This window comes from Hetaerina americana, unplaced genomic scaffold, assembly GCF_022747635.1.
Source record: "Hetaerina americana unplaced genomic scaffold, ioHetAmer1.1.p SCAF_13, whole genome shotgun sequence".
Lineage (NCBI taxonomy): Eukaryota > Metazoa > Arthropoda > Insecta > Odonata > Calopterygidae > Hetaerina > Hetaerina americana.
In genome coordinates, this window is record NW_027286403.1 from 12,803,645 (window position 1) to 12,947,823 (window position 144,179).

A 144,179-nucleotide genomic window follows, 5' to 3' on the forward strand; every position below is an offset into this window, starting at 1 on the left:
GAATCTGACACAATGTATATTAATAGATTGCACATATAAAAGGCACTGCTTAAAGCATCTTATGCTATACTATAATATTTTAAAACTTTCTTTCAAAAACGAGGAACACTTGGAATTTTTACGCGCAACATTTTCCCTTCCATTAATCAACCTAGAAATTTAAGACCCTTAGCTCTGAGGGAAATATTTGAAGATGATATTATTTATGAGAAACATTACTCTATGCTTATGCTATTAAATTTTTCTTGTAAAATTTACAATGTGAAATAATTTAAACTTTTTGCTTTACATGAATAAAATGCTTTTCGCATTGCGACATGGAATGCCTGACTTAGTAATGGGGGCTAAAATAATGAGGAGCTTTAGTGCTGAGTCGACAGACAGACGTTGCAATCAAAATGTATGAGCAAAGCAAATTCACTCCAAGCCCATTAAACGAATGGCATATCGGTCGTATTCATTCACAGTCCCAAAAGTTTCCTCCTCTTACGCTTTCATGGGCCGTTGAATTAGACGAACTAATTCCAGTTATTTTTTCCCCATTTTAATGAAGTCATTGAAACTAGCGTCAATTTATTTCACTATGATTTCACCCTTCACTTTCCACCTCTATACCTATTAACGTTATCTCTTGGAAACAGAGAATTTCGCTCTCTTATGCATGACTCGCGACGCAGTGTCTACCATTTCTTACCCTCGCACACGTCCATATGAAGTACGCATACTCCCAACGCGATGGAATGGCAGAAATATCGATTTTCGTTATTTCATTCCCGCGTGCCTGCCTCTCGATTTCTCTACTGCTGGCCAATAGCAAAATTTTCATTATTTCAATGTCAAACATATGCGAGTCGAGGGGCAACAAATGTCTATTTTACCGCCCATCTGTGTATTACTAAGTTGCCACAGAGGTTCCGTTTGGGGACGGGATTTGGCGCTTACCCCTCCCTACCCAGTTGAACAGTAATGCATGAAAAATTAACCCAATACCATATTAATAACAAGGAAGTACACCTAAATTGCAGGGTAAGAAGTAAAAACTGGACATTCATGGAAATAAGTTCGTTTACCACTTTTAGAGGAACATATACTATAGTGGGCTGCCAAGCTATTAACCCGACGAAAGGTCTTCCCAAAAACATCTCGCAAAAAATGACAGTGTCAGTGTTGACATCAATTGTTAACTGTCGTGTTGTTAAGAAAATCTAGTTGCTGCAACAACTACCATCGAAATTAATTCTAAGCGCCGCGAGCCATTTTCATGTTCTGGAATTTAGAGCCGAGAAAAACATAATGAGGTCATTGTTAAACGATCGCCCAAAAAACTTGAGTTACAAACCTAAGTGAAAAAAAAGCTCACACGAAACATTCGTGAGGCACTTAAGTGGTTCCTCAAATCCCTCCAGCGTTTCCCAAATGTGTGGCTCTTCATCAACATCTTTTCTAAGTGCAAACACATGTCGTCACAAGTGCTAATCTTCGAAACGATGACCGAGCTCTCAAATCAATCGTAGAATTGTCAGCTGGCTACTGCAGTGCGTAAATACTGTTGAACGGGGTGCTCCCATGGAAGCGAAGTCATTAGACCGAACGCTCGGTTTCCTCAACGGGAATAACGTTTCTCCTCCCCGTTCGGTGACTAACATGTGGAGAGACCAGTGCGTCACATAGAAGGGAGTCCAAGATAAGGGGGTCGTTTAAGTACAAATACTATGCGCGTATGAATGTGTGTTGTTTTATTCCGTACCACATTACAAATAAAGAGTTATCCCCTTTATTGCGTCAAGAGGGTAACTCTGCATTGCAATTTTGATGGAAACTCCATATACATGTATCCATGTATGTATGTATATATATATAGAAAAATATATACATGTATATATACAAATATATATATATATATATATATATATATATATATATATAAAGCTTAATAAAATCCATAAATAGGTCGGGTGTCTTATATATATATATATATATATATATATATATATATATATATATATATATATATATATATATATATATATATATATATATATAAGACACCCGACCTATTTATGGATTTTATTAAGCTTTTTTTTATTGAGCACTTTTTACTCAAATTCCTATAACAACATTCGATTTTTGTTTTCCACGCGCTTTTTTTATCTCAATACACTGCATAACATATAAGTGAATTCGACTGGAGTGAAAAATCAATTCGTGAATGGAAACAAAGTCTGCTCATAGCCAATGACGTATTAGAATTTTTTTAAATTCAATTTTTAAAATGTCGTCAACGTTATTAAATTTTATGCTACGGATGGATATCAATTCTAAACAAAAATCTTACAAACTAATGAATCCGACATTCAGTTGAAAAATGATGAATTGAGTAAATTAACAACTTAGTGCCAAACATTTGTATTAACAAGAAAATGAGAGCAGACCACGCAATTTAAGTTAATTTCCCTTTGTTCGATGGGTAAGCAATTTATTGAATGTATTTACTGAGTGTCACAAACCCCAGATATCATTGAGAACGGGTACACATTCGATGCATTACATCCCTCCGGTAGTAAAAACGAAGAGGGCGTTTGCCACGTAGCTCTCTTTTGGGTCTAACAAAAAACCAATGTGATAGAGCACTCGGAAGACTGGAAATGTCCAAAAGGAAAAAGACCATACTTAAACATGACAAACCTCTGTCGCCAAGAAGGAAGTTGACGTGGACATTTGCCAGCGTCTCTCTATAAATTCGCCAGGAAACGGACTACGTTAAAATGCGGGCCAGCCAGTTAGAGAGCTTCAGACCAAACGCGCACACCAACCGGACGATAAGGCGCAGCAGATTCTGACGCAAATATTATGCGTGAAATAATGCCTATAGGAATTTCATCCCGTTCCATGAAATTTTAATTAGTGAACAGATATATGATCTCATGTTGTGAAAATTTGTTTATTTTTACATGCATGATACTTGAGATACTTCACAACAGAAAACTATTGTCCTTATTTTATCACCTTACTCAGGAAAAAACATTTAATATCTAGGCAGAAACATTTCCCTTAACTTTTGATTAAATAAGAAGTTCAACTCCAACACGAACAAGATATAATGGAAAATTATACAGAATCAATAAAATGTTTAATTCTTGTTTTTGAATATTTATATTTTACGAGAAAGGGTAAACCCTAATCAAATTTGAAACCAAGTTAGAGGTAAAATGAAACAAAAAGCACAATCCTTCTCCCTAGAGAGTCAATAGAAACAAGTAGTGCTGGATGCGGAGTGATGCCGCGTAAAAAACGCGCAATTTATTCGATTTAGTTGCGTAGTATACATTTTTTTACTTCAGTAAATGATTTTCTTGGGGTATACGTGAATCTTGATTGAAATTAACAGAACACGAAAGTAATAAATCCTCTACATTCGGAATAATGCTTTCACCAGATCGTTAATAAATTTTCAGGAACCTTAAATTTGAATGATGTTTCTTTATCAACGCTGAAACTTAACTATTCATTTCCGTTATCCGAAATTACAAACAGAAAGAATGCGGAAAGGCAGCACTCACTGCCCTGACTCAATTGACCAATCGGGAGTTGCCAATCAGCGCGCATAAAAAGCACATCACATGCTGACACATGCGTACTAGTGCTCTCATATAAGCCACGAGAGAGCACGTGAATTAAACCACTCAACTCACCCATACAACGTAACTCCAGCGGGTAATGTTCTTCCTCTACTCTCTTCTGTTTCCTCCTCCTCCCTAAATATGTAAGGACTCTTCTCAAACCCGAGAAGACACCGACTGCTCAAATGTTTTATTTCCAAGAAATGTCTCGAGCGACTGCGCTCCCTCGCGTTGACTCGTTAGCTTGTCTCGTGCGCTGGCTGCCAGAGTCGCACACGCTCTTTATATATATAAATAACAGCTGGTAGATAAAGTGGGACGAGAGCACCCCTTCCACCGCTCCCCTCCTTGCCGTTCTCTCGCTCTCCCGCCCCTCTAGCAACGCTTGCCCAATACCATCACTCCCCTCCCCGCTCCACCTCCCACCCACTCCCTCACATCACACTCGTTCATGCCCACTCCAGTCCTCACTTCCATCTTTCATGGCACAAGGCCCCCGTTCTTATCACCCCTCTCGCCCAGCAAGCGAATCAGTCTCCCGCTCTTCCGAGAACCACTGAATCCTTTCTCCGAAGTGGGCCGCCTCGCAGGGTGGGAGCGCGGAGCGGCGAAAACACAGCAGTCAGTCCCTCTCCCCGCGATGCTCTTTTATTTTCTCTTCTCTCCTTCCGCGCTGGACAGTGGCCGGTCTGAGTGCTCCTGCTGCTACTACTGCTGCGCCTAGCGCCCTCCACCGATGACTGAACCTGCACGCGTCGCCACCATGCCGTCGGTGGCGTCGTGACGCCGTGACGTCATGATCGATATGCGCGGAGACATCGGAGGTGGGGCAGTCGCGGGGCTCAAGGGGGCGGGAGGGCGGGGCGCGCGCGGGTGGGAGGACGTCGGCGGGGGTTATCGGGGTGTGTCTGTGTGTTCGCAACTGGGGGGTTGGGTGGGGGCTTTGGTGGGAGGAGAACGAGACCGCAGGGGGGAGGGAGGAGAAGGAATGGGGAATGCGCTCGTTGACGACAAGGAAAGAGCGTCGGTCCCCTCCTCAGGCCTCTCGACTTCCTGTGAGCATCGCAGAGAAAGGAAGTCTTTGACGTCACCTGAGAGGGGCTCGATACAAGAAAGAGTAGGCGAGGGAGAAGATTGCCGCATTGCGAAAGATAAAAGCTGGAGGGGGGAATGAGGGGGAGGGAGGGAAGGGTTGCTCAAGCCCACGTCCGCCAGGTAGGCTCTGGAGGACTCGAGGTGTGCACGTCGGTCGCCGAATGCGACCGGACCGTGACCCCCTCCCCCCCGCGTGGTTCTTGGAAAACCACATTGGAGGTAGCTTGTGCTCAGCGTGTTTTTCCGAAGAACCTGAGTTCATCTTATACTTATTTTGCTATATCTAGTTTATATTGTTTTATTTTATTCTATGTCTTACAATAAACTAGTGGCTTGTGTTGATTGCATTAATTTTTCCTGTAATTCATTTAAATATCGGGCAAGCAAGAGGGAGTTGTCACGATACATAGAAGATGCATGTATTATTAGGCGTTTGAGACGATCCAAAAACCTAATTAATGAGGTAGAATTGCCAGAATTAATCGAATAATGTCGTTTCTTAATAGGTTATCCGTCTCGTAGTTTTTGCTTCATTTTCATAGTTCAGGTAGTATTCCATTTCAATTGCAGTAGCCTTTTCATCTTTTGAGATGGAGTAGACCTTGTTTACCCCTTGGAAGTAGCTAGGCCTACTCTTTGCATTTTGGTGTAGGGAATGGTATTCCCTGAGTGTGTATTTCTTTATAATTAAGGGAAGCTTCATGCATATATTTAAAAAAAATAAAAATTTGGTTTTCTATTAGTTTATATTTTGTTTTCAAATTAGTTTAAGTTGGCCCTGTCCGTGCACTTTTGGTGGTTAAATTTTTCTCTACATCTACATCTATAATGAGAAATCCACACAATGACCCGCAAGCCTCTGCAGTGGCATGTGGCCGGGGGTATTATGTCATCAACCATGAATGCACAGTCCCAATTATGACATTCTGCACACATATTAATCTGATAAAAACTGGAACAAATTTAATCGCACGGAACACAGTACATACATGCAACAATATTCATGAACAGGATACGTATACTCAAATCATGCGGGAGAACTGTCGAAAAAATGTCTATTGAAAGAAAGGACCTAAAAAAGTCTATTAAATAAAAAAAATACATGCGGGTCTAACTGACGTAAAATAACAAAGCTCCTTAACCCTCTCATTACATTTCCCAAGTAGCCTTTATATGAATTCTAACTTTTTATTTGCTATTCCACAGATTTCACGAATGTTTTCCCCAAGGACATATCCTAAGTTAACACCCCAATATTTTACCGATTCTACGTGTGCTATATTGGTTCACTGTATGGTGTAGGGGCTTCTTGGGGGTATTACTCTTCCTCAAAAAAATTATTTCTTCAAAGTTAATTCTAGCTCCCATGTCTCGCACGTTGAATCACGTTTAGGTCATTAGATAATGAATCCCTATCATCCTGATTGGTTACCTCCCTGTTAATCACTGTATCGTCAGCAAAGAGACGAAGTTTACCTGAAACATGAGAACTGATATGATTAATGAAGTAGTAAAAAGTAAAAAAATAACATCGACATTTTATTATACCGATAACACTTCCTTGTGGGAAACCAGATGACAAGCTGACTGGGTCGGATGATACGCCGTCTAATTATCGCCGAGGCTTGCTGTTGTTCCTGCTATCTAATAATTTCTCCCGGCAACCCGCCCTCTTCTGTGAAAATAAACTATAGGAATTCTTTGAAATACCTTTTATCTAATTTTCCTGTCGTTACAAATAAAGTGAACGTTGCGCAATGTGGTAAAAATGCCATGGATGTGGTAGGAAGGGTGGAGTCGCATGTCTTCGCGGTTTTTTGGAAGCCGGGACTCCCTCTCACCACTCTGAAGACTATCCCAAGTCTTAATCTTTTGAGATGTGTCCAGAATCATGCGCCTGAATTCCTCGTTCAGGAAAGACCCCATTTGAAGAACGTCCGAACTAGACATCAAGAGAGCGCGAAATAAATCACCTTTAATAGCATTTAAGGATTTCCTTATTTGCATTGAAACCCCCAAAAAAAAGTGCAAGGAGTCTGGGTTATTGGCTATAGCAACCATGGGGGCGTATTATAATATTTTTTTGTCTTTCTTTGAGAGGGTACCCTCATTTGACGAATATCGCATTTGACTGATTTCTGTAATATCTCATGGAGCGATTTCCGCAAACAAGCCCATGTATGATGCACCCAGTACCTTGCACCGCCTAAACACACAAAACGCAGAGCTACAACACAGGAATACGCATAAACATGAACTACTCTACATTTGAAAAAAATTCCAAAAATAATTAAAACCATTCATTCTCTTCCTGGCCCTCGACGAGTGCGGACGTCTTTCGAGCTCGCTCCCGAGAACCGGTTTGACCTTGCCTGAGCCTACCTGACTGCCCGGTGCTTCCTTTGGCTGAAGTAACTTTATGATTCATTGGGTCTTCGTAATGTGTGATGTTGGGTTAATTTAAACTTTGGAAGCAGTCTTGTTAGTCTTTACCAATTTTTAGTTGATTTTTGTGTTGTTTGTTACTAGTTCTTCGTTGTGTGGTGGTAACAGGTAGTCTTGTAGCATGTAGTTTGTGTCCCGCTGCCTGATATGGTACTCAGTAATTTTGAGATGGCTTTTCTCAGGTCCCCGCTTGATTGCTCGAGAAGGCTGGCGAAGGCGCATTAGAGAGAATGTCTTTTAGGGCCCATATCGTCGAATTGCAGAGAATCGCGCGGGTGATTGTATAAGATTGATGACGGGGTGACTACCCTTAAGGGAGGTGATGCTTTGGGTGAGAATCCGAAAACTCGCCGCGAGGGTCTTGATTAAAGGCAGGGGAGATTTTGTCAAGTAAATGGATCACATTTCGTGGATGTGAAGCCCATCCTCTTATCGTGTCTGGTACCCCTCAATCGTTCCGGGGTTCCATATATCGCCGAGTCATCGCAATTGGTAGTGTGTAGGATATACGAACACGTTCCGAGAGTTTAGCATAGTTAATAGGTAAGAGAGTAAGTCATCTAGTGGGAATTTACTTAACAAGCATAACAAGGGTCCTTCACTTAATAATTGCGACAATAATCACGGAAATGAAAGATAGACCGAGTAAACAGGAATGAGCAGGCTAAAATAATTCATAAAGTAAGAATCATCGGAAAGGGAAATTACTATAAATTGTATAAAGCTGTCTCTGTAATGGTAATCAACTACCGGAGTCTGAGAAACAAAATAGTCGAATTTGACCATGCAATGAGAAGTATCGAGGCCTATATAATTATTTGAACCGAGAGCTGGTTACTACAAGACAATGCAGACCCCCTCCTCTCTCTCCAACGGGGTATCATCGGATAGAAAGATAGAGGTCTTTATTTGGGTGAAAATGAGACCAAATGGTCTCTTCTTCCATATAACCCAATGTCGTATACATACTATATTGGGCCTAATATTTATAATTACATGCCGACATACACATAAATACAGGTAGACAGACAGACATATTATGCACAGATTTGCACATCGAAAAAAATGTATGTCTATATATATATATATATATATATATATATATATATATATATATATCGGACACAGTAAGTGTAAAATCGGGTGTTATTGGTCCACCAATGTTTTTTTATATATCATACATCGGGTCTCAGGTTTCCAGTAAACTTCGTCTATTTGCTGACGATGCCGTGATATAGGAAAATATTCAGTCGTGACGGTAGAGTATCATTATCTAACGACCTAAATGCAATTAAAAAGTGGTGCGAGACATGGGAGCTAGAATTAAAGTTGATGAAATGTATTTCGATACATTTTTGGTGGAAGAGTATTTCTCCCGAAAACTCACCATTTAGGAAACCAAACGTAGAATCGGTAACATATTTGGGCGTTAGAATAAATAAATAAAACACATTCGCCAAATCCGCGGAATAGCAAATAAAAAGTTAGGATTCATGAGCAGGATGCTTGGAAAATGCATTGAGAAAGTAAAATAGCTCTATTATTTTTCGTTAGTAAGGCCCACCAAGAGACAGCTGCGAGTGTATAGGATTCACACGAGGTAGGTATGGTTATGGAACTAGTTCGAACGCAACCTAGAGCAGCTAAGATTATGAAGTGTTGTCACAAACAACGGAGCAGTCGCGATACTATTGAAAGAACTAGGATGGGAGCCACTAGTTAACCGTAGGTTGAATTACAGGCTAAAATCATGGAGATAGTGGATAGTAGATAGATGGATTTAAAATTTCATTTTTTCCTCTTATGATTAGAGATCAAAATAGATATGATATCAGGCGCGAAGGGGATAATTAGTATTGGTAGTGTATACACATTGCCGATATCCTGAATGCATTTTAATTTGACCAATTTTGATAACATTTTTCCGCATGATTTGAATATATCCTTTTGTTGAGTAATCCTGTTATGGAATATTTTTGCATGCAAGTGGCTTCTTTCGTGTGAATAACTTTGTTTGAATGCATGGTCGGACTACTATATGTGTGGTGTAATGATTCTCCCTCTACGACTAACTAACTTAACTAACACCCCCGACACACGCCCTTGCGGCGACTTGCGGGGTACTACGTTGATGTAGATGAGCAATAGGGAGGGAAATTTTGACAGATGTTGGGATGACGATCGAGGGAACATTTGGTTTAGAGATGTGGATGAAGGAAAAGGATTGCCGCGTTGGGCGAAATGAAGTGAGGCAAGGAGTACGCGGAGTCGAAAAATTGCGTATTTAGAGTGAAAGTTTGTCTCTGCCATGTTAGGAGAAGCTATGAAGCGTAGCAGTGGCTTTTCTTTGCCACCATCAAGAGCCTGCATTAATAGGTAAACTACCATCAAATATCTCTACCGATTTATACCATTCATAATTTTACTAAAAACGAAAGTCAACTCAGATCATCACTAAACTTGGCGGGAATACATACTCAACAAATTTACAATAATATACATAGTTTTTATTCAATTGAGCTTGCATTTGAGCCGTAACTGAAGCCGTGGGATTAGATTTCCATTTATGATAGCTCATCTCATCAGCTGACCGAAGAGTCTAATTTAAAACGCGGGTAACTTCTTTGGACATCCCCAGCCTTACCTAACCTGTGTAATTTTGCGAATATCTACAAGATCCTCCTGGTGGCACAGAAAAATAAACTCCCTTAGCTTGAATACGCGAATTTCACCGTACACGGTTTAGTATTAATTTAGCTCTTCTCTCGTCAATGATTAAATCACTGTTCGGCGCGACTGTCGTAATAGTAGTGTTTTTACGTTCCTGGCTCTTTTCTGAAATTCTTTTGACGCGACGAGATGCATTGTTCCGTTTGCGACCTTGGAAATACACGTATCCGTACCACCAGCCTGGAACTTCCGCTCGTGAAGTTGACGAGAAGGGGTATGGGGGATAGGAAAGGCAAAAAGTTCAAGATTTTCAAAACAGAGTTACCTAGACGGTAACAGAGGTAACAAGACATGACAAAGCGATCCCCCAGTCGGCTCTGACTCAAGACGCAATGACGCTTGACACTCGACATCGCAGAATTTTCGATTAGGAGTGGGGCGGGCGATGAAGGGTCGTGCCGGTCTAACCTCCTGACCTCTTGACTTCTCTCGGCAAAGGGCACGCAGCACCCACGTGAGCACGCCTGCGAAAACAACGACTTCGCGAAGTCTGCCCCGAGATGCAATAAGACGTCATATACATTTTTTTAATTGTGAGGAGAGAGGGAACTCCCTGACCGCCGTACACATTGCTGGCGTGTTTTTCATTTCCAATTGACGAGCACCATTCGAATCCGATGAATATTTTTGTTCGGAGGAACTTACGGATCTTAATTTCACTGAAGTTTAATTTGGTAGAATAACCCGTCTTGCATTCCTGTTCCTCGTGAGTTCGTTTGTGAGGATGCTTAGCATTGTCATGAATATATTTCAGAGCAAGAATTCACTTTCTTTAATTTCTCACTTGAACACCAGTAATAAGTTAAGGTAAGACTATAGCTGACAACTTATCGTGGGGGTCCCCACGTACGTAAAATCTACGAGCATGCAAATACAAAATTAGGACTCATTAGGCACATTGCTGGTAGGAGTGAATCTAAGGTCAAGGAACGTTGCTACCCTGATCTCGTGAGGCCCTATTTAGAATACGTATGAATGTAGTGCGTGGGATCCGGCGAAAAAAGGCCTTATTCGGGAAATTGAGAATGCTCATCGTAGGTCCCCATTCGCTAAAAATAGTTTCGCCAAAACGAAAAGCGTCACATAAATACTTCTACAGCTGGGTTGAGAATCATTGTCTATCAAAGGAAATACATGTATTTTGCATATTAGACAACATATTTTTCCTTTACTAAATCATGCCAATTATTGTTTTATGCATTTATGAAGTTTTTCCAATGATGATGAGGTACGAGCTCTCTACTTCTATATACTTTTACACATTACTCCGTAAACCGTCGTAATGCCTTGCGACAGGGGGTGCTCATCTACATCCATGTATTACCCCGCAAGCCACCGGAAGGGCGTGCAGCGCGGGTTACTAGGACACCACCAGTATTAATAGAGTGAACTAAATGCAATACCAACAAAACAACAAGTCAATGCACACCTACGCAGACGTATACATTCACGCAAATGCATGTACCAGCTACTAATATACACAAGCAGATGCACCTACGATTTAACCAGATGCCTACGCTGCGCTTAACCTTCTACTCGCTTGCAAAAGGATGTCTATGATGACTTGGATTTCTTAATAGTATGATTCCTGATTGTCAGAGGGAAGAATGAATATTTTTATCTACCCGTATTGGAGCCTATATCCCTTATCTTATCTTTGTGGTCTAACCTACATAAATAGTGTGGGGGCCATAATAATTCCCTTTGTGTCACCGTTAATCTCGTATGCTGTGAACATTCCGTAAAGTCTCGATCGTTCTCTTCGCATTCCAAGGGGCTCCCTGCCTAATTCCTCTGAATGACCTTTCGCATTCGTCTTGTTATCGCAACAATTTTTGACGTATCTGAGAGATTTTCTCTGAGTTTTATCTAATTCTTTTATCAACGCTTTCTCCCACGGATCCCAATTACTTGCGGTGTACTCCAAATGTGGCCAATTAAGGTGAAATAACACCTCTCTTTAACGAACTGTCCCTGCATCATGTCGGTAGCCTCCCCATCGTTCGGAATTACATTATACGAATGAGGTATGGCAGGAGGTAGCGAGTAGAATTCAGGAAGATATATTTAACTGAGCCTTAATCTTTCTGGGAAACTACTTAACCTTGGTTTTTTACATTTATTTTCATCCAATATCTATCGTACTAGTTTCCAATGAACTCAGGGTTGCTTGCAACCCCTCACAGACTGACAAACTAAAGCCTGTTCATCAGTATACCTGAATGATGTTATAAAACTCCCCACCGTCTTTGATTCCAATCTTCAGTTCTTCCCATCCCTCTTTTACAATTTCTTCCACATACATATATGTGTGTTAAACGGTGAAGGCGATAATGGACAACCCTGTCTTTCTCCTTTTCCTCACACTACCGGACTCAGACTCTCATCTACCTATGAGGAGAGTTAAGCATATTTGGATGGTTATAGAGTGGGACAATTAGTGGGAATTCACTTGACAAGCATTACACGGGTCCTTCACATAATAATTGCGACAAGAATCACGGAATATGCAATGAAAGCTTAGAATTAGCTAACGGGAATGAGAAGGAAAAAATAATTCCTAGAGCAAGTAGCATCGAAGAGGGAAATTACAATGAATTGTACAAGGATACGGCTATCTCCGTTTCGGTAGTCAACTGCCGAAGTTTGGAAAAAATAATAGCCGAATTTCACCGTATGATAAGAAGTACCGAATCCGATGACATTTCCTGGGGCCTTACAGAAGAGGGAATAAAGAATTCGTCCAGAAATTACTTGAGCCTTGCTAATTCCCTTTTTTAAAGACGCGTACCGTTAACTCCTCTCCAGTCCAGGGAAACGCCTTCCAAGATGGAACAGCGCTCTTAATTCGCACAGTTTCCGGAGAACGGATGCTCATTAAGATCATTATTTAGTTCAAATAAAGTGTGACGTTGGATTGAAGAGGATAAAACAGGGAAGATGGGTGAGGAAATGGGGTACAGAAAATTTGAATGGAACAAAAAGAAAGGAGAATCAGGCGACAGAAAATAAATGTTAGTGATAAAAGAGTGACCGGTACAAAAGAAGAAAGGCGGGAACTTATAAAGAAAAGGGATTTTAAAGCCGCAAGCTAAGTGGCCGGAACAGGTAATGAGAAAAGGAAAAAGACCTTATGGATTACTAACGAGAAGATTAGAAAAATAGATGAGAGAAGGAAACGGAAAAATATGAACACAGAATCAGCGAGAAAAAGTACGAAGAGATAAATAGGAAATTGAGGCGAGAGAAAAATTGGAGCGAAAGATGCGTGGTCTAAGATGTGGTGCGAAGAAATATAGAATTTACTAAGAAATGGGTGCGCTGTGCGGAAAAGTGAAAGAACAATTGAAAAGTAAGGGGTGAAAAACCGTTCAAACAATAATGGAGATACGTCAGAAAATTATTAATCGAGCCACAAAAGATTCAGGAGAGGAAAATTATTCGTAGATGATATATTAGGTTTATTAAGGCTATTAGGTCAACAAGATAATACGTATGAAGATAATTGACGCAGATAGAAACAGCTTAGGCCCAAACATGCATGATCTTAGTTGTGTTGGGTATTAAGAGAATTGAAACCAAATAAGGAAAATTTTAAAACTGTGATTGATAAGCACATGTTAAATAGTATGGATTGGATAATATCCCTTCGGAACCGATTAATGTTTTTAAAAAAAATTGGACAGAAGAGATTGTATGAGGTAATTCTGTGGTAGCATTTATGAGTTAGGAATTAGGACAAAAGATTTTCTTAAATCAGCGTTAGTTCCCATCCCACAAAAAGGAAAGGTAAGCGTATGATAATGCACGATTAGAATTAGCACACGGGAATGAGCAGGCCAAAATAATTCCTAGAGTTAGTACCATCGGAAAGGGAAATTACTAGAAATTGTAGCTATCTTCGAAGTGGTAATCAACTGCCGAATTTTGAAAAAAGAGCCTAATTTTACAATATGATAAGAAGTATCGGAACCGATATGATTATGGTCTAGAAGGCGAGAGCTGGTTACCGCAAGACATCGCAGGCTAGGAGATTTTTCCAAAAGGCTTTAGAATCAACAGAAGGGACAGAGGAATCAGGATTGGGGGGTAGTGTTCATAGCTGTTATAGATATTCACAAAAGCAGAGGTGAGTCTTTCTCTAATATTAACATAGAAAGCGTTTGATGCTCCATAAAAAGACCTCGGTCAAAAAGAGTCTACATTTTTGCCTACTGCAGACCTCACGATTTCGGAGATACATGGGGATCGAGATGGTGCGGGGGCTAACGTACTGGCTTCCCACCCTGAGGGCGCGGGTTCAAATCCCGGCGGTGTTGAATATTTTTCAGAGGTATCTCGATCCCTACTTGAGGTGCTTTGTGGAGGGCACTTTGAGTGAGTACGCCGTCCGTCGGATGGGAGGTTAAGCCGCGGACCCCTTGGCGCCTTTCGTAAAGAGTAGGCTAATGCCGACGCCGGGTTTCTCTCCACCCTTCATCCTTTCCTGTCCTTCCCCTATGGCGCAAATGACCTTAGCTGTCGGTCGCCTCCCCTCAAAACTACTACTACTCGGAGATACATCAGTTTTAGAACTAAAAAGAGAGGTCGCTAGCTTGAATGTCCATTTACACCATAGAGAGAGGGGATTTCAATCTTACATCCATAGACGGGAAAGCTATAGTTTTACAGCAGGAGGTAAGGACAAAGAGCCATGCGCGTCACTGCTTCGTGTTCTTATACCAGCCAGTACACATTAAATATGTCGTTTTTTCTAGAAACAATTAGAGATAGTAACAGCTGCTACTAACATTAACCAGTGAATAAAGAGTACCACCATTACGAGTATATATGCATGTTGGTATTCATGTGTGTGTGTAGGTATATGTATATGTACGCGTGCATATATTTAAAGCAGTCGATGCCATATTAAAAAGCAATTTAATAATTTAATATATTTGATAAACATATTACTCTTTCACATGGCTTTACTAGAAATGGGGGTGGTGTCATGTGCATTCCCTTTTAGTTCCAATAAGTGGTTGCAAGTTAATTTACATGCCGGCATTGTCTTCTGTAATGCCTCTCGTGCAAGTGCGTGACCTTGTCTGTTCGTGTGCTGTGCATACCTGATGTGGATAAACACCCTGTCACACATCTTGCCGGCGGTTTACCATGTATTACATGTATGTCGATCTAGATTTGTAAAATGTACTCCCGAATGATCGAGACTCCCGATATGATAAAAGGACAGGCCGTAAAGCAATACAAATCCATTCCAATATCTTTACGTTTAAAATGGTGAGAAAAAAAATTAATTTTGCTACGTACCAATGTATACTACTCCTATGTAAATTTCAGGAAATTTAATAACTTTTCATCTGTACCCAATTTGATGGTTCCACTCCGAAAGAGTGGAGCCGTAGGGAGTTGAACAACGGAAAACTGTTACCCGACGTCTTGTTGCTGATGTCAGTCTACAAACTCGGAGTATAAAAAAGTCTTATCAAAGATGAGACTTTAGATTTTAGATAGACAGAGACCGTCATCTTGCATCAACCGCCGTTTTTCGAGATTTTCCTGGGGAGCTGCACGCGGCACAGGGGAAGGAACCCTGGATTGAAGAAGGAACCCCCCCCCCCCCGAAGAAGAAAGGATATCCTCAGGGTTTAACTGGATTGTGTGAATTCCACAGACGACCTTGGCGCTTAATATGACTTACACAAGTAAAGCCAAACGTAGGGTGGATTATTTACTCTAGTTTTGGCGCCAAATTCGCTTCGTACATGCCTGTAGCGCAACGAATGGCGCAACACTTCGTTACGACTCTCATTCCAATCGCACATCACATTTGAATCCACTGCAGCTCTCAATGTCGCATTTGGTGACGCCTTAACGATGCAACGCAATTGCATTTCGTTGCGCAGATAATCACAGCAGGTGTAACGTCGAGCGCAGCCATTCTTTTCCCCTATCCTAGACTCGACAATCCCTTTATCCTCTTCCTGCCCCATCCCATTATCAGACCAAGTGCACAACGACGGAGGGGCGGGGGCGCTGGGTGTAGTGGACGCCATCCACTGGCCACGTGGGGAGAATTCCTCCATCGTCGGAGGACCGTGACATTTCGTTGATTCCAGACTGATGAAGAATTCTCAAGTACCCGCTCCTATCTGAGATTCGACATCCCTTTTCTCTGTTTACTGATGGAAATCCGGAATAGCTATTTCGGTTTTTGAAGGAACCAAACCTTTGCTTCGCGGCCAGGATATTCATTATCATCCGGTGTCCCTACTGTATCTTCCCTTGAATAATGGGTATCTCAGATCTACATCTACACACTACCCCGAAAGCCGGCGCAAGTACGTGTGTCAGGTGAGGTTAGGTCATCAGTCATACTACGTCAATACTAATACTTCCACAAACAAAGATAGCACAGATACCTGTACCAATGGTTTTGCATCCGACAGAGAAAATATAACTCAGCCCTCAGTTTACATAAGCAGAACAGGCAATAGTCACAAAATATGAGAGAGAGAGTGTTGTGCGGATAGATTCAAGTATTTGTTTCCCCCGTGAAGTATTCGCGACAACAACTTAAGGGGAAACATCTGCATAAAACCCCGCAAACTGCCTCAAGGGCGTGTGGTGGGGTAATTCGGTCACCAGCCACGCAGGCAATATCATTACATTTCTACACAGATACTAGTTCGATCATGCACTCGAACAAAGGTATTCAACTCGAAAGGAGCTACTTACATGCAGAAGTATTCAGTAACAGGGCAATATTAAAATCATATTGGAAAAATGTCATAAAATTGGAGCATAAATTAACTGGTTTTTTAATAATGGGTATATTTAAGATGAATCCAGGATACCGACGTACTATATACACTAGCAATACTAAACATCCCCTTAGCGCCTCCGATCATATCTATTTTGATCTCTAATCGTACGAGGAAAAAATTACATTTTAAATCTGTCCATTCCACTGTCTCCCTGATATGATGTACGTTATCTGACCTACAATAGTAAGTCGGGGCCTGCAATGCGTCTTTAACATCCTTAGATAAGTATGACCTACCTCAAATTTACACTGTAAATTTAACGAGTATTTCAACCTAGGGTATTGGCTCCCGTACTCATTCTTCCAATAGTGTCGTGACACTGCTGCCTTGTTCATAACAATGTTTCGCAAGCCTAGGTGCTCTGCGTCGCACTCGCTCTAGTGCCAAAACTAAGCTTAACTCGTGTGGATCCTATACACGTGCAGTATACTCTAGGTGGGGCGCAACTTATGTAGAATAACAAAGCTTTTTTACCCCCTCGTTACATTAACCAAGTATCCTTTTTATGAATCCTAACTACTTTTCATTTGCTATTCTGTAAATTTCGCGAATATGTTTTCCCCATGACATGTCCCTAGTTATCGTAACACCCAAACACCAGATCATGCGCTTGCTATATTGGTTTCTTGTTTGTTGTAAATTTTTGCGGGTGAAATAATCTTCCCCCGCAAATTCATCGAAACGTATCTCTTAAAATTTAATTCCAGCTCCCATGTCTCGCACCACTTTTGGATCGAATTTAGGTCATTAGACGATGATTCCCTATCTCTCTGACTGGATATGTTTCTGTACATCACTGAATCCTCGGCAAGGAGCAAATTTTACTGGAAACCTGAGTGACACTATGACTGATAATGGGTTAGTACTGGCGAAAATAGTCATGAACATACGAGAAACATTCCTACTTAACTCACTCTATGGTTGGCGCCCTTACGCCCTCACCACATGCCCTTGGGCCGGGTGGTGGGGTGTCGTGTATATAAATATATTTTTAGATCTAATTCATATGTGATTTGTCCGTTCTACATGAGTGGTCTGTTACCTGTGAGTTGGTGACTGCGTTGCACGTTAGCCCGTGATTTTTATTGAGATTTCTAATAAGTGTTTTTAATGTATTCAGTGAAGTGGTAACTAACTAACAGTAGAGAATTTGTAAATAAACGGGTATTGCATGAGTGATGTCTTGTCACCCCTTCCTTGTGACCTTTAGGTGGATCACGGGGCGCCATGTGTTTCCGGAATAACTGAATTATGTGTATTATGCTGGTGACCTAACGCCCTTGCGACGGCTTGGGTGGTTGTGCATTGGTGTAGATGTGAAACATATAGCACCCTTTGATCCACCGAAAAGGGCAAGTGGAAGGGGATGATTATCTTTCTTCTTCTACATAATAGTCTCCAAGCCACTTGGAAGGTGAGTGGCAGGAGTTGTATCCGCACCAGGCATGCACAGCACATGAACACCCAAAGTCACGCAACATGCATGAGACACAACTACAGAAAAAACATGTCGACATACAATGAACTAATAACAACTCAACGGGATCAAGAAAAATACACATGGTACCATCACCATTTGTGGTAAAATAAATCAACAAGAGTGATGTTGTTGTTGTTAAATATAGCTTCGACCACTTTAAGCATATGCATGCATACATGTATATACAAGGTTTAAAAAAGTGTCGGGAAAGGCTTCACAAATAGATTTATAAGTACATTTATTTCATATATTCCCAAAATTCCTCAAAATTCTTCAAAGTACATCCCTTGAGTGTCAACACACTTTTGCCAGTGGCTTTTACACGACTTGAAGGCTCCCTGGTGGACGCATTCCGTAAGGTCCTTAAGGGTACGCGTGCAAGCTTCTTTGACGGCACTCAAGTGGCGTCCTTTGAGGGAGGATTTCACTTTTGGGAACAGGAAATAGTCTGATGCTGGTGCCAAATCGGGACTTTAAGGGGGTTGGGGCCATATTTGGTTTCAATTTCCTTATTGCTCTATCTCGAAATCCTCTTCCAAGTTATGTTGGTTTTGCATGCCTAAACTTGCCGGCCTAATATACGTATCTATAACACATAGATCCTCTATATATTTGCTGTCTCTCTCGATTTTTTTGTGGTTTGATTAGTCATTTTCCGGCCGCATCTGTATTTTTGTTTGCAAAATTATGTTATAAATAAATTATATTATACTAATGCTGGAAAAATTCAAACTGATAAGCATTTTAAATTTGTTCTATAATATTGACTGTCACTTGCGAATTGTTTACGATGTTGGCTGCGAATGTCAAATATTGTTCCAGACGCTAGCTGTTAATACGGTAAGTTTCAAAGAGTAGCGATTAAAACGACTGATCCATTCGAAATGTACTTGGGTCCTTTAATAAGGCTATAGAAGAAGCGTCAGCACACTTTTGCTGGAGGCTTATACACGACTCGGAGGCTCCCTGGTAGACGGATTCAAGAAGGTCCTTAAGGGTACGCGTGCATGCATCTTTGACGGCACTTAGGGTCCCATGGTGGTGTTCTTTGAGAGAGGATTTCACTTTTGGTAATCGGAAGTAGTCTGCTGGTGCCAAATCGGGAGAGTAAGAGGGTTGGGGAATCGTCGCGATATCGTTGCAGAAGGCCTTCGCAAGTATTCGACTCTGCTCTTGGCCGTCTTTCTAGACCTTCGGGACGAGTTTAGCGTGGCTCTTACGCATCGTCAAATTTTCAGTGATTACGGTGTGCACTGTCATCTTATGAATGCCAACATGATCTACGGTCATGCGCTCACTTAACCAACGGTCTAAATTCAGCACTTCACGCACATGTTGTCTTCGGTTCTTGACTTCAACGGGCGTCCAGCGCGGAGCTCGTCCTCCACACTCTCTCGACCATCTTTGAAGGGCTTGTGCCACCTCAAAACTGCAGTTTGTGGCATTCTTTCATCCTTGAACTCTTCACGAATCATGCCCAACGCCTTCGTACCCGATTTCGCCAGTCCAACAGAAAATGTGATGGCGTACCGTAGTTCAATCGTTCGCTGAATTTTGCACTTGCATCGAGTCACTCGACAGGGGTCCAATAAAAACACGATATGGCCTGAACGAACGCTAGGAACGCAGGCGATTGGAACTTGGCGTGTGTAGAAGATCTGACCCCCCACCACCGAGAGACACCTGATGTTACCTCAACTGTATTACCAACCGTCCAATCAATAACGACCCGTTGTGACCGACTATTTAAGAATTCTCTGAGCCAGAATATAACTTTATGGTCCATCCCAAAGCTTTCTAACTTTGCAATTAGCATCTCATTCGGCACCTTGTCGAAAACCGTTTTAAAATAAAAAAATCGTATCAACATCAGTGTTATTTTCACCAGACATCAAAATGTCGTGGACGAAAATAGCTAGTTGTGCCGCGCAAGATCTACCCTTTCGGGATCCATACTTTTTCCTTATCATAATTCCACTGACTGTCGATATATCAATTATAGATGTGACAAATATGTGTTCTTAGAACCTTACATGAAATAATGTCAGGAATATTGGTCTGTAATTACAGGGGTCTTCCCTATTGCCACTGTTAAATTACAGGCTTGATGTTAGCTTATTACCAATCTTTCGGTACATTGCGCTCCGCCTCTGATTTGCTAAAAATATTTCCAAGTATGGGGCTATTTCTGAGCCAAATGACTTAGAATCGCGGACATGGACAAAATCCAGAGGTATCCTTAAAGTAAGTACTTCCATTTGATATTCTATGCATGGAGGACATCGACATTGCTTCGAGGTAATACTTTAACGAATGGTTATTCATTAAATCGTAGCACTTTTCAACTTTAAAGCTCTACGATCAGTTATTCATTATTTACATCTTCCACCACATCATGCCTGAAGCTACTCAATTTGTAATACTTTAACTCTATTTGCATCCTTGCCTTGTTAAGCGAATACTTTGACGGCAGCTACGACTTTGAACTGAATGAATAAAGACAGTGAGGAACGTGATGAATTCTCTCTCCCGTCAGATTTTTTCCCCATGGAACGTAAAAGTTGAGTTTGATTTTTATGTATCAAACATTTTTCGGATTCTCCAGTGCCTGCAAAGTTAAAAAGAACATCAAGATTCAACATTTTTTGCTCAAAGGCCCAGGTTCAAGTGCATGAAATATGACGGAAATGCCAGTAGCTTCAAGTTTCTCAAGTTGTCTTTTTATTTCCTTGAGGCTATAGAAAATATATTTTTTTTCATTTTCCTAAATGTTTAAGTATTACGCGGTGGTCCAGGGGGTAGATCGTTGGACTACTGACCGAAGGGGCCTGGGTTCCATTCCCGGGCAAGTCACTCTGAGCACCTGCAGCTCCACCCAAACTATGTGATTTTTCGGGTACCAGATCTTCCTGGGAAACCGTAATCGGCACAGGGAAAGGAACTGGATCCCCTACCCTGAGCTGTGATTTTCACACGCCGTCGGGCTTAGTACTGGGTGGACTCTATCACCACCAACCAAACCGACCTCCGGGTTGATTACTGTGTTTATGGTTTTTTTATCTGGCGAGGACGTTCATGTCCGAGAACGGTTCTCGTGTTGGTTCTCCCGTGAGTTAGTGTTCCGCGTTGATCAATATTTTCCTTTTAAATAAACTAATACAAAGCATATCAAGTAAGGCCTCTCTTTTTACTTTTATTTTATACTCTGGAACATATCCTTGGAAAATTTGAAGAAATCTTTTTTCCGATATCTCTCCGTTGGAGTGAAAAACATTCAATGTTTTGGCTTTGACCAAGCCGAACCGTCATAATTATGGGAAACAACAATCATAAAAGTTTAACCAATTTTATAGTTAGCGGAACATTTCTTTAGCCTTTGATCTTTTTTTTTCAATCGTAATCCAAAGTCTGAGGTATCTATTACTTTATATTTTAAATTTATCTTGCATTTTATTTTTGTAACATTAGTTTTAATAAAATGGATTTATTCTCATCTTAATTTTATTTGTCTGGTACAATGTAATCCATTAAATTTATACAATTTATAATTTTATTATGAAAATATTTCAAAGATTTCATAAATTGTTTCATGGACCGTTCTTCAGGGTGGTTCTCTGTCAACAAATATATTTTGACGAATGGACGTTTACAGTTTTCTCAACGTACCTCCACACAAATACCCCACGTTCCACTAAAAAGGTGTACGGCAGAGATGGCAAGCACCAGGGGGAAAAGGGTATGTAATAAGGCAAAGGGAGGATGTTCATAGGGCGAGGGAAATGGAAAAAACATCCCCTTAAAATCCATGAAAAAAGGCTTATGGTGCCCCATGTACATGTTTGTATGCATGTTAGCGGAAAACTTAAAAAAAATTTCGTTTAAAAAAATTTTAATTTCACCCACTACAAAATTTCTCGGTTATATGAAATAGGAGGAACAAAAATGAACCCCAACCACTTATACGATAGACCACTTAGTCTGAGCCTGATTGAGAAGGACAAAACAGGGACGGTTAAGGAAATGGAATGTAGAATCATCAGAAGCAACTACAAGAAAGGAGTATCAGCAGGCTTTAGAGAAAATTATGAATAATGACAGGGAGCTGGGTACTATAATGGAAAAATAGAAACAGATGTAAAATGGGATATCAAAAGCTGAAAACGATACTATTGGAACAATAAATTATATAGGAAGAGTAAATTTCAAATAATAATCGTAAATATTCCGAAGTAAATGTTCAGAAGCGGGAACCAGATTAAACGCTGCGTAGATATCTAGTGCATTCGTGGGTGCATGTGTTTGTGTATATTCAATACCTTTTTATGTATTTGCATGTGTGTTAGTAACAATAATTTTTCCATGAATATAAGCGTCTGTGTGGGCATGAATTAGCATGTTTTTGTTGGTATTGCATGTAGTTGCGCTCTATTTTTACTGGTGGCATCCTAGCCCCCGCCACACGCCATTGCGGCGGTTTGGGAGGTATTATGTAGATGTAATTAAGAAAAGAACAAGGAAACTATGGATTACAAACGGAATGATTAGAAAGGTATACGGGAGAATAATTGAGTTATTTAAACAGAGATAGGTAGAAATCAGAATGGAGAGTTAAATAATAAACTGAGGCGGGAAACAAATCGAAAGAAGCGTGGTGGAAGACTCAATGTGGAGATAAGGAAATTATGCATACTAAAAAAGTAGTAAAAGGGTGAAATGATGCGCTATACAGTACGTAAGCAGAAAAGATCCGTGAAAATAATCAAAGATAAGGCAGGGAAATGATTGCCTGGAAGTGGGAACATCGAAGAGAGATGGTAGGAATAAATGGAAGAACTGTTTGGTAAAGTCATAAACGCCAGCAAGGTTAGACATATAATAAGAGAATACGACGTAGATGAGGATAACCTAGGCCGAAGCTTACCCGATGTGAAGATAAAGAGCGCATTAAGGGAATTGAAATCAAATAAGGCTGTGGGGTAGAGAGCATTCCCGTGGAACTACTTTAGGGTTTCGAAAAGGTGGAAAGAAGAGTTTTTATGGACTGCTTCTTAGCATATGTGAAAGAGGAATTAGCCCGGAAGAATTCACGAGATAAGTATTAGTCCCTATTTCAAAATCGAAAAAGGCAGCCAAATGAGAGGACTTCAGAATAATGTGTTTATTTTTTCGCGAAGTTGAAGTAGTTCTCAGGGTCACCAACAAGCGGATGGAGAGCTGGGAAAGTGATTGTTTAGGAAATGATCAGTTCGGGTTCAGAAAGGGGAGAGTTACGCGTGATGCCATTGCAGTAATGGGGTCACTAATAGAGAAAAACATAGATACAATCGGGATGCACTTTTCTGTTTTGTAGATTTTGAAAAAGCGTTTGATGGAGTGAACTGGGTAGGATTATTGAATTTATTGCAGACAATGAGTGTAATCCACCCGAAGGTCGGTTTGGTAGGTGACGGTAGAGTTCACCCAGTATCAAGCCCGACGGCGTGTGAGATTCACACATCAGGGTAGGGGGGCCAGTTCCTTTCCCTGTGCCACGTATTCCGAATTTTCGGTTGCGCTGCCACCTTTCTCAAGGGAGAGAAGGAAGGAACTCATTCCTTCTCTCCCTTGAGAAAGGTAGCCACGCCACCAATAATTGGAAATACTGGTGATACTTTTTTGTATTTTTGTTCGCTAGTGCTATCTTGATATGTATTATTATTCAAATCCGTGAGATTTTCACATAAGTTTTATCTCTATATCTATATAAATGTAGACACATATTGTATTGTTGTGTGTGCAGATTATATATATATATATATATATATATATATATATATATATATATATATATATATATATATATATATATATTCAACGATACAATACATAATTCTCAATGTTTTTTGTCGGCACTGTAGGAGCACCCTCCCATATATTTTTAGTTTTTTCCTTGCCTAGTAGCTGTAGCATGGGCATCATTTTAGAAGGAGCTGTTTAGAGTGAAGAGTTATTTGTGTATTCAAGGTAATGGAGTGGGGAGAGAGGGTTGGAAGGTACTCTGCGTCATCGTTTGTTTATTTTGGACGGATGACGCCATGAGTCCACGTTTTAATCAATATCTCTCCTTACTGACAGTGCACCGCAGCGACGGTATCCCCGCGGAACTGGCATACCACAATTTCCGCGTGCCTCTTAACGTTATTTCCTTCATTGTATCTCAAAACTGGGTCTTCGGTATAAAAGGACTGTGCTCTGGGCACAGAGTTTGTTTTATTCCCCATGATTCATGAAAATAATCCCTTAATTGAGCCCCATTTTGAATTCGTCATTTCGTGAACTTGATCACTAAGTCAATATTCTACACTTAAAAAAATGGCCCGCGATCCACTTAGAAGCTGAGATGCCCGGGATGCAAGCACAAGGTGGAAAGGGTAAGGGATGGGAGGGAGGGAGAGAGAGAGTAGTGCATGTGTTTAAGGGGTGAGGGAATGAGAATTTAAAAAATCAACTTAAAATCCATGACAAGGACCGGCACACATAAAATCGTCTTCTTAATGTAGTTTGTGGAATAGTTACTCACAGTGTTTCGTAAATTCGTAATGTACCGATGGTGCATGAATGATATCCGGTCGCCTTTTCCACGTAGCTTCCAGATCGTGGGATGCCATTTATGTGTGGAAGTACTGGATAGATGAAGCTTTAATTCCTTCCACACGTCCTTGCGGCGACTTGCGGAGTAGATTATAAATGTATTTTATTTATTTATTTAGTGTTAATCCGAAAATAGAACTTTTGGACTCTGTATAGGGCTTTTTAGAAATGATATAACATTAAAGACTATTACAAATGCCTTCGGAAGAGGAAAATCCACCTAGGCGGGAATCGAACCCGCGACCTCTGGATTGGCAGGCGAGGGTTTGGCGTCCGACCTGGTTTTTTTGCTCTTCGCGAGGGTTTGAGAAATCGATGGAATATAATGAAACCGAGCAAAAATGAAAAATGACGTGAATTATCCAGTCATGATCTTGCTCTTCTCTAGTTTCCATTCATGTAAATAGCATTTGAACGACTGGTGTAAATCAATTGCTGGCTAATTGATTTCTTAATAATTGTAATCGAACAATATTGGGTTAACTCCGGGTAATATACGAGGTTTAAGGGATGCTTCTGGTTGGAGGTTTTGATGGATTTGAGAGGAGATACAGGGTCGAGTGAAGAAGGTATCTAACTAGGGAACGGGCCTTTAAGTGAACGCACGGAAAGTAAAAGGCGATCATTTGTAGTCTGGAGGAATACTATTTCATTGCCATTCACCAATCATGAATCTTTGTAGGCTAATTGGTTATTGCCTTCTAGTCATTAATTCAGCTAAATTTGCGAAGACTGCGAAGTTGAATCCTCATTTTGTGAACAGCGTCCCGAAATCACGTTTCATTTTAGTATACTTGGAGATTAAGCTTGGCACGTTGCATCCAATTTCACTGGCTCCATCGTAAAATTATACAAACATTTCTTTAGTTCCTGAAACAATCCATAAATCTTTCCAATTGACGCCTTTGGGCATTGAATCCAATTTCGCTGGCCCCATCATCAAATTTTATAAATTCATCTCCAGCTCCCGTAAAACAGCATATACATTTCCCATCGATGTTTCCGATTATGACTTTCTAATGTATGAGATTGAAGGGACCCTTTCCAATTAAATAATCATTTCAATTAACGTAACACTTATTCATCTAGCAATCTACTCGGTGACACATGCCTTTTTGCTTCGGCTCCCTTAATACAACTTCCCTTTCTTATCGAAAAGAGAATTTGAAATGTAGTTTCGTCGCCCACTTTAAAAACCACAGCAGAGTTGGATTTAGATGACCGTGTCGCCTGTAATATAAGCCCCACGCCATATAACATCTAGGTCGCTTCGTATTTTAATTTTAAATACGCTACTTACTTCTTACCTTCTTGTGACCATTCACTTCCTATGGCAATTCATCTACATCCCATCTCATTGGCTCTGGAAATGACTTGACCGATACACTGAAATATTCAGTATCACCTCCGTCCGTTTCTTTTGAAGCAGCCCAATATGCAATGAGGTTAGAGTGGCACGATTGCCTTCTATTCATGGAAATTAAGATGTGAAGCAACACTTCATCCTTCTGCTGAGCTGATAATTACACGTTTATTTCCTAATTTTAAATATATCTTTTTTGTAGGGGCAATTAGTAAATATTTAATTTTTGCGAGTGGGTAACATTTTTCAGGATCCTGAGCAGAAAATTTGCTTTTAAAACAATTATTACTAATTTAGTGATCAAGGAAGCGACTGCGAGGATAGGCATCGTGACGAGTCTTCTGATAAAATTTCGCTCGTGTTCTCCACACATCGCTCATTGCGGATGAGTCCGATGATAGGCTTCAGGTTGATTAAAGATTGTCCAATTACCGTTAAAGAAAACATTCTACTGCTAACAGCAGTCTGAGTTTTTTATCATCAATTTTAGATGATGATTAATATTAAAGTTTGGATGCAGCAATGTTTAAAGAGTAAACATTTCCCTTTACAACGAAGGGCTGTCCTCTTCGTCGTTCGTTGAACCAAAGGCCAATGCTGGACGACTAACGCTTTCCTTTGATGGAAAGCGTTAGTCGTTGAGATGTTTAATGCTTCGGTTCTGCATACCCTCAAAACCTGAGCTCGGCCCTTCCTCAAAAGAGAGAATGTTGATCAATTGAGCTCCCACCTTCGTTCATCTGTTGAGTGGTAAAAACCTATAAGTGCGCAATTCGGAATCTCGTGTGACCGCTTGTCGTCCTTCGTGGAGTGAGCGGACGCCAAAACCGGGTTGCTTTCCACTGATAGCCCTCCCTTCACATACTTAGTCACTCATTATTATATGAAACTGCCCATTGCCATCATCGCAATCATCGAATGCTATCACTGGCAGGTTTCGAGAGTCCGCCGCTCCGCCGCCATGTGCTGTCGGCATTCAGTGCCAGTCATCAGGGTGAAGGTCGGCCCTTGTAGGTCTCTTGTCGAGATAATGAGAGAACCCAGTCGGGGAGTACCACGGGGATTGTGGGGATATGTTTTGCGGTGCGCTGGCCGATCCTTCGTGATCGCTCCCCAAAAGCGGTTTGTTTGTATTTTTTTTTGCTCGACAGCAGCCTTGGATTGGCAAACGGAGTGTGGAAGTGAATTGCACCTTGGGAATCGCCCGTGGCTACCGGGGACCCCTTGGGAGCAAATTCCCACGTGTCGGAATTGTTGTCCCACGGAACAAATTCCCACGGATCCCCGCTCGGGATCGCAAAGTCCTCATAGAGAGTGAATGGTAAAATGAGATGCAGAAAGGGGAATGCATCACGTTAGACCTAATTATGAATGCCGAACGCTTAAACTTGACGTTTACGTAAGGACAAGTTTAAGAACGCTTAAACTTGTCCTTACGCTTAATCTTAAAAAATGGGGCACCTAGGAAAAGTAAGTATTGTAATCTTGTGATATATAACGAGTCAGCTGTCATTCGTAAATGCTTCGCGTATAATGAACAGGTGATTCTGCAAATCGCGCTCTTGGTGGGCTTATATTCTTACGAAAGACCGTCTTAGGCTGCCACCAATGGAAGATTACAATGTGGAAGGACAGAATTCTTTGATGAATTTCTTTGTCTGCAGAAATGAGTTCGCAAACGGAACTACTTTGATGAAAGGGAGCGTTGACCGAACGCAGAAACAACGGCTCTTTTATTAGCTCCGTGACGACAATGAGTGCGTCGAGATTCGTGTGTGTATTTATAAGTACTCATAGAAGTAAACAAATGTATGAGATGTCATTGGACTGCTTCGGCTTTGTTTTTCCGCAAGTTTTACTAAAAATAGATAAAGCATGACCTCGTAGCTGGGGAAGTTACTTGGCACATTGGATGGAGGCGAACTGGCGAAATATAATTTTTGTTCCGTCAAAGAAATGCGCAGGGGCCGCACTCTAAAGGTGAGAAAGCTGGCTCGGAATCATTACGTTACGAAACGGGGAAGGGAGCGAGTTGTAAAAGAGAGATAAATGAAATGCCGATTACTGTCCCTGCGGAAGCTTTTGGCCTTGGCAAAACCCGTGAGTCGCAATAGCGCCACTAGAAACAACTGCGTATTCCGTTGCCTCTCGGCAAATGGGGCAAGCCGCGGTGAAAGGAACGAAAGACTTGATTGCTTCCACCAGCCTCGATAAAAATAAATTTTCGGGTTTTGAAACCAAATCGAAAATCGACCTTCCTGTCATCAATGCATATTATTTTGGCGTGAATTGCGGCCGTGGAATGAAACAATGCTTCGGGCGTAATGTTCAGGTCTGGAGTGTGAGGCAAGCACGGAGTTACTCGTGACGGCTCGGATGCACTCATTCTGGAGCGGTCTTTCCAGTTCTTTGTTTTGGGTTTTTGGCTGACCAAGGTTTCCAGCCAGATGTGAAAGAAGGAAGCGGCGGTCGTGGTATTAAGTATTTTTGCAGTAAAATCATGCGGAGTGAGAAATATTAATTATTTCTCCAACAGTAAAATGTTAAGTATTTTATATCAGGACAATATGCGGATCAGCTTTAAAGAAACTCGGCTTCCAATGCAACAATTTCAGAGCGTAAAAATCATTCGCCTTGACTGGGACTCGAACCCAGATCCCTCAATATCCGGTCGAGTGCTTTAGCCACTTAAGCTACCGAGGCGTCCTCTTAAACTCTGAAATTTTGGGGCCTTTAAAGGAACTAGATGTTATGACGAAATACCGTACATACAATGTCACATGTATTCGTAGTCGTGCGCGAGGCGCCACTGTCCACGAGGTTAAAGCCAACTTTAAACACGTATGGTGTTTTCCCTTTGACAAATTCCAAAGAAACTGCGGGAGATGCCGCAACAGTAACTTTTAACGGAGTCATCCGCTAATGAATTTTAATGCGAATTTTAAGGCGAATGATTTTTACGCTCTGAAATTGTTGCATTGAAATGCACATTAGCGGATGACTCCGTTAAAAGTTACTGTTGCGGCATCTCCCGCAGTTTCTTTGGAAACTCGGCTTCATAAAATGGGTGGTAGGGAAATGTAATGAAAAAGTCAAAGAGAGGTGTTATTTTGATCTAGTTAGACCTCATTTGGAATATGCCGCAAGTATTTGGGATCCTTGGGAGAGAATTTGGCAAAAAGAATTATATAAAGTCCAGAGAAAATCCGCCAGATTCGTTAAAAATTTTTAAGATAAGAACACAAGTGTGACAGGCCTCTTAAGGGATTTAGGCTTGGAGCCACTTGAAGTACGGAGAGAACAAGCGAGGCTTAGACTTCTAGAAAGGTTCAGAACAAACGAGTTTAACGATGAAACTAAAGGAATTATAATGGCCCCACACTTCTTAAGTAGATCAGACCACAAAGATAAAATAAGGGGGATAGATTCCAGGACAGATAGATACAAATACTCATTCTTTCCCAGAACAATCAGAAATCATGATAGTAAGAAACCGAAGTCACTTTAGAAATACTAAAAACATTGAATTTACAAGTAGGGACAAAATTATACATTGCAAAGATATTAGGTATACTTGTAGGTGCATGTGTATGTTAGTTGGTAGTTTGAGTGTTTGCATATGTGTTGGGTGTAATTTTCTTGCATGAATGTATGCCATGTTGTTTTTGTGGATGTATACATTTGTGGCTTTTGCATGTGGTTTTTTTCTTTTCTTTCTAAATTACGGTTGGTGTCCTAACACCCCCCGCCACACGCCCTTGCGGCGGCTTGCGGGCTATTAAGTAGATGTAGATGTAGATCAGTAGTGGATGAGCCGAGGATTAGAAAACATTCTATTCTCAGAGGGTCTCTTCATTTTCTCGTGACTCTACGAGCCTCACCATCTACCTCAAGTGCATTCCATACGCGTATCCAAGTTCTACGCAGCCTAGGTGAATTCCAGATATTAGTGACTCAATTGGGAAAACAAACGGTAGAGTTCAGTAAGCTATACCATTGTGCAAATAATTTCCTTACACGACCCAGAAATTTACAAAATTCTGTGACATTCAGGTGACCTTCAAGAAATATCCCCTTTATATCAGACATTGTAAGAACCGTAATTAAAGGCACCAATTAACTACATTATACGTGAGTTAACCATCTTAAATGATTAAACCATTTAGATAAGCATAGTCTTACCTCCTGTATGCATATTTAATCAAATAATACTTCCGTAAGCATCATTGTGTTAATGAGTAAAATGCGCCCCCCTTTCCAAAATGGCACACGAAGCCTTCACTGTCATGAAAAATTTCATTTTCAATCTTAATATTTAGATGTGGGCAATCTATACGGAGATAAGGGCTGTATCCAAGCATAAATGATGAACACAAAGTTGTTAATCAATCTGTTCTAGCCAACTTCAGCCAGAACGTATTAAGCTCTATTGGTCACTTTGACCTCAAACTTAACGATTGGCATAATGCCCTAGTGGGTCAATGGATCTGACCCCCATGGCTATCTTTCTGTTGACTTCTGTGTCGAGTAATAAATGGTGTATGATCCATTTCAAGCATCTGTAATAAAGCGACCATGAACTTTAGACAGGTCTACTATGGGTTTTCGCACTGCACTTAGGTGGAATTCAGAAATTTTAGGAAATCAATAAGTCCTATTTTTAACTTCTAAATAATAAAGAATCAAAATATCTAGCATCAGTTTTCAATTTTCTAGGTTTACTACAAATAAATGGAAAGAGGACAACTCAACAGTAATAAACTCCTAGAATATTGTTCAGTGCGTAACTTGTAGAAATTTTATTATCAAATAATATATTAAATGTTTTATATATTTATCTTTACCTCTCTCCCTCTTCCAAGTGGCATTATGTATACCTGATTTTTCTGTAAATTGATCACCTGATAATGTTACAAATGAAATGAATCCTTGTTCGTGAAAAATAGGTACATGAAGAAACGCTTAGTTACTTATTCATAGCCCTGGAATATGCAATGAGCACCTTAAATCCAGAAGAAGGTGTTAATGTTTTTATTGGAATAATGAATAGCATCAGAGATGGAGATGGGGACCTTATGGAAAACTCTGTCAAACAAGAACTAGATGAACTGGATACACCTTGAGGCACAATGGATTAGTTAGAAACATAATGAACGGGAAAATTGAAGGGAAGACCCCGCGAGGAAAACCGAGAGACAAGTTCATTGAACAAACTAAGAGGGATGTAAAACGGAAAAAATATTAGGGGATGAGAAAATCTACACTGAATAGGGAAGGACGGAGGCTTTAATAAAACTATCTTTTGAATTGAAATACTGATAATGATGGACAGTTACAAGGGGGAACTCAATAAATACTTATCAACTGCCACAATGTTCACGTCAGACATGAAGTGAAAGGTTTATATCGATTAAATGAAACTCATTTGACTTAGCAATTAATGTTAGAATTTTTATTTTAAGCTTATGCTAAATAAAACTCTCCCATTAAGAGGAATATTGGTGGTAATCCTATGATAAATATATTTCCTAATAATAATTATTTTCTGAAGCTATGCTGACTGTAATGGATACGTAACCTGGTATCTTCATAATTGGGTTATGATTATGAATTTTATAATGCGCTTTTAATGGCCGAACGCTTATTCATCCCTACGATGGCTATTTATTGGTGCGGTCATAATACAAATGAAATGGTTTCAAAACCATAAATTTTTAGACAAACCCCTTAAAATTTCTTTAAAACATTCCTTTATAGGGTTTACTTAATGCGTCCATTATTAATGACTAAGTTTCTCTCTACTATTTTTTCATATAGATATTATTATAGGGGATCGGGATTGGTGCGGTGGCTATCGTACTGGCTTCCCAGAGGGCTCGGGTTCAAATCCCGGCGATCTTGAATATTTTTCAGAGATATCTCGATCCCTACTCGAGGTGCTTTGTGGAGGTCACTTTGAGTGAGTACGCCGTCCGTCGGATGGGACGTTAAGCTGCGGACCCCTCGGCGCCTTTCGTAAAGAGTAGGCTAATGCCGACGCCGGGTTTCTCTCCACCTTTCATCCTTTCCTATCTATCCCCTATGGCGCAAATTACCTCAGCAGTCGGTCGCCTCCCCTAAATACTACCACTACTATTATTATATGATTTAAAGTTTCTGTCAGGTTGTACCGAGCGTCTTCAGTAGGGAAGCCATTGTTGCCGCTTATTTACCTGGGCAGCCGACTAGAATCCATCCGCTAGCCTACGTAGAGTGTGCTCATTATTTTTAGTGGACGCTCCGAATAAATCGTACCATACTCGCCACACACATGCCTACCTATATCCTTGCGGTTATGCTATTCGTGTTACTTGCTACCAGCAACCAACGCATTCATCTTGATTGCCGCTTGTAAGCATGCCTATCTTGCCCCCTAGGAGCGGAAAATCTCAGAATGAAAACTACGTACATCCATAGAAATTTGCTTAAGGTATGGTAGTTATACCAATGTCCAGTTCTCTGGAGAGCTCTAGAGTATTTTGATAAATTTAGACACTTCCATCTCTATCAATGACTACTTCATTGATAGAGATGTTCTCTCCCGTTCTCCCGTTCCGCTCCGGCGAAATATGGTCCCATAGTGCGGAGAAGGGATGTTTATGCCCTGAGAGTCGGCGTATCCACGCCTTTTCCTTGCTCACCGTCGCGGGACCATGAGATCATGGTGCTCTTATTTCCTTTCCTTTGACGGACAGCAAGCTGGTCATGCAGATCGAAGGCCACTGGATAAAGCCGAATACCGCAGTTCAGAGAAATTTACGAGTTACGAAGTGCTCCCTGGTGCTCGATATTTCCTTGTTCTCCTTGATGTTTTTGCGAGAGGGAGGATTTTAATTTACTCTCCGACCGCGATTTTCAGCGGATCAGGAATATGATAATAGAATAATGTGGAACGAACGCTTTAGGAGTAATTCGAGAAAAAATTTGCGGAAATAACTTCAACCCTTGGTTCTATTTTTTTGTATCTTAAGTTCAGTAGCATGGTTTCTGATGGTTGAGAAAAAGGGGGCTATACCAACAAAGTACCTTATCACTTTATTTTTGATTCGTCGAACCTATTTTGTGAATTTCTGAAGAAGGCTTTCGCAGCGTGCAGGTGAATTACGCAGGTTCGCGCGTTTCCTCCACGGCGGCTGAACATGACACGGCAGCCGATTAGAGAGAAGAAGCAGCGCTGACACCGCCGCGGGCCGTTTATAAATGGCGGCATTTTCGAAACAATCTCCACTTCGTCCTAGCCTGAGGACGCCTGTAGCAGAGCAGGTGAAACATCATCAACATGAAGCCAACGCGGAGGCGACCCGGAAACCTGCGTAATTAATCTGCTTTGCACATGGTATCATGATTGGCAGAACACTATCACAAATTAATAAATACTAAATCTAGAGTGAAATGCATTGATCTTGCACTGACAAAGGTATGAATGCCAAATGTTAAAGGGAACTTGGCAGTTGTAAATACTTAGTGGGGTATTTCCTTTTGACGTTGGAAGAATAATGAGATGGAGGAAATTATGCATCAAAAAAGAGGCAAATAAAGATAAAAAATGAAATGTAAGATTCTGAATTACATTTTGGTTGTTGGTATTACTTTGTTGTTTGGGGCCTCTGTATACGAATCAAACTTGAGATATCCGTTCGGTAAAGTTATTGGAGGATTGTGATTAGAGTAGACTCTGAACAATATGAAAAGTAGATTAGTGGAGTCAGAAATTTACTAATATACCACTACCGGAATCAATAGCACTAAGTCGTTAATCTCCATATTCAATCTTGGTTTTGATTGACCGTAAGGTAAACTCCTAAACGTATCTAAACACGTTCCCCTTAACCCCTAAACCGACAAGATTGTAAACCAGTAGGCATGGAAGTGACATGCAACTATAGCTCGACGCCTGTGCCAAATCTGCCAACCGCAGGCAGTGGGAGACAAAGAGTATTCCTTATGCCATATCTATGAACCTGTGCCATGGTAGACTGCCATAAGAGACCAAAGCTCCCACTGCACTGAACTCTCATACGTAATCCATTGATATCGTCTTGCGAGGTGAAGGTTAGTGCTCTTTAAGAAGCTAAGGTTACTGGAGAGTGTTGATATAAAAAAACAGTTGACTGTTGAACTATTGCCTAAATGAAATGCGCATTAAATCAAGGCATCTGAGGATAATCTAGCTAATTATGAGCCAGCTGTAAATCTTCCAGTCCCAACGACGCACAGAGGGAGAGAGAGGAAGATTCGTCACACTACACCATACGCAAATTATCTCAAGCGCTACTTAATCATCTATGAGATGCCAACACATCCCTGATAAAACCTACTCCCTCAATCATTTTCATTGTCTCAAAGGTCGACGTATGAGCTGAACCGATTTAATATCTCGTGTTTTTATTATGATCGTCAGGAGTCACGCGCTACAATTTAGCTCAAATAAATAAGGCAACACAATTCCTATCAATATTCCTCTCAAGGAAATATTTCATTTTTCTGGAGGATACAGGTATTTCCTGTACGATCCTTGGTAGAAATTAGATTATGTTGTAAATGTTTTTCGTGCATCTATAACTATTGCCCATGTAATATCATTTTATATCTGATTATTTATTTTATTTTGTCCTTCGTACATGTCTTGTTGCCAAATGTCCGCTATTGTCAAGAAGCTTGTCTTGTCTTGTTATCAGTTTTGTTGTGGGCAGAAAAATATGGTTTACACAACAATTCACCCCGAGGCCTTTCGGTCAGCTGGCGGGTGCGTTATTCTTGGATAAATTTCTCAGCAAAAACCGCCGCTATCGAAAATTTTATATCCACACTGAACCCTAAATCAAGCGGTTATCAGTATGGTTCATCGCAGCCCCAAAACTAAGAGGGTTCTAGTACTATTATCTACTATTGGTTTCATTGAAAACAATATTGACTACGATTGGAAACCCTCTTGATTTTGCAAATCGGTTGACTTCAAAGTTAAAATAAATTACAAAAGTTAAAATAAAGTATATTATATAGTATATCTCCTTCTCCCTCATCTTCTCTTCCGTTCTATTATTTCCTGTAAAACAGTCTTTAAAAAGCATTCCAGCACAATAAGACTTGATTTGCCGCTAACCTAACTGATTTTATGAATTACCCACCGACTTTTATTCCTATCACCAGCTATTCTCACGGTTCCCTTGCCATTTCCTTACACTTGCGTTGACAAGAACAGGTGATAATGGCCCACCTGGTCTTACTTCTCTTCCTAACACTGCCCATTCGTACTCGCCACCGCCACCCGCACCGCCCAAGTCTGAGACGTGTAAGTTTCGGACAAGTCTCCTATCATTCCAATATACTCCTATATCCTGCAACACATCCATTAATTCTACCAATTCACTCTCATATCACGCCTTCTCGAAGTGTGCGAAAAAGACAAATATATCCTCCTAATTGTAATTATTTATGTTCCTCTCTATAAGTGTTCTCATTGCTGATGAGGCACCACGCGTACCTCCTCCCCTTACTGGACCTGTACCACTTAAGATGCGTGAGAAAGCAAACTTATATTTGTTCAGTCTTCACACACAGCTGTCTTTCACTTTTTTGGGAAAGAAACTGAAATCAGTCTGACGATGTCTTCCTCCCTCATGAATTATACGAATCACATAGTTTGTATAAAAAGTATCGGGAAAAGTTTCGGAAAACAAGATTTATTTCAGATCTTGCTACAATGCCACAAAATTCTTCAAAGTACATCCCTTGAGTGTCAACACACTTTTGCCAGTGGATTTTACACGACTTGAAGGCTCCCTGGTAGATGTCATATTTTAATTATGCTGGAAAAATTCAAACAGATAAAAATTTTAACTTTTTTGCATAAAAATTACTGTCACCTGTGAATTGTTTACGATGCCGGCTACGAATCTAGTTCCAGACGCTTGCTGTTCATTAGGTGAGTTTCAAAAAGTTGATCGACAAAACGACTGATCCATTTGAAACGTACTTGGGCCCTTCAATAAGACCATAGAAAAAGCAAAAGATAGCGCTCGTAGTATCGGAAAAAGGTTTGCTTTTAGTAAGCCTCATCTCTAAGTGGATTGCTGTTTTCAAAAGTTGTAGCTATACCCATCACTTGATTTCATTTTCATAGTCGATTGAAGCATCAAACTAGAATTTCAATTAGAATAATGAAAAAAATGTTTCGTGTGGTGATTAAACATTTCATTCTTAAAGGCTTAACATCAAAAGAGATCAAAGCCGAGTTGGATGAAGATCCTGGCACGCCTACTCCTCTGTTTGCGGTTGTTTATAATATATAAAACGTTGTTGAAAAAAGTTGTTCATGAAACGTAGCTGCACATCTACGTACAAATGATGAACATCGTTCGGGACGTCCAGTGGAAGTGACTTATTCAAAAATTATTTACAAAATCAACGATAATTTTTAGAGTGATGGACGAGCGATCTGGATGGTGCGGTGCCTAACGTACTTACTTCCCACCGAGATGGCCCGGGTTCAAATCCTGGCAGCAGACGCGGATATTTTTCAGTGGTATCCCGATCCCTACTGAGGTGCTTTGTGGAGAGCACTTTGAATGAGTACGCCATCCGTCGGATGGGACGTTCAACTGCGATCCATTGGCGCCTTTCGTTCAGAGTAGGCTAATGCCGACGCCAGGTTTCTCCACAACCTTCCTTTTACTTCCATCCCTAATGGCGCAGATGACCTTAGCTGTCAGTCGCCTCCCCTAAAACTACTGCTACTCCGAATCAAACTTCGCGAAATAGTCGAGGCTAAAGGCATATCATAACGCAAAATAATTTAAATTTTGCATGAAAAATTGGGTTTAAAAAATCTCGGCAAGGTACGTGCCGAGGAATGGGGAATTGACCTAATCGTGTGGTCGATTCGGAGGCTGGTTTGGTGCTCTTCCGTCGCAATTCTGATGTGTTTTTGTTTGCGTCGATACAAAACTTTGGACGAAACATGGATACACTACAACACTCCAGAGGCTGAGGAATAGCCGAAACAGTGTGTTTCTAACGGCGATCCGATTCCGAAGATTTCGAAGATGGTGGATTCGGCAAACAAGGGGATGGCCGCGGCTTTTTGGGATGCACGCGGAATCACCTACAGCGATTACTTGCAAAAAGGAAAAACGACAAATGGTGAGTATTATTTGCCGTTGTTGCCCCGGTTGAGCGCAGAAATCAAGGGAAAACGTTCTCATTTGGCAAAGAAAAAATCTCTTCCATGAAGGCAATGAACAGGTGCCTATCTGAGCAGTTTCGTTTGCGAAAATTATGGAATTAAATTCCAATGTTTACAAAATCCACTGCATTCCCCAGATTTGGCCCCCAGTGACTTTTTTGAATTTCCGAACTTGAAGAAATGGCTCGGCGTAAAACAATTCACGTCGACCGAGGAGGTCATTGCCAACACACATGCTTATTTTGAGGATATTCCGAAATTCTGCTTTTGGAGGAACGCTAGAGAAAGGGTATAGCTAAAAGGATAGAGCTAAACGGAGATTATGGTGAAAAATAAAAAAAATATTTACCCAAAATTTTTTCCTTTTCTATTTTTCCTAAGGACTTATTTAACGACCTTTTCTTTACATTGAATGAATGCCGTGTGGCCCAGGGCCTCCCACATTACGTAGAACACGATTACTGCGCATCTAGTTGTTTTAATTCAGTGTGTGTCGAACGGTTTGTCGTCGGCTGAGATGCCCGCGAATGTTCATGTTTTCGCTCCCTCGTTCGCCGGCGCTCCATTTGGGGGGGAGTGACGGTGACACAGAGATTGAATACCGCAATCCGGGCGAGCAGCACAATTAGAACAAAAAGAAGCCCGGGGGAAGGGGAGGGGTCGTTCGAGGGCAGGAGAGGGGGCGAGAGAGGCAGAGAGTAATTCTGCGTAGAAAACTGCTTCGTGTGCGACGCGCCTCGGACAGCTTTCGACACCAATACACCCCTCCCTTCCACTGCCTCTCTCACTCTCCCATTCCTCCTTCCCTTGCCCCCTCTCGATCTCCCCCGGAAGGATTTCGACTCTCCGTCTGCTGAAATGGGGCCAAAGATTCCCTGTCGTTCCCCGCCGGCGCGCTGCGAAATTAATTCTTTGGATGCAAAGGGACTCCGACGCCAAGATTCCCCGCGTTTAAAATTTCATAGTTCGTGCGTTTGTGCGCCCGCGGAGGTGTGTAACCATGGCTCGTTGACTCTCTTGAGATTCTGTTCAACGCTGACGCACTAACTTCATTGCTACGTAGATCTCAAGTTTCCTATCCAGTGCTTTAGATTCGAGAGGACAGAATTCGGCAATGGAAATATTTATCATCTATGGATACGAAATTACCTTGATTTTGTGTACAGGTGTTCACAGTGATTCCACCCATGTACTTAATAGGTGGCTCAGGCTCCCGAATCGCTCATTCCAGATATTATTTGAATTTCAATATAGCATCCTTAAAGCACATACGTTGTATCGATTGGGTTAATTGAAAAAAATAGGCCTCCGGAAATGTATGTTGCATAATCTTTCTTCAAGAGTGTGCGATTGACTTGAGCATGAAGTCACATTGGCCACTCACTAATACCACCTAAAAGGGTCATATTTTTGAACGGGTAAATACATAATAGATTTTAATAAAAGTAGTTGATAAATTAGCTTTATCTTTCCTGCTCTTACAAATGCGATAAAATGCGCATAAATGTGATTTTTCCGGAGTTTGCACTTTGAGTACCCGAAATTTGGAAATATATTGGCGACAGCAGAAAATGGCAATCCATACTACAAGGAAGTATTTAAAGTGAACAGAATGTGTACAATTTCATATAAAAGAAGGCAAATCGTACTTGTAACCGTATGATATTTGGAAATAAAATATAGTATCACATTTAATCCGATTTCGTTCGAAGAAGCGAAACATTTCAGCTGAAATCAAGTTGCGCATTTACCTTTACGTACATGACATGGTTATCATGCCTAAACATGCATCGTGTTCGCCCCTGCTGGTAGCGTTATACTGTTTATACATGCGAATACTTAATACATAAAAACTAAATTATTTTGTTTTAATATTAAGAAATTTAAGAACAATAGTCAGGCTAGCACCGCATTAAGCTGGTAGCTTAGATGTGGCACTGGCCTGACTATCGCGATTTTTTCCAATTGTTTTACTAAAATTTCTTAATATTAAAAACCAAACAATTTAGTGGTTATACATTTTATATATATACCTATATATAAATATATGTTTATATTTTTCTATATATATATATATATATATATATATATATATATATATATATATATAACACTTTTTGAAAGTCTCACGGACGTGAATAATAATGTATAACACTTAGCACTAGTGGACACAGACAAAAACACAGAAACACACAAAAAAGAGACTCACTATTTTTCGAATTTTCAGTGGTCGTTGCCACCTTTATCAAGGAAGAGAGAAAGAGAGGTTCGTCCGGAAAATAAGTGTACTGAGCTCAGGAAAAAAAATTATTACACTTTTACATATCTTAAGCTAATATTCCTCAAAATAGGACCCTTGTGAGTCGATACACTTGTTCCAGCGGCGTTCCCATTCCTGGAACGCTCCCGCGAAGGCATCATCGGGAACCTCTCGAAGACACGTCGTCACGGCCTCTTTGACGGCGTCCAAAGTCCCGTATCGCGTTCCTTTCAACCTCCTCTTTATCTTCGGGAACAGAAAGAAGTCCGGTGGTGCCAAGTCCGGGCTGTAGGGCGGGTGCGGCAGCGTTGCCACGCCGTGCTTGGCCAAGAAGTCCGACACGACAAGGGCGGTGTGAGACGGCGCATTGTCGTGATGCAGCCGCCAGATGTTTTTGATCGCTGGCCGGACGCGGGCGACTCGTTTTCGAAGCCTGTCGAGCACTTGGACGTAAAATGCAGCATTTACAGTTTGTCGTTCAGGTACAAATTCGTAGTGGACGACTCCCCTTTTGTCAAAAAAGACAATGAGCATCGCCTTGATCCGAGATTTGCTCATGCGAGCTTTCTTTTGACGGGGTGATGATGGGGTGTGCCACTCCGCACTTTGTCTCTTCGACTCCGGGTCGTACTCAAAGATCCACGTCTCGTCACACGAAACAACGTTCTCTAAAAAATGTGGATCATTTTGGCAGTGATCCGCAAGTTGTGTCGCGATTTCCAAACGATTGAGTCTTTGATCATCACTGAGGACTTTCGGCACCAACTTTGCACAAATTTTTCGCATCTGTAATTGCTCCCTAATAATCTCGTGCACTATTGTTTTTGGCACATTACACTGCTCTGCTATCATCCGAACACTAAGACGACGATCAGAGTTCAGTACATCGCGAACTTTTCGCACATTTTCGTCGGTGAGTGTCGTTGATGGGCGTCCAGGCCGTGGTTCGTCGTCGACCTCTTCTCTGCCCTCCACGAACATCTTGTGCCACCGAAAGATCATGTTTCTGGACATGGCTGACTCCCCGTAAGCCTGGTTAATCATACCGACAGTTTCGGTAGACGATTTCCCAAGCTTTACCGCAAATTTGATGGAATAACGCTGCTCCAAAAACTTCGGCATCGCGTTCCGTGACGTGGGTCGAGCGTGGAGGTTCGCGTTAACAGAGCTCCTCACTACACCACAGCTCAGAGCCGACTGCCTTTTTCAGCGTCGCTTGCCAACATACCCCCCTCCAATCGCAGCCCGTCAGAGCGGTGCTGGGCGCGCCTGGAGCGGCGGGAAAAAATCAGTACACTTATTTTCCGGACGAACCCTGTACATTATATATATATATATATATATATATATATATATATATATATATATATATATATATATATATATTTAAGAAAAGACTTTTGAAAACTTTGATATGGAGCGTAGCTATGTACGGCGCGGAAACGTGGTCATTGAAGCAGGAGGATAGACGTAGATTGGAGGCTTTTGAAATGTGCTTGTGGGGAAGAAAGGAGAAGGTGAAATGGACCGAGAAGAAAACAAATGAGGAAGTACTTGGTATGGTGGGCGAAGAGAGAGGTTTGTCGGGAGATACTATATCCTATGGAGGCAGGAAAAATGGATGAAGGGCGTATTGATCGGTAGTGGCATGTTGAAGACTGTAATAGAGGGGAGTATGTTAGGCAAACGAGGAAAGGGCAGAAACAGGATAGCCATGTTGGACGGAATGCAAGGAGGAGGGAAGTACTCAGAGATGAAGATGGACCTGATGTACAGTAGGATGCGGGATTTTGTGTTTTGTTAGGAGAAATAAAATATTTATTTGGTAGTTGTGCCCATCCAAAAACCTACCTTAACCGGTAGATTACCTTAAAAAATATGTATATATATAGTGGGTCGCGGTAGTCTAGGGGTAGAGCGTTTGACTACTGACCCGAGGGTCCCGGGTTCCATTCACGGGCAAGTCTCTGGGCACATGTAGCTCCACCCAAGCTTTGTGATTTTTCGGGTACTAGATCTTCCAGGGAAAGCATAACCGGCACAGGGAAAGGAACTGGCCCCCCTACCCTGATGTGTAAATATCACACGCCGTCGGGTTTACTACTGGGTGACCTCTACCACAGAAAATATCCACGAGAGATGGAAAGAATATATAGAAGCACTGAATGGTAAAGAACTTAGGCCAACAAGGTTAGATATAGAAGAGGTGCATGACTCAGATGAAGATAGCTTAGCTCCAGACATACAGGGCATTAAGAGAGATGAAACAAGGTGGGGATAGATAACATTCCTGCGGAACTACTGAAATGTTTAGGAAAATATAGGAACTACTGTAATTTAGGAAAATAATACTCTATATAGACTGATTCGTATTATCTATGAGGACGGAATCTGGTAGGAAGACTTTGTGAGATCAATGTTAGTTCATATTCCGAAAAAGGTAAAGGCTACATCATGTGAGGACTACAGGACAATAAGTTTGATATCCCACACAGCTAAAGTTGTTCTCAGGATCATCAGCAAAAGGATAGCGAGTAGGGCAAATGATTATTTACGGAATGATCAATTTGGGTTTAGGAAAGGGAGAGGTACGCGTGATGCCCTTGCAGTAATGAGATCACTAATCGAGAGGAATATAGAATATAATCAGGACGTATTTGCCTGTTTCGTAGATTTTGAAAAACCGTTTGATAGAGTGAATTGGGAAAATCTAACGAGTATATTGCAGAAAATAGGAATAGATTGGAGGGAAAGGAGGCTAATCCGCAACCTGTACATGTCTGACTGCTCAGGTGAGATAGGGGAACGGGGGGAGTCTGGATGAGCAGTGTTATGAAGAGGTGTAAGACAGGGTTGCCCATTATCACAGTTGCTGTTCAATGTATACGTGGAGGAAATGATTAAAGAGAAATGGGAAAAACTGGAAGTAGGAATGAAAGTCGGTGGGGAATTCCTAAAATCAGTTAGGTTTGCTGATGAGCAAGCTTTAGTTTGTCCGTCAGCCAAGGGGTTGCAAGCATTACTGAGTGCATTGGAAAGTCAGTGCGACAGATATGGGATGATATTCAATATTAACAAAACAAAGGTTATGCGATTTTCTGGAAAGAAGAAGGTTAAGCTAAGCATTAAAATAGGAGGGCAAAAACTAGAGTAGGTAGAACAGTTTACGTATCTCGGAAGTGTTTTGGACCAACACGGTCAAAGTAGTAGGGACGCTAGGAATTTGCGCTAGGCAAAGAGGCTTTCACAAGGAGGGAGTTGATGGGAGGGACGTTGAGTAAGGATGTTAAGAAAAGACTCGTAAAAACTCTGTTATGGAGGGAAGTTATTTACGGCGCGGAAACGTGGTCACTGAGGTAGGATTACCCACCAGCCTTCAGGTCTAAAAATTATATCTACGTTTGTGCTTTGAATAAAGTGATGATATTCAGCGAATTTATTTTTTAAACTTCGGTAGTTGACCAAAATTATAGATAATTTTTGCTTGACACTACGGTTGCTTGGATATACAATGGGGTTCTTTTTTATTATTACAAAAATCTCAAACGTAACTTTCCATCCTATACCATATGATTCACATTGATTGACCGATTGCATACATACCTGTATTTAGTACTTGTTCTCGCTTCATTTAACGCTAAATTATTTAGCAATGAAGATGTTAGAGGCCCTTTATTTAACCTACGCGCTGGCCTACACTCTTATCTAAAAAGCGTTTCATTGCTTGAATATCAAACCCGAAGCTTGAATATCAAGCCCAAACGCAGAGGCCTCAGACGCGTAATACACATCAGAGCATTTCAGGTCTTTCCTACAGGATTAGATTTCCACCTGAAGGTAGACCCCGATATCCCAGCATAAATGACCCAACCCCTGATTTGAGCCTTCCACTCGGCTTCAAACTAGAGTTCCACGATCAATCCTCAGGACAAGGCCAAAAATTGCTGGCACTAATTTAACCCCATCGACATCACTTACCCGCTTCACATTTAAGTTTAATTCTTTGAGTAATGTAGAATATCCTCAGATCCGTGCTCTATGGAACAGTGGAACCCTACATGAGCCCCTACCTGCAGCCTGGAGCCCTACGTGTCCACAGCCTATGCTCCTACCGCCTTCGCTACCTGGGATACGACACCACCACTAGTAATTCACTAAGCCGTCAGACAGTGGCCGATACCGTGATGGTCAGTCCTTTCTCGAAATTGGATCGTCACACGCCTGCCGTTGCTACTTTCTGTCACTATAATCCCTCCTTCCTATTCTGACGGCTCTGTCTCGGTGTTGCTCTCATAGAAGCAAAGGTAGGGACTGGGGATACCAAAGGGTCATCTTAAATAGTTAGTAACCAAGAAAACTCTTCATTGTTTCCAAAAACACAATGGAATACAGGGTTGAAATAGCTTGATCCATTAGGTAAATGTGAAAATGTAACAAAACGTGTACTATTGAATTTCTTACATTGTCTATTTCGTATAACAACATAATTTCTTCGGTCCAAAATATTTTTTACGCCATGTACGTATTGTTTAATTTCCGGGGTACCAAATTGTAATTCTTAAAAATTTGGTAGGAGCTTAAATGTCCTTTACATTGATGCCAATGTTGTTGCTTTTGCATAAATAGCGCATGTACAAAATACGAGTACGCCTCGTTCGCCTTATACTAATGCCGGTTGTTGCTCCTCCGTAATCAGCCTGGTGTTATGACACCAATCGTAAGAATCACTCTTGTGACCAAAGATTAATTGGGTTAACGGGAAGCAAATTTTTCAAAGAAAACAACATGGAAAATTGAAATTATTACTACTTACGTAATTGTGTTTCCATGAGGTTTAGTTGTTGTGGTCAGAAGATGTACGAGTATGTTGTGAAAACAGACAAGAATTTCAATGTCGAAGTAATCGAGATTCATTTGGTTGTGATTTCTGTATGCTATCATCATCATCATAATCTCGGATTATTCGGCCCCGCGGCAGGTTTTCTCATGGTTGACCTCCAATATCTTCCGGTCTTCAGTCATTCTATTCATACCTTCATATTTTCTCCAATTTTAATCGTGTCCAATACCATATATCTCCCTTTTCCTCTATTTCCTTAAATCATTCCCTCTAAACCGTCTTCAACAAGCATTACTTCCTCATACTAATTACCTTTACTAACAGTTATTACACTTAATAATTATCCTTTATTCTTTGATTATCTTTACCATCTCTCTCTCTCTCCTCCAATCCTTCCAAGCACTTTTTCATTCCTTTCTCTATCCTCCCATATGCATAAATCTTTCCACCCCCTCCAGATCCACATTTCGAAGGTCTCAATGCTTTTTACTCCATCTTTCTGCAAAGTTCATGTCTCTGCTCCGCACAACATCGCACTCCAGGTTCAACATTTTGCCAATCACTTCCTCAGTTCCTTTTTCAAATGACCGCGCAGATATTTCTTCTTATTATTGAATCTCTTTTTTTCCACAGGTTTGATTTCCTCGGAGCAGAACATGCCATCAGTGATGTCACTTCCCAAGTACCTTAAGGCCTCTACATGTTCGATCACTTCACCTTCCAATGTGATGGTGGCCCTTTCCCCTTCACCTCGCATCTCCTTGTCTTTTTTTGCTTGTTAACATACCATATCAATCTTAAGGCTACCGCGACGTCTATCTGATGGATGTTCCATGCTGCTTCCGGAAATTACCGTCGCGTAGGTTGGCTTGTTGGGCAACAGTTTCGCTCCCAGTCTTGGAGGCGTCTTCAGATTGAAGTGATCTTTGTTACAATTTCGCCGCAATACAAGGATGTACTTCTGCGAGTCACTGGCTGCCCTGAAGCGCTCTGATTGGATGTTTCTGGGTGGTAAATAATCTGGGTGGCAATAATCAAGGTGGTAAGGCGGAATTTCCCCTTTTCCACGGTTAAGCCAGGGTGTAGCCGTCCTCACGGTTGAAATTTTTCGGAATTTTCATTATTTCTTCCTCTCATTTTATGAGTCTCGGGAAATAGCGTTTTTTCCTTGCCAGCACTTTTGTTTGGTCGAACTCAATTATGTGCCCTGGGTCCGACCACGCATGTTCGGCGATTGCTGAGGGTCGGAACTTTCTTTTCAGTGATCCTTTGGTGCTCCTTAATTATTCCTCTAATGGACCTTCCAGTTTGGTCAATATCGGATTATGCACATGTGCACTTAATCTCATACACTCCTTCATTCATGAGATCTGGGATCCGGTCCTTGGGCTTACGGATGGTGTCGCCGAGTTTTCCTGTAATGGAGAACCACGTCATGCTTCCGTATGAGCTTATCTTTTCCGCCGTTTCGGCGACGTGCAGGGTGGTGGTATATGCAGCCGGTTTTTCTTTTCAGGCTTATCCTCGGTATGCTTCCTTGCCAGAATCCAGTCTTTCGTCAGCTCCTTTTCTTTCTTCGTGGTCCGTTTTAGGATCATTTGTTTTGGGTATCCATTCTTTTCTAGCGCGGAGATCGGGTGTCGTTTCTCCGAGGGAAGCATTCGGCGTCTGAGATACTTTAGGCGCGATGAACTGACGTATTGACTAGTTAGCTCTTCTGGGCGGGATGGTGGTGTGATCGTGCATCTAAATACCGATCGGTATTGGCTTTCTTGCGATAAACGGCATGGCCAAGGCTACCATTGGATATTCTGCTCAACAGTATATCCAAGAAGTGCTGGACACCATTCTATTCAATCTCCATGGTTCATTTTATGGTAGAATGTTTCCGATTTGCGTGTTTCAGGAACGACTAGTTCTTATTTCCCGTGTAGCCAGATGACGAAGGTGTCATTAACGTATCGGGTTCAAAGAGATGGTTTATTTGGCTAAGACTATATTGCCTTCTGCTCGTTATTCTCCATGAAAATATTAGCCACTACCGGAGAGAGTGGTGATCCCATGGTTGCGCCTTCATTCTGCGGAAAGTACCAATCATTCCTAAGGAAGTATGAGTCCGTTAGGTAGAATTCCGCGAGGTCCGGTAAATCCTTGGGTACCTCTCCGAGATGAGATCTTTGATGAGTAGCATGTTGGAGTAGTATTCGTAGACAGGGATACTACGTCAAAGCTCACCAGCACCTCTTCTTCCTTGACTTTGGCCTTCCGAATGATGTGAATAAGATCCGTAGAGTTTTTCACGAATGAGTCAGTTCTTCCGGTGAAGGGTTGGAGGACACGTGTATCGTATTGCGCCAGCTTGTACGTTGGTACGTCGATGTTGCTGACGACGGGTCGCTTGGAGTATGGACAATCTTAGGTCCCTCTCGCGGACCTAAGGTAGTCCTTACAGACAGGATCGTCCATTAGATGCATAATTAAGGAGCGTCGAAGGGCCACATTAAAGAAACCTTTCCGAATCTCGGCAATCACCAAAAATGCCTGTTCGGAACCAGGTCACCCTATTGAGTTCCAGCACTGATAAGAGAAAGACGCTATTTCCCGAGACTCATAAGAGAAGCGGTATAAATAATGAAAAATCCGGATAATTTAAACCGTGAGGACGGCTACACCCTGCCTTCCATTTGGAAAAGGAGAAATTCCACCATACCACCAAGGAACATCCAATCATAGCCCTCCAGGTCAGCCAGCGTCTCCTATATACATCTTTGTATAGCAGCCGAATCGCAACGGAGATCACTTCGACATGAAGATGCCTCCGGGACTTCAACTGTTGTTCAACTAGCCAATCTACGCGACGGTGATTCCCGGAAGCAGCATGGAACATCCAAAATTCAATATTCTTTAGATTTGTATTTAATGTCTGATAGCCTCTCTGTGACTTTCCGGTTACCATCTGCCAGTACAGCATATCTGTCTATTATCAAGGGGTACCAAAGAGGGGCTCAAGATGTTTATTGTTAGAGACGTTGATATCCAAATTTCTTCTTTGCGCCTCCTGAGGTTGATCAAAAACTAGATAGACAAGATTACCTTAATCTATAACATTTGGTCAACTCATGCCGAAACTCCAAACGGTGCGATTATCTGGTTACTAGAATTCCGTAATGATTTCACCGCACAAAAGAACTGCCCTCTCTGTGGGTGGTACACGCACGCCGAATGAGGTTTGGTAAACATGGTGACCTCCACACGTAACATGTGCTGTAGCAAAACCGAAGGCAAAGGCCTACGCTACACGGAACAGATTCTTCCATGAATTCATACGTTACTATTAGCTGATTCCTGTTTATTTTTGGATGTCTATGTCTATGTTTGGATCTATAGATTCCCATATATCTTATTTCGATCCTTTGCCTGCGTCACTGCAATTTTCTTGACGGTTTGCGTTGGTGGAAATTCGCAGTTTTTAACTTCTTCATTATATTATTTCCTTCAATGTAAAAGATGAAAGTAGTTCTTTAAAACTAAACATTATTTTTCCATTTTTTATATTACCGAAGCATTTACTATACTTAGGTTATTTACATAAGAGATTTGGTGCCTTGCATTCAGGAGGAATTATTATAATTTTATAAATACAAGATCACCGTAAAAAGCGTTTTGCATTTATCTTTTGGAATACTCATTCAGAAAAGTTTCTTCGCTGAACATTAAAAAATAGTTTCATTTTATAAGTTTTACAAATATAGAATCCCTAAAGTGTGATAACGTAATGACATCCCTGTGAAAGCAGGTTTTCCTATGCACGTGAGAGATTTCGGTGACAACATCTGGATTCTAAAAGCCAAGACTATGGAAACTAAATTATATACGGGCAAATGGCGTCATCTAAAAACCAAGGAATCAGAAGGCCTTTCGCCTCTCGCTAGGCATGTATGGAAATATATCGATTTTATTTTACTTATGTCGTTGTAAGTATACATTTTTTTACTGTAGGTAATAATAATTTTCTTCATTTTTTTCATTGCTTGACTTAATGGTTAGCTTTATTGAGTTTATATATATGATATATATATATATATATATATATATATATATATATATATATATATATATATATATATATATATATTTGACGACTATGTATCTTTTGGGGCGAGATTGAGACTTTATAGTCCCTTCTTCCACCTAACCCATACACATTACATTCAAGACAATTACAAACACCCCAGCCACATGTGGAGGAAAACCCACCTAGCCGTGACCTCTGGGTTGGCGGGCAAGGACGTTACCCCGCCGCTACCAGGGCCGGCAAGAGGCTTATGAGAAATAGGAAGACTAAATTAAACATTACAATTGGAGGGTTTAAAAAAAGATCAGGTGGAACAATAAAATCACAATGAAAAATGCGGAAAAATATCTGGTAATGTTTAGTCTCAGATTTGTAAATCATGTAATCTGTTCTCATGGTTTCACATATCATTTCATTCATTCAAGGCTAGTATTCTACCTATCCACTCTCATGGACTACCACGGTGACTGGTTGTAGGACTTGTGCGTTCCGATGATCCCTAGAGCTGTGCTGGCGGAAGCAATGACAATTGCTCCTGGTAGGTTCACCCATGCCAGATAGGACGAATGTTAGGAGCAGGACGAAAGGTAGTCCGCGCCTCGTCTGCGCCAAAGATGTTCCCTAGTTAGGCGACTGCAAAGATGTCTGACCCCAGTGGGGCGGCCATGAGTGCTGGTGTAACGTTAAAATACTATGGAGGAAGGCATCGGAAAACCACATCAGTTATTAATCCCAATATTTCAATGATGAACAGTATAGAGAACATAAAGTCCTGGCAAGTACAGGACTCGGTCCAATCAATCGTGTGTCGTGCCCGACAGCGTGAGAGGCAGGGGTTGTTGTCATCTCACGAAACCATTGCAAAACAAAACATACAGCAGCAGCACAGAAACAGAAGGCACAGAAGAAGACCGAATAAGTTAGAAGAGGAACTTGGAATATTAGGACATTGTGGAGGACGGGAAAAGAAGAGACTATAAAGAAAGAGATGGAAAGAAGGAAATATAGATGTTTTGGGTCTCGGCGAGGCATGATGGAATGATAGGTGGGATAACTGGAGTGATATTTAAAGAGTAATAAACAGCGGAGGGTCCGAGAGGCAGCAAGGGGCTGCTATAGTATTGAATAAAAAGGCATGAAGAAGCGTAATTAGTATTCATCCGATTAAAGCCGTTTATATATCTATCTTCAGCAATAGGAAATAATCGCAAGTGTTCTTGAAGTCAATCATTTGATAGTGAAGGGTGATTAGAATATGACGGTAGTCGAAGGAAGAGATGGAGATGAACCGGGGAATTACGGCTAAGGCACGAGGAAAGACTGATGAGAATGCAATTCAGTTCTGCAGGAAACGGGTTAATCATTACCAACACTTGGTTTAGATGCCACAAATAGTGTAGGTATGCATGCAAAATACCAAGTGACTCAGAAAGGTATTAGTTAGATTATGTTATGGTTAAACACATATTTAAGAACAGCGTGATCAATTCGCGCAGTTTCCTGGTAGCAGATATGGACTCTGATCACAATTTAATAGTTAACATGTGTTGCGTCCGATTCGGAAAAATAAGGCAAGGGAGGCGGGTTAGGAAATGGAATGTAGAAGCATTAACTGAATTGACAAGGTAGGAGTATCAGCAGGCTGTAGAGGAAATTATGAATGAGGGAAAGAAGCTGAGTAATATCGAGAAAAAATGGGAATATATTAAAAAAAGGATATCGAAAGCCGCAAGAAAAACTATGGGAACTGTTAATGGGAAAAGGACCGGGAAACCATGTATCACGGATGATATGGTTAGAACGATCGATGAGAGAAGGAAATGGAGGAGTGTACACACAGAGTGAGGCAGAAGGAATTACAAAGAGTTAAATAATTAATTGTGACTGACAACAAATAAAGCAAAAGAAGCATGGTAAAAGACGCAGTGCGAGGATTTGGAAATTTTGCAGGGGAAGGATGAAATTGGTGCGCTATACAGCAAGGTTAAATCAATATCGGGAAGTAAGGAGGAAAGAGCTGTACAAACATTTAGAGGTAAGTTGGGTAAAATAATAGCTGGCACAGAAATGAGCCAAAAGACACGAAAGGAATATATTGAAGAACTGTATGGTAAAGAACTTAGGCCAACAAGGTTAGACATAGAAAGAGAATATGACGAAGAGAAAGATAGCTTAGGTCCAGGAATACTCGACCTTGAGATAGAAAGTGAATTAAAGGAAATTAAATAAGGCCGTGGGGATTGACAACAACATTCTCGAGGAACGACTAAAAGATTTAGGAAAATGTGGAAGGAAGAGTCTTTATGGACGCATTGATGAGAGAGGAAACTAGCCGGAAGACTTAGTCAGCTCAGTGTTAGTTCCTCACCTATAGGTAAAGGCTACATCATATGGGGGCTATAGAACATTAAGTTTGATTTGGCACGCCGCTATTTGGTTCTCAGGATCATCGACGAGAGGGTGGAGAGTAGGACAAGTGATTACTTAGGGGATGATCAGTTTGGGTTTAGGAAGCGGAGAGATGAGTGATGCCATTACAGTAATGAGATTACTTATAGAGAGGAGTATAGAATACAATCGGGACGTATTTTCCTGTTTCGTAGATTTCGAAAAGGCATTTGATTGAGTGAATTCGGAGAAATGAATAAATATATTTCAGAAAATAGGGATAGATTGGAGGGAGAGGAGGCTAATCCCATGGCAACCCATTGCCTGTTCACGTCTCAGACAGCTCAGGTGAGAGTGGGGGATGGAGAGTGGTGTAAGGAGAGGATTGAGGCAGGGTTGTGTATAATCGCCGGTGCTGTTCCACGTATATGCGTGGGAAATGATCAAAGAGGCATGGGAAGAACTGGAGGTAGGAATGACCGTCAGCGGGGAATTCATAGCATCTGTTAGTTTTGATTATGACCAAGCTTTAGTTTGTCAGTCAACCAAGGGGTTGCAAGCATTGCTGAGTGAATTGGAAATTCATTGCAATAGGTATGGGATGAGAATAAATGTAAATGAAAACCAAGGTTATGCGGTTTTCTAGAAAGAGAAATAATAAGTCAAGCGTAAAATTAGCTGGGCAAAAACTAGAGCAGATGGTACAGTTTACGTTTCTCGGAAGTGTTTTAGACCGAAATGGTCAAAGGAATAGGAACATAAGGAGAATAATTGCGTTTGGCCTAGAAGCTTTGACAAAGAGAGATTTTATGACTGGGACTTTGAGTATGGATTTAAGAAACGCTCGTTAAAAAATTTGATATGGAGCGTAGTTATGGACCGCACGGAAATATGTTCAATGAAGCAGGATAATAGTTGTAGATTGACGGCTTTTGAAATGTACGCCTAGAGAAGGGCGGAGAATGTGAAGTGGACAGAAAGGAGAACAAATGAGGAATTGCTCAGCGTGGTGGTAGGAGGAGAGGGGATTGATAGGAGGAATGAGGAGACAGGAAAAGTGGATGCAGTGCATTTGGAGTAGCAGTGGGATGTTGAAGACAGATGGAGGGGAGAATGTTAGGAAAACGAAGATGGGGTTGGATTAGGAATGTTGGACGGAATGAAAGGAGGAAGGAAGTATACGGAGATTAAGAGGAAATTTGCTTTGCAGTAGGTCGTTGGGTTTAGTTTTTTTTTTTAAGACAAGAGAATTATTTGGTTGTTGTGTCCATCCAAAAGCTACTTTATCCGGGAAATTACTTGAAGTAAATCTGTCTATTTAAAGGTCGCTTTCGGACATCCCTTAACGACTATTTATTTATAATTATTTCGAGAACTTCCTCTTCTTTGTCCTTTATTATTTATATCTTAATTCTTTCGTAAATTCTGCTTGCCTTCATTCTGCCTACTCTCTTACTTCCTCTACTCCGCTTACCCAACGTTCTCTTTTCCAACACAAGCTTGAACATCTTCCTAACCACATCCACTTTCTCGGTCATTGCCGGATTTCCGTCCGTAACTTCCATCTTCGCCCAACCTATTAAAGAACCCCGGCGTTTGTCTTCGTTTCTGTCCAACTCATATTTTCCATTCTCAAAAGCTTCTATCTATCTTCGTCCTTAAAAACGAGGTATCACTCCCATAAAATACTACGATTCATATTAAAGTTTTACCACATTTTTCTGAACTTTTCTCATTATACTCTTTTGATTCCCAGGACTGAATTAGGTTTCAAATAAAAAAAATGCTTTTTCAGAGTAACAAGTAAAAATTGTGCATTCGTTTGGGAATATTGAATAAGAATGAAATACTGAGCCTTTAATTGTGGGGAAGACAGAGTAAATCCAGGAACAGTGAATAAAGCACTTTTTGAGGACAAAAATTGTGAGAAGCTTGATGGCAGAAAAATGCCTATTGTAACGAATAATCTGTATATGTAAAAGATACAATAGGCATGGCTCAATAATTTTCGCACGCTAAGTTTCCATTTTGCAAACAGGTGGATCGATCGGACTGTTTTCATTAGACGACCCATTCGACGATGAACTTCAGTATGATGTATATGGATTCAAACATCTTAATGTACCCCATTCCATGAAAGCATAACAGAAACGTCAATTACAACCGTTTAAATCGCCTCCCACTGCCGTGGCGACATCCTTTGGCTACTTTGAAAATGAAATCACAATAGCTTTTCAGATGTCGTTTGTTCCTCTAATGGCGGCACATTCTCGGAGTATGATTTGGGGCAAAAAAGTACCGTCATAATTGTTCTTCATCTTATTCGCTAACTCCTCCAACATTTCAAGCCATGAATAGTCATCTCAGGAAATTAATAGGACATTGACTTGTCGTAACCTCGTCTAACCTTGGGGTGAGCTCAGCGTTTTTTACTCCAAAACGGGACGGTTCAAATCGCCTGGATTTGAATTTCGAAAGTTGAATCATAGGGTGAAGGCTGACAGTTTTCCCCTCTAAAATTGAAAATGAAATTTAGTACTTGTCTAATCTGAAGATTTTTCGATCATTCGAATTATGAATCGAATATGAATTACGCTTATCACCAAATTGCTGTCTCATGAAGCAATAGAAATTACTGCTTTTACCCCTCAGATAAGCCTCTGCTGATAAACGAAAGTATGTTTTATTTTAGATCCTTTCCCTCCCTAGTTTTCTGCAGGTTGATCGATGCATTATTAGTGATTTAAAATCTTAATATTACGGACTACTTTGGTCATTAGGGGGCTTTTGACCAACACCTTCGATATATTGAGCATGCCCTGTATTAACTGAGTGCCACTGGGCTAACGATGCATCCTGATAACATGAAAATCCCACAAAAAGTCTTATTTATTCTGTGACTATATATTTCCCTATACAAAATTATGTATTCAAGGGTTATGCCATAGTTTTAATGCTAATGCCTTTTACAACTGCACTACAAGCTACCAAAAAAATAGACCATATCTCTCAATTATTGATATAACCTGCCAAGTTATTGTCAAAATTACTTATTGATTGGTATTGATTTTTGAATATCCAATGAACCAATTAAGTGCATGTTAGACGATATAAATATTCGTGTCATTATGCTAACACAAGTACATACACTATTTATTAAACTAGTAGGATTTGATATGATAAATACCTTTTTGTTAAATCCTCAATGAAGTTTGTGTATGAATTGAATGTTGAGGTTTGGCAGGCCTCATTTCCAGGTGAGTATTGCTCCTGAGCCTTAAACAGAAATATTATTTATATAATAGTAATCAGCCAGTCAAGTGCTAACTTTGAATTTGAGGCTTCAAACATTCCATCTAAAGAATTCAACATGAATTGTGGTGAAGAGGATACCTGTCAGCAGAATCCATCATACTAATTCAAGATCATCATGTCAGCCATAAAAACCAGAACCTGGTTGATACCAGATACTTGCTTACCATCACACAATTGTTTGTGCAGAGTTTCAACTGTAGCTAACTTTATGTGGGTAAAAAGAAACTAAACAATTCCACCAAGAAGAATTTCACCTTTTTTGGTGGAATTGTTAAGTCTTTTTACCCTCATAATGAAGGAATTCCACAAAGTTAAACCTGAAACTGTTATGTCTAGCTAACTTTCTTTAAAAACTTAATGCACTGTGGTCAGCTAAATAAATTCTGAAACTTTCAAAGTATTTCAACAGAAGAATGAGTGCATCCCTCCCTAAATGGTGTATAGGAACATGGCCATTATTTTTCATGTACAGTTTATTTCTCAATGTACCTTTTTATGACATTCTTCACCCACTTTTAATGGCTCAAGGTACGGTAATTTTAAAATATCTATCTAAATATACTTAATTACCCACAAGGGCGTGTGGTAGGAGTGTTGGGGCACCACCCATAATTAAGAATAACAAACCACATCCAAAAGCTACAAAATATATTTAATTAAGATGTTTTCAAGTTTTTTGGGCATACTTGTGGATGAAAGGATGCTTGTTAAACTTGACAATGAAATTTCTTATTTTACTGCTGCCATATACTTCATAGCAGTCTCCATAGTGGGGTTTTTACCATCCTGAGGAATAGACAAATATTTCAGATGTTCTTATGATGCTGGAGTTGTTCAAACATGATTTAATCTAAAGAGATTAACTTGCCCCTGTTGGATTTGCTTCTAATTTTTCTAGAGATTGAAGAGTCAATATTAATGGTGGCTTTTTAATTCTCTTTTGTCTGCAAGGTAATAATTATAAAAAAATGTCTCTATTGGGGTGAGAATGAGACTAGATAGTCCCTTCTTCCACCAATGAAGGTACCTAAACAGGTTTTTAATTGTGAAAAGACTGTATGGGTTCCGACTGAAAAGGGCCTCATTCGGGAAATTTATTATATATAAATATAAATTTCATTCAGGATCTGAGAGGTGAGATCATTAGGCTTATGTGCCTTTGTTTCTTAATTTGTGTGAGGGAAATTGATATTAATAAATTATTTTCAATGGATCAAATTCATTTGTTGTCATATTATTGTAAAAATGTAAAATGAAATAATAATAAATAGCTAGGAACTGAGGTTCTACTGTAATCTGATATCAGAAGCACCGTGTGATGAAATTTAACTCAGTTGATTTCAGCATTTAGTTTAAATATTCCTCTGTTACAGCTACAGAGACTTCCATTGCTGAAGTTAATATCAAATGTTTCATTAGCGTATACACATCTATTGTTATCTGATGATCTCCAAAATCTGGTGACATCCTTGATGCAAATTTGAGTACATTACAAAACTCAATCTTTGCCGTACACTTCTAACTTTTCATAATTTCTTCTTCCATCGCACTATTCAAATGATTTCTTTACTTTTTCCTTCTTACATTGCATGTCTGCTATATCATATACTTCAGTGTTTCAATCAAACCCTTCATTGTCAAATGTTTCACCCTCTTCGAATAATGTCAATTAACTTTTCTTCCCTAAATTGCTTAAAAAGTCTTAAAAACTTATATTTCTTTTTAATCCAGTCTGCATCCATTTCCATGCACTATTCTCAAAATCCTGGTGCAGCTTCTCAGCTCATTACATATTAGAAATATGTCTTTACCAACAGAGTTCATACTCATCTACATAATTATTTTCCCCAAATTTTTCTTTTCTTTAATAAAATTTTCGCTTTTAATGCATACTCTGTGTTGATTACTTTACTGGTAATGCATTCATAACTGACTGTTAATTATTTGGCTCATCTCTGTACTGAAGCTGTCTCACAAATCTCCTTGATTACTTTCCTAACACCCTTCTATCTTGAGCCTTTTCCCATACCTCATTCACTCTGCATAGCTACACAATCACATGTATGGATATAGCTGCACCTGACTTCCCTTTAATTGTTGAATTGTATCCCAAATCATCATTCTATACCTATGTGATTTGTAGATGTATCAGATTAGTCATGTTCCTGCAACTTTCTCCTTCAACATTTTCCCTAACTCTTTTTCCTACAATCATTCACAAAAACCTAGAAGTTAATGCAAATAAAGATATGTCATTTTTTGACAAATTTTTATCACTAACTTCTTAAATCCAAAAGCATATCTTTCCATGCACATTTTCCGTAGCAGCTACATAATACAAAATACTTCTATACCTAAGTTCTTTATTCCAAGGCATTGTATTCTTTCAAGTATTCATTTTTCTACCTTGCTGTCTCTTTTCTCTGGTGTTGCTTTTTATTTAATCTGGAGCTATCCTCATCCATATAGCATAATCTAAGTTCTTAATGTTTTTTTATGATAAGGGTAAGGGCTCAATGTTGATAGTTATGGGGGAAATAAAACATGTAAATATTCGGAATCTGAGTGTCACTAGCCTTTCATTAGCCCAACATTTTTATAATTGTAAGGTGGTACAGTCATATATTATAGATAGGAACAACAATAAATATAATGATTAAACATGTCATGGTGTATCTAGTCAATGAACAATTACGAGCATGAAATGCCTTCTTTCACTCAAATCGGCACTTATTACTAAACTTGGAATTTTTGTCACTACTTTAAAGTGAATAACTTGACAGCAACAAATCACTTTCCTTTTTTTTTAGTGATACCTTCACAATCTCATCTGTGAAAATGTTGGGAGTGTCTGCAGAGAAACATTTGCTGAAGTGCTACTCTTTCAGTAGTTGTGGGGGTTGCCTACAGTTCAAAGATGAGTGATATGACAGAAGTCCATGCCCAAAATTGTGAGCAAGGGTTTGGACTTATGTCAAATCACTCATCCTTGAACTGTAGGCAACCCCCCACAAATACTGACCAAGTTCTTGGAAGGACTTTTGCAGCAAGCATGTCTGCGATACCATGAATCCTGGAGTACAGATGGAATTATAATCGACCTTAAAAAATCAGGAAAAATTTGCCATAGCCTCTCCTTAAGACTTTACTTTACTTAAGATAGAGGGAATTGGAAGAATGTAAATACAGAGTTAGGTAGAAGAAAGAATTTGGCTGGTAGATTTCCTCAGAGCAGTGTTAGTTTCTATTCCAAAAAAGGTAAAGGCTACCTCCAAAACCTTTATTAACCGGTGGATTACTTTAAATAATAATGGTAGCATTCAGTACAGAAGATCAGCAATGGCAAGCAAGAAATCAACTCATCTCCATCTTATACATGCCTATTGCAAATTAATTCATGAAAATTAACTGAATACATAGTTATGTGTCAAATAAATACTTCACTGGTTTATGGCTGAATCTTTGGTGTTCCCAAAAGAAAGTTCATATAATTTATTTTTAAAAAAATATTACAATGTGCAGGTACAAAATTATATCCATACATGGTCAAATTAAACTACACTCCTGGCGCAGCAGTGTTCAACAAAATACAAAGAAAAATATAATACAGAGAAAGCAGATGACTAAACTGTCACAATGACTAAGTGACCAAGGGGATCGGGATGGTGCTGTGACTAATGTGCAGGCCTTGAGTTCAAATCCTGGAGACAACAAATATTTTTCAGCGGTTTCCCGATCCCTAAATGAGGTGCTATGTGGAGAGCACTTTGATTGAGTACGACGTCCGTCGGATGGGGCATTAAGCTGTGGACCCCTTGTTGCCTTTTGACAAAGGTAGGTTAATGCTGATTCCGGGTTTCTCGCCATCCTTCCTTTCCCATCCATCCCTGATGTCGCAAATGACGTTAGCTGATGGTAGCCTCCCATAAAAACTACTACTTTGTACTAAGTGACCAATAGTATGATCTGGGGCTTTCTTAGCATATCAGCATAATGAAGTTTTCTCAGGTCTTTCTCTGGGTCAAGGTTACAATATTGGCCAACTTTTTGAAGCTTGACTTTAATATAATCCTCTGGGCAGATAAGTGCCAACTCTGCATTTTGACCATCTTATACATTCGTGGCCATGGGTCAGGTTACTCGTGATTGGTCCATTGTGGAGGGAAAGATGTTAGAGATTTCCGATTAGCCATCCTTTAACATTCCGCAGCCCTGGTTTCCATACTTTGCTGAGGGAATAGCTGGAATCTCCATTGAAATTCCAACTCTCAATCTGTATTTCAATAGCTTCTTTGATAACTCAGTCAAAGTAACCAACAGAGCAGGCAAGTAACAATGTATCTTGGAATTTAATGAAGTGGCCCATGGTGATGCTATGTTCAGTGATGGCTGATTTCTCCATCTATCCAGCCGTAGGTGTCGTTAGTGTTCCTTTACTCTGGTCTCAATGGTCCACCTCATCTCTCCAATGTAGACATCTCCACATGCACAAGACACCTGGTAAATGTCTGGGGTCTTGAGGCCAATTGGGTCCTTTGCTTTGACTTGGAAATCTTTGAATTTTCCTGGTGGTTTTTGGATGGCCTCAATTTCGTGCCTTGTCAATATCCTGGATATTTTCCCAGATACCGAGTATTGCTATATGTATGTATGAGCTTTTGAATTCATAAAATTAGATTTGCAAGTGATCAAACTTTAATCAGCAAGTTTTCCATTGCTGAGCACATTATAATGGCAGTTGGATAGGTATTGGTTGACAATAAATGTTAACCAAAAGTTAATGAAGTTTATGAGAAAATTAAAGCCCAAGATAAAGATTAAAAATAGAGGGTATAAACCAAAGCCGGTGGACCAGTTTACTTATTATGGAAGTATTTGGACCCAGGTGGTCAAAGGGGCATTAGAAGAAGAATTACATTAGGCAATGTGCCTTTTAGAAGGAGAAGAGAGTTGATAACAGGGACATTGAGAGGTTGTTAATAAAATATGAACGGAAATTTTGATATGGTGCACAGTTCGGCATGGCAAAGAAACTTAGTCATTGAGGGAGGATGATAGGTTTGAATTGGAGACTATTGAGATGAGGGAGTTAGGAAGGGTGGAATAAAAGAGATAAACAAAGGAAAACATATCAAAAGGAGGATGCAGGACATGGATGAAGCTAATCAATGGTAAAATTTCACATTCTTATCAACGATGTTGTGACAGAAAAAACTTATTACATAAGAAAACAGAACACCCCTGAGATTCATGCATTTATGAGAAATATGTGGGAATGCTTCAGCATTTGACAAAACATAAGTACTAGGTATGGCAGCGCAGGTGAGAGGAATGTTAGGAGAAATCCAATGGAAGGAAAAAGTAGATACATGGTATTTTGATATGTAGTGGAACATGGAAGACTGGTAAGAACATAGGCAAGCAGCGTAGAAGGAGGAGAAGAAGAATTATGTTGCACAGGATATAGGGAAATGTAAAGTATATAGAACTGAAGAAAGTATTGTAGAGTAAGGGTTTTACATATGTAATCTCTTGCTAGGCAAGGCTTAGAAATGTAGCAGTGGTTAGCCTGTGCGTCCACTCAAAATTACCTTGAACTGTATATTACCAAATAAAATAATGGAATGAAGGTACTTTCAAATTTCCCATAAAATATTATAGTACTTGGTCAATCATGAGATCGTAAACCCCCCACAGAATTCCACAATGATGATTTTGCTAAAACAGTGAGTTTTGATCCTCCCAACAACAAAAATTATTAAAAAAAGACACGATGGACTGGGTTAATTACACAATCATTTAGAACTGCATACATATAACCTGAAGGCCAAGCATGGTTTTTAGGGAAACTTAATTAGAGGGAGAATCTAATTCAGAAGAGTCAACAATTGAACAGTTAAAACAATGGATTGCCGGTCAAGGGACTTCACAGCTACTTTCAGAGATTTTATAAAATGCTAACAATTCAGTGTCAGTATGATATCAAGTTAATGGCTGATGAGAGTTCAGGGAGTCAAAGATTTCGGGTTTAAATAAAGCAGATGGGTTTAAGAGGGTAATGAAATATTAATTTTAGAAAAGGTATCCATAGCTACAAAATGAATTCACTAAGCAATACCGTCTGGGTGGTCTGCCTATTTCGTGGACAGTGCCAAAGAAAGTGCCAAATTACTATGCATATACTCCCTAAACCCTTAACAATTTTTAGTGTCATTGGCTTACATCCATGAGGTAGCATCACAGGTATTACTGCTGATATAACTAGAGGATGCCATGGAATTTTATCCGAAATTTTTGAATTCAGTGTTCGGCATGTGCTACAGTGATGAGGATTATTTGCATTCCTTAAACGCCATTTATAGAAAACACCAACAACTTTTGAGCCAACATTTTCCTGAATATCCAATGGCAGAGGAAGTAGGAAGACAACTTTTCAAAAAGTTATAATTTGCAGGGGGGAAAATTCAGTTTTATTGAAATCTAAACTCATAAAAAATGAATTTGACCTCCAAACTTGACTCGACGCCAAAATATCTAATTCCCGTTTAGCCGCAGAACTTTGCTAAACCATATTCGCGAGAATTTGCCAATTTCCAAAAACACTGCTTAAACAAAGACAAAACTAGAATTTCAAGAAGAAGACTAGTATAAAAATGCACATAGTCACTTTATCAGTTTGTTGAATCAACTGCCCATACAGAAGACGTCTCCCTCTGAGAAATCAAATGAACATTTTAGGGGTTGCCTTTTTATCTATCAGAACTATTGGTAGAAATGGTATCAGCCACCATCAGCAGACCCATTCGCGCAATTCATCATCAAGTAAAAATGCGACATCGTCGACGCCCGAAGCTTCGAGTGAAATATTAACTTGGCACTATGATCCTAATGGTATTTTAGCTTGCGCAGACAGGGCATTCTAGAAAATAATATTGAGGGGCAGAAAGGATGGGGAAGAATTCGAGGAAGAACCATGGGGCCTCTTGTGGGGAGATTTAATTGGAGGAGTCATTGCCTTTTGAAGATTCAAAAAATATTGCGCTCAGGAATTTCGACTGATATACTAGTGAGCTTTCTCCACTTCCTCGGGGGAAATATTTATTCTTTAAGTCTCTCCAGTAGGGTATTCAAACTCGCTGACATTATTTATCTGATAACCATAAAAAATTTTTAAAATATTTTTCCGGTTTTCCTGTCGTTTCCTTCGCAGGCTATCACGGTAGTTCTACGTGTGCTGCCTGTGCAACTATACAAGTTGTCTGTTAATGTGTGCCTTTAGCACACCATGCGACCGTTTTATGAACTACGGGGACAGTGAAATCCAGTTAATGTATCCATACTCTTGACAACACCATATCTGACCATGGTTTTATAATACTGACGCCCATCTGATTTCAAATTTTTGTTGAACGGAAGTCCCATGCGCCGCAATTTTGTAGTCCTGTAGATGTTTTTTTTAATTTCGAAATGTGTGTTTCCTTGGTAGCAGTTTTTAAATGTATACCGTACATTCCGAGTACCATTATAAAAATCAGCTAGATTAGGATATGCATTTGGCTCGGATTGATTACTGTTGACTCTGTCAATCATGTATCGTTTATTTGCTCATCGAATACACGGGGAGCCGTTTTGGGCTAATTTGGTGAAATCACATGCCGGTAGTCAGGCATCAAGAAGGACTTGTCCTTGCAAAACTGCCAAGCGTTTGATGGACGGTAAACACTTGTTATTTCGATTATTATTTCTGTGGCGTCGTTGTTGCCACTTCAAATGACTCTGCAATTGTGTTACTAGGTGGACTTGATGAATCGTCGCTCGATAGACATCAGACGACATGGGCGAATTATGAAGTAAGATATGGGAGGAAAAGGAAAAGACAAAGGAAACATGTCTCCCACCTTGGTCATTGTGATGGTAATTTTCAATTGAGATTCCTATTTTTGTTTTTTTGTGTCCCTTTGCCTGGCTCTACTCAATTCCCTATTACTCTGTTCGAATTCCATTTCTATTAATCCTGTGGAGTCATTAGTGCAATGTTTTACTTTACCCTTGAAGTTTTAGTAGCTTTTTTTAATTTTGTTCATTTTTCTCGCATCAGTTGCACGACACTCGAGCACACGTAGTGGAGCTCCAGTGAGTAAGTTGAAAGCAAAGGAGCTGGATGTATTAATGTGTCAAGAAGAAGCGGAACGTTCCAGAGTTTTGCCAAATGGTAAGGAAGTGGAAGACACTGAAAGTATAGCTGATACCGAAAGCTGTAATTCCTTTGAGAAAGTGTGGGAAGTCAAGCACGGTGAGCACTTGTTCTAGGCAGCATAGCTGTCGTTTGAAATAAGATCTTTTCTATCTTAATTTTGACGGATTGGGAAGGAAAGTAGAAGCTAGTAAATGTTTTTCACGCAAGTATCCATAGCTCTGTAAAAGTGTAAATTGAATTGGTGTGTAAACAATGCAAAGTAAAAGGTATAGAAGTGGTTTTAATAACACCCTCTCATTAAGTCTGCTCGTTCTGAATTACCTGTACACTGATAACATGAGATTTTTGAAGTTTATTTTACTCAGAATTTTGTGCGAACCATGTCATTTGGGTTGGAGGGTTCAGGAGGACACACATTTCCTACCCTTGTTGAGCTACATCTTTTTTCTGAAATGGGAAAATTAAGCCGTGCCACTGGGCGGAATGTGGAATAGCCTAATGGATACTCAAGAGATGCGATGTTGGATTTGCTATTTGACGACTAGTTATCAAATTCTGATCAGGGATGTGTCAAAATAGGGACTGTGAGAAGTGAGGGGATTGTTATTATTGGGAGCGTGAATTATTATTATTATTGTAGATTTTAATATCATTTGTTGCAGTGTTAAAGTAAGACCGAGCCGGAATGAGGGTAATGAACTAGTGTCCTCATTGTTTATAATGGTATTTATACTTCTGTACCATGTATATTTCACCTATAAAACTCAAGGAAAATGTTTTTATTTGGCAATATCCATTAATGTAGTCGCATAAAAGTATTTTTAAGATTCAAAAATGTAATCAACTTCAGAATGTCCTATTATTGCTACAAAATTACTAACAATTAATTTTGAAAATTAAACTTTTAGTTAAACAACTCAAAATAGGAAGCAACAAGCTACATACTATATAACTGTGGCTAATGATGCTTCTTGAACCACATCACATATGCACCATACATTAAACATTATTTTTGATGCTGCCCATTTAATAATTTACAATTTGGGTGTAACTAAAATAGAAGGGTTGGCTGACATTCTTGAGTGTAATGAGTAATTTAAAATTCGTCATACAAATGTGGCTACAATTAAGCCAACCGGACAGGGCGAGAATAAAGGTGCACCCTTGTGCTAGCCTGAGCTAGTTGGCGGTTGGAAAAGTAGTTTTCTTGTTTCTCAAGTGTTCTTTCAAAACACAAAAAAATATTTATATGATACAAAATTATGCTACTAGTTAAATTAATTGTTTTTTTAGTGAGACACTAAGTATATCACATCTTCCATTCCTTGTTAAAATGACTAATATGAACTCCAAAAAACTAATTATTTAAAATATTAAAAAAACCCAAACTCCTGAATTTGCTGGCTCTGTTATTGCTTAGCTACGTGCATATGTGCACTAAACATAACGAGAGCATAACTGCACTTTTGAAAACCCACACACTTCATATGGGTCTTGGTAACAGTTAAGTACATAACACTGTTATTACATAAGTCTCTTGTATTTCATTTGGCATTTTCATGTCACTTGGAAATTTGTTTTCGGTTTTGGGAAATGAGCTACAGAAAATGTATTACTCAGTGTAGTTTCAGGATTATTTAATAGTGGATCAGCAGTACTTGCCAAAATATAATCTTATAAGTAAATGTCTAGGAGTAAAAATCCAGGTTTATTATAGCCTAACTCGTACGTACATTGTCCCTTCATTGGAGAGACAATATATATTTTATTTATCAGTCTCGTGCTGTATCGAAGAAAGGCCCTAATGACCTTCCTTAACCTGTTTTTGAAAATATAAACAATTTTCAACAAATATAACAATATAATAAATAAATCAGTGTAAATAGGTTCAAAAACTGAAGCCACTATTGATGAAGTGCTGTAACAGTGTGGATGGGTTTAAATGGGAGCTTGTGATTGTCAGCTATGTTACATTTAAGGGTTCCTGTATAGTATATGTGTGTTTTTCTAAAATTTGCATGGATTGAACTACTATATTTCGTTGAATTGTGTATTTTTGTTTATTGCTCTAATTCTATTTTCTGTTTATCTTTATGAATATGTTCTATATGACATGCCTGACTGGCAGAACAACATAATAAGTAAATAAATAAAAAAATTAAAAAAAATCCACTTGGTTTGTTAAAAAGTGCTATGAGAAGCAAGTAAGGGTCACGTGTTTGTTGGAGGAATAAGGATGGGGGAGCCTCTCGATTTTTTGAAGAGAGCAGACAAGACAGAGTTAAAGAGCAATTCAAGGCACCTGAGTTTTTTTGGCATAGAGGAAGTAATAATGGCACCAAGTTATTTTGGTAGATTCAACGACCGGGATAGAAGGAAGTGAGACACCATGACAGACAGATTCAAGTACTCGTTTTTCCCTTGCGCAATATGAAACATGGCAAATTAAACCCAAGAGCCCAAAAGAATTGAATTAAATTGAATACTAGAATTTGTTGCTTTGGCCAAATACAAAAATCATTGCATTTTGCATGTATAAATTTATGTGCATGATAGTTGTAGATTAGCTAACTTGTATTCAAATGTGTTTGTGAACTAATAATTATATATATGTGGGTGTTTACCACCCTTGAGGGCAGGTTATTGTGTCAATGTAGATTTAATCAAGCCAGGTTGGGGATGGGGAAAGGTTGTGGGAAGAGGGACAGGGAATCTTTTAGGCAATTGCTGTCTATGAATCATTGGGTGAATCATCAGGTGACTGTGAGCAGTGAGTGGAGGGATTACCATGCTCCGGTTATTTTTCCACTGATGTTGACTCTATGCTGGGGAGGCGGAAGGGGGACAGGGATAGGTAAGGAGGACCCACCTGTGAGGACAGGAAGTTTGGAAGAAGCGAGAAGGATGCCAGTGTAAGAATTGCAAAGGGGGGGAACAGAAGTAGTGCCACTGTTAATTGATGAATGTATATTATTTAGGGCCCATGTTTTGAAAAATTTCTTAATTGTCTAAAATATTAATTCATAGATCCTTAATTTCTCCGAGTAATTTATTTGGTGTGGTTGTTTTCTGTTAGTGTTTTGTGCACCTCGTCTCTCCCCACCACATTTCCCCCTGTCTCTGCCTGGCTTGAATAATTTAGTGTGACCCTGTATATTTTGTCACTTGAAGTTACTAATCTGTAACCTGGTTGTGTAAAAATAATTTTGTTAGTGAAGATGTAAAATATTGTTTTTACCCTAAAATAATTATGTAGTTTCACAAAGTAGAGCTGGAAACAGTTTCTCTGTTTTATTTTTTTAATAAAAAGGGGAATGACTAAAAAGATGCATGATTTACATTCTTGTGTTGAATATGAATTGCATGGTTCCAAAAGGGCCGTAGGTTTTACAAAATTATTTGAATGAGCTTTTACAAAATCATATTCAAGAGTTATGTCTTGGTGCAATCTTAATTGGACAACTGAGCTCATTCTAAACCCATGAAACGCCACTTTTCAAATTGTTTTCCCAGATATTCATGCTCAGGTGAAAAACTCACACATCAGCTGACCCATAGAGTTAGTAAGGGTATATGATGTCACCAGAGGTTGGCATTCCAACAAAAAACCTTCAACTTCAGTGTAAATATTCATTTTTTGATGTTGGATTTCCTTCTGCAAATATCTTCAATATTAGTCCATTAAATGTTAATTGATCAAGTATTTCGTCTACTTTCCCAATCATGTGCAAAAACATGCAAATTAGTTTTTTGTCCATCCTTACAGGGGATATTCTAGTGCCTTTTTATCAACTAATACTGTGTAAATATCTTCTCATACTGTTCTTAATTTCTACCTCTCTCCTTATGTGAAAATCTTCTAATGTATAGGTGAACTTATTGGCCCAGAGTACCTGCATGAAATTCCTGAAGATGATATTGATGCTCTTTCAGAGGTAATCCAATCAATATAAGAAATGATTTTACTGGAATATTTGTCAATGAATGTTACTTGATGTGAAAATTGTGACTGACTTTTGCATGTTTTGTGTTTTCATTGTTTTTCTCAAGTATGTTGATCCTGTAAGTTTCCATGAAGTAGAAACTGGCACAGTAACTATAGCTGAGGAAGAGCACTATGATACACATTTGAGAGCAACTTTTGGAGGTCCTAATGCCCGGAAAAATCTAAAGGAATTAGGTTCTGAGAGCCAAGGATTGGCAGTTTTGGGATTGAAACCGGAAGGCCATAAAGAGTAAGTTAAAATGAAAAAAAGCATGACTTGGTGTCATGTAGTTTGATATTAATTATTACATGAATGGTTTTTTATTTTAGTTTTTATTATTATTAGTTTTAATATGGATCAGAAATAGTTCTTTTATGGATCAGTATCCTTTCTTGCAGAACAGGGAAGGACCTTGAGAGGCCATCACTGCATGTTAAAAAGAAAAAGAAAAAGCTACATCTTAATAAAAAACTCATGTTGGAGAAGGGACGCAAGATTGACATACCTAGTAAATTACAACTTAAAGAAGGATCCAATAAGTTGAGACTTACAAAGGCTGAGTTTGCAGCCCGGGAAGAAAGTTTTATGCAAAGCTTACTATCATATGTGGATACATGTGTAAGTGACAGGTATTTCACATCATCAAAAGTTGCAAATCCAGTGTTTAAGTCATACTCCATTTAATTAGCATACACAGACAGAATTCTAATCATTTTGCTTCTAAGTATGCAGAAGAAACAATAATTAATCACTGGAGCATATTATTTTAGCTTACAATTGTAAGAAAGCCCAACATGTGCACAGTCTAATAAAACTCATTGTGGAATAATGGTAATCATTGTTCCAAGAATTCAAGTCTTGACATATTTGAAGAACAATTGTAAAGTTAACCTGCCATTTTTCTTATCCCTAGTATCAGTAACAATGACAATTTTTCCCTTACATATTGTGTGTGGTGAAAGTATGAGTTTTTCATTGAAAAAAGATGAAGGGAAGAGACAGTTACTACAAAAAGCCAGTCTGCCAATTATTGGTGCTTAATACATATGATGATTGAGAATTTTGAGGTGACATGTCATTAGTAACAGAACAATAAGCATTTTATCAATGACTACTAAGATATTTTCCCGTTTACAAACTTAGGAATTTGTGGAACCAAATGAATTTTAGGGTTAACTTTATATTACATATTTTCACTTTACTATTGGCCATATGAAATGAATGAACATTAATTGCATGAGGGCCCATTATTATTACTATAAATAACAAATATGCATTTCAATGCAACAATTTCAGAGTGTAAAAATCATTTGCCTTGACTGGGATCTGAACCCGGATCCCTCAATGTCCAGTCGAGTGCTTTAGCTAGTTATGCTATCGAGGCGTCCTCTTAAACTCTGAAATTTTGGGGGCCTTAAATGAACAAGATGTGACAAAATACCGTACATACAATGTCACAGGCATTCGTAGTCGTGCGCGACGTGCCACAATCCACGAGGTTAAAGCCAACTTTTAAACACTTAGGCTGTTTATACCTTTGACAAATTCCAAAGAAACTTCAGGAGATTCCGCAACAGTGACTTTTAATGGTGTCATCTGCTAATATGCATTTAAATCCAACAATTTCAGAGTGTAAAAGTCATTGGCGGTGACTGGGTGAATGATTTTTACACTATGAAATTGTTGCATTGAAATGCATATTAGCGGATGACTTCGTCAAAATTCACTGTTGCGGCATCTCCCACAGTTTCTTTGTAATAACAAATATGCTTTGAAAATACTCATTATTGAACTAATGCGGGGAGTTTTTGATTGCTTTGTCATTATTTAAGTGGTATGATATTCTCCTCATTTGGTTTTCGAATTACATGTAATTTTACTGACAGTATTAACTTTTTTGTGAATTTTTTCTTTTAATATTTTAAATGACCATGAGTGCATTTTGTAACAGGTTAGCTGTGGATTTCTAAACCGTGGAATGGGTGCTTTGATGTTCTATAGAGAGCGAGGCAAACGTTCAGAAAGTCATGGTTTCTGTATACGGGATGCTAGAGTATTTGAAATTCTGCTTCATGGATATGCTGCTAAGGTACGTAAAATAATGAAGCCAGAATGAATGATAACATACCTTTGCCATATGTATTTCAGTATCTTGGCTGCTTTGTTCTCATGACTTGAAGTTTATACAAGTATTGTGTGTATGGTTTATGTAAATACATGTACATATATGCTTATTTATGATAGCTATGAAATTTATACTTCATGACATCAGTTTGCTTTGCATGTGCATACAGGGCTCATGGAGTGAGTCAATTTTCTTATTTTTGACAGGTTAGCCATTACAAATTATTTTCCACAAATATGACTTCAGTTGCTTTTTTTTGTGATATTTTTGAATGAGATTGTCCAGTTTTGGTATGTGAGAGTGGTTTGATTTCCAGGAAGGGAACTTCAGATTGCTTGTTGTTAGGGTTCTTTCTTCCTCAGCATTGAATCTATTTTTTAATTAGGAGTGTACTATTTCAAATCCTTGATCAGGAGAGAGGTGTCCAGGAGACTGTTCTGTAAGGCATGCACAATGATAAAATAAATCCAAACTTTCAATACTTTTTACCTTGTAAAATGGCTAATCTCTTTTTTCTCTCTATTTGCATATATGCCCCTCTTGGGTGATACTGTGGGAATAATTAAGTTTTATCCACAGTAAGACTATTTCCAAAGTGGGGATGATGAAAAGAGTGACTGATTCTGAAGCATTGCCACTGGTCTAAAGACATTGAGAAATCTTCTTGATTTTATTTGTGGAAGGGCAAGATGTATTATTCAGATTCTACAAGATATTTGCCTTGAAGATTATTTGAAGCTGAAACAGCTTTCATGTTTTTCTGCATATGTAGCATTTAATGGCTCAAATTTTCTCTTGTGTTAAAGTGAGCATCTTGAGGAGTAACAGTTCCTGTGTATTGTGTTTTCTTCTGTACCCTTTTGGGTTCTCTCTGCTTTTGGCCATGGGGATCTTGTGATCATTTTCAATTGTTCACATTTATGGCCTCATCTTACTTCCACTTTTTGAAATGCCTCATCTCTGCCATTACAATTATTAATTACCAATATATTTTGTTGGAACATGACTTCCACTGCTCCCATGTGCTGACCTGGCCCAGGTATCCTCTAAAGTAGTTTCATTGTGTCTCTTACAATCATTATGTCAACTGTGGGCATAGTATGACTTTTGTTAAGAGAAATATGTCTTTCAGCTTTCTTATAATTCCAAACCCAATCACACTTTTTGTTGAATGTAGCTAAAACAGCAGTCTATTGTTTTAGAAATGGAATTATGGGGAAAGCTACCTGTTTTTTGTTTTTGTCTTATCATAACATTTTTCCGTCTAATTACTATTTATTATTTAAGAATTACGTTGCAATTAGGCGATTTTCCTGGTGGCAACTGTAATTGCTTGAAGTCGCATTTCTCATAGCTCTTGTCATGAAGTCTATCTCTCAGTTGAATTTGATTTGAAACCACTCTTCTGTTGCAGAAGCAATACTGATTGTTTGCTGCTGAAACTGTTGATACCCTTGTCAGTTTATCTCATTATTGTCATGAGTATCAACTTTAGAGAGTTGTTTAGTTTTAGTTTTTTGTTCAAATATTTTCTTCATTGTTGGTAAGTTTTTGAGGGAAAGAAATGAATATCTAATTTAAAGTCAATTGGAATCACAAGTCAGTGATATTAGGTGCCCACCAAATTCAAGAAAAATATGAGAAGTGAAATTTCACGATGGTTTAATTTTATCAGTAAAACACATCTCTGTAAAAACATCTAGTGTGGTAATGATGTTTTTACATGAAAGCATGTCATGCTGATAAATTTGCATGTTTAAATATAAATGTGAAATTTTACTTGGCTGTCTTTATTGATAAATATCTTTATTAATAGCCCGCTAATTATCTGGTTGTTTTTTCCATGCACAGAGGAACATTGTCAAGGTTGAAGAGTTAATGAAGGTAATGACGGAAGATGGCATTGCACAAACTGCGCAGTGTTATGCTGCTTGTTTCGAATGTGTGGGACGCAGACTTGACTGGAGTTTAAGTCACATCAGAGGAGGATTGCATGTGCTTAGCAGTATTGAGGCTACCGCCAGGAAAAAGCTGAGGATGTGGGCATTAGAAATGTCACAGAAGGTATTTAGTTCTTTAGGATTCCTATATAGTATATGATATGCGATATAATGTGACAGTATCATTACTCGGATTATTTTTTCTCTCATGTTGGCATAACTGTGAGTAGACGTCACATGAAATTGCGAGCCATTCCATCCATCAGTTCAGTGTAGGCAGTTGTTTGATTCAGTTGTGGTGCTTGTGTTGTTAGAAATGGAAAAAATCTAGCATCAGGCAATGATAAAATCGTTCATTAAAGAAGTTTTAATTCTGACCGAAATTTGAGGATTGTAAATGAGTATTGGGGAGTCTTCTTCAATTTTCACCTTGAAGTATGGATGGCCGAGTTTAAATGTGGCTTGGAAAGCCTACCCAGGTGATCCACGTCAAGGATGTCTGGAAATTGCAATCACACCAGAAATCATTGAAAAAGTGAACAAAACTACTCTAATCCAGCTGCAATCAGCTGTAGACAAGTACTTTGCAACAATTTTGGGAGAGCATTACAGGGATTGGATAATGGCACTTGAATGCTACTGAATAAAATGTTTTAATATTAAAGGGGATTATGTTGAATAATAAAACCTTTTTGAAAACATAAATTGTCATTTTTATCTTCAGACAGAACTTTTCAGATCACCCTCGTATTGGAAAGCACCAGAGTTACCTTCTTTGAATTTATTCCATCAAACTTTTCCCTTCCTCTACTGTGCCTAGCACTACTTAAATGTTTGTTCTCTTTTCATCCATTCATTTTTTTGCCCATCATCGGCTCACCTACATCTCAAGCAGTAATTTATGCTTAACTCTCTCCCTCAATGACCAAGTTTCAGAGCCATCAGAACTATGCTCCAAAACAAAGTTTTCAATGATTTAATTTACATATTTATTTAATATCCCTGTTAACTCCTTCCTCGTTATAAAATCTCCAACCAATCTAATTTTTATAATAATCTTACTTGGCTATGCATGCCACCGAGCAATCACTGGAAGGGAGAGGTCAATAGGGTATACGATCGGTTTGAGGGAATCATAAAAGGTGTTCCTGGAGGGAAATATTTGATAGTAATTGGGAATTGGAGTGTGACAGTAGGTAAAGGAAGAGATAGTAGTAAGGTAGGGGACTATGGTTTAGGAACAAGGAATGACTGCAGGGAGAAAGCATTTGAGTTCTGCAGAAGACAGGGATTAATCATCACTAACCCTTGGTTTAGACAACACAAAAGGCATAGGCATGCATAGAAAATGGCAGGTGACTCAGATGGACACTAACAGAGAGAAACAGGATACAATCAGGATATATTTTGCTTGTTTTTTAGATTTTGAAAAGATGCTAGATAGATTGAGTTAGGAAAAAATAATGAATATTTTGCAGACAGTAGAAGTGGATTGGAGGGATATGAGACTGATCCGCAACATGTGCATGTCTCAGACTGCTCTGGTCCGAGTAGGGGTGGAGAGTACGAATGGGCTGTGTAAGGCAGGTTGTCCACAATCATCTGTGCTGTTCAAGGTATGTGGTGAGGAAATGATTAAAGAGACTTGGGAAGAACTGGAGATAGGAATGAAAGTTGTTGGACAATTCATGAAATCAGTTGTTTGCTAATGGTCATGCTTTAGTTTGTCAGTCAGCCAAGGGGTTGCAAGCATTGCTGAGTGAATTGGAGACTCAGTGCGACAGATATGGGATGAGAATAAATATTAATAAAACAAAGGTTATGCGATTTTGTAGAAAGAGAAAGGCTTAGTTAAACATAAAATTAGCAGGGTAAAAACTAGAGTAGGTGGTACAGGTTACGTATCTCGGAAGTGCTTTGGACCAAAATGGTTAAACTAGCAGGGTGTGGAGAGGGTTGGAGCAAGTGAGTTGGACTGAAAGGAAAAGAAATGAGGAGGTGCTAGGCATGGTGGGGAAAGAGAGGGGATTATTGTTTGGAGAAATCCAAAGGAGGCAGGAAAGATGGATGCAGTGCAATTAGAGTGGCAATGTGATGTTGACGACTGTGGTAGATGAATAGAATGGTTTGAGGCATCACTTTGTGGAAGCAATTCAAATTGGAAAAGAAAATACTTTGTTCTTCCACGTTCATGTATGTGGAAGAACAAAGTATTTTCTTTTCCACTGTGATAGATGGAAGAATATTAGGCAATCGAGGAAGGGGCAGGAGTTGGATAGGGATGTTGGATGGAATGAAGAGAGGAAGGAAGTATACGGAGTTGAAGAGGGCCTTAACTGTAGAATAGGATGTTGGTCTGTTTTTATTTGAGAGACAGGGAAGTTGTCACTCTATTGTTTGCTGGCTCTTGTCCACCTAAAGTCTACCTGTAGTATTCCTATAATTACCTATAATATTCTTACCACCATGTCCATTTTTGTCTAGAAGACATCCTAATAATGTTAAGTGTTTAGTTTAAATGCCAACTTTAATGTTTTACGGCCTTCCTGTTTCACAATGCAACAATGACAAAGTGTAAAAATCATTTATTTTGACAGGGATCTGGCCAAATGTTTAAGCCAGTTAAGCTATCTAGGCATCCTCTTACACTCTGAAATTTTAATCTTCAAAGGAACTAGATGTTATAATAAAACTCCATGCATAAATGTAAAAGGTATTTGTAGTTGTGCATGTTATGCTACTGTTCAAAAGGTTAAAACCAGCATTTGAACACTTAAGTATTTGCCTTTGACAAATTCAAAGAAAAAACAAAGTGAATAATATTTACCCTTTGAAAATGTTGCATTTTAATGCACATTAGTGGATGTCTCTGGTAAAAATTACTATTGTGGCATCTTCTGTAGTTTCTTTGAAAAATCGTTCCTCATTCTTGAGAACCTCATTACTTTCAATTCCTTATGATTGATTTTCATCCCATATTTATTCACACTTGCTCTTCAATGTCCTCATTGAAGTCTGCAATCCTGTGACTGCCGAGATAATTAATACTAAAAGCTGGCCAATGAACCTAATTCATAATGAGCTGGAAAATATTAATATTTTTCCTCTATTTTCTTCGAGATAAAGCAATAGAAAATTATAGTTTTGATTTTAACCCTCTTAGTGCGGCGGGGATTTCAGGGGTACCAGTGAGAAGTGCGAAGCGTAATTTAAGAAAATGTATCACCTTAGGAAAAAAAACATTATGAAGTTATTCGTTTAGATATCCATATGCAGTTTTTTTATTTTAAAATATAATAATGTAGTTAATAATGATGTAATACATTTACATCATCTGAATAATAAATGTAATTATTACAGTATCATAACTTTGAAGAATATTTTTTTAGCAATAATATTTCGATTTTTAGACACAAAACTAATATTTTTTTAAAAACATTTTTCAATTAAACTAAGATATTTAAATATAATAAAGAATCAAAAAGACATGTAGAAAATATTATAAATAAATAAAGAAAAACCAGTGAGTTACAAATTTTTTTGTCAGCCTCTGCATAGTTCGATTTTGTTGAAAAGGCTGATCTCACTGGGTCAAATTGGGACTTTTCCCCTTTCCTTGAGACTGCGGAAATGTGCTTACAATCTAAAGGCAGAAAAAAACTAAGTTCTAACTCACAGAGAACTGCTGACAATGTAATCCATTACACTGGGCGCAATTGATTAGATACGACGGACGGCAAGAGAAACCAAAATGATTACAAAGCAGTGCTCTCATTTCCATCGTCTCAACAAAGTCTGAATAAGCAGGTATATATCAACACCACGACACCACAACACATTCAAGAGATTACAGATGAAAAAAGATTAGTAGCCTTTCAGTGGCTTTTCATAGTGGAAAGACTACCCAGAAAAAAAAACGAGCAAACAATTAGGCTTAGCTTCCCGACATGTACAAAACTGAATGAAAAATTAAGGTAAGAATTATACTTTTTTAAAAGCATTTAAAATTGCTAATAAAAAATTTAAAAAATAGTTACATAATTCTATGGATTTCAACCTATCGATAGCACAAAAACCATAAATTATTAAAGAAAAAACCATAAGTTACAACGATTTAAACAAAAGCCTACGCAAGAGCCGATATATCGGCCCGCCGCACTTTTCGCCAGGGATACGGAAGCCGATATATCGGCCCGTCGCACTAAGAGGGTTAATAGTCTTTATTTGGTGTCACTTTAGGTTTGATATGGGTTTGTTAAGTATGATCTGCAAAATTTCAGGCACTAGATGTCCACTGGTAATGTGACAGACTAGGATGGGGCTGTACACATTCTGTCATTGTTAGTAATTCTGTTTCTTTAAAGTAGAACATTGAAGCTGATGCTGAAATGATATGCTATGCCAAAACTACATATATATGGCTTCTCTTATCTTCTGTTGAAATTGTATAACATTCAGAACTGTCACTTTGTAATTAATTCTCTTGTGGTGTGTACTCATGGAAGAAAATAATTTTTTCAGGGCCTTTCTCTCAATGATTTATTTGCTGAAACATGTTTGCTTTCTGACCAGAAGAGTATTGTAATGGAATCTGTTTTAAAGATTGATCCGCATTTTAAACCTGTTTGGCCTCCATGCCCAGAATTTGGTTACACCTGCAGACTACTTCAAGATATTAACTATTTCAAGGTGAATATGTAATATGTTAAGTATAAACATATTTATAGCCAATGTACTTCCTTAATTCATATCCTCTGAATGGGATTGATAAAAAAGGCTATTGCTTTCTGAAAATGGAATTTTAACTCGGTTTTAAAAAACTGTGCAATGCTTTGGATTTGCTATTTGAGAACTCTAGCTGTTTTCTGACATGACTGAGGAGATGTGTTTGTTTTAACACGAGTAAAGTATGGAATTATCCATGTATGTGTTTTATAATGTTGTTCATTCATATTTTGTTTGTTTGAGGAGCCCTTCACTCTCTTTGCTTGGCCCTACCGTATGAATACAGCGGGAGAAATGTTTTAAGTCATTTACTTTCTATGCTGTCGGTGACTACTTTATCATTATGTTCCCTGAAAGATCCTGCAGTGCAATATTTACTCTGCATTTCCCTGACGTGGGGCTAAAAAATCCTTAGGTTAATCTTTTGAGTTATTTTTCTTTTTAAGTGCTTTAAGGTGATTTACTTGATTTTTTTGTTATTGAATGATAATTGAAATATTTGTTTAGTGTTTTATTATTATTGTCAATTCTCTGTTTTGAAATGTATTTCTGTTTTTTTAATGCAATTCTTTATATTTTGTTGAAGTGCTTCTGATCTGTATTATATACATCTATGGCTCATTAATGAAATATGGTTCATATATGGTTATTTCATGTAAAAAATTAGGGAACATGGAACAGTTTCCCTAGACAGTGTTTTGGACCATGGTAGTCAAAGTAGTGAGGACAAGGAGAATTGCATTAGGCAAAAAGCTTTCACAAAGAGAGAATTAATGACGGGGACATAAGAAAACACTAAGTTCCAAGCAATTGAATGAGGTGAGTTACTAAAAGAGCAAAGGAAACTTGCTGGAAAGAGCAGTGTGAGGATATAGAGAGCTTACAGAGGGAGGGCAAAATGGGTGAACTACACAGAAAGGTGAAGGAACTGTCAAGATTAAAGAAAGGCCAACGCCTTCAGATTGTTAGAGGTACAATGGGTAAAATGTTAATCTTGTTCTGTCTAGATGTGAAGAATATTTATTTATTTTGCATCAGTCCAAAAACAGCACTTTGACATTTAAATCAGACTTTGAAAATTGATGTAACAATTTGACAATTACATACAACAAAGCCCTAGGTGGAGGAAAAACCACCTAGGCGGGAATCGAACCTGCAACCTTTGAGTTGGCAGATGAGGATGTTACCCCACTGCCACCGGGGCCGGCAACTTATATGCAGAGCAAAATATAAGGTTAAGGTAATAGGCCAGAGTTTTGATATGGTGAGGGAATGTAATGTTCAAGAGGATGGCTTGAGACTTGGAATTTTTAACTTCGAGATAGAAAAGTCATTAAAGGAAATGATATTGAAGGAGGCTTTGGGAATAGATGGCATCCTTGCATAATTACTCAAGAATTTTGAAAGTTGGTGTGGAAGAATTTTTATAGGCTTATTTGTAGCATTTCTGAGGAATAACTTTGGCTGGAAGACTTCATTAGTTAACAATGAGATTCTCACGCTAAGAAAGAGAAAAGATGCAGAGCATGAGAACTATAAGTTTATATTTATATTTGGAAAATTAATAATACTTATGATTATACACAAAAGGTTGGAGAACAAAGCAAATGAGTACTTACAGGTACCTGTAGAATATCAGTTTAGGCTCCGAAAGGGAATGGGTAGGCCTGATGCCATAGGTTTGAACATGTTGGTGTGTATAGGCGTTGTAGTATATGCTCTAGTACCATTACACTGAGGTTGTATTTAAGACAACAAATTTTGATACCCAATTATCCTATTTCAGCCCCAAGTATATCACTCCCCAGTATCTGATTTCATTGATGGTGAGCAGCTGAAAAATTTTACAGTGGAACAACTTCAGACTGAACTGAATGACTGCTTGGAAGTCAAATCCATTGAATTGAGGGAAGATCCTAATGAACTGGTGCTTTATCTGGTAAGTGAATTCATTGTATTAATGGTGTAAACAGTGAAATCTTGAATTTATGCATTGCAAATTTGAATAATATTCATAATATTTAAATTTTTATCATCTGAATTGTTCTCCTAATGAGTCAATGCAATGGGAACCTGAAATTGACGTAGGGTCTTTTTTGGGGAAGTTTTTAATGACAGAGAATTATTTTAGGTGGTCTATAACCACTATTGTCAACTTAAAGGTCACCCAATGTTGAACCCAATGGCATATAAATTCACACATCTGGGTAGGGGGGCCATTTGATTTCCCTGTGCCAAGTATAGTTTCTCAGGAAGTTTTAGTGCCCAAAAAACCAGATAGCTTGGACAAAGCTGATGGTGCCCATAGGCATCCCTGGGAATCGAACCCAGGCTGGTGAGTAGGCCAATGCTCTTCCCATTGGGGTACCATGTCTCTTGGTATGCCAATATATGAATGAAAATCATTTCTCCTCGGTCATCATAGAAAATAATCTTCGTTTTACATAACACTGATATTGACGGTGCTTAGCTATTATGTAATGCCAAGACGCTGCTGTATTAATGTGTAATGTTTTCACGCTTCAGGTTGTTTCCTTAATGATAATTGTTTTATCCAATGCATGAAATGAATCAGAGGGAGAAGCTTGCCAAAAGCCATGAAGAGTGGCGTGAGGTCATTTTGAATTCATTGCACCAGGACCTACAGGCATTGCAGAACCGCAGTCAGAGGGGAGTTATAGGACATCGCTTCATGAACCTTTACCCTTTCCTGTCATCAGTGAAGAAAGAGGAATTGGTTGAGCTAGTTCTTCAGGTATGATATTATAACTAACTTGATTTAGTAATACGTATGATTGAAAAAATATTTTGCTTCTCAATACCTAAATTGATTAAAGGTTATTGAGTCATCATATGCATGCATTTACTATAACCTTTATCGTAAATTTATTTCAGGAAATCAGGAAACTTGCTGAAGGATCAGAAACATTTAGTCCTACTACGAATCAGCTATACAGGGAATTAGGAAGTCGAGTGCTAGAAAGGTATATTTGATTTTTTTAAATTATAGAATTTTAAATTTTTATGTATGTGATTAAGAGGGTAATCTGTAGTTAAGATTATCTAAAATTAGTGAGCCAGATAAGCCAAAATTATTGGTATGATTTGCATTAGTTGATCTTGCCAATTTTTTATTAGGCCAAACTAAATGAACTCGACTCAGTTTCAAGTAGTTTTGTGTCATTCATTCAGGTACCAAGTCAATTGGAAAGAGAGGACTGGAATTCTGCAGAAGGTGAAATATTTATATAATAAATATTGTGATTGGTTTGCCAATCCTGAAAGTGTGTCACTCTCAGAAAAACCAATCACATGCACCAGGCAGGCATGGCAGTCACTAGTCCATTCACATCAAGATGAAGGAGCTTCTTTAGTAAGATATTAAATGATTTTATGTCTCTGAAAATTTGATTTAGTTGAAGGCCAGGTGAGCAATGAATTATTCAGGGTTAAATGCAACTTGTAATGTGCAAATTAACTGAAATTTTAAAATTAACTCTGCAGTTCTCTGAATGTTCATTCATCATCATTGCGTGTGGAAGAGCATGAATTTTAATTGTGCAATTTAACTGTAAAGAAAATTTAGGGAATATTAATTTCAACTCCTTTAATTTGGCTTTAACTAAATAGTCTCTAAATGTAAAATGTTGGGCCTTGTTTTTAGGAAAGTTCAAGAACTCTCATTAATCGAGATCTGGTTTAGTAAAGCTTATATTTTATTTTGAATGCTGTAAATTATTATTCTAGTGACTGTAATTCCTTACTACATTTTTCAGAACTTTAAGGAAAGGAGTTGGCCAGTGTCTGTTCAAATCGGGATTGGGAAATTTTTGTATGAAATCATTCTTCGAGAAATCAGGATTGACATAAATATTTCAAGACCCAGCAATAAAAAGAGGTAAAAAGGAGCTTACTTTTATTTTAAAAAGATCATTCATGCTGCAGGAGAAATTAATTTTATTGAAATTAAAATACAGTGGAAAATTTAATGGAATCTTATTGTGATGAGTAGTACACAAAGTGGAGTTTATTAACCTATGACCTACATGTAATGTCCATTCATAACAGCAAGCTACATATTGCTCCCATATTGGTCATTTTATGTTATGTTTGTTATTCATATTCTGTTGGTGCGCATGGAATTCTTAAAATTTAATCAACAATTATTATTTATTTTATATTATTTTATCAATTTTATCAATATTTATGTCAATGTTAAGGTAAAAGTGAAGTGACTGCCTTCCATAGAAGTTACCACCCTGGAAGCCAAAATATTTTAAGTCCTGATTTATTTATATATTATGAAAATCACCGGAAAACGCTGTTTCTCCATATCCTTTGGGAGGAGCAATAAAAACTGGATGGAATGAAAGCCTTTCTCTTCAGCTCTTGCCTTGTGAAAAGGAGAAATCCCTGAGGATGGCCTACAATTTCCAAAGAGGGTGGATTTCAGTTTCCCTTTAGGCAAGGGGTATTAGAGGACTAGCGGAGGCTCCACACTCACTTAGTTTCCGTAGCCCAAGTCCAAAGGTGGTTCTCTTCCACTGTGTTTGCCTTTAGTAAGATATTAAATGATTTTATGTCTCTGAAAATTTGATGAAAGGGAGAATGTGAAAAGGAGAAATCCCTGAGGATGGCCTACAATTTCCAAAGAGGGTGGATTTCAGTTTCCCTTTAGGCAAGGGGTATTAGAGGACTAGCGGAGGCTCCACACTCACTTAGTTTCCGTAGCCCAAGTCCAAAGGTGGTTCTCTTCCACTGTGTTTGCCTGCATCATCACAGTTTGAGAGAGTGAGAGAAGTGGAAGAAACATCCAAGGTCAAAAATGATAAATGCTATAATTTCATGTAGAAAGAAGAAAATACATTAATATGCCCAACCACTAATTCACTTCTGTGGAATCATTATCTCTTTTATTAATGTGAGGGGTTACTCCTCCTAGGTATTTTATTGGTATCCCAGAATTTTCCAAGCTGCTTTATTATTATATTAGATGACTGTAATATTGTCATTGTGGGCAGCGCAACCACTTTTTAGTGACTTTTTTATTAAGGCATATCAATTTTTGCTGTACTGGTGGCTCACTTCCCTTATTGAAACTATGATTACTATTTGCTTGAATTTTCAGCTGAGAGCTGATTTGTGATGTATACATGTACATATATATAAATTACCTCTGGTTATATTTTGGCAGATATAAAATTATTCCATGAGTCTCTTGCTCTTAAATAATCTGAAGTGCATTGGGTGGTATAGCTTTGTTATTTTGTTGTTTCGATAGTGATGCATTCCATTTTGTGTAATTGAGTTAGTATGCATTCTATTTTTATTTTTTATTTATCTAGATTTGCATTAATTTATTTCTCTGTAGCCATCTCTTGCCTGCCTTCTATACCTTATTCCGATCACAACAGCAGGGAAAAATAATGAAGGAAGAAGTGAAGCCACATCCAGTATTGGCACGTCTCTTTCGTGGTGCTGCTAGTGATACCTTAAAGTTTCCTGCAAGATGTGTACCTATGCTTTGCCCTCCCACTCCATGGACCAGTGTCATGTCTGGTGGTTATCTACTGACCAAAGCTGATGTTATTAGGTATGATCTCATGCTGTATGTATTTTATGAAGTATCACATAGCTCACGTAACACATGCAGAATTCCACCTGTATTGTTTTTTATTAACCAGTATCTCAATTAGTATTATTACCTCTGAGGAGTAGGGCATCTTATATCAAATTTTTATTCTTATTTAATCTTTTTGGAAGTTTAATGCTTGGAATATTACATGAGTTATTACATTTTGCATTATTAATTGTTTTTATTAACAACTACTTGATTTTACTAACATGCACTCTTTGTTTGAGTTTGCCCTCAATATTAACATGGCTGCTTTCCTAATGTCTTGTGAAGTCTTGCCTTCAGATGTTCCTACGGCAGTGGTAAAAGTTTTATTTTGTGTAGCTTTACGCCGTCTACTTGGTGCTCTCTGATTGGCCAAATGCATATCCATTTGGCCATTCAGAGTTGCTCTCTGGCTGAAGACACATTTATAGGTCCTGGAAAGAATGAAACTTTCTTCTCTGCTGAAGTTGTTCAATTTTTTGGATTTTAATGGCTTTCGAAAATTTGTGGGAAGTAACAGCTTTCCTTTATAATTAGTTAAGCATTTTTGAGGTCAATGTCATGGGTTGGTTCAGTCCAGGTGTACTCTGCAATGGCATAGAGGTGCAGTTGTCTATTCTTCATAACACTCTGATGTTCCTGTAAATGCATTTTAGTGCCCTGAATGTTTGTCCAATATGTAAACTTCTGCAGCAACATTTCACCTCATAGGCACCACTTTGAATTTCCTATATAGGACAAACATCCTGGTCGCCAAAACGCCTTTCACAGGAGCATCAGATCTGCCTGGACTGGACCAAACAACAACTTTGACTTAGAAACCATTGAACTTATTGTAAACGAAAGCTGAAAGCTCATTCAGGAGACCATAGAAATCCACAAAAAATTGAACAACATCAATAGAGAGCAGTTACATGCTTTCCAGTACTTGGAAATGTTCAACCAGAGAGCAACCAGGCAGCTGGGAATGCATTGGGCCAATCTGGGAACACTCAAGCCAAACGGTACTCATTTGGCTACTCATAGCACACCTTAGCAGAGGAGTGAGGTATATAAGAGAGGCAAAAACCAGCATTAGGCTCTTTTGATCTGAACATGTCATCTTCAACATCTGCGAGACTGTTGTCCCAGCCAATATGAGCTGGCATGGAGTAAATCCCGGAAGACTTAGATCTTCAATATGTCTACAACTCTGGCTCAAATATTGATGAGCTGTGTACTCTTTCCAACATATACCTTGGTGGATGCTTTTAGTCAATTGTTAACCAGCTTCATTCAATATTAATTATAGATTCAGGCGGAAATGTGGTGGCATAATGACGGAGATGAAGACTAGTACAATTTTCCCCTAAATAAAAATTTTATTCACGACCAGTTTTGATGAACTACATAATTTTCAAGTCAATAAAATTTTCACGTGAAAATGATGTAGTGCACGGAAACTGGTTATGAATAAAATTGTTGTAGTCTTCATCTCTGTTATTTAGTTTCATTTATATTCTGAAATTAATGGGGTTAATTTTGTATTTTTAAATTATTCAAATTTTGTTGAAAGCACCTGGCTTTGCTCTCAAATTTTCATTCATTTTTGCATTTTTTTCTGCATTATGATGTACTTTCTTTTTTCCACACATTCATTGACCTTCATTTGTAACCATGGTCGTACCTTGGCTTTGAATCTGTGTTCCTTGGAAATGCTTTGCATGAAAAATATGTAAGTTGCACCTACATAGCATGTGGTAATATTTAGCTCTGCTCTGAAGAATTAGTTTTTTAGTTAATAGTAATGATATTAAATGGTAAGGTTTACCAATAATATCAAATATTGTGCAGAATCTTAAAATTTGTCTTAATGATAAATGAGCCATTCTTCTATTCTGAAGATGTCCTTCTTTGCCAAAAATCCATAATTTTATGAAGAATACCTTAATGTACCATTTTCTGCCTGTCACCTATTGTAAGTAAGGCTGAAGCATGGCATTCACTTACTCCCATGCCATTGGTCTATTTGTGAAATGCCATGAGTAGTAGTGTTATGTAATACTAAAAGCAAAATCTAGATGCCCTGATATGTATTTCTCACAGTTGTGATAAACACTTAATGATGAAACTTCAAATCATAAGTTCCTCTAAATATTTTCCAGATATATGAATAAGCTATTTAATTGTTGTTTAATGTGTACTCAAATAATGTAATAACTATGTTGCAAACTCCAGACTTCCGCAGCAGGCAATGTTGCAATGGAACCGATTGGCCAACTGCCCTAATCAGCAGCTGTATCCTGCTCTTGATTCTCTCAATCAACTTGGAGCTGTGCCATGGAAAGTCAATAAGCAAGTATGTAACATAGAGTGCATCTCTGTATTGTTGTATTATGTACCACAAGGCTAACCAAGATATGAAGAAGAATCAAAAGTGCCATTCCTTTCTCTTCTTTACTTAAATGCTTGTTAGATTTTTTGATCCTTAATGGTATAAAAAATGAGACTCTCCCCTTGCAATTCAAAACAACACATCTCAAGGCTTTAAAACTACCTTAGGCAGAGTCATAATCATAAACTTTATATTAAATGTCGAATATACTGTCCACTGTTGCAAAAAGATCAATACAACAGTTCTGCAATTAGTTTTTACTCTACTCAAGGTGTATGGTGTACCTGAAAAGTGGAAAAATGTTGGGCAAAAAATATTGTCAAGCCAGGAAAAATCATGGCCTTATGAAACATTTCATTTTATATATTTTCATTTGAAACCACTTAATATGAAGAACAGGATTATTTTCTTTGTTTACTTAATTATTGAAAACACAATCATACTTCATCTTTGCATTAATGCCATGTGGCATCTGAAAGAAGACGTGGAAGAAATAGATGGGTAGGCAATGATGGGAAATGGTGTTTTGTTCCAAGAAATAATAAGTGGACTGCGCCATGTATATTAGTCAATTAATATTATGTTATGCTCTTCCACTACATCACATCTAACACAATTGAATTAAATTGCAGTTGTTTCTATGGTTCACAAGACATCATGATTTTAATGTCAGTTAAAGAGCAGAGTTGAATCATTTATTGTATGTTTACTAACTCTAAATATCAAGTTAAAAACACTTAGATGCATTGTATTTGTAATGCTTTTTACTCAAATTTAGGGAAGGCATGGCATGTAAGCTCTATGTTAAAGTACAGTCTGGGAAAACATTTGGTCTGGGGCACCTGGAAAAGTCAGAAGTTCTAAAATTAGATACAAGTAGTAACACTGATAAATTATAGCACTGTGTTTTCCTATGTTAAAAACCACAAGGAATAAGTGTATGCCAACTGAGTCTTTTGGGTTGTGTATTCACTATTTGTAAACTGGAAATACTGAATGTTTTGCCATAGTAATGAATGCATGTTCAAAGTGATGAATTATTATCTTTATTGTTTTGCCTGCATGCTTTATTATTTTCTGCTGCCTTTGAAATTATTGAATGTTAAGTTTTTAGATAATCTGCTAATAGGAGACCTTGCTCGGTACTTGTGTACTTATGTTTAATTTACCAGCTAATACAACCTTAGCAAGTTTCCTCCTAATTGCGAGTGAAATCTGAATGTGTGTTTTCACTTTTGATGCCGGAAAATGAGTTCCCTTAGTATTTATGGTTCTGTTTTGGGTATACCTTATTTTTATGTATGTATTATGAATGATTTATATTTTTTGATTTAATGCTTGGCAAGCAATTAATATAAGTAACCCTTAGGTCCCTTGAATTGTGATGAAAAATCCTTCCCAAGTTCACTACATGAATTCTGAGTTATAAATTGAAAATAATTGACCGTCACTAGTTTTGCATGTATTTCATATGGCGTATTGTGAATAAATTAGGAAATGCCATCTTGAAAAATTCACTTTAAAATTTAAAAACTGGGAATATAGGGAATTATGATGCTGAAAAAGTGATTAGTCTTGAATAAGATCTGAATATAATGAAAGGTTAACCATTGTATAAACTAATGATGAATGTATCAAGAAGTAATTTGATTGGTTCTTTTACCTGACATGGTTAGGTGTTGAATTTTATTTGCAGATTTACCTTTAATCTATAACTAAATCTGAATGACTGCAGCCTGATATCTTTTTTGTTTTGGAAACCCGACAGTATGTTTTATTGCCCAGATATATTCTATTGGCTTTGATGGCATGGCATGGCTTCTCCAGTGCATTCTGGTTGATTCTTAATCACTAGTGTTTGGTAGAATATAATTTTTTGTAAGATTGGCCCCAATTTTGACTCTTTGATTGAATTTTTTCATCTCTTTGTGTGGTATGTTATCAGAATGGATATCCCTTCTTATAATTTTTGAATTACTAACCATAGTTTTAATCTCTGTTGAGCTCCAATAATTCTTAAGGAATGCAATTTATGCAGTATTATAATAAGATTCAATTGGAAGTTTTCATGTTTGGTTCCTCCTGAAGATTTTACTGTATTTACTTGAAAATAGTACAGGCAAATCTTCTTCAATCAAATGTCAGACAAACAGTAAGACTTGTGTCATTAGCAATAAGAACTTCAAATATAACAAATTTGGCAAAACCTGGAACAGCACGCATGGGTGATCATGTGGAAGTTTTGGGACACAGGTCCATCTCTGCTGGCTGGGCTGAATTTCCAAATGGGGATCATGAAGTTCATTCAAGATGTTAATTGCTTATTTCATTTCCCTCCAAAACGAAGCTCTTGCATCTAATATTGCCGCAAGTCAAAATGTTAATGGGAAAGTGGTGAAATGAAAACATCTTTATACTGCATTCAATGGATATGCTGATGAGGTGGCCACCATGCTGTTTGTTGTGTCATTTTATGATATTTATATTTTTTGAAATGACCATCAAACTATTAGCCATGTAAAAATGCTGAAATATTTATGTGAAATTTTTTCATAGACACATTTAAAAAACATGGTACCATGAATTGCTTATCATTTGAATTCATGTGTTGAAGTATATCTGCATGTTTTTCCATATCTCTGCATGCGTTTTAGCATTATCTCATAGCTGAATAGAAATATGAATACCTGCCTTAGTTTTATATCTTATTATACCTTCATTTAATATATTATGCTGGGAAATCAGGTAAAAGTCAGAAGGATTAAAACATAATGAAATTTTTGCAGTTTTATCTTGTGAGATGGTTGCATGCCTGTTCTTTTTTTTCTCTCCATGTCATGTATTTTAGCTCTGTAGAATTAAGCTCTGTAGAAGTTTTCACTGATTTTTTTCTTTACTTTCTTACTCAAGGTCCCTCCATGAAAACCCTCTTATTTGTAAATAATTCTTCGCCTAATCCAGTTCTCCTTCTTATATCCATATTACTTTGACCTTAGCTCTTACTGGGTTGCCACTCAGTCAAGAAAATCAGAAATAGTCTGGTATTACTGAAACTTCTTTAAAAATTTGCAGAGCAGTTCTATAATTTTTTAAGTCTCTCATTTTATTTGAAAATCAGGATTATAATAATGGCCAGGTGAATTCCTGATAAGAACATGTTTCCTTTTGTTGTGAAATTAGTTTCTGATTGCTCTAGGTTTAAGTTGCTTTCAGGAGCTAGCAAAATGGGGATCAGGATGATCTGGTGGAATGTACAGGCTTCCCTCCATGGGGGCCTGGGTTCAAACCCTGAGACGGCAGGTTTTTTCGGTGTTAATCCCAATCCATACTTAATGTGGTTCGTGGAGACCACTTTGAGTGAGTACGATGTCCTTTGAACGGGACGTTAAACTGCATACCCCTTGCTTCCTTTCAACAAGAGTAGGCTAATACCAACACCAGGTTTCTCTCCACCCTTCCTCTCCCATTCATCCCTAATGGCGCAGATGACCTTAGCTGTCGGTCGCCTCCCCTAAAACTACTAATACTATTTATTTATTATTTATCGACTTAATTGGGCGAGGTTGAGACTAATAATCCCTTCTTCCACCTAACCCTACATTACAGACATTATATTGAAGACAATCACATACAACCAAGCCCTAGATGGAGGGAAATCCACCTAGGTGGGAATCGAACCTGCGACCTTTGGGTTGGAGTTGACAATACTAGGAGTTGACAAAAAATGAAATTATAGTTTTGAGCTGATTTCAGTAATACCAATGGTACAGGAAGCGATGAGGGATTATCCCCAAAAAACATATTTAATAAGTTTCTCAATACTGAAGAGAATAATTAGGGACAAGGACTGCGTGTTCTTTGGGAAAATCAGGTAGAAGTCAATTATTAAAATGAGTGGTCAGCCTGTCCCATAATCCCAACTATTTTGCCACCTAACCTTATGCATCCCTAACATATGTTTCATCTCTTCAGCTCTGCATTATTTTTTTAACTTTGCGTCCTCCACATTATTCTAACATTCCATGTTACTCTACTAATAGCTGTGATATTTTTTTGTCTTTTTTATGTTGCTTTCAGTTCAGATGTGCAAGGATTTTGTGTGATTACAACCACATGGAAGCCTTACTTCCCATTCTGTTTTACCATGATATCACTACCCCAGTAGGTTTACTCTCATAGTTTCCAGACTCATGTTTACATTTGTGCTATCGTGGTTTTGTGGGATAAGTGGTTTGAGGTACATGATTTGAGATATGGTGTACTGTTGACTTCATCATTAGTGTATTTAAGGGATTCGTAATGTGAAATGGCCACCCTTCTGGTGTTGGATAATTTTGCGGCCACTACACCAAGGAACATGCCGTAAGTGACTACCTTGTGTCTGGCTACTACTGAGGATACACTACTACATTCTGCTCTTGAAGCAATACTGTTTGATGATTAGGCTGGAAGTGGTGTGTGAAATGACCATCTTTGTTGAATCACCCTTCTGTCCAAATACCTTCCTGGCTTCTAGCCTTTGACCTATCTGGCATGGGTGATTCTACCAGGAGCAATTATTGCTCCAAACAGCACAGCTCTAAGTGTTATAAGAACACTGTATCCCTTGCCCAATGTAAAGGTTGTAGTCTAAGGGGCGATTATACGAGTGTGTTGTTATAAAAATGACAATTTTGACTGCCCAAATGGGCTTCTTTGCAGCTGCAGTGTTAAAAGAAGAGAATACTTTACTCCTAGGTGCTTAATAGTATAATCCTTTATTGCAGATTTTTTTGCAGCCAAAGTTTTTGATACCAATTATTTTCTGCAGGTCCTAGATGTAGTCAAGGAGGTTTTCAACACTGGGGGCTCATCTCAACTAGCCATTCCAGCTCCTCCTTCTTCTTTTATCTCTTCACATACACCCTCTCCCTTGGTGCCATCGACAAAATCGACTGCCTCTTTTAGCGAGTCAGACCAGGCCAGTGAGGGGCAAACTGCTATGCAAACTGGAAGATTTCAGCAGCACAGGCATCAGCTTTACTTAAGAAGAAAGAAAGCAGAAGCATATAGTCTATGGTGTGACATGCTATATAGATTATCTCTTGCGAACCATGTAAGTATACATTTTGTCCTTTCTTTTTATGAAATGATTTGAAAAAATCAAATGTAATCAAAAGTGTGAAAGGCAGTATATTTTCACAATGAGTCAAATCATGTGTTGAATTTTAATCTCAGTTTGATAGTAATTAACAAATCCAGTGTACAATACTACCTTGATCAAAAAGTTCCCGGAATAACCACCGTGTGGCGCTCCCATCGTTTCGATTTGAGTTCTGTTTTTTTGTTAAATTGGTACATCTGTTGTTGATATTCCCTTTAAATCTTAGTGTCATAACTTGACATTTGCAAAAGTTACGTAGCCAAGAGTACATCTATCTCTGTGTGTGTTGGCGATTTTTTACAATTTCAGAAATGGATTTAAATTTGCAACAACGAACTTGTATTAAATTTTGCGTAAAAAACGGATTTAGTGGCGCACGGACGTTGGAAATGTTGGAAAAGTGTTTCGGCAACGATTCTCTAAAAAAACGGTCGTTTACCAGTGGCACGAGCGGTTCAGAAGTGGTCGTGAGTCAATCGAAGATGATGAACGCAGTGGCAGACCATCGACATCGAAAGTCGGTGAAAAAATTGATAAAGTAAAAGAAATGTTGGTCAATAACCGCAAATTAACCATCAGAGAAATAGCGGAGGACTTGAACATTGCCTATAGATCCGCCCAAGACATTGTGGTTAATGATTTGGGTTTCCGTCGTGTAGCAGCAAAGTTGGTGCCAAAAGACCTCAATTTCATGCAAAAAAGAGACCGTGTTGACGTCGCAAAAGACATGATTTGCGAGGCTGAATCCGATCCCACATTCATCAAAAGGATCATTACTGGAGACGAGACGTGGGTTTATGAGTGCGACACGCAATCCAGACATCAGGCAAGTGAATGGCGTTCACCAAATGAGCCGAGACCAAAAAAACCACGTCGTTTTCAGTCAAAAAAGAAGGCAATGCTGACGGTTTTCATGGATTACAACGGTGTAGTGCATCATGAATTTTTGCCAGAAGGCCAGACAGTAAACAAAGAGTATTATTTGGGCGTTATGAGACGTTTGCGTGAAGCAATTCGCCGAAAGAGACCAGAAATGTGGGCAGAAAACTCGTGGATTTTGCACCATGATAACGCACCGTCGCACAGTGCTATCATTATTCGTAATTTTTTGTCGAAAAATGCAACAAATACCATCCAACAGCCACCGAATTCACCTGATTTGGCTCCCTGTGACTTCTTTCTGTTCAATCGAGTTGAAAAACCATTACGGGGAACGCGTTTTAGCAGCCGAGAGGAAGTAATGGAAAAATCGCAGGAAGCACTGATGGACATACCGAAAACCGACCGTAACTTTTGCAAATGTCAAGTTATGACACTAAGATTTAAAGGGAATATCAACAACAGATGTACCAATTTAACAAAAAAAACAGAACTCAAATCGGAACGATGGGAGCGCCACACGGTGGTTATTCCGGGAACTTTTTGATCAAGGTAGTATTTCTGTTTAGGAACTTTCTAAATCATAGTCCATTTAGTATAAATCACCTAATTTTCAATTGGATCTAATACATTGGTGATAATTGGGGAGTCAATACTTACTTGAAGAAGAAAATTATAAAAAAAAATCCAGGGGAGAAAGTAAAAGGGATGGCAGAGTAAGAGTCTTGTTTCCTATCTTCCACCCACTAGTGGAAAAGCATGTTGAAAAATGTAGATATGGTAGCTCTCCCCTTGATGGGTCATGTACTAAATTAGAAATTCACTGAAACCAAACTCAGTCAGTGTGGATGGTGTCTATTATACAGCTATTTAGCAAAATATTGCCATTTCCTGGTACGACTCACTAAACATACCTGTTTGCCCAGCAAGGTGACAACCCACCGGCCCAGCTAATTGAATGATGGACTTGACATCCAACTACTAGCCAAAGATAGACCTAACTGCTAAATGTGCTAGCAAGGCGATGGATGAAATTTTTATGTGTTAATAGCATGCCTGTGTGATATTATCCCCAATGGAACAAATCCTTAGTCTTTTTGCGGATGAAATAAAAAAATATAGGCGGAGGTCTTTTAGAGTCACTCTCATCTCATCATCAGTGGAGACAGTATGTTAAGAATTTGGAACAGTGATGGTGCATCCACTTCACCTTCAGTAGGCATGCCATAATTGATAGACATGAAGAGAAACCAAATGGTAGGAATGCTTCTGACCAGTATGTTCTATAGAGAAATTGTGTACGTAAATTGATAGACGTGTAGAATAAAATTTGTAGCCATGATCTCATCTGGTGACTTGCAAAAATAGCATTTACAAGTAGTAGTAGTATTTATTAGGGGGAGGCAACTGACAGCTAAGGTTATTTGGAAAATATCATTTATTTTGGAATCTTTACCCGCCTTTAATCTTTACTATCATTGCCCGCCATTGAACATTAATGTAAGGTAAATTTTCTGTACTGAATTACAAAGGCGCCATGTTTATGTTCATCATTTATTGGAATAAACTCCCCATTTACCTAAAATCTGTAGCTTCCTCCTGTTTGATCAATAGGAAACTTGATGCACCATTGGCTTTCATTTGGTCAAAAGGACTGGGGGTTGCAGTGGGTGTAGGTTGTATACAGCAATGGTAGAGAAAGCTTTACAGGGACAGTTTTGGCATCCCACTCTTCATTTTGGAAATCTGACAAGACTACTAGTTTAGCCATAACACTCCTGCTCCTAATATTACATTAGGTATACACCTGGCTACTGACCTGAGGTCCCAGGTTCGATGATGAGGAATATATTTGGACATCCTCAGCTTCATTCAAGTTCATCCTTGTGTGCCAGATCTTACGTGGTATCTGCTGAAAGCTCAGTAAAAGCTCTCTCCTTCTCTTACTCGATTAATATATGGATTTCACAGGTTGTATTGGGGATTAGTAGGCAGTAACCTTTACCCTCACCTATAAAAGTAACCTTTGAGCGGAATTCTCTTTGTAATTAACTCCTGGCTAAAATTAATCATTTTTAGCCTATGAATAAATGACATTTTGATATTTTTAATGAATTGCATATTATTACTATACCAGTGGGATGATACTTTTGCTAACCTGTGCAATAGCTGTCTTCCTGTGGTTTTGAATGGGGGTAAAAGAATCGGTGCCAAAGTGCCTTGACTTGGGAATAGGCAGAGTAAGTGAATCACTTCTAACTCCATGTGGAGACCTCCCCTTGCTTATGTTAAGGACTCAAAATAACACCCTCAAGACCCCTTGGTTGGATCAAATCAACCAATATACAATGAAAAAATAAAACACCAATTGTATACCAATTCTATCTCCTTTAAAAACAGCAGGTTTGTGGAAAGTGTTGTCTTTGAAATCAGTGGTCATTCTGAAGTTCATTCACTGAGGTATCAGTAACAACATTAAAATTAGAGTAAAACCTCATCAATTTGAATTTCAAAGGAAAAAAACTGGATGTTGATATCAGGATTTAAATGAAAAACAACAAACTTGTTATGCCTTATTTGGCTAGTAAAATCATGATGCTGTTTTATCTGTACTTGGCAAACTGATCTTACAAGTCCCTACTTAATTTTTAGATGTTATTCTAATGCTAAGGAAGGAAGCTCTTCGATGCATATCCTGTAAAAAATTACCCCGGTGAATGCCTAACTGCAGGCTTTAATCAAATAAGTGTGGGCCTGTGCCCACTGACCTGCACCTTAAAATATTTGTACAACTAATGTTTTTGGACCAAATATGGAAAAAATATTTTACTTTTACATCCTGAGAAAGCAGCACTATTATTGTGGTGGCAGGTGAACATAAGGAGGGCTGATTACCCTTGTACATCATTTAGTAAGCTTATGAATGGCAGGTTCAGGGAATTCAAATCTGAGGGCTCACATCTTGCTTGAAGGCTAAGGTTGGGCAGAATGGCAGTTTTGGCTTATATACCCCTTTGGTTGGTGGAAGGGTTGACATTTTGGGGAGTACTTGGTAATCAAATGCTTGTCCAAATGGTGACCAGGCCATGTACAGTCATGGAAATTCCATGCACTACCTGTCACTCTATTGGAACAACATCCTGGAGGCCTTGGGGTTATAGGATTTGAGGTAAGCATTATAACACAGCGAGCATTAAAACATAAATGATATCAAAAACATCACATTGGCAACAAAATTACATGTAAAAATTTCAAAAAATCCAATTGGAGATAATATCCAAGTAAAGTTAAGAAATGAATAAATTCACTGATAATTTTACAAAGACGTTTACAGGGTGCAGTGCAAAAATCCAGACAAATTAAGCAATTTTTCTAAAAAAAAATTTGTTACAAAAATGAAAATGTTTTCAAAATTTTTAGTACTAAATTATTTCTATGATCATAAACAACCAATTTATTCAATGTATCCCCCACTTGCTTAAATGGTGGCCTCTATTCTTGATCTGAAGTGTTTGCAGGCCTGTTTTAATGCGCCATGGTCCATATTGTTGTTTCAATAATCTCTCTCATTGAATCAATATTTGGATGTCTGGACTTATTAGCGACCCTTTTGACCAGGCTCCGTCCATAGTGGTCCAATGGATTTAAATCTGGGCTGTTGGGAGGCCAGAATTCTTTGGACCAAAATATATTGATGTTGTCTGACAACTAATTTTGAACCAAATGACTGGTATGGGCTGGTGCACCATCCTGCTGAAAAATGTACAGCCTTTCAGATGATGCAGTTTCCATCCGTGGCATCTCTACATTTGTCAGAATATGCAAATAAACTTCTTTGTTGATATTTCCCCCTCGTTAAAAAAATGCATGGCATGACATCACCCTGTGTATTAAGCCTTTCGATAGACCTAAAAATATTGTCAGATCATTCAATTTTGATGTGTATCAGTGGGAGACAGGTATACTTAACTCTGGGATATATAGGAGGAATCTCCTTTTTCATTCCTTGTGATTAATTTGAATTTTTAGCAATTGAAAGTAATCATCTTTTCAATTTTTATTACAATTCTCAATTTTTATAAGAGTGGAATTATAGTCTTACAAGAGCATACAACCATCATCAAGTGAATACCAAAATGTATTTTCCTCTGAAAGCTAAATCAATCACATAGCCTGAAAGAACAAATGATTGAGGAACAAATATTGACGAACAATCGCTGGTACGGCTTCAAATTCTTCATATGATACTGATTTAAATCATACAGTGTAGATATTTAATGACTTATTTGTTGCATAGTAAAAATTTGTATTTTTTCCCCTAAAGGAGCAAAAGGAATTCTCAGGGTTGATGAGTGTGAAGCAACTTCAATATTATCTAAAAAAATTCAAGCTTCTTATAACTTAGCTTTCATAATTGTTTTTATTGTTATACATTAAATGAAACTTTGTCAGTAGTGTTTAATATTATAAATAAATTTTTTTGTGCCATCTGTACTTTCCTACTATTGTTTTCCTTACATTAATTAGCCCTGAGAATTCCATGTTCTCCTTTTAGGAGAGCAAATATATGGTTTTACCATGCGACAAATGATTTATTAACTATTTACCATGCATTACTTTAATTGGTATCATGTGATTAATATGCCAAGGCATTGTTTTTCCTGGATATGTAATTGGTTAGCTGCCTAATTTCCTGCTGGGTGCTGACTGCTCCATGTGCTTTATGTTTACCTGTGAGATAGATGACTTTTTTGAGCCTTTTATCTTTCACCTAGCATCAAGACTGGTGTAGTTTGTAGTACTTAAGACTTTATTGCCTATCATTTCCATTCAATAATGCTTTTTATACTTGCAATAGTGGGTACTATGCCAAACTATTGCAATTATACCATTGAAATATTATTTTGTTTTGAAAAATATTGCCTGCGAATTTCTTACACAAACTTTTCATATTTTGTTAAGACAAAATTGTAAAAATCATTTGTGTTGGTTTTTGATGTTGGTATTTTCTAGCTCATAATATTTGTTCATACTCTTCTGCTTTATTTAAATATGTTCATCACTATTTTTAGCTTTTTGTTAATTTATTTTTTTCATCCCTATTTTCATTTATTTAGAGTTCAAACTCTAATGCCTGTCCCTATTGTATGTATATTTCTTGAATTCCTACAGGGTCCTAAAATGAGTGCACTGTACTGCAGTGAATTAAAAGTTATTGAAGTTAAGTTATGGATTTTGAGTATTTACTAAAGTAAAGTTTTAAACGAATTTTAGTTAGTCATTGTAATAATAGTAAATCTAAAGGATTTAGGTTTTCAGTTTGACCTTCCTTCTAATGATTTCATTTTCATAAAATGAATTTTATCTGTTACATTTTAACCATTAACAACAATTATTTATAGTTGAAATTTAATAGGAGTGCCTTGTTTAAAAATGTCTTTGCAGTTCCGTGATCGTGTCTTCTGGCTTCCACACAATATGGATTTCCGAGGTCGTGTTTACCCATGCCCACCACATCTGAACCACTTAGGGTCTGATGTGGCACGATCTTTGCTGTGCTTTGCCAAGGGTCAGCCCTTGGGGCCGAAAGGCCTCGACTGGTTAAAACTACATCTTGTCAATTTGACTGGTCTGATGAAGCACAATTCAATAAAAGAAAGGATGGTCTTTGCTGAGGAAATGATGCCAAAAATAATTGATTCTGCTGAAAAACCATTAACAGTATGTACAAATTATTTTTAATTATGCATATATAGTGATTACCCTCTGTTTAAAGTTCCCTGGGGGTAAAGTTTTTGTACCTTAATTCAAATCATCCACTAAATGTTGAGAGTCGTAAAATTTTAAGACCAAATAGCACTTAATAATTATAAAATCATTGTAATTGACTATTGCCTTGTATAAATGTACCAACTGCTTGAAAGGTAAGCATCCTGCGAGTTAAGGGGTTTTTATACCAAATAAGTGTAAAAATGTTCATTATTTAAAAAATTCTTTTCTCCCTTGCAAAATTGGCTAACTCTAAGTGAAGGTGGGAGTTTGGTATTACTTTACATACAACCTATCAGAAAAAGAAGACTAGGGCTGCTCATTTGCTCTTAGGTTTGAATGAAATTAGAAAGAGGACTTTGGCCTTAGGTGCCTCTGTATGGGACAGTGAGTGGCCCGGAGTAGCCAAGATGAGGTGATGTTGAAGTGGGGGTGAGAAGGTCATGCAGATAGAGGAAGACACAGCTAGTATTGTGGGGAGGAATTGGAGATTTTTTCATTCCAATGATTGCACACGGAAAGGGTATTAAGGGTTATATTCAAAATAAAATAGTTTTTTTACAGGTGGTAATGAATCTTGACCAGAATGGCTTAATGCAAAAATAATCTGCAGCAATATGACTGCCATGTACATGTGCAAGTAGTTTTGTTGCCTTTCTAGTTAGTATTTTATGATTATTGCATGTACATGGAGATTATTGAAGTTAATAATACTTTGAATCTGCTCATTTATTGTACTTATAATTTAGATCATACAGGTATGGTAGGGTATGGAAAACATGAATTTTGGGCTGGAAAACCTGGAAAAGTTCGGGAATTTTGAAGTCAGAAATGTGTCAACACTATTGGTCATGCATTGTTTTACATGCTTGTCATTATTCAAACGGTTACAATTTAGAATGCAGTGAACATTGTGCCATATCCTCACTCCTGTCTCATGAATAAATGAATGATCAATAGCAGCGCAAAGTAATCATTATTAAATGGGACAGGCTGCCATATTATTTATTCAAATCAGCCTAAGGTCAAATATTAAGGAAGGTTATGTGGTATGAACTTTGATTTAATTATGATACCAGCATGAGATGCGGTATCAACTGCTGAAGACAGGGACTATACCAAATACAATGCCACAATGATAAAATGGCAGAAATCAATGGCTCTTACTTTGACATGAATAGTGTTTGAAAATTTCTATTATTAATAGTTAAAAATTAATGGATTTATTATTCATCAAAAAGTTGCATTATGTATATAAAATTTAGCGATAACGTAATATAAACTTTTGGATTTCAAATTAAAATTTCTAAACTATTTAACTCATATTTTTTTTAAACGTAGTTTGTTAACTACGTATTAGTCATTTTTGACTTAATTAAATTACACCCAATATTTTTTCAATTGTTCCTAAACCTGTTAAATGAATAGCCCAAATGCTTCTTTTGTAATGCAATGACCATTTGCTCAATGTTATCTATCCGTCATAATCAAAACTAACTGCAATTTGCCATATTAACACTTTGTACATTGTTCAGCCAAGTACGTGTACAATGATAATGCACAATAGATAAAAAAATGGTAAAATATGTGATCGTAAATTCAAAAAATCTACACAAATCTTATGAATAATGTGAAAGGATACTGCTTAGGTAAAGATGCTGGAACAAAGCACCACTTATTCTGTGCAGGTTTTTTTACCTAGGCAAAGACAGGTCCTGCATTTTCAATTAAATTATAAATTACTGTAAGCACCAATTATCGAACATCACGTCATCTAATGGGTTGATTAACTTGGTCTAAGTAAAAGAGGCAATCTTACCTCTCCTATTGGTCCTCATTCCACTCTCCTGCCTCGATGTAGGTTGCAAATGACATTTAATCTATTAGAAAAGTTTGAATAGTTAACTCATTTGAATTAGAATAGTCGAATTATGTTATGAGTAGTTATCAAAATCATGGCTCCATATTAAGCTACCCGTAAGTGAGCAACCACATATGCTGATATGACCAATGTTTGAGCAAACTTTCGTCTGTTTCCTTTGAATCTATTGAAATAAAAGAGAGTCAATGCCTAATTTGTCTGTCAATTTTGTGTCAAACATTTATTGAATATTTGTTGTTAGCAATGTGTATAGTTGGTTAAGATGTTGACTGAGGATATTTGTGCCAAATATTTGTGAGTAGGGTGGTCAGTTATCTTGTTTTGTTAGCTCTTTGGGTCATGTGGAGTGTATGAAGAGCTGGGACTGCTGGGTCCTCGGAAAGGTGATGTCAAGAGGATCTTACACCACTGCACTGTCTGTCTGAGCTAGAGGACCTTTTCTCTGCCTTTGTTTTCCCTTTTGATAAACTAGTTTTGAGAGGGGGAAAGGGAGTGATGGATAAAAATGTAGTCAAGTTTGCAAATTGATGTTTAATAATTTAAAACAATAAATTCCAGGCAACCCATGATTTTGTGACTAGTGATAGTGCATATAAGCCATCATTATTGATGTTCTGCAAATATATGAGTCAAACTCTATTAGAGTGACATTGAGCTCATTGCATTGAATTTAAACTTTTATCGGAGTGCACATTATCAGCCATTATTTGTACATTGCAAGTTTTCCTTATAAAAAAAATCAGTTAATATAACTGTAGTTTCCTAAAAAATAGTAAATGCATGGCAAATCCCAAAGAATCCATTTCTGAGTTTATATTCTTGGGAGTAAGCAACAACCACTTCTTTAGCAAAACTACTGTATAAACAGCTAGTAATCATGGCCTTATGAGAAGGGCTGCCAATGGGAGGAAAGGTCAAGGTTAATTGTGCCCAGTTTAAAAGGAAAGGGTCTAGTTTAGCCCCTTGAGTCCCCTCATTAGGGCTCTAAAATTTAGAACTTTATACTGAAATATGATGATTGTTAGATCCTAAAAGTGGTCAAACACATTGAAAAATGAATACTTGATGTTATTTTCTGATTTTGCTAGATAATATCCAACTTGGTAAGTTAGATCCTGCTGTTCTAGAAATGTCATACTCATGGACAGTCGATGAGGCAAAATTTGTTTTGGTAAACAAAATCCATACTTTTAAGTGAAACGTGCATCAAATCCACTCGTGACTTCTTTTCTTGTTGAATTGTGTTATCCCTTTCCTTTGAAAGGAAAATTATGCAGAATATAACTTTTTTGCTAATAAAATCGCTCAGCCATTTTCAAAACCAACCTTTTTGTTGTTTTATATAATGATTGCTATAAATTATATTTGAGTGAGGTTGATTCTGTGAAATTTTGAATTTTTATTATTCCATGAAGCAGCCTTTTTGCCCCGAAGACCATTAAAATAGTTGTAAATGGAAATCATGTCCAAATAATAGGCATGATGAAGAACATTTGAGTTTAAAAGGTGTTAGGCAGCAAAGATTTAAATATTTGTATCATCCTGTGTGTTCACAGTTCTAAGTATACAGAGTCTATACAAAAGGTATCAGGACTGGTTTCAAAAATCAAAATTTATTGAAGTTATCATTACAATTACTTAATAATCTTCAAAATACATTCCTCCTGCATCGATTCACTTAGTGCTGTGCGTCTGCCACTCATCAAAAGCCAGCTGGAAGTCAGTTTCTGGAATACTGTTGAGAGCCTTTGTCGTCGTCGCTTGAACCGCCTTGATGGAGTCGAACCGATAACCTTTGAGCTCCTTTTGAGCATCCTTTGAGGTAATAACATTGTCGAGAAAATCTTCAGCTTCCTGGATGCAGTCCAAAATTTCCACCTGTGACAGTTTTTGTTCCTTGTTCAAGACTTTCAGCACCAGCTTCACGGTGCTCATCTTTGACGAGCTCCCGGCCTTCCTTAAACATTTTGTACCATTTAAAAACTCTGTTGCAGCTTAAGGCATTATCACCATAAGCCCGTTTAATGAATCCAAGGGTCTCAGACGTGGATTTCCTGAGTTAAATGCAAAAATTCACAGCGTAGCTTTGCTGGATGGTTCCCTTCATGCTGGCACGACGATACCACAAGCAATCACATATCACAAAATCCACCTCCTGTCTACGTGCATGCCCGGAGGTGACCGACCGAACTAAAGTGTGCCTGAGTGGTGGGGACCCTACCGAGCCGACCGGTCAGATCCCATCCACCGCTCCGTTGAGGCTACAGCGAACCCGTCACGATACTTATTGTACGGACCCTGTAATGAAAGAATTACTATGCCACAAGTTTGAAAGGATTGGTGATGAAATAAATGTCAGTTTTTCTAATTGACTAACACTAAAAATGTATTCCTTTTATGATTTAATAGGGTGAAATGTGGTGGGCCAAGTCAGATGAGCCTTGGCAAACTCTAGCAGTCTGCATGGAAATCAATGCTGCTTTGAAAGCTGAAGGTGGACCAGAGAATTATGTGTGCCACTTCCCTGTCCATCAGGATGGTTCATGCAATGGTCTTCAGCATTATGCTGCACTAGGAAGGGATGCTGCAGGTGCAGCCAGCGTCAGTATGGCCCCATCAGAATGTCCTCAGGATGTCTATGGTGTTGTGGCAGCCATGGTAATAATCGTAAAACTTTTTTGGAACTTAGCAAGTAAATATTATTAGGCAAATAATAGTTCACCATAAATATGCATGTCAATAATTACAGAAATTGTGGCCGAGCAAATTTGGTAGTTTAACTTCCTTAGCTGACTCTTTTACTTGCTTTCATTGAAAGTGATAGTTTTCTCATCAGAAGGGCTGTTCCATAGCTTGTTAGGAATAAGGTCAGGCCAGAACCAGCCTCCCAGATCTCATGGCTTCATTACGGGGCTCAGGAAATGATTCACTTGATCATTCTTGTTCACTCAGTATTAGTGTGTCGTTTTGTAAGTTGAAATGTAAATGGAGGATGAAGAAATAAGTGCAATACTTCTCTACGAGGACCTTTTGGAGGCATGTCAATTTTGTAGTTATTTTTGGGTAAACAAAGTCATATGCTGTTCGACATCTAAGAACTGGCCTTGAGACAGAGGTGGGCATTTGATCTATAAGTCTAAACTTGGGAATTTTGTACATGAATTTGCTAATCTCCTCGGTACTCATTAATATTTTGTTGTGCACTCTTTTGCATATTGAAGTAACATATGATTGCATTTTCACTTCATCTGGTAAAACTACGAGAAACATGGTACCTAAGATTTTTTGTTTCTAGCTAGTTTTTATTATGACACTTTTTGTACATTTCCAATGACTGTTTAATTGGATGGCATGTCCATATACTTTTAACAGCCTACTGGCCAGAAAAGAGTTACAAGACCAGGAAAGTCTGAATTGTATCACAAACTTTATAGATGGACTGTTGGACTCAGTCATGGCGCAGTATCATGAACATTTGAGAACTATAGGGTTGATTGTTATTTGTAACCACCTTCCCAGTTAGCAATGAGAGTAAAACTAGTGGTTTTTTCAAACATTTCCCTCATTTTTTTCTATTCATCTCTGCAACCTGGTGCATCATATGCTAATGGTGGAATCTGGAAAGACCATATGTATGTAATTATTACACCCTTAAATCTTTTCCTAGTTTGGTTTGAAAATAATACATTTTTTCCCAATTCTGGTTGTTAATTTTTGTTTGCCGTAATTAATAACTATACATCATCATAGAATACACTATGTCATCTATTTTTTCTTCCTAATTTTTAATTCATTTGGGTTGGTTAGAATTCATTAATGGAAAGAGATGTCTGTATCTAGCTTTTAAATTTCAATTAACATACTACAAAATAGGTACTCCAAAAGGAATGACCATGGCATGATAACAATGTTATAATTTGTATTATTTCAACTCACTTCATCATAAAAATGCTATTAACCAATTTCCACCAAATGATCATAAGGCTAAAAAGAAACGCACTTACAGATGAGTAAGTCATACAATTAAGAAAGTGTCTTCTATGTAGGGTATTATTGAAGCATAACCGAGAATAGCGTTGACTGCATGTTGCTTCAACACTACTCAAATTTACAAAGAACAAGGTGAGTAGCACAATTTTCTGAAGATTAACTTGCACTTGTGAAATAAAAACATGAGTGATTCACTTAATATTTGTAAATAGAACAAACAAATGAAACAATATTATTGATTAAGTAGATAGTAACACACTATCATTGGTGATTGAAGTTTCTTAAGAATAGCTGAGCCAATTTCTGAGGATATTCTGTGATGCATTGTATTCAAATAAGATTTTGTCAATTTTGCATAAAATTTTTTTACAATTGAGGCTTCCTTTACCTTATAAAGTTATATAAGTCATCGGTGATGAAACAAGCCCAAGAATAGTGTTAAAAAATGCTCTGTAGGGTTACATTGTAGATTCCTCAATTAATTTGGATTTCACTCAATTGAGACCTCTTTTCCCATATAGTTCAGTTGCCAAGGGTTTATTGTGAAAACAAAGTTGACAACATGTATTTAAATTTTCTTTTTTGGATTAAAGTCAGACTTCGGCCTACAAACCACCCTTTTTCTAATATAAGTTATGGCCGCCACCATGTTTCTTTAATTTATAGACACTTTCACCTTATTTGGAGGCCCACTTTTGTTGGTGATTCAGCTGTTATTAAATACCTTTTTCAGCTCCTGATCCCTGCTTAAAAAAATTAAATCAGTGCAACAGGTTCTCTGACACACAGTTTTCATTTAATTTTTTACTAGTAATGAAGATTCTGCAAATATACTCATTCTGTTCTGCAGAAAACAAATAGGCCAAGAAAAATATTTTTCTTTGAAATTACTGGCAGGCACCCAGAAATTGTTGAAAATACAATATGAGCCATGAGCCTTGAAATATAGATTCAGTTTATGATATCCATGTTCACGCAGATGTTGAATCACTTTTAATATCAAGCAAGCCCTGTGAGTGCCATGTGTAGGTGTTGCTATTACAGATTTATTTCTTATGTAAGTCATAGGGCAATATACCTTGTACCTTGTATGTTACCCATAATACTGAGATATATATATATATATATATATATATATATATATATATATATATATATATATATATATATTTATATATATATATATATATATATATATATATATATATATATATATATATATATATAAGCATCCGCCCGGCAAGTGGAAAGATCCGAGGTTCGAGTCCTGGTCAAGGAAATATTTTTACTCTTGTGATCCGTTCGATTCCGCCTTCCCCACCACTATTGTGTTCGTCCTTTATGTGTGTTCCTATCCCTTTTCCTTATATCTGTTTCTGTATATATGAGTATATATATATATATATATATATATATATATATATATATATATATATATAGTATATATAATATATATACTTCCTCTGCATATATTAGTGGGTCGCGGTAGTCCAAGGGGTAGAGCGTTGGACTACTGACCGGAGGGTCCCGGGTTCGATTTCTGGGCAAGTATCTGAGTACCTGCAGCTCCACCCCAAGCTATGTAATTTTTCGGGTGCCAGATCTTCCTGGGAAACAGTAACCGGCATAGGGAAAGGAACTGGCCCCCCTACCCTGATGTGTGAATTTCACACGCCGTCGGGCTTAGTACTGGGTGAACTCTACCCTACCAAACCGACCTTAGGATGGATTACTGTGTTTATGGTTTTTATGCATATATTAATGTTTAGAAATGAAAATTGACTTTTTGTTGTTGTCATTGAACTGTTTTATTCATTATCGTATAAATAATAGGTGGAACGAGAAAGAGATGCGGATGCTAAACTTGGGGTTGCTGTGGCCCAAATTCTTGATGGGTTTGTTCGTCGCAAGGTCATCAAACAGACTGTAATGACAACAGTGTATGGTGTTACTCGGTTTGGAGCAAGGCTTCAAATAGCCCGCCAATTGCGAGGTAAGGCACAATCCCTTGCTTGTTGCTTTCATGTTTTTTAAAGTTAATTTTAATGAACTAGGAGTGTTTACACTTTCTCCATATATGTACCAACTTAATATGTTGTGACTGATTACAGATATTGATGAATTCCCCAAGGAGTATGTATGGCGTGCATCATCATACCTTGTCGGCAAAACGTTTGGTTGCCTGAGAGAAATGTTTACTTCTACCAAGGAGATACAGGTGGAGTACCAAATAACACTACAATCCCTGTTGATCATCCTTCGTATAGTAAATATTTTTTTCACTTCGAGTGAACACATCACCTAGACACTGAACATTAAAATCATGCTATGTAGAACTTCATGGATACAAGAAAATTGGACTACAATAAATCTGTGCATGAAATAAACAAACTTCAAAAAATAATTTCATATGCTTTAAATATATATATGGCCTATGGATTCTCAATGCCAGTTATTATTAGGTAATCTACTGGTTAAGGTAGGTTTTTAGATGGACATAATTACTAGATAAATAATTTGTGACCCCTAGCAAAACACAACATCCTACTCTACATCAGATCCCTCTTCACCTCTGAGTACTTCCTTCCTCCCTTCATCCGGTCCAACATCCCTATCCTGTTCCTTCCCTTTCCTCGTTTGCCTAACATTCTCCCCTCTTCATCCACTTTTCCTGCCTCCATAGGATTTCTCCCAACAAACCCCTCTCTTCGCCCACCATACCAAGTACTTCCTCATTTGTTTTCTTCTCGGTCCATTTCACCTTCTCCATTCTTCTCCACACCCACATTTCAAAAGCCTTCCAGTCTACGTCTATTCTTCTGCTTCAATGACCACGTTTCCGTGCTGTACATAGCTACGCTCCATATCAAAGTTTTAATGAGTCTTTTCTTAACATCCTTACTCAACGTCCCTGTCATAAACTCCTTCCTTATTCTGTCCATTATAATGCTTGGCTGTATGTTCTTCACTAACTGGGTCATAAATTCTCATTATTTTTCTTTAAATCTCCCAAGTATTTCTTTGTCATTCTTGGATAGAACCCGTCTCCATAGGCTACAACAGATCTTATTTGGGTTTTTTATATTTTTAATTTTATTTTTCTTAACGAGAGGTTTGATTTAAGGAGTGGTACTTCAAATTGGCCTTATTGCTGGCCATCACTCTTAGGCCAATCCCATTAGAAATCTTTTATTCATTATTTACAATTTGTAGACGTGACCTTTTTGACACCATTCAGCTCATAGTTTATAATTTTTATGGTTTTCAGAATGGGTCTGCTCTGTAGAGATGACATTTTCATGTATTGTTTTGCTGTTTGAAGTCTAATTTGCTCTTCTATCCATAGAGATACTTCCTGATTGAGCAATTCATGGCTTATTCTGCCCATATTTTTAATATCTCATTCTCTTCTCTTGGTCCTCCTTATGGGATTGCCCCATTAATTTTCCCTTCTGTTAGGTTTTTAACTTTGTACCTCCAGGTGTGTACCATCCATCTAGTTCATCTTTGCTGTTATAAAAGTTCTTCATGTAGTCCTTTCCTCTTCTGCTGTTTTATATACTTCCATGTTCCTTACTTTGCCTGTCTATTTAATCTTTACAATTATCCTCCTGCACCTTGTTTCTTCCAAAGGCTTCCAGTCTTTGCTGGTCCACTCACCTAATTTCATTTTGATATAGTAATGGGTACACCTTAGACAGAAATTGATGATTGTGTGAAAATATTAAGAAGGTTGGGCGTATGATGTCTAGGCACTAGATGCTTAAAGAATTTGGGTGGAAAATATTCATCCAACAAGTTTGTTCTTCAAGATCCACGGCAAGAAAACATTCATTATATGTTACATCAAATTTGTATTGTCTGTAAAATTGATTAGTTGGAACAAGTTTTCATTACAGCATTGTTTTATTGTATCAAGGTTTTATTGCAATATTATGAAAAAGGTGGTTTTCGTTAGATTTAAGGAATCAACTTTGCTTTTCAGGTGTGTCTATACAATTCATTATGTTAACAATGAGCTCAAGTTGAATATATTGATTGGCATTCCCAATTCAAATGTTAAAATAGTTATTCAGTTTAAGTTATGTCATTGTGTTAAGCGCAAAAGGCTCATTCCTTCTATGAAGAAGAAAGGGATTGGTTGTGATTGTAGTGTGTGAAGGGCTGCAAAATGATAATTCACAGTCGGAGTTGATCTATTTCTAATGGGGCTATTAATTGGCTGATTTTTCAGGATTGGTTCACTGACTGTGCCCGCCTCATATCCCAAGTTTGTGGTCGGAGTGTGGAGTGGGTGACTCCATTAGGTTTGCCTGTGGTTCAGCCATATCATCGTGTAATTGGTTCCAAGCGACATGGTGCTGCAGATCCTCTATCATCTGGCTTTGTGGTACTTCCATATGGTGTTTTGGGAAACCATGAGTTAGTATGATTTTGCCTTTACTTGTTGATTGCTCTTATCACTGTCAACAAATTTGAGATAAATTTGTTGATAATTAGTAGATTTATAGATATTGTTGGTTAAATGTTGCTTATTAATACATATTAACATTTATGGGTACCTTAAAAGAAATATGCTTCTACTTAAAGGTTGGTAAACAGTATAAAGTTCTGTAGAAGTAATGTTCGTTCGCAGGTTTCCGCGGCGATGAGTAGGTGATTTCCACATTTTTCGGGCTGCGTCCGCGTATGTCGTTTAAATGTACAACAGTTTTGCCAGCTATCCTGCTGGCGTCCTCAGGTCAAGGATGAAAAGAAGCTTGTTGTCCCGTCTTATATAGGAAAAATCCGGCGCCAATACCGGGAAATTTCTTGGCCAATCAGGGAACGCCCGCCATGCTCCTGTGGCAAATGGTACATCGGTGAAACATGCAGAGCGCTGAAAACACGCATGAGTGAACACCAGAGGGCAACCAAGGCCAAACAGTTTAGAGCATCGGCCATCGCTGAGCATGCCTGGAGTGAACCTGGACACTCTATTCTGTTTGACGACGCTAAAATAATAGCGAAAGAAGGAAAATACTTCCAGAGAATAATCAGAGAGGCCATTGAAATCGTTAAAAGGCCAGAAAATTTTAACAGAGAAGATGGATATCCACTCCACAGTGCGTGGAAAAGAATTATTCCGCGCAAATATGAGGACGTTCCCTGATTGGCCAAGAAATTTCCCGGTATTGGCGCCGGATTTTTCCTATATAAGACGGGACAACAAGCTTCTTTTCATCCTTGACCTGAGGACGCCAGCAGGATAGCTGGCGAAACTGTTGTACATTTAAACGACATACGCGGACGCAGCCCAAAAAATGTGGAAATCACCTACTCATCGCCGCGGAAACCTGCGAACGAACATTACTCACCTCTACGGGGAGGGGATTCACAGGAAGATAAGGAGATTCGAGAAGCTCAGAACGAGGAAGGAGAGACTTTTGACATCGTTAGCGTTCCTTCAACGATGCAGAGACACGGAGACGATTCCTACCTGCGTAGAAGTCAAACACCACCTGAACACACCCAAGGCTAAGAAGATCCTCCGCCGCTGCAGCAAAGACCTTCTGAGAGAGAGAATCCACGATAAACGTTGGAACCTCGACCGCCTCTCCGAAGAATTGTACTATATTCATTTGGAGCTGGCTGCCACCCTACAAGCTGACGATTGGGACACAACCGAGCGGATTACGTACGACTCTTCCCGAGCCAGTCTAATGGCGACGCGGGAAAAGCAAGTCAACAAATTCAACAAACTTCATTGTAAGCAGCATCCACTGACCTCGATTAATGGGGCTGACAATGGCCAATCGGTTGTGAACCTGACGGACCTTCATTTAGATGAAGCCACCCTCGCAGTCTTATCTAAGGGTCTGAACTTCGCTTTGACCCCAAGGACGATACCACTTGAGAAGATCATCGCGGAGGTAGAGTCATCGATCCGGAGACTTCCGAAGGCGGCCGCCGACGAAATCCGAGAAGATGTCGCACGTATCCTCCATGGCGCAAAACCACCAAGATCAAACACCATCGGCAAAGAAAGGAGAGCACTGAAGGAGTTAAGGGACAACGAGAGTATAATCATTTTACCAGCTGACAAAGGCAACGCAACAGTCCTGATAAACAGAGAGGATTACGAAGGGAAAATATCGCTCATCCTCAGCAGTCCGACTTATAGGAAATTGAAAAGCGATCCGACTGCCAAGACGGAGAGAAGCACAAGGGCTATCATTAAACGATCGCTTATTCCAAAAGAAGAGCAACGACGCCTGCTTCCGACTGCACCGAAACCACCGAGACTGTACGGCCTGCCCAAAATTCACAAGAAGGATTTACCTCTCCGACCGATTGTGAGCCAGATTGACGCTCCGACTTACCAACTCGCCAAGTACTTGGCGCGGTCTCTGCAGGACCACGTCGGACAGACACCCAGCTTCGTAAAAAACTCGACGCATTTCATTGACGTAATAAGAAACATCACCATCCACGACAACGATCTCATGGTCAGCTTCGACGTTGAATCGCTTTTCACCAGCGTCCCTATTGAGGAATTGCTGAATATCATCAAGGAACTCACCTCCCGCGGAATCCCTAAGGACTTTCCAGGATTGGTGGAGCATTGCCTCCGCAATTCCTTCTTCCTATGGAATGGTGACCATTACGAGCAGACGGAAGGAGCTGCGATGGGCTCACCCCTCTCCCCGGTTGTGGCCAACCTCTACATGGAGAGCTTCGAAAAGAAAGCACTGGAATCCTGCGACAAGCGGCCCTCACTGTGGCTAAGATATGTCGACGACACTTTTGTCATTTGGTCACACGGAGAGGGAGAATTAAAAAAGTTCCTGAAACATCTGAACTCACAGCATCAAGCCATCCACTTCACTATGGAGGTGGAAAAGGATCATCAACTGCCCTTCTTGGACGTCATGGTGAAGAGAAATAAAGGGAATGGGAGGCTTGGACACAGAGTATACAGGAAGCCTACTCACACCGACCGCTACCTTAATGCTGCATCGCACCACCATCCCAGTCAGAAGACCTCACTGGTAGACACACTTGTCAACCGAGCATATAAAATATGTGACTCCGATTCTATTGCCAACGGGAAGAAACACTTGACAAATGCCCTGCAAAGGAATGGATACAGCGCTCACATGATCCAAAAAAGGGCCGAGAAGGAAGAAAAGAAGAGACAAACCACCGCTGTTCCTGACAGGGAGGAAGACTCCAGACCACGACCGAAGGTTTACGTCACCATCCCCTTCATCACAGGGACTTCGGAAAGAATCGCGAGGGCTTTAAGGAAGCATGATGTGGTGACCAGATTCAACTGCATCACCAAGATAGCTGACACCCTACCCGGACCCAAGGATGAAATTTCACCGTTAATATCAGAAGGCGTGTACCAAGTGCCATGCTCCTGTGGCAAATGGTACATCGGTGAAACATGCAGAGCGCTGAAAACACGCATGAGTGAACACCAGAGGGCAACCAAGGCCAAACAGTTTAGAGCATCGGCCATCGCTGAGCACGCCTGGAGTGAACCTGGACACTCTATTCTGTTTGACGACGCTAAAATAATAGCGAAAGAAGGAAAATACTTCCAGAGAATAATCAGAGAGGCCATTGAAATCGTTAAAAGGCCAGAAAATTTTAACAGAGAGGATGGATATCCACTCCACAGTGCGTGGAAAAGAATTATTCCGCGCAAATATGAGGACGTTCCCTGATTGGCCAAGAAATTTCCCGGTATTGGCGCCGGATTTTTCCTATATAAGACGGGACAACAAGCTTCTTTTCATCCTTGACCTGAGGACGCCAGCAGGATAGCTGGCGAAACTGTTGTACATTTAAACGACATACGCGGACGCAGCCCGAAAAATGTGGAAATCACTTCTGTAGAAGTAGCTTATAACTCTTCATTGAGTCATTAGGTATTAAGTCCTTGGCACATTTCTTGCAAACTTCCTTACCCCCATGTTAAAGAGCTTTCCCTAGGATGTATCTATGTAGGCTTTTTAACCTTCTGGTAATTTTGTGTGGTATTCACTTAGCACTAATTTCACTTTCATCAAGGTTGATAGACCATTACAAAATGTCACTAACCGTAATGGGATAAAACCTAGGGTATTACAAATACCCTAGGTTTTATCGCCTTGTGATTAGTGAAATTATCTGAGACCACCATCAAATTCAGCCTATGCCAGTATGTTGTATCCTTTGATGTTAATCTGAAATATTAGAATGAAATTATTGATTCAAATTTTTTTTTATATAGTCAAATAAAATGAAAGAACTGATAACTGTATTTACAAAGTGCATATTAAGTCGAAAATGGCTGATATGGTGAAAAAATTCACTTTAATCCCTAGTTTTCTTATGTCATTTTATCTGTTTTTTACTAGGAGCTCTCAGTGCTCTGTGGATTTTCTGTGTATTGTGGAAAAGTGTAAAATTATTTTGAATGTAGAAAATATGAATATCAGGAAATAGATTTTATCAACTCTTTAGCTGGCATGTATTCAAGGGCTGTTAGTGTATCTTTTTGGGTAAAAAATATTGAGGAAGATTGTGACAGATGTTCAAAGGCAATCTGTGATTGAATATTATGTCGTCGTGGCATTAGGGTAAATTATAGTTCTGAGTGGCAGAGAACACATTTTATTAGGCACTAAGAGTACCTGAGTAGTTAGCTGAAGTGGGAGTGGAATGGCAGTCTTGTTGTGAAGTCAACTAGAGAGGATTTGGGGATGGCTGTCTTGCTGTAAAGGAGACTAGGCTGAGGTGAAGGAAATGCCCTGCCACGTTGGTGGCCTTGCCTGATAAATCTCTTGGTCGGTCCAGAGGTAAGTATCTGTCGAGAGTGGAGGGGGAGGGTGGTGGATGAGTCTGAGGAATGACAAGGCGGCGTATGGTCTTCAACGTTTGTCATCGAGTTGTTGTTCCCTCTGAACACCTATTCCTTCTGGAATTGTAAAGTGGTAAGCGGCAAACTGAAACACTTGGTATTGTCATCAATATATGCTTTTCTCAGTGATTGAGAGCTGTCCATTTTTCACCGTAGGGGGGCGGCCAGCTAGGTGTGGTAGGAGAGAAAGATTACAGGAAGCATGTGTAATACACAAAGTTGATAGTTTTTTAAAATAAAACAAGGTGGAATGAGTAGTCTAGAAGAATTTCCTGGTGACTCGCTGGGATATGAGTAAGATACTATTGATATATTTATTTATTGCAGGGCACAGTCATTCAGCTTTGTGTGGATGGCGAGGTAAATTTGACTGCTGATTATGTTATGAAAAGGGAATTTAGCACTTCATTGCATTAAAATTTGTTTCAGCATTTATTTTGATTTCAGTCATAAAAAACCTGTTGTTACATTTAGAAATTTAATTGTATTTCTTTCACAACACGAAGAAAATTTAAGAATACTGAAGTGTCTAACTAGTGTCATGAAACACTACATATACATAGTTGAGATTTAAATAGAATGAATTTCTCAAGAAGTTTGGCTGACACTCTGAAATTGACTGATCTGACTCTGGGCTTTTGAGTATCTTGTAATAGTGCTTGGTTAATATTCATATTCCTTTACCACTTAGGCGGCCAAATGTCATGAAGCAGAAGAATGCCTTTCCTCCAAATTTCATACACTCAATTGACTCAAGTCATATGATGCTGACCTCACTGTGGTGTGAAAGGAAGGGACTCACATTTGTGTCAGTCCATGATTGCTACTGGACTCATCCATCAACAGTGGAAACCATGAATAGGGTATGTCAGTTTGTCATGCAAATAAAATATTTTCACATTCTAATTATCTTATTGTATGCATATTGGAAATTTAACTTGCTCTACAATACAGCATAAAATAATGAAAACTTGCTATGAAAACCTGCACTTTGCAGTTCTTTGTATCTTATACATTCATGCCATAATTTAATGTTCTTTGTATGGCAATTTCATTACAATCTTAAAATATAAAAGTTCAGCATTGGCATTCATATTTAAGCTATTAAGGAGTGTCAAAATAATTGAATTAATTACAGCCTTTGTTGTACTTCAATGAATATTTAATTTGAAAGCTGTTTTGTTCCAACAGATTTGCCGGGAGCAGTTTGTAGCCCTTCATTCAGAGCCCATACTAGAGGATCTATCATCATTCTTAGTTCAGAATTACAGCTATTCAGAAGAGTAAGTAAATCTACTTAATAGAGTTATAGTACTAAAAGTGCATTTAATTAGGTATTTGGTCAGGATTGAAGAATTCTGAGTAGCTTCAGGTATGATGTGGTGGAAGTCGAACATAATGAATAACTGATTGTAGCACTTTTCCATCTGATAACATTTTTATTTTACGACCGGGTTTTGATGTATTGCATCATCATCAGGTGACTTGATGATGATGTAACACATCAAAACCTGGTCGTAAAATAAAAATGTCGTCAGGTGGAAAAGTGCTGCGATCGGTTATTCATTGAAGAATTCTGTCAAATCCTGTTGATTTTAGATTACAATACAATCATTTGATATAATCATCAAAGCTCTGTTGTTGTATGTTGTTTATGTATTTTGGGAACAGTCTTGGTATTTGGTGGTGCACCATACCTACCCCATTTATTATTAATACAACTTGAATGAATCAGTCAAAATTCAAGATAGTAAGTTATGGGTGCATTAATGCTTGCACATGATATACTTGTTGCATGGATGTGGAAAGATTACTTGATGAGTGTTGCCATATTTCCCATCTGGTTTTGACTCTACCCTATCTCAGGTGAAACTAGGCTTCATCAGATTGTGGATCAACTGATTGAACAAAAAGGATATTTTTTGGAAGACATTTTTGTCTCTTGCAGTGATGGATAGTGAGCAACTAGTAAACATACCTTGTCTGCTTTTATTTGAAAGACCGTCAGGAACAGCTGAAGGGAGGGCTGTTGTTCCCCTGTGCTGTTCTTCTCCTCCTCCCACCTTATGTCTCTTGCAAGGAAAGAGGGGGAGGAGAGTATAATTACTCTGGGGAAGATAGGGCTTATATGCTTTGCTTTTCTGGAATGACTCTTGTTGTGGGTCAACATTTTATATATCACTGGATGCTGACTGTCCAGAACTCATCCTGACCCTACCTTTATCCCTTGGCAGCCTCTATAATTAATCATGTGCATTTATTCAAAGATCAATGATATGCATAGTTTTTTCACTCTTGTATCATCATTTGGAACCTGGAACACTGCATTTTGTAACAGCTAACTCAGTTATAACAATGGTTGATTAGGGATGAGAAAGTTTTGGGTATTGGTTAACATAAAAACCTTGGGGGTGACATAAGATGAGGCATCGGGTTAGGTTGCAGAGAGGGAGGTAGAGTGGGTGGATTTGAAGTGAGCTCCTTCATGGCTGGGACTCATGTGCTGGTTTACCTTATTCCTAGTCGAGATAATATAGGATTATCACAGCAAGTTTTTTCCTGTATTTTAGCCTATGTGAGAAGGGTGGCCAGAATTCCTGGTTTTGTTGAAAATTCCTTGCTTTTCCAACTTTTTGTTGGTTTATGGTGGCTTTTTTGATGGGAGTATATTGTCCTGACTTTTCAGGGCCTTATGTGCCTAGTATAAAATGCATAAAAGTCGATTGTCGGATTCAAAATGACTAAAACATTTTCTCGTTTATTCATCAAACACTTTGAACCCTCGCAAGTTTTTAAGAGAAGGTTGTCTGTTGTGCCTTTATGGTTTCATCCTTTGGGAGAAAAAAAGTGTCTTTCAGTGGGAATATTCCTGTGCCAAGTGCCCAATTGGAGTTATGAGTGTGAAGACTTCTTTTTAATGACGCTTATTGGGTGTGGCATATATATGGCATACATTTGTAAAAAATGAATGATCTCCAGGTTTAAGGTAGGCAAAGCAGTTAAAAGTGCTTAATAGATTTTATTGGTGGCCAAAAAACAAGGAAAGACATCATTTTCAGTATAAATTTTTCTTGATCTTTAGAGTGGAATTCATTGAATGAAAATGATAATTTTCTGATAATAAATGATACTGCGTAAAACACAGTCACACTAACCATGTTTGGTGAAGCACAGTCAACATTTGAAAACCTCATAAATTGGAAGTGTTACTGAAAGCCATGTTTGGGGAAGTTTTACTCTTTTACTCTCTTGGGTGTTTGTAATTGTCTGTTCATTGTTATGTTAAGGAGTTAGGTGAAATAAAGGACTAGTCTATATACTCTAGCCTCAATCTCTCCTGAATGAAAGACATTAAATAAATATATTGAAACAAATGAATAGTGGACAGCCCGGTATTATCCCCCTGACTAACACCTCTCATTCTGTCATGTTGTATTTGAGATTGTATTACATATCAGTATTGCCTCTTTTCTCCATTAGCTAACACATCATCGCTGTAATAGACATGAAATATTAATTATTGATATTTTGAATAAACATAGGTATTTTCAAAATTAATATGTGAACAAAGTATTGCTAATGATCCTCTTCAAACAAATTAGAAAGGTAGTTCTTATAATGTTTCAAAAATTGAATCCATATGTTACATGATATTTTTGTTAATACTGCCATCTCATGCCAGAGAGACAATTTTCTTCTGGTTCTATACTTCCTTATGTAAAGAGGTAAATCTAAGCATCAAGGCTTATGATAGAAAATTTTTTCTGATATTATAATGGTCCTTTTATATGTATCACTTCGCAATGCACATTATCCTGAGAATGTTTTCTCGGGATGGCTTTTATGGGAGTCCCATTTCATGTCTTTTATAAATAATATGGACATTATTTAAATAAATGAGTCGCTTCAGAACAGGGCCAAGAAAGCAACCAATTTTAATGATGCATTACTTCTGATCCAATTTAGACTGCTATCACCTCGATAGGAGGCTTACTTAAGCCACTAACACAATGCTATATAGCAATTATTCCTATGCTTATCTCTGCTGATGGAACCAATTGAAAAGGGCAGATGATGTGATGCCTAAAATTTAATTTCAAATTTGTTTGTGAGCCATGATTACAGCCTGACTCATAATGTACTATGATGGTGCCAGGGTCTGACTGAAACTGCATAAAACAAAGTGGCCACAAAAGCATGTTTGCTGGAAAATTATAAGTAAGGAGGGTGAGATGGTTCATAATATTTGAACTTAAGAAAGTACTGATGCAATTTTATGGTATCCCCTTTTATTCAATGTTGAACTAGTAATAATATGGAATGATGAAAGATTGTAATATGGAGAACTCCAGATAACCAATTAATTATATGTATGAAAAAAGTCAAGAAACTTACCTTTGTCATTTCTCATTATTTTGTGATAGTTGTAATGTACTCTTATGTATCAGGATTACACTTAATGCACTCATACTCACCTGAGCGCATGAGCATTGAACATCTTCAGATATCATTTTTTTGTATCCATATTAATGTATGTGATATCAAAGGAAGTTTTTATGCGATTAATGCTAATGCCAAGTAAAGAATCTTTTGGAGCATTATTTTATTTGCTAGACTTTTGATTGGCTCCTTAATAATACAAATGCTGCGCACAATGCTGGTATTAGTTTGTGGTGTGTTGTATCAGGGTATATGCCCATCAGCTTGTCAGGGTATATGATATTATATATTATGTAATCATTATCATCCTAGTGTCTGAACTTCTAGCCAATGAGCCATTTGCATTTTGAATTTCTGTTTCTCCTTATGCTTATTGCCTATTGTAAATGTCATATAAATTATCTGAATTAATATCCCATATATTTTGCTGATAGTATTTTCATTTTCAGGGAGTTTGATGGTGATGGTGGCATCATGGGTGTTTCCAGGAGAAAACTAAATGATGTCCTGACTAGGGTGCCTAAGAAAGGAGACTTTGATCTTAGAAGTGTTCTTGACTCTGTATACTTTTTCAGTTGAACTAGGGATTAGTTATAGAACAATTTTCTGTATGCTTTGTGTTTATGTGATTTAATGTTGATCCTTTGTATGTAGAATAGAACACTGGCAACTTCTTCAAAATCTCTATGTTTGGTAGAGTATTTCAGTATTTACTTCATGTTGAAGTTCATATAGCAAGTCAGATAAGATTTGCAGACACATTGATGCTTAGCTAAGAATCATCTGAGAAAGCTTCATGACTCTGGTAGTTCTTGTGGAATAAAATAGTGAATTTGAACTTAAGCATTAAAATTACTGTAGTTACACTGTAGTTTTGACAGCCAGACAACATTCTGTAAACATCTGCAGAACAGGAATAGTAAGATCTAGTGGAAATGTCAAGTTTTAAACAAAATATGATTAATGAGATGCTTATCGGTTTAAAAATCCCTTGTGGTGGTGAATATAGTGGCTGTGACTTAAGGCAAAGTATGCTGCTAACATTGTTATGAATATTAATTGACAGGAATTTTCATTCTGTAAGAGTTCCTCACATTTTAAAATATGTACTTATAATGTATGCTCAAGAGGAAAAGAACTAATTCCCCTAAAGCCAAATAAACACAGTTGTCATACTAGCAATATGGTGTCTTGACCCTGATGTCTACATAATTAGATTTCTATTATAAATTTTGTTGTTTAATTAACTGAGATTGCTATCATTGATATCATAAATTTTAATTTTTGTCCTCTGCATAAGACTCGAGTCCTATTTATCTAGAGAATATATTAAAGATTCTGTAATAATAGAGGTGCTTGAATGAACTGTGTAGGAGTTTGGAATTATGAGAGTTGTATTTTAGATCATTTCATTGCAAGTGGGCGACTTGACATTTTAGTAATTCAAGCTTGTACAAAATACAAAACTTTAAGGTAATTTTGGGTTTGCAATGCAATTGGTCAACCAGTATTTCGCTGGTTGACCAATAGCAAGGCTCCCAAGGTAATGAGAATAGAGCTCATAGGCAATTCCATAATATTCATCTAACTTACCAATCAGGTGGAAATATTTTTCATTTAATTGTCCTTGGGCCATTGAAATGAATTAGATAAAAGATAAGTCAAGGTTTATTCCTTTGAAAGCCTGCTATCAAATGGTGGGTGGATGATTGAGGCAGAATTCATAACTACATAAGGAAGGAGTGGCTGAAGATAGAGTTGGTAAGTAGGATGAGAAGAATAGCATATTCATATATAGACAAAACTGAACAATGAAAAGTGCTCCCTTATTCTGGAAATACTTTTCATGTGCCAAGTGAAATGATTACAAGTGTACTTTCAACTTTAAGCATTGTTATTATTATTACTTTTTATTTGCCCAGAGATCACAATACAAAAATACCAGGTGAGTGATGTATGTACATGATATAAGGCTCGTCAAAAAGGAGCAAAGACAGACTCAATTAAGATACATAAAATAAATGATACTCACAGTTAAATAATATTTGGCACCCATGAACATTGGCTGTAACATGCACATGAAATATCAATTCAGAAAAAGCATTGATCACCAACATGAAACAGGATCGGGATTGGTGCGGTGGCTATCGTACTGGCTTCCCACCCGAAGGGCTTGGGTTCAAATCCCGGCTGTGTTGAATATTTTTCAGAGGCATCTCGATCCCTTCTTGAGGTGCTTTGTGGAGGGCACTTTGAGTGAGTACGCCGTCCGTCGGATGGGACGTTAAGCTGCGGACCCCTCGGCGCCTTTCGTAAAGAGTAGGCTAATGCCGACGCCGAGTTTCTCTCCATCCTTCATCCTTTCCTGTCCATCCCCTATGGTGCAAATGACTTCAGCAGTCTGTCGCCTCCCCTAAATACTACTACTACTACCAACATGAATCGGACGATGACCATTGGTCACTATGAACAAAAAGTATGAACTTACTGGTTGGGAATATTGTTGAGATACTCATTAACTGAGTAGAACATATTACGCTGTAGATATCTTTTTAATTTATGCCTGAATGCAGCAGTTCCCTTTGTATCCTTGATACTTTGGGGCAGTTTGTTATATAATCTGATGCCCATTTCATTGGTCCCTAATTTCAATGCTATAGTTCCTATATTGCCATAATGGATGTCATTCCTTCTTCTGGTGTAATGATGATGATAGGCAGAGTTAAGAGAATAGTTGCCAAAGTTATTTTTTATATATAGAATTAAAAACATAATGTAGATGCACGGGAGTGGTAGTAAATTTAATTCGTGGAAATGGGCCTTGATAAAGCATTGTGAGGTTTCCTGGTGATGATTCTGATAGTTTAATTTTGCATGTTAAAGATGGTTTGAGAAATAGCCGCTGATCCCCATAATATTATATTGTAGGTTATATTTGAATAAATATCCCCATTGTATAAAATGGGTAGTACAGTTTTTCTTGTAGTTTCATTAAGGTGTCTTAATAAGTTGCAAGTTGAACGGAGCTTATGTTGAAGAGCTTTTACGTACGTATCCCAAGAAATATTTGCACACAGAGAAATACCTAGAAATTTACATTCCATCACTTGCTCAATTTAATGGTCATTAATTTTTACCTGCAGATCATCTGACACGTTCTTATTGCGTGTTAAGTATACTATTTTACTTTTATTGATATTTAAGTCTAGAATGTTGTCTGTACACCACTTGTCTATTGCGAGTGTGACAGACTTAGATTTTTCCACAAGGCTGGGATATGTTTCTGTTGATATTATTACATTAGTGTTGTCACCATACAACACTGGTATTATTCCTTCATAATTCTGTAAGTGGTTAGGTAGGTCATTGATGTACATCAGGAAAAGGAGTGGCCCAAAGCCTTGTGGAATGCCTTTGTTAACTTGGTGTGCTTCAGAATATTGATTCTGAATATTTTGACCCATCAACTGATAACACTACTTTCCAAGTGTGATTGTATGTATAGGACTTCATCCAATTTAGAGGAATTCCTCTAATCCCTATTCTATTGAGTTTAATTAGTAGTCTATTGTGGTTTACATTATCAAAAGGCTTTGAAAAGTTAAAAATCATTCCAAGAGTTTTGCGTTTAGCATCTAATGAATTAAGTATGCTGTCAATTGCCTAACAAAAGGCAGTTTTGGCAGACCTTTCAGATCTAAATCCATGCTGAGAATTTGAAAGAAGGAAGTTTTTTCGAGATAAGATGCTATTTGCATATACAGGGCTTTTTCGAATATTTTAATGAATGTATTTTGGATGGCTATTGGTCTGCAGTTGCTCAAATCATTAACACAGCCATGGTTTTTATGTATGGGCACTACTTTTGATTCTTTTAATTTGGATGGGAAAATCCCTTACATCAAAGATTTATTAATTAAAAATAAAAGGGGTGCTTTTATAGCTTCAAAACAATGGTGAACAACTTTACCAGAAATGTCATCTGGGCCAGTACTGGATTTGTTTCTTAGTGAGGAGACAAGAGTTTTTAGATTAGTTTCAGAACAGGGCTTGGCAAACATTGACAAAGGCGCATTTGCAAAAAGCACATTAGCTGTAGAAATAGTTGGGCAAGGAGCTGATACGTAGTGTTTGTTAAATTTATTAGATTAATAGCTTATGGCAGTGTTCTTTTCAGGGTTACAAAGTTTTGGGAGAGTGAGTTGTGGATTTTTTTTACCTCTACAGTCATTAATTATTTCCCTTGCAGTTTTGGACTTATTATTGGAATTAAGTAACTTATTATCATTATTAGTTCTTTTTGGGGTAGAAATCAGTTTACGGTAATAATTTTGAAATTCCTTATAGAGTAACCTTTGTTCATGATTGTTTGAACTTTTACTGGAGATTGCAAGTTTTTTAAGGATAGTTGAGTAGTAACAGATCTCGTCAGTTAGCCATGGCTTACATTTTGTTCTATGAAATATTTGATGATGTGTTACTGGAAAACACAATTCAAAATTGTGTTTAAAAATTGGATAAAAGTAATTGAAACCTTCGTCTATTGTTGAAACCGAAACCTTTGTTGACTATTGAAAGTATGTTAATGTTTTTTCCTGGTGTACATGATGGTCTAGGATGGATGAAAGAGGACCATTACAATGTCTTTTGGGCCTTAGTGTAGTCGATACCTCATTTTGGAAATTTAATAAAATCCACTGTGGAGACAGCTGTATTATAGATTGAAGTTCCAAATGCAGAAATACATGGGTGGTCTGAAAAGTTCCCGACCTAACAAAGATACAAGCGTAAGCATACCAATAGTTTTCTGTCCATTGATGGAATTTCTGTCAGCACTTGACCAAATTTGTTTTCATATCTATATTGAGTGTACAGGTTTCCTGAAATTAAGATAAAACCCATAATTTTCCTCATTTATAAATTATGAATCAGCTATTAAACAGCTACAATAGGAATTGCACAAACATTAAAATTTCCATATATCTAAAACACCCCTAAAAACTTATAATATATTGTAGTGTTTTCAAGTGACTTTCAGAGAGATAAATAATTAGCATGTCATAGGTTAGAGTTATTATTGAGGAGAATAGTAGTGGGCCATTTTACGCAGAAAAAAACTCATTCAGTAATTGTGTTAAAATTCGGAATGTAATGATTCAGCTATAGATATTAGGAAAGCAATTAAACCAGCTTTTTTGCATTCTGTTCTTCATTTTTGTATACACCTTTTGGTGGTTCCATGTGTCTTCCAGTTTTATTTGGATAAGAAAGGGGAGAAATTATTTCATGGTTGAATTCTTGCTAAACTTCATTATTATAAAAAAGAATGATTACATTTTCCTAAAACCTGTCAAGTAGCCATGATTCTCTGAGGCAAGAAAGATCTCATGTGTATTCAACAAAGAGATTGAGGCAATGGTAACTTTAAAATGCTAGAAGCATGATGTACCTCATGTGGAAATGAATGATTTCAAATAATACTAAAAATAGATGAATATATTGACTCTTACGGTCAAAGTGAATTCCTTGACCCAGATAGTAACAATCAATACAAATTTTTTTTAATTCAAAAATTGTCACAATTTTCAGATATTTTTAACAGCAGTAGTATTATTGTTGAATTTTATTATATACGTGTGATCACTAATTCACTTGGGAATATTAATTTCTAATGAGTTCATTAAGTGATATCCCCTAAAAGCATGGACTAACAAATGAAAATTAACTAAGTTAACTTAATAGCCCTAATTCATCCAAGCAATCTGGAGTTGACACTTACTTAAATTTGGCCAAATATAAAGAATTTCTTAGTATCATCTAGGCAGCTGTTTCCTGTAAAAACATTTGATGTTAGTGTCGTGGTCAGTTTCATGGTTGGCTGGTCTGTATTTCACTGAATATTCAATAGATCCTTGGAAATACCCTCACAATTAGATTTGAAGACCATTAAGGGAGCCCTAGTTCATCACTCTGAAAAAATTCCATTAAAAAAATATATAGCAGTTAGCTGTTTGCTTGGTAAGGAACCAACCATTTTGACTAGCAGGCATTTCTCCTATGACCAGTGATACTATGACACCGCCAATTAGAAAGTTCCCGAATCTAGATTTTTCACCTGTTGTATGTTGGCGGAATTCATGGCAAGAATGATTCTACCAGAGAAATTTGCAGATAAAACATTTTTATTTCATTTATTACTTTGCATTAAAATCATCAACAAAACCATTAACATTGACATATTAAATTTAAACAGCCTTTATTTTTGAACCAAATTTGACCACCACATTGCTCAGGCAATGTGGTGGTCAAATTTGCTCATTTGGCTCAGTACAAAGAATTTTTTTAATATCATTATATCCATTATTTGTAGACCTAACATATTTAATTCCAATAATATGAAAGATTAGAAATTAGGCTAGGGGTAACCAGAATATCCAACTACATCCTTTCAAAACAACTTAAAGAGATATTCTCTGATATTATTGATTTTATTAGAGAATTTACAACTTTAACAATGAATATGATTAAATTTCAATCCAAAAAATTCATTAAAGTGAATGGAAGTAAATTTTAAAGGATTCACAATTGGTGGAATATGTTTTAATGCCAAAAAAATGATTGAATGATTTTAATTGACCATAGTGCATTCCAACTGTGAGCATTTTCTCTTATGACATTTGAAGTATGCATTAGGGTTGAAATGAGAATGTTTGGTAGAATTTAGAGAAACATGGAAGAAGCACATTATTTTCCCTCTACTTTGAGACCCTCAACATAAAATATTGCCTTTAAAAATGAATAAATGCCCCATGAAAAGAAAAAAAAGTTGATGGCAATAAGCTAATGAATTTCCAGCATTTTTTCCCTGGTATTTTATAATTTTTGTTTATAATTTAAAGAAATGTTGTTAAAAGACAATTCAGTCTCATTTTCCCCATTTATCACTAGCATATGCGATTATTTTCAAAATAATTTCCAATAAAATGGAAAAAGCGTCCATGCATTCATAAATTTTCTTTTTGGGAAATATTGCCATTGGCTAAAAGCAAAGAGAAGAGTAGTCTTACTGGATAATAACAGAAAACATATTCTCATGGAGAAAATAAGCATCCAGATTCCAGTTTCATGTGAGAAAATCATTTCCATTTTAATAATCCTATTCATGGAAGCCAATCAAATTCAAAATTGTAATCTTTCATACCACATCTTATGAACCATTCATTAGAATGAATGCTACATTTTTATGCGACCATACCCCTTGACAGGGGGTGTGGAGCCACTAAAAATATGTTCATAATTATTTCGACCTAAGAATTTTAAAACAATGCTTGCACAGGTCAATTCACAACTTCAAAGTCCTCTCAGAAGTTTCCTGTCGACAAAATCTGATAAGACTGGTAGAATTGGGGTACATAATTTCAATTTCCCAACTTCATATCGGGACAATACATTATTTTTTTGGTTTTCAATTTAAATGGTGGTTTTCTTGGTAACTTCCGATTGCCCCACATTAAATTAAGATTTACAATGGTTTTCCCTGCAATGAATAAATTTATCTTTGAAAATCTACCATGAACATCTTGCATTGCAAAAATGTTTTTACTGATTTGTTTTGGAAGTGAAGGAGTACTTTAGTGCCTGATATTTTGTGCACATTAATGGTGGTAATAAGTGAATGATCATTAAAAGGGAAAATAAAAGTTACAATAAAATAAATAGTGTGAAAAACAAATTATTGTAGTAATTTAAATACTATATGTGCATGAAATCAGTGAGCATATTGCATTGATCTTACACTGTACAGAAAAAATACATATTACATATCACTTGGTGTTTCTTTAAAAAGCAAACTTTTTTAATATTAAGGACAAATGTATGGAGTACCTCTCTGAACCATTTAAAATTCTAATGTTTGGTGATAGCACTCCATATAAACTTGATGCCGAAAATGTCTTGATGTTTACATGATTTGCATCAGCATTATACACATTTTTTGATGAAATAGTTCTGTTAAAACCAATTTTTAAATAAATATTAGCATGATAATCAATGGAATTAAATATATTGAAGTTCTTATTCTTCAGCAGTAACTAAACTTATTAAAAGTAAGTAAATGTCAGGATGCAAAATTTCTCAATACATTTATGAGTAGGTAAAATAGGTCATCCATACTTCTCCATGCATGACAGAGACCTTTTCCTTGCTCCTAGATATCCTCAGGTAGATTCTGAATTATATGTTTAGTCAAGTTGTTAATTACATTTGACTTGCATTCTTTATAGATGTTTCTTCTACAAAAGGGGCAAGTATTGCTAGGGAGCCTATGCTGCATAATGCATGTTCTACAAAATGAATTAGAGCACAGTATCATTACTGCCTGATAGAGTACAAGGAAAAAGAAAAAAAAATAATGATAAAACTGCTAGAGGCTCATTCAATGAAAAGGATATATCAACATCATACAAGGAAGTAAAGAAGATTTCCTTGAAAGCACTGGTTATTGTGATATCAAAAAGAAAAAAATGCAATGGAACCGCTTCAAGGCTAAGCACAGCCTCTCACAAGGAATAGCCCCTAAAAAGTCCCAAGACTTATTTCATGGAAACTAAAATTTGTATGTTTGAAAAGATACTGCTTACAGTATCAACAAAATTTCTCTCTTTGTTTCTCACCCTCCCCCTTAACCTATTTTCCCCCTGTTGAGGACCCACATGGGGAAGGCATTCTTCCTTCCCACAGTGGAACCTCTAAAAAAGCCCCTACTATGGTAGTTATGATTCATCATGGCCAAAATTAAACAGTCAGTGCAACATCCATTGCATTTCTCATTAAGCTGACAGGTCAGCATCGCCATGTGTATTTGGATATAATAACTTTGTGCCCTATTTAGGGCTCAAGGAAAATTATGTACTTCAAGTACTTCTATCAACCAATAAATTTTTATGGATACTGCACTCAAACTGAGATTCTATATTTGATAGCTTTGTAACACCATACTAAATGGGATCAATTATGTGAATTATGACTTACGAAATTCTTGAATTTCGAAATTGAGAATTAAAAAATATCTATATTTTGTGATAATCGGTTATAGTCTCTCAGAATTTTTAATAATAGCATATAAAAAGTAAAATTTTGGCAAAGTAAGAATAATTTGTTATACTATGTTTTTGTTTCTCTAACCTCAGGGCGAAATTCTAGTTTTTCATGGATCAAGGCCTAAAGGCAGTAAATTTGGTTCTGCAGTAAATGATATAAATACATTTGGAATACAATCCATTCACATGTAAACACGAATAATCATTAATGTCTACAATGTTTACAAAAACATCGAGGAGAGCATTTCTAGAAATAGTATCTATTAGAATTAAGTTGAATTACCCAAACAACTGATATTTTATTTCATTTTATTGATGAAAGGTTGAACTAAATTTGACACAACAATGAACAGACTCTCCCAATTGTAGGGACTTTCACCCATTGAGCTATTTCCAGATGACTGTTGATGGGTTTGGAGAGCAAATAGCTAATTCAAAGAACACGTTTGGGATTTGGGTTAACTGAGACAAAGGTTTTGAGTAAATTACTCTTGTACGGTTCAACGCAATCCCTATTTTCCTTCCGTTAAGCTTTTTTACATGATGCGTACAACGATTATTTGAACTAATTAATCGAACTTAAATTAAAATTGAAATTAAAATTAATTAATCGATTTGCAAAAAATTATAGCACTACTTTACTTTGAGAATGTATCTCAAAGTCTCTGCATACCTGTATATTCAAGTTGGTGTTGGGCAATTTAAATCAAGGATTCAATTGCTATTTTTATTTATTAACATTCCATAAGAATAGCACATATTTGTATAAATACGCATAGAAACATACATGAATGAGTTTGTAATAAGAGTTTGATATTTCCTATGCAGGATAATATTTATTTAATCATGAATTGCATAGTGCCATCCTGGATGTTATGCAACACACATATCGTACATGTTAAACATGTGAAGTATATGCATCAGGATATATTTAAAAAAACCGTTGCAAGATCGATTGCGTAAATCCTACCTTTGATTTTACTAATATTTCAAGGCCATTCAGGTAAACAGTCCTTTTAAAAACAGTCATAAAATTACCTTGAGCCGTTTATTAAGGGAATACTTTAGCCACGTTCTGTCGGGTTTGTTGGAGGTGGTATACTTTTGATATCGCTATATGGGCTGCACTTGTACTGTTATAGGTAAGATGGGTGTATTGAGTGAATTAACTTCGATAAAAAATTATTTTCCTTCCCTGTGATCGGAGTGCAGTGTAAAATTCTTACAATTTTGTAGATTAACGAATGCTCATTAGTGGATGAATCTTACTTGAAGTAACTTTAGGCATATTCCACACAGACCTTTTAAATTGGCAAAGGACTTATGAGAACTCATGTTTAAAAGGATCAATGTGCTTCAAGATTGGCTTTAACATAGTGGCCTTTAGTTCAACACAGATGACTACGATTGCTTAGCAGAAATAATGACTTGGTGACATGTTTGACAATTCGTCACAAATTCTTGTTCCTTTAATGCTTGATATATAGTATGTGTAATTTTTCTGTTAATGGCATTCAAAATATGTTATATGTTAAATTTATTGAAAGGAAATTTAACAAGAATTAATTTAAAGGTTGTAATTTCTTCCACTGATTTTGCATAATTTCGTATATAATAGTTCCTTATGTTATCATTATTTATTTAAACCATTCGTAGAATATCTTCCATGTGATATACATTTTTAGTTGCTATCATCCATAATTATTTAGATTTATGTATGATTAATTTCTTTCACGTATTCTTGAGGTTTAATGGAAAATAAGTAAACTGTAACTGCTCATTTGGTGGGGGTGTGTCATTTATTATTTTGGCATATTTCAATTTTGAAATCGAATCTAAAATAGTAATAGTTAAACAATCATTAAAGTAGGATCATATTCTGTCCCAATGAGCCCTTCTAGCTTCATCATAGGATCCAGAAACTCTGGTTTAAAACACCATCATCAAAAGAAGCTTTTGTAAAAAGATGAGAATTGAAGATGGGTGGGCTGAGTAAATGTAAAGACAAGAATAATGAAGACTATATATTGGAGCGTAGGTTATGATAAATTATAATGAGCCTTGATCCAAGGCTTTTGAGATGTGAATGCGTCGGTGAATGAAGAAAAAATTTAATGAAGAAAGATAACAATTAGTTTTATCATTAGTTTGGCACCTAGAGGAAGTACTGTTAAAAATTCGACAAGGGAGGAGAAACCTATTGAGTAAATATTGAAAGTTAGTTCTATGTTAAAGTGCATGATACAAGAAACTTAATCCTTAAAATTAGGCTTCATTAGTCCTATTTCATCCCAATTACCACTGAAGATGGGGTGGAGAAGAAGTGCCGTTTTATAATATTCCTTTAAGATTAGAATAATAATAAATCCATGCAAATTTTTTATGTGCAATGTATCAATGTTATTCTTTTATTATTAATGATTACGTTGTTTAGAGTTACGCCCTGCAGCAGCGTCACTCTGAGGTAACCCCCTTTTATTTGTCATTCAAATTGGGATTTCAAACTGTAGAATTCTCAAGTACCTTTCCTGAAATGTGTGCAACGTTTCATATAGATCCTTTGATGTTTCTTCTACTTTCTTCCACTACCATGATAGATAAACCGACATTTTTCATTTTGCTTACAGCTTAAAAACCCAAATTTTATTCAAATATTGAGCAAGGTTTGTACCTTCTTGAACCTTTTCGTAACTATGGAACCTGTACTGTTCACCGCTTTCAACCTGGCTTCATCTCTTGCATGTCACTTGGATACTTTCAAAGCAGAGGCCAAAACAGCAAATGTTGGCTTTAGTTATTTTTACCAAAAGTGTCCACACTACAAGAAATCCCACCCAAATTCTTTGAATTCTTTCACTACACAAGTTTGATCATGAATATTCTCTTGCCTTCGTAATAAAAACCAATGCCACTCCCACTTACCTACCTTGTTGAGCTACTTGTAAATTTATGTTTTAGTACATTCCAGACAAATTTTTTCAAACATTCCAGAATCCATCCAATTAATTATCCTACCCCGAATCACTTTTTTGACGTTTCAATGCCCCAACGTTGTTTTTATTTGGAGAAGATGCTCCAAAGTAGTTGAGAATAAATTACCTCTGAAAAAACAGGAGGAAGAAACAAGAAGGAAGTTAGAAGAGAAGTCCTTTGCAATAGCTGAGAAAGGTGTCACAAAAATAAGAATACAAACTCTCTCTTTGCTAAGCACCTACTAGAATTCGACCACAGCAGTGACTTTGTCGCAGAAATATTACATATACTCCTAGAACGATTAAAACTGGACGCTCTCAAGAAAATGGAGATAAGGAGGCACTAACTCCAACCCCAACTAACCCAAACCCCAACGCAACCCTTTGTAACGAGCAATTGTTCCCATTCCCTTCCCCACTCCTTTCCAAGAAACTAGCCTGGAAATAGTCAAACCAACCCTTCAACGCACCTGATCGCCCCCAACCCTCTTAGGCCCTTCTTCCCATCCCTGCTCCCACTCTGTTCTGAGCATATATATGTGTTCTCGCCCTGTTTGTCAAGAAAATTTGTACCTGATGATGCTGCAGTTGGTGAAACATGTTGTTTACATTATAGCCATTGGATACTGTTATTAGTTTTATGGTATCCAGCTCATGAGGTAATATGAGTTCAGAAAAGTCAGATGTTATCAAAGGCCAGAGAAAGTTGACGTCTTCCGCATGAATGCAGTTTAATTCTTAAAATAATATTTTTTATCAAGCTATCAGATACAGATATTTGGAATGTAGAGGTAAGAACATTTCTTTGTTTGGTGCTTCATTTTATGGCTAAGAACATAGTCTTTGTCATCGTGCATGCATCCATTCGTTGTTTTTGTGTTTTTTAAATCTTATATTGGTACGTAAATATTACAGAAATTAATCTTCAAGCGTAATGTTGTGTTTGGAGAATGTAAGCATTTAGTAATGCCCTTAGTAAAAATATAGCTGTCTGCATGTATCTAACTGTGCAATCATAGGTCGTTCGCCAAACCTTTGCAAAAGGAGTCACCGTTTCACTAAGTAAGCCCACAGAGTAATAAACCCAACAAATATAGAGAAGCGCCGACTGAGAGTAATCGTAGGATAACTATTTAATTGATGCTAAGCTTAACTTATAAATATTAAACATTGTCAAGAAAAGTAAGCATAAGTATAAATGAACTATGCATGACCCAAAGCATATCTTAAAACATTAACTGACAAGGATTATAAACCGTAAAATTACCCCGAGGTAAAATACCAGTAAAATTATTGATATGCAACTATCAGACCTAAAAATTAAAGAAAAAAGATATAACACTGATAATCAATGGAGTTAAAAATAGTCCCATAAGAGAAAATGAATCCAAAGCTAGTGCCAAAAATCGCTCAACTGACTAGGTGAAAAGAAAGAAAGAGAAAACTTTTATAAATGACTGCTCAATGAATTTTAAAGTGAACTCAGAATTACGCACAAATTATTATGAAGTTTTGCAACTACACACAAATGTTTGAAGAAACTATTTCACACACAAAGATATTTGCATTTGGACGTTGCCTATTTATTCCTGATTCTTAGCTACGCAGATGGCAGTACTACTGCGTAGGGTGCCCAAACTAAAGCTGCCTTTTCTTTAGAACCCTACATTGAGGCACCTAAAAGCATGCTCCCTAATGCCTAACGAGGTTGGGCACAGCTTTTGACACACATAATTTCCTGGAAAAATAATGGAGGTGATATAATAGAAAAAAAGGAAGATGAAGGCCAAGAAAGGGTTTTATAGATTAAATAAAAAGTGCTATGGGAGTGGCAAAGTACAACGAACTGAAGAGAGCGGCGATGGAGGGAGACAAATGGCTGCAACAACATGGCTCCCCCTTTAGAAGATGATGATGACAGAGGCGATGCACTTGAAGAAACTCATGGTATGGATTTTCTGCCCAGTATGCAAGCACGAAAGACATTTTCTATAAGAGCCTTTGTTGTTCCACTATGCTATGGAATATTATTTTTTTAAATATAAATTTTTAAATGATGTTCAGATATCAGATATTTGAAAATTAAGGCCTCATTTTTCAACTGAACACATTTCATTCATTAAAATTTTGGCAGCATGAAATCATTTAATCAATGGAAACAAATTAAGCAAAAAGTGATTGTGGTTTTTTTTGCAAATGCTAGTGATTTCTGCATTAGCATTATACAAATTTTTTGATGAATTAGTTCTGTTGATAAAACCAATTTTTAAATAAATATTAGCATGAGAATCAGTGGGATTAAATATATTGAAGTTCTTATTCTTCAACAGGAACTAACCTTATTAAAAGTAAGTAAATGTCAGGATGCAAAATTTCTCAATACATTTATGAGTAGGTAAAATAGGTCATCCATACTTCTCCATGCATGACAGAGACCTTTTCCTTGCTCCTAGATATCCTCAGGTAGATTCTGAATTATATGTTAATCGAGTTGTTAATTACATTTGACTTGCATTCTTTATAGATGTTTCTTCTACAAAAGGGGCAAGTATTGCTAGGGAGACTATGCTGCATAATGCATGTTCTACAAAATGAATTAGAGCACAGAATCATTACTGCCTGATAGAGTACAAGGAAAAAGAAAAAAAATAATGATAAAACTGCTAGAGGCTCATTCAATGAAAAGGATATATCAACATCATACAAGGAAGTAAAGAAGATTTCCTTGAAAGCACTGGTTATTGTGATATCAAAAAGAAAAAAATGCAATGGAACCACTTCAAGGCTAAGCACAGCCTCTCACAAGGAATAGCCCCTAAAAAGTCCCAAGACTTATTTCATGGAAACTAAAATTTGTATGTTTGAAAAGATACTGCTTACAGTATCAACAAAATTTCTCTCTTTGTTTCCCACCCTCCACCTTAACCTATTTTCCCCCTGTTGAGGACCCACATGGGGAAGGCATTCTTCCTTCCCACAGTGGAACCTCTAAAAAAGCCCCTACTATGGTAGTTATGATTCATCATGGCCAAAATTAAACAGTCAGTGCAACATCCATTGCATTTCTCATTAAGCTGACAGGTCAGCATCGCCATGTGTATTTGGATATAATAACTTTGTGCCCTATTTAGGGCTCAAGGAAAATTATGTACTTCAAGTACTTCTATCAACCAATAAATTTTTATGGATACTGCACTCAAACTGAGATTCTATATTTGATAGCTTTGTAATTACATTTGTTGTTCTATCTCAATGACTAACATTTCTTCAGCCATCCGAGCTGTTTTTAATTCTGCTTCATTCTTGATATTTTGTGCTTTCTTCAGTGGTATGGAAAAATTGAAAGTTGTATCTCCATCACCAAATCGAAAAAGTACATATCCAATGCTTAAGTTTCCATTAATAATTCATATGGTTCCAGTGTAGCACATTTATAAAAACCAATCATTTAAACATGACAGTCAGGTACAGAATTGATTGCATCCCAGCATGAGTTCAGTCGTTTAATAACACCAATAAGTAAAAAATGAATTTTTTAACATAAAACTAAGGTTGTGCTTGAATACGTTGTCACTACAATTGGGGCATTTCATCACACTTGGACCAACCAATAGTTAGTTCAAAGAATCAGAGTAGTATTTTATTCATGGAATTAGGATGATTAAGGCTCACAAGCCCATTTGGCTTTTGCCTCTGTTGTTGAACCTTGGTTATGTTGCCTGTCAACTGAATAGTTTGCCATTTTTTTATTTTTTACCATGACAATTTCTTATATATCCAAAACTCGAAGTGGGTAGTTTTTACAGCATGACTAGTGCATTGTCAAACCCAATGAATTAGTATTTTTTATATGCAGAATTGAAAGTTCTAGAAGTGCTCAAAATATTTTTCTAGTGTAGTTGCAGATAAACGTAAAAACTCTTAGTATTTTGAATTTGACACTAAGGTCAAAACATTTTCATGTTATTGATTGTGATCATTCTTATTGGAAATTACAGGATCCAAAGGATGATTTTTGTTTTAACATTGTAAATATTATGTTAATAATAATTCAACATATAAACAATACTTTGTTAATAATGAGCACAAATGCCATTAGTGCTTTTAGTAAAAAATAAATGTTGTATTACAGATGTTATATTACTCTCGTGAGTTCTTCTGCATCATCGATACATCAAGCTACCTAGCTGCTCTTCCTGTATCTTATGGTGTTGGTCTTTGGATCCAGTATTTTTTGTTCTATTATAAATGTGCTATCCTTTCCTTCACAACTGTGTTCCTTTATTTCTCACTTCTCTTCCCACACCCTTCCTAATCAGCCAAATATGAACCACCCTTTTCCCATTTCATTTTGGATACGAAATGTTTGTCGCCACGCGTATAAGCTCGCCAAGTACACCAGCCATACCGAGTTTCTCACCTCTTGTCTGTCCCTAGGAATCGCTACTAATGGTATTGTCATTTCCCCCCCTTTATCTGTGACTCTTCCTGATATCGACCCCCAGCTTAATGCCGTTTCTGACAAATAGTCTCTGGAATATCCTACCTCATCCTCACCCAATACCAATCCATTCGTGTAAAACACATGTCAACGATATTTTCCATTTTCAAAGTAATCTCCTTGGCTGCCGCTCACTTATTTCCACAACTCAACGCCATTATTTCATCTTCCCAACATTCCCTTCTACAAAAACGATGCCTCCTTAAAAAGTTTTCGAATCTCTATATTTCCTTCTTCCGAATACAGGAGGTAGGTCTCAAACTTCCACAATGCCGCCCTTTCCCGCCACCTCATCCTGAACCACCCCATGCTTTCAGTGCAAACCCTACCTCTGCACAATTTACAACCTCCTCCTCCCAAAGGCCCTCCGGCTATTCCCAGCTGCCTGTTAAAACCAAGGCATCCCACCACTTCCCACTCACCCGACATTTCTCACGACATTGTAATCCTTTCCAACACCAACCTTTCTGACTGTGAAATTTCTTTTCTTAGTAAAGGCCTATTCTTCTCTCCAGCACCACAAGTTAACCAAATCAATTTACTAACCGATTTCCTCAATTTCCGCCGAAACCTTTGCCGGTGCGCCTTTTAAAAATCGCAAGGTAACCCTTCCGGTCACATAAAAGGCAATGCCGCACTTGATAAATTCCGCCATGCTTCAACTCATGAACCGAAACCCCTTCCAAGTAACCATCCAGTTAAAATTTTCAAACGACACCTTCTCCACGAAATTTCCAATCTATCCTTCATAGAATCTCTCAAACCTAAAAATAACCTGTCCACCAATGAACGTTACGTCGTTAAAAAACCTACAGTCCCACTTAAACATCGCAGTCACTACCGTCGATAAAGGTTCCTCGGTAGTAATTTTAAACACCAAAGATTACATTTCCAAAGCCCTCGGTCATCCCAATGATACATTTACTTACATGTATACTACTCTCACCAACGACCCGAGATCCACTTTCCAAAAAGAAATTTAGTCTTTTCTCCTCCAATTTGGACCAGAAGAAGGCCTCACCTCCCAAGACATATCCCTACTCTCACCCTCCTCTCAAATCTCCTCCAAAAAATACACATACCCAACATTCAATGTCCAGAATCCAGTTTCAACTGTCCCACCGAAATAACCACTGAATTTATTGACCACCATCTACAACCTCTGGTACTCTCCTTGCCCTCCCTCATAAAAGACAAATACAACTTCATCCACCGTATAAATTCTGTCTCCATTCCCCTACCCACCAACCTACTCAAAGCCTCCATCGACATAACTCTCCTCTACACCTTCATTGCCTATGCAATAGTCTCGCCCTTTCTCCGACATTATCTCTCTCTGCACCCTTAACCCCAGCGTCTTTCGACCGAATTTTTCCTCAAACTAGCCACTTTCGTCCTCACAAAAAAATGCATTTTCGTTCAAAATCTTTTTTATTTACAAAACATGTACAGCAATGGGAACGAAGGTACTGACTTCCCACCCAGAAGGCCCGGGTTCAAATCCCGGTGGTGTTGAATATTTTTCAGAGGTATCTCGATCCCTACTTGAGGTCCTTTGTGGAGGGCACTTTGAGTGAGTACGCCGGCCGTCGGATGGGACGTTAAGCTGCGGACCCCTTGGCGTCTTTCGTAAAGAGCAGGACAATGCCGGCGCTGGGTTTCTCTCCATCCTTCATCCTTTCCTGTCCATCCCCTATGGCGCAAATGACCTCAGCTGTCGGCCGCCTCCCCTAAACACAACTACCATGGGAACGAAGACGGCGTCTTCATGCGCCAATCTTTTCATGGGCCACCTTAAAGGGACTTTCCTTTCACAACAACCCATCCAACCTCTTTTCTGGGTCCTTTACATAGACGACATTTTTATTCTCTGGACACACGGCTTTGATTCCCTCAGCAATTTATTATCGGTCTTAAATTCTTATTTCACTGTTAAATTCACTTCTTTCATTTCAGAACCCACCATCACCTTTCTGGACACAGACATCTCACTTCACAACTACACATTCACTGCGCGTGAAAATCATTAACTATCAGCAATACCTAAACTTTACCAGCTGTCACCATGCTCACACCAAATGCTCGATTCTCAATTTTCTCTATGTTCACGGACACCGGTTATGCAATACCACGGCCTCCCTCAACCTTCACATTCTACGCAATGCTCTTCACAAACGCGGTTACCCAGAAAAGCTCCGAGAAAAAAAATCCGCCGCTCCACCCGGCCTTACACACCACAGATAAACAATCTGACGCTGGACTAACCTTTGCATCACCTATTTTCCAGGATGCCATAGACTTCAAACCTTCCTTAAAGAACTGTTTCGTATTTTATTCGTTTATGACGCTACGTCATATATACTACCCTCTGTCGCATACAGACGACCCGCCATATGTCTACATTCTGAGATCCACCAATCCTTTGGCGCCCCCCCTGACAAATTTCCTTATCTTTCTCCAACTTGCAACTACCCCTGATGTAAAATATGTCCGCTCATCAGATCTGCTCATCTCATGGCCTGCCCACCGAATTCACACGCCAATTGCCTACTCAAAAATGCTATCTATCTTATGGCAGGCAATCAATGCTCTTTTATTCCTTTATTTTTTTATCTACCCCACAAGCCACTGCTAGGGTGTGTGGTATGGGTTGAATACACACCAGGCTAATTTTTACCCGAACATGACCTTACCGCGGTCGGACAATGTTATTATGATCCCTTATCGTTCCTAGACAAAAATGACATCTTAAATCTGTCTATTCTTAATCTCCCTAATTTTACTAAAATGATCTCTTATACCCTAGCACGATGGGGTTAATAATACATGATGCTATATAATATGCTATTATTGAGATATTAATAATATCTCCCAATAATACATGAGTTAGTATTATTATTCGTGTAAGAGTGAGCCCAAATGTCCATGATAATGACAATAGTGTCCGCCCGTCTGTGGTGAACAAATATCCGTACCTGAAAATTGATGAAAAAGTTCGTGAAAACCGGTGTTTTACGGTATCTGAAATCTATAGAAAGTTTTTTACAGATTTATAAAACTTTGTAGCCGGAACATTCTGCTGCTGAACGGCTGAAAAATTAGACATTTAACTACCCTACAAGGCACCGCTAGGATTTGTGGCTGGGGGTGAATGCATAACACACTAACTTTTACTCGTAAATATGACCCTACCGCAGTCAGAGAGTGTTATTCTGATCCCCTATCATTCGTGGAAAAAATGACATCTTAAATATATCTGTTCTACACTTAATCTATCTAATTTTAGTGACACGATCTCTCCTACTCTCCTAGTACGATGGGAATAATAATACATTTTCAACATCACTGCTAAAGAGACGTCCTTCCAATTTATGCAAGAGCTTCAATCTGAAATTTAGCCCTCGCTCCGTTAGTGAATCCTGGCCTAGCTGCTTTAATATTTTGGATACCCTACTAAGTTTATCATAACAACGTTTTACAAATCTAGCTCCTCGACGCTACACGCGATCCAATTCAGCAATTAATCGAATTTCGTGAGGATCCCATATACTTACAGCATATTCTAAATGAGGCTCGTCATTTTACATTGCCGAATGCATTACCTCCTTGTCCATCCGATTAACAATCACCGTTACTTCTGTAATTCTGCCTCACCCTCTTCTCTACCTATCCCTTCACACGCGAATTCCAAACAACTTTTCTTCAACCAGTGTTTCTCCCAAATTATTCTAGAATCTCTACCCGATTAAGCCACCAATACAGAGGTGAAAACTCGCGTATCCGCATGCAAGTATTCCGATATTTTGAAACTCCCGGGCTCAAACGTTACTGGATGTCTCTCTTCTCTTTCCCAGCACACCCTGCGCTCCCCCCACTACAACCCAGACATTGCCTAAGCCCTAAACCTCACAGACTGTTGAAGGCCTCAGAGAAGGTAGGTATCTTAAACTCTCTGATATGTGAGTGTCTGATTACGTGTTCTCTATTTATATTTTTGTGTACTATTTTGCCGTCAAAATATTTTATACATAAAATATATGAATTCAGATGGGTATAAAAGTTGCAAAAAATAAAAAAAACATTCTTAGATAATTTATTGCAAATTACAGTAAATAAAAAAAAACTAGTTCAATATCATAGACAAGAAGTGGATGCATGTGGTCAACAAGCTATTAGTGACGTCACTTACATGTGGCAACTAGTGAAAGAAAGACGCGGGGGCAACTTTTAATAGTTATTTATTTCATTTGAGAATAGCCAACGGCATTTCGAGTTAATTTACTGTTTATGATGGCTGCCAGAAAAATGACCGACGGAAGCTACGTCCGTCTGCACAATTGTTTGTACGCGGTCGAGTTCAACGGCACACGCATTCACCTCCTGAAATCTAAAAAGGTAGGATGCAATTAATATTGAAGTTTTTGGCCAAATTTACATAAACATATTTGCTCGTTTTTAGTTCGTTCTAGGCCAATCTGAGCTCTCAGATTTTGTCATCTCTTCTAATGATGTCGCAACTAAGCAATGCGACATTGTATATTCCAGAGGCTCCTGGATGCTGCATAACTTTGTAAGTTCGCATGTAGTCGTTTGAGATGAATTTTTTGTAAGATCGGCAATTTATTTTAGAGCGACAACTTATGGTTTAATTTATTTTAGAGTAACATGGGGACAAGATTGAGTGGACGATTTGTGCTAAAAGATGAAGTTCATTTGTGTTCACACGAGACTATGAATTTTGGTGAAGTCAGGTTAATAATAGTGATCAAAATGGACCTCAAACATCCTTCAATGCACTTGCTTAAAATTATTCCATTGAAGGGGTGAGTATTGGAATATTCTAATAATGGAGCTATTTAATGAAACTTAAAATAAAATAAAACCGAATTTCAGAAAACACTTGTGCTGCCTTGCTGCTGAAGATCAGCTTCGTGGACTGATGAAACAGAACAATCCGGAAGACTTGGTTAGTTCCATGTACTAAGCATGGATGATTTTATCTTATATTATATATTTGGCATACATACCAGGTTTTACGTCCATCAATTGTATTCTCTTAACTAACTATTTTCTTTAGCTAGCTTACTTGACATCAATTCCTTTCTTGAAATTGTTTCCCTTGACAAAGCAATTTTATTATAATGTCTCAACTACCATGTACCCAAAAAACTACCTACTCTTACTTTCATCCGTTTTTGTTATTATATTAAACTGTAACTTAGCCTTTCCCTTAATTTGAATCACATTCTCTTACCATCTTGCACTCATAGAATGCCTCTTACTTTTTGCTTGAGACTTTTCACCTATAATTACAAACCATTGGCCTTTTGAACACCACTCTTTACACAGCTGTGCACTCTTCTGACTAAATATCCTTGCCGATTCTTTACTGAAAGCCCTTCAATGCCACTGATTACATTTTACTAGTATCTAGCCTAAAATGTGCTAACCTAAGGAGGAGCTCTGTCCATACCCCTGTGTGATCCTTTTTATTTAAATGAGAGTTAAAGTCACATCTAATGACACAAGTAATCATTATAATGCCAAAATATATGATGTAAATACTCCACATCCATTTTTCTGCATTGTGAATTCACATTGGCTAGATTAGTAGTATAGCTAAGAAATGGAAAGTTATTAATTGAATATGTTGGGCTTCCACTTGTTGTTCTGTGTACTTTTATTTAGAATTCTGTATCAACTGCATAGACAGACACCCTAACGACTGAAATATTTCCTTGACTTCAACTGTTACGTGATTACTCCTATTTGGGGGCCAACAGAAATTTTGGAAGATAGACTGCTTACTAACCAATTCAAAATTATGAAAATTACAATGCAACAATTTTCAAAATGTAAAAATCATTTGCCTTGACCAGGATTCAAACTGGATCCCTCAATGTCTGACCGAGTACTTTGGCCTGTTAAGCTACCAAGGCATCCTCTTACATCCTGAAATACACAAAATATACAATGAAAATCAATTTTAAGCCTCTCTGTAAATAGAATGGAATCTTATGTTTTTATTAAAGATGGACAAAGCTTAAAGACATGGGAACAAATGGAATAATGCTCCAATGCCAATTATCGGGAACAAATTTTAACCTGGATCTAATCTTTTAAGCCTAGGATCTTGAAGGTCATTTTCTGTCAAATCTTTACTGAATTTCTTGGTCACTGATTTAATTACTTTTGACTTTTGAGTTAATCTTGAGTCGGGCATCAGATAGGACCTCAGTGATGTCAGCATGGAGTTGGAAAATATGTGCATTCACTAATTTGTGATCTTATTTCTATTTAATTTTTACCATAAAGTGATGTGATTGGCATGAATAAAATTCTTATAAAAACCTGAATGTTTGAGTTTCCAACTTGCAATGGTCATTGTGGATCAAATACATAGGTCAGGATGATTTTCATATGGTATTTTCTTTATTTTTTCCTTATTTCTGTGGATGTCACTCATTTTTAAATCTCTGCCAGATGAAAAAAATTCAAATAGACCCTGAGTTTGGTGCACTCATGACTCAAAATATTCCCAGTCTGAGTACTAGTTTTGAACCTTATTATTATTTAAATGTTCTTCATTGATACTATATTCTTAATCATTTCAATTTATTAATTAAAAATAATACATCTTTGTGTACTCTTCTTACCTACAGCTCCCACCAACAGTACACCCACGCAGCTACCATTCATTCATTTTTATACCATTGGTAAATTATCTTCACATTTAGAATATTGTAATTATGCACTGATCTACTTTATTTTCTGCAATTAATAAAATCATGCACATAATTTTGTCCGCTGCTGTTTTTATGCTGCCATGAACTAAGTGTTACTGCTAACTTTTTGCAAAAGCCCTATGAATAATAAGTGTGCAGAAACAGATCTGTTTCTACAAGTACAATACAGGGTGCTTTCCAAAAGTAATGCAATCAAATTTTCCACACCGCTCTTATTGGTTGGAGTAGGATCAAACCATTTGGATTAAATGAGGGTGATTCTAAGCTTTGGTGCAAAATTGGTCTCAGTGCTCTTATAGCTGTGAAAGCAGCAGGAAATCAGTTATTGTTAACCTCTGCACACCAACCGTGTTATGAAAGAACAACTGAGTGGAAATTTCAACTTAAATTTTGGAATGTATTGAAAATGAACATGATTATTTGAACATCATCATTGGTGATGAAACCTGGGGTTTTCAATACAACCCAGAAACAAAACACCAAAGCCCTGAGTGGCTCACCAATCAATCTCCCAAGCCCAAATAGGCAAGAATAATCAAATCATAAGTGAAAACAATGCTCATCGTCCTTTTTGACTGTTTAGAAGTGGCCCATAAGGAGTTTATCCCTCAAGGACAGACAGTTAATGCTGCCTACTACATTCATGTGCTGGAAAGACTCAGAGAAAGGGTTATCAGGACAAGAAAAGATATCTCTGCTACTTGGCAACTCCATCACAGCAACGCCTTATGAGTCCTTGGGTTACTGGCCAAACACCAGGTGCCAACACTGCCCCAGCCCCTCTATAGTCCTGATATTGCCCTAGCACTTTTTTATGTTACATGGATTAAGGCAGCCCTGAAAGGAATCTGTTTTGGAACCTTAAAAATCTGGGAGACAGTCATATGAGGGTGTTGTGCTGGCTTGTGCCCATATCCACAGCAGGCCTCCAGGGTGAAGAGCCTCCAGTTGATAGAATTATTGGTAGAAGAGATCCAATCAGCTGTGGCGAAGACCTTATGAGAGGTTCCAGAAGATGTCTTCCAGGGTGTGTATCGGTCATGGCAGTCACTGGAAAAATGTGTAGAGGCCCAAAGACAGTAATTTGAAGAATATTAAGTGTTTTTGCAAATCTGTTCAATAATTTGCTTTTAAAAAATAATTGCATTACTTACGGAACACACCCTGTACTTTTAGTGATGACATTTATGTCAATAACTTCACCTTCTAGTATGCTATCTATCATCAACTGCTTTTCATGAATAGTTAAAGTTTTGTAGCTAACAAAGGATTCATATATTTATATTAGCTGATATAAGTGAAAAATTATTTTTTCATTTGTAGGAGTATTCTAGATTTGAAGAATGTAAGCCAAACTTTCATGCTGAAGCTAGTTTGGCAGAGAAGGATGCCATCATACATAAAGTTAGAGAAGAAAATGCAATTTTAAAGGAACAGCTCAAAGAAATGGAAGCAGGTATTAAAAAGGCTTTGATATACTATATGATCTATCCATTAAATAACTTTGTTTTTAAACTGATGATTCATTGACTGCCTTGACTTGCCTGAACCTTGTCCCATGGTGAGTTTCACTAAATTATGTGATTTGCCATGAAATATATAAAAAAGCAAAGTCTATTGTTTAGCATTCCTAGATAATGTTTTTGAAAAATGTAATTTGATGCCAAATAAATCATAAATAAATGTAATCATGGACTCACTTTCAAAAGGAAGGAATTTTAGGTTATTAATTAGATACATTTCCACGATTATCTTGATCAACAGATGGGCATGGAACTTTGTAAGTCTGATGAAATGTCCCCATATATTGTTGAATGATGATAAAAATAACTTAAAAGATTATATTTTTCTACAATGACATGCTTATTAGGATAATTTTTTGGACTCCATAAATAAAATGAAAAATAATAAATATATGATACTTGACTACTCCAGCATATAAATATATAATAAGAATATAAGGAATATATATAAGGAATAAGGCAAATTATGTCAGTGTAAATTATGTTTCCTGGATAGCCCAAGTGGTTGAGAGCCCGGCAAATGGAAAGATCCGGAGTTCAAGTCCCAGTCTAGGAAATATTTTCACACTCATGATTTGCCTGATTCTACCTTCCCCACCTCTACTGTGTTCATCCTTTATGTGTTCCTATTCCTTTTCCTTATATCCATTTCTATGTGAATGAGTATTTGTTCACTGTTTGATGAGATTTTGTGTTTGAATGAATATATATATATATATTTGAATGAATATAATATATATATATATATATATATATATATATATATATATATATATATATATATATATATATATATGTAAAAATATCTTTGAAATGGAATGCTCTTCCGCAACCCACACATATATAAAAAAACAGATGTAGATTTTTAAACCATAGAGACACAAAGAAAGGACACTCACAATATGTTTTCTTGATATTTCAATGGCTCGGCCATTGTCTTCTGAATGGAATTCTTGGGGAAGAATGGAAAGCACATGTGTGGGGAAGAGGTGAGGGAAGAAGAGGTAAGGGACCAATAGGAAATGAACAAGGGGTGGGAGGGGATATGTAGGCAGCAATATGATGCATTCAGTGGGCTTTGTTCAGCCCAGGCAGTTAAAATGATTGGGTCACCCAGATATGCACCATCTCACGGGTTCTCACCTCTATTGTACTAGCAGATTTGGGAAGGGATTCAATCACTGAAATGGAGAAGCAGTCATCAAAAGATTGATTGTGGGAAGCAGTATGAGTAGGGATGGGATAATTAAGGAAGGTGGGAGATTTGGTTGAATATTGGTGGTTTTTCATGTAGAGGGCAAGTGTGGTCATGCATTTGCCCATGTAGAAGCCAGGACAGAAGTTATAGAAGAGGTGATATATAATATTTTTTGAGGTACAGGTGGTAACCAGTTTGGAGTTGGTACTAAGTGAGGAGGGTCGTAGAAGATGACAGCATTTGCAGCATGGGTGTTTGCATGGTGCGGATAGGGGAGGAAAGAGATGGGGATGCTTGCAGTTGGTTTTGTTGACTTGAAGATGTCTTGCAAGTTTGAAGGGCATTTAAAAAAAACAGAGACAGAAAAAAAACTTCCCTATTATTATCAACACTCAGTGCACATAACTTTTACTCCCAAATTGTCCCTCTGTTTTGTTTAAATGCCCATAAATTCCATAAACTGCAGTCTGATGTATGGTTCTATGAAACATACCTATTATAAATATATGCCAGGCATTTGTTGAATAAATGATTATTCTAATCCTTTGGATTATTTTTTGGGAGGATCTATCACCATCTGCAGTGTGATGACTCTATTATAATGATGCTGCATTGAAGCATAACCCTAAGTTTATAATATAAAGGTCATTTCCTGCTCATTATTGTTGTTAAAATAGTGAGATCATGATAGGATGCAATTATTTTTATGCTTGACAGTATGTTTGAATTTTTGGTATATTGTTATGGCACCAGTTTAGCATAAACACCAAGTTGTAAAACTTGGTGCTGATGTTAAGCTGGTGCCACACAATTTGAAATTTACTGTATTTTCCCATTCATAATGTGCACCTTATGCATACCATGTACCCAGAACTTGGTAGTTATCATAAATTTGTATAGGTACCATGTGCCCAGGGCTTCAAAGTTATCTTGAATGTGTATGGAGACTGCACATCTATGCATACATGCACGTTAAAATTATGTATAGTTTGTGTAAAAATATCTTTGTTTGGATTGTTTCAATTTTCATTACATTGTAGGTATTGTAATTTTATCAATCATCTGAACATTTTTGCATTGATAATGCATGTGCTATAGATGGGAAAATATGGTGAATGTTATGGATGTACTTTAAGATTTATTGATGTAGAAACAATTTTAATTTTTTTCATAGTACTTATTAGAGCAAAAACTGCCGAGGATAAAGAAGATATAAAAGTAGCCATGATGGGTGAAGATATGGAGGCTTTTAGATCTTTTCGAGAGAAATTCAATATTTTAAAACAAAATATTAAGAAGGATTTACAGTGCAGCATCTGTTTGGAATTATTCGATGATGTAAGTAATTCAGGAATATAATTTTTTTTCTTGATTATGGAACCAAAATTTATTGTATCTACTTTTACATGGGTAGTCTGAGAAGTTTCCAACCTTAAAAATTTCAGAAAACATGTCTTGTATCTTTGTTAGGTTGGAAACTTTTCAGACCACCCTTGTACATGCTATCTTAAGAATTGCAATTGTTGAGGAATAAAGTGACTGCACACCTGACTTTTTAATGCTGGCAAATAATGCTATATAAAAACCATAACACAGGACTCCATGCTATGCTTCTGAGTGGGTAGAGTAAGGATGAAAGATAATGTTGAATCCTAATGGCTAACAAAGATAGAGAATGGGAGGTATAGGACAAGAAAGAGGCATATTTGAGAAATTTTAATTTATAATATTTTTGAAACCACCTTTTGTCTTTTTAGAACTCATATATTTGGTTTCAATTCAAAATATTTCTGTGTACTTTTAGAGTGCTATTCTTCATGATTTGCTGGGCTTAAATATGTGACTTATTTACATTTTTAAATCTACTTTTCCAATTTCGCATTAGTAAGTATAAGTGTGGAATCCTGGCTATTTATTGTATTGAATTATGAGAAAATGAAGAAAAACATTAGGCATGCATTTCATATATATCAAGCAATCTCATCTGTTTTGTTTTTTATGATAAACAATATCTTCTCTGAATTGGTGATGCCTCCAGGAATTCCATTACTAATATTTTCTTTTTTCTTGCATTAAATCAGGCAGCAACACTCCAATGTGGTCATACATTTTGTCTAGAATGTGTTCAGGAGAATATGACTCATCGTAATAATTGCCCACTGTGCAGATCTCATTCAAAATATTATTGTAGGTCAATAGTGATAGATGACTTGGTAAGATTTTTTGAATCTACCTGAAAGGATCCAGTGACAAAAGGGAGACAACAGGAGCACATGGAAAATGACAATGCCAAGGTCACATAGTCACCAAAATTTGGTCATGTACAGCATATACTAAGTTTTATTGTTTAATGAAAGATAAACCTGCAGGATTCTAATTTTTGTTATTGTATTATTTCTAATTTTATGCTTATTTGGTCTATTTGTCATTGCCAGGTTTAAATCTGCAGGAGGCTAACTCATTTATATAATACTTCTATGCTTTTTTGTCTATTTATCATTTTCATTTTAATTTGGTTCAGCAACATAAATATAGGAAAAAAGAATGTATTCCTTCTAAATAATTTAGTAAAATGTTTGTAAATTAATTATTTGTATCATTATCACTTCTTTGTTCACTTTTAAACATCATTATTGATTTTTATGCCCAAATTTAAACCTGTTAGGCATAAAAATCCAACCCAAATGCATGTTCTTCAGCTTCCAAAACATGCATGAAATATTTTCCCCTGCAAAATTTTCCTGTTAAATTTTTAAAACAAAATTTAATTTTCTATGGAAAAGTCTGTTATACGGCTTACATTACTGTAGGTTAATTGTAGTTGCAATACAAAAAAAATTTTATACGAAAAACTAAAAAAAAAATATATTTTTGGATTTTAAACTTGGGCAATATAAATTAATCGGGCATGTTTGACATTTGGTGTCAGCAACATTTTACCTGCAGGTATTTTTACTCTTTAATTATCTAGTTTATTTAATACTTATTTACTTATCTTACTCTGTTAAGTTATCACTATGGCTCTACAAAAATGGGAATCTTTGTTCTAATGATGTATCATGCATACCTATATAATGGATTTGATTGGCCTATGTATAGTGATATTAATGTGAATTATTTTCATGTATATAACTGGAGTCTGGATACTTGTTACCTTTGCCAGGAAATGTTTTCTGCTATTAATTAATGGGATTATAACTTCTCAAATTTGGTTAAAAATGGAAATATTTTCTCAGTATGAAAGTATGCATCAATATTTTAAATTTAATGGGAAATCACAACCGGAAGAATTCCATAGGTACATAAGGAATGTGAAGAAGATTTTTTCAATTATAATTCTTCAAGTATTACTACTATTATTGGAAATTAAAGGAATCAAGTGTCTTACAATGAGGGCTTGAGAGGATGGAAACGGAAGTAATTAGGTGCAAAATAATATCATCAGTTATGCATCTAAAAATGAATTGCAGAGATAAGTAAAATATAATAAATAACAACTTTTCCTGAACATTCATAAAATATGACAAGCATTCCTCACTTTCCTGTTTGGCTAGATTAAGTGGAATTGACAAATCTGCAATTTTTCATGCCATAATTGATAAGTTCAAAAAAGTCAAGTCAAATTGCTAATAAAACATAAAAGTTGATCATAGGAATTTTGCACTATCTATATGACCCTTGATTTTTTATGTCTACAATCTTTACTGAAAAACCTTTAGACCCTATGAAGTTGTTGACCATGAACCCACAAGTAATTTGGTCACTACCCCATCAGCATATATACACATTTGAGAATAACATATGTGCAAGAATAAGAAAAAGTCCAGGCACCACTCAGGTTTCTTTGCAAAAAATGTAATAATGCTAGGAAGTAATTAGGTGCAAG

At 37.7% G+C, this 144,179-nt stretch overlaps 2 protein-coding genes across 2 annotated transcripts in view; one reads left to right on the forward strand and one right to left on the reverse strand.

Moving 5' to 3' along the window:
* LOC139686101 (uncharacterized) overlaps positions 1-3,984 on the reverse strand; it is a 13,665-nt gene extending 9,681 nt beyond the window's left edge. The window contains exon 1 of the mRNA XM_071583270.1: positions 3,693-3,984. The gene's annotated coding sequence lies outside the window, so the exon portion shown is untranslated. The remainder of the gene's footprint in view (positions 1-3,692) is intronic.
* A 57,726-nt stretch (positions 3,985-61,710) lies between these two features.
* On the forward strand, positions 61,711-115,453 carry PolrMT (mitochondrial RNA polymerase). The gene is made up of 25 exons (XM_071583271.1): positions 61,711-62,007; positions 62,087-62,206; positions 62,391-62,585; positions 66,360-66,424; positions 66,540-66,724; positions 66,874-67,093; positions 68,427-68,564; positions 70,452-70,664; positions 75,062-75,229; positions 77,052-77,204; positions 77,841-78,020; positions 78,161-78,249; positions 78,458-78,638; positions 79,042-79,163; positions 80,637-80,858; positions 83,103-83,223; positions 88,070-88,354; positions 94,727-95,002; positions 99,342-99,590; positions 102,756-102,915; positions 103,034-103,140; positions 105,157-105,344; positions 110,507-110,678; positions 111,007-111,098; positions 114,705-115,453. Exons 1-25 carry the CDS (start codon positions 61,881-61,883, stop codon positions 114,832-114,834), a joined length of 4,158 nt encoding a protein of 1,385 aa, XP_071439372.1. The 5' UTR covers positions 61,711-61,880; the 3' UTR covers positions 114,835-115,453.
* Positions 115,454-144,179: the final 28,726 nt, after the last annotated feature.

Coding starts and splice junctions, on each gene's coding strand:
- PolrMT (XM_071583271.1), top strand. CDS start 61,881: ATGTATCGTTTATTTGCTCATCGAATACACGGGGAGCCGTTTTGGGCT. Junction 62,008..62,086: donor TGCCAAGCGTTTGATGGACG/GTAAACACTTGT, acceptor TTGTGTTACTAG/GTGGACTTGATGAATCGTCG. Junction 78,021..78,160: donor TGGTTGAGCTAGTTCTTCAG/GTATGATATTAT, acceptor AATTTATTTCAG/GAAATCAGGAAACTTGCTGA.